The following is a 142,333-nucleotide window of genomic DNA, read 5'->3' on the forward strand; positions in this document are numbered from 1 at the left end:
CAGGTCTGGGTTGGGAAATATCTGGAGATTTTGGGGGTGGAACCTGAGGAGGGCAGGGTTTGGGGAGGGGGGGGACTTCTATGGGGCATAATACCAGAGTCCACCTTCCAAAACAGCCATTTTCTCCAGGTTAACTGATCTGTATCACCTGGAGATCAGCTGCAATAGTGGAAGATATCCCGCTGCCACCTGGAGGCTGGTAACCCTAGGTAGAGACTTTATTTAATATTGAAAAGTGCCGTCAATTCGCAGTGGACTTATGGCAACCTCATAGGGTTTTCAAGGCAAGAGACGTTCATAAGTGGTTTGCCATTACCTGCCTCTGTGTAGCGACCCTGGATTTTCTTGATGGTCTCCCATCCAAATAACAAACCAGGACCAACCCTACTTAGTTTTCTAAGATCTGACAAGATCAGGCTAGCTTGGGCTATTCAGGTCAGGATAGCATTCAGTTATAGCAAACAATTAAACAGGGTTGCAATGTTATATTTTTAATGTTTCAGCTATCTAGGGTCAACTGCCTATGTGCCATGCCCATGTACCCACCAACATAAGGCCTCTGATAGCTCAGGTCAGTGTATTCCCTGCAACGCTCAGCCAGAAGCCTACTAGTATAAAAAGCAGCAGCCTTTTGCCCTCTGAAGCTGGCGTTCAAGCAAGTTCCATTCAGCTATCTTGGCTGATCACCCTTGACAAATATATTCTCCATAAGTTGTCTAACTATAGACTATGAAATAGCCTGGACAACTAGACCTGTACAGTGTTTCAATTGTATCTGTATATAAAGGCACCACAATCCTGAAAAATATTTTCAGTCCCCTGCCTAATAATAGCTACTAAGGAAATTAATTTTTTCCCTGCTGCCTTTCCTGAGTCGATACTGTCATTGATCTAGATTCTAGCAACTATTGTTGCCAGTCTGTTTGCAGGACAGTAACATCTACTTCAGATCTCGTCCTATCAGTATGTGAAAACTGAACGGGGTAGGTTTTGCCCCAATGTCCAGCACTTTGTACTGATATACAAATACCCAGTAGAAGGATTGCTTTAAGCGGCAATGGGGGCAAATATGCGTGTGTATTTCACACCAGCAAATCCTTCGGAATGTCTGTGACTTTCAGTGGTACAAATTGGATCAGGATTGAGAACTACGACAATTTCCTTCTCGGTAAAGGAGCCCCGTGGCGCAGAGTGGTAAGCTGCAGTACTGCAGTCAAAAGCTCTGCTCACGACCTGAGTTCGATCCCAACGGAAGTCGGTTTCAGGTAGCCGGCTCGAGGTTGACTCACGCTTCCATCCTTCCGAGGTCGGTAAAATGAGTACCCAGCTTGCTGGGGGTAAAGGGAAGATGACTGGGGAAGGCACTGGCAAACCACCCCGTAAACAAACTCTGCCTAGGAAACGTCGGGATGTGTGACGTCACCCCATGGGTCAGGAATGACCCGGTGCTTGCACAGGGGACCTTTACCTTTTTTAAAGCACAGACATTTATTTCTGAAGCTGAAAAAATAGAAAGAAATGTGAATGACTAAAGGAGCTGCGACTTCTGGTCTGCAACCAGAAAACGAGCGCTCCCTCGCCCTCCTCCTCACCCCCCCCTTCAGCTTTGTAGACCCAGAAAGGCCCCCACTCTTCTTCCCTCCGCTTCTGCTCAACAAACTCCGGAAATCCCTCCTCCCGTCTAATTATAGAGGGGAACCACTGGCTGCCTAAGGCAAATTAGGCCACAATTTAACTCTATGGTAGCGCAGTCGCATTACGTTGTTGCCATAGCGATAGAAAACTACTAGCGTCGCGCGTCGCCGCCAGTTCCTCTAGCCGCGCGTCACTCTAACCTTCCACGCGAAAGGCACGGGCGCTTCACCATAGAGACGGCCAGGCCTACAGCGACGCCGCTTGGCACTCGTAGGGAATCGCAGCGAACACAGAGGGTCCATTTCTACCGGAAGTCCACGCTGTGCGCCGCTCTACTATTTTATGGTCTTTGCAGGGAGGTCGCGCGGCTTTTCAAGATGGCGACGGCGGCGGGAGTGTATCGGGAGTCGCCGCTTTTGTAGGGCCCTCTCATTTGGCTGATGTTCTTCTCGTAGCCTTAGCGTCAGCGACACGAGGTGAGTGGGTTGGCGGGGGGACGCTTTCACCTGGAGGCGGCCCCCTCCCCCGACTCAGGCCCCCTTCCAGCTCTCTCGTGTAATTGTAACTGAAAAGAATGTAAGCAAAAAAAAAAAGGGGGGGGGGAGTTTCGTAGCATGCTAAAGGCCAACAAATTAGTATAAACTTTTGTGGACTTGAGCCCACTTTGCTAATGTGCATGAAAATAACACCAGTCTGTAAAAATAGTAGTTTCTGTGTCACTGCCATGTTATCTATGATTGTAATCTTGTGTTCATGGCCACTGAATAGATCAGAGTCCTCACTGTGGTGCCCATGATTCCCATGGTGCCTGTTGACACCTTTTCTGGCATCCGCCAAGTTGAAAGCGTGGTGGAGTTTTTGCTCAGCAAGGCTTCTGATTGGCCATTGGAGAGTTGGTTGTGCAGACTTTAAAAAAATGTTGCTTTGGCAGCAACTGGCACCACAACAACCAGTGTAGTGTAATGGTTCGGGGTGGTGGACTCTAATCTGGAGAACTGGGTTTGATCCCCCACCCCGCCACATGAGCAGCGGACTCTAATCTGGAGAACCAGGCTGGTTTCTCCACTCCTACACATGAAGCCAGCTGGGTGACCTTGGGCTAGTCACAGTTCTTTTAGAGCTCTCTCAGCCTCACCTACCTCACAGAAGGTGTCTGTTGTGGGGAGAGGAAGGGAAGGGTATTGTAAGCCAGTTTGACTTCTTAAAAGGTAGGGGAAATCAGCATATAAAAACCATATCTTCTTCACTGTATGATGAAAAGTAAGCTGAGGCATTAGTATTATGGCTGGCTGTGCCAGAATTCCAAAGGTGCCCACAGGCTCAAAAAACGTTTGGTGATCCCTGGAATTGATCATGAATTGCCTTTGATTGGGAGGGGGCTGTGAAATGGCCATGCAGTGGTGTGGCGAAGATCAGTAAATGAGAATATGCATTCTGTATTAACACTGAGACGATGCTGAATTGTGTTTTTTCCCCCTCAGTCATCTAATTTTAATCAGTGGAGCAGAGAAAGAAATAAACAGTCAATATGGGGCGGAGATCAACATCTTCCACCAAGAGTGGGAAGTTCATGAATCCCACCGATCAAGCTCGTAAGTGTTCAGAGAATTTCCATAAGGGCAGTAGAGGATTCAGTGGAGAGAAGTGGTGTAAAACTAGTAGAATGTTACGTAAGACTGAGCACTGCACATTGTTTTCTCTTAGTTGCACAGTGCAGAAAAAGAAACTGGCAAAGATGTACATGCTAGGGTGTGTGTGTTAAGTATAGATTAGAAAAAAACTAATAAGATTTAAGCTTAGATAAAATTCTAGTATCTTTCATAAAATGGAGGCCTATAATACTTGCTCTTATAAATCAGAAAGCACATAACCCATTATAGTCCATATAGGTGACTTGTTAGCTGGACTTGCTTTATATAAATGGTTTCTCATCGTTAAGTGAAAGTATTTTCTCACCTAGCATTGAGTTGCCTCAAGTTGACAGTGTCTTCAGGAACCAAATTGCTTAAAATTCTTAATCTGCTTGCCTTAAAGACAGTTCTGAGAAATGTGGTGTAATTGTCTATGGTAGTTCAGGCAATGCTCTGTATGTTTTCAGGCAGTATATGTCAAACCTTATTAACTTAAACTTTCTCATTGGAAAGATGCAAGATTGTGAGTTGGTCTTTCATGGGGGGTTGATTTTAATGGTTTTAAAATGTAATTTTATTTATGTTTTAAACAGCCACTTTAATGGATCTTGTAAGGGCAGAAAGGTAGTGTGTAAATTTTGTTATTTTGTAATACAAAATAAAATAGTTGTGAGCTTTAGTGAGAGTTAGCAATTTCTAAACTTATCAGTGTACTGTGGTGCTTGATGTTCCATGCAAACCTGCTCCAAAAAAGTAAAGGCAATTATAGCATGGATATGTGGGGACAGGAAGGAGATAACTCAAATAACCTCTATCTTTAGTATAGTGTTGAATGTGTGATATGAGTGCCAATGCAGTGTAGTGTGTGAGTGAGTGATATAATGTGTGAGTGAGTGCCAATGCAGTGTAGTGGTTAGAGTTTTGGACTAGGAACTAGGAGGACCCATGTTCAAGTATTATTCTGCCATAATGCATACTGGGTGATCTCGGGCCAGTAACTCTCTCATCTAACTCACAGGCTTGTTGTGGCAATAAATTGTGTGTGTTTTTTGAGGAGAACAATATACCCTGCCCTGAGTTTCTTGAAAGAAGGGTAGGATAAAAATGCATGGTATTAGAATTTAAATGGGGTTTTATGCCAATAAAGGTTTGAATGAATGAATGAATTTAAATGGGCTATTGCTGGACTCCTGCAGCTGATTGGCAGCAGAGTGAAGAGTAGACTCACTTATGAAAGAGAGTTTTTTACTCTCCATGCTTCATTTCCAGTGACTGAATAAGAAATGGTAGGATGATGAGGCTCTTTCATTTAGCTGGAGATGTCATTGGAACAGTGACTGGAAGCTGGGCAAGTCATAATCTTATGAGAGTGCTCACAATGAAACAAAGTGTTCTCAAGGATGGTGAACTGTGTTAATATTTATTTACTTACAAAATTTATATCCCACCTTTCTACCCTCAAAGGGGCCACTGAGGTGTCTAACAATTTAAAACATACATGATAAAATCACATTTTAAAGCCATTACAATCACCCCCCAAACACATATTAAAAATTAAGAACAGAGTTAAAATATGTACAAAGACATGAAAACAGTGATTAAACCATTGGTTCCCTTCATATATTATGCTTTGTGCTGTGTAGAAAAGACAAGCATATGCTAATATTTGAAATGGTGGTCAAATGTTTTGCCCTGCTAGTGTGCAAGTTAGGTCATTTCTGGTGTTCATGCTTTTTACTACATGATACTGTCTCTAGGAATAAAAAAAGTACAATATATAAATTAGCCTTTAATTGCTTCTTTTAGGAAAACATGCATTAATCTAGGAAGATTCACCTTTTTAATCTGGATGAACATAACGTCTAATTCTACTAGTTTTGTTTGCCTTAGGTTCTTAAGAACATAGCGTGTAAATCTGTCTTTTAGTCCTTCAATTTAATGAAAAAAGACTAGCCATAAAATTACTCTGAAGGAAGCCACCTCTGAGTTCACTGAGACTTTCTTCCTAGTAAGAATTGCAGCCAGAAGCTTGCAAGGACTGTTCTGAAATTGTTTTGAGGTTGTTTGTATCTTTACAGGCAAGGAGGCCCGGAAAAGGGAGCTGAAGAAGGTAAGAGAGAATTACTTTACTGGTAAATGCAGGTTGGAGCCCTTACTCTTGGTTATTATGTCAGATGTTTAAATGGGGTCTTGATAATGTTCTGTTTTCACGTCCAACCCCTCCTCTTTGTCAAGTTTGCCTTGTCTAATCCTTTCAGAGTGGTGCTGGATTAGGTTATTAATGTTTTGCAGTCATAAGCATTTGGTGGAAGCTAATTAATTTTGCTCTTGCAAATTTCTTGGCCAAGAAGAAGGATTTAGAAAACGTTTACAGCATGTAGCAAATACTGTAAGATCTCACAAAACCACACATTTGAGGACAGTGGAGACAATAGTTTACATTAAATGAGACTTACACAGAAGCCTTGAAAATCTGAATGAAAAATCCTGTGAAAATGAAATATGCCATCTTCTCTTTGGCCATACAATCTAAGATAGCTTAGAGCCTTAGAAGATATAAGAGCCAAAATGAGAATTAATGCTCTTGGCTGGAGTTCTGTGTGTTGCCCATCAAATGCAGTCTTTTCTTTCTGGCTTTTTATTTCTGATGCGTTTAGAACAAGAAGCAACGTATGATGGTGCGAGCTGCTGTGCTAAAAATGAAGGATCCCAAGCAAATCATTCGGGACATGGAAAAACTTGATGAAATGGGTGGGTATGAATATGTCTCTCTTGCAGAGTTAACTGGCAGGAAGGTTACAGATGGAAAAAGTCAGGAGAGCAGAATGGGTCTGTGGGGTCAAGGGACTAGAATAATAGGTTAACAGGATGATATGCTGATAACACAAAAAGCAAGGATACTGTGTTATGTTCTGGAGAAAGGAGGAGTGATTGCAATAAAGGGTCTCACTTCTGTCAAGAATTGGTAGATGGCTTTGCCCTGAGTTAGGAAAGGGAGAAGATCTGGAAGCTTTTCTGGGAAGGAAGGCATCTGGTATTCATGTCCTGGCTTTTGTTCTCTGTTGCTTGCAAACTTTGGTGGAAACTACAGGCCTTCTCAGTGCCGTCTTTGAGTTGCTTGTGTTATGCATTTGTTATATACAAAGGGAAAGGATGGGATGTTCCTCCTGGTTTTCCTTGTAAAGCTCTTTTCTTTCACTTGGCTGGCCTGGTCCTGCTATTACTGGATCAGAGTTTAACCCAGTACAGCAACCCCAACTAAATGAGAAGGTGCTGAAGGACAAGCGGAAGAAACTGCGTGAGACTTTTGAGCGTATTCTGCGGCTCTATGAGAAGGAGAATCCAGACATCTACAAGGAGTTGCGTAAACTAGAAGTGGAATATGAGCAGAAGAGATCTCAGCTCAGTCAGTACTTTGATGCTGTCAAGGTAATTACTTTTTTTTTATTTTGAACAAAGTTGGTTTAATTGTGCTTTTTACTCGGGTTGCAGCTTGAAATTGCACTCCTTTTAGTGTTTTTGTTTAAATTATTTTTGCTCTACTTTTCCATGCATATAATTCTAAGGCAGTTCCCCACAAAATATTTAAGAACAGTATAATCAAATCAATACAAACAGCTACAGTAACAGTAGGAAAGGAGTATAAGAGTAGGCGGAGAGAAGCAATTTAGACAGCATTAGACATTTGATCTTAAAACTTTAAAAATTCCACAGCATTAAAAAAGTAGGTCTTTTAAAACAAAAGCATGCAACTCAGGGTTCCTCATACCGTTACAAGGGAGAATGGGTCTAAACTTTATGGGAAATTGAGAAACTTCGCTTGACATGTACAAGAGTGCGCGTTTGGCACGGTGCAGGCTTATGGGGGAAGGGAGCTGCATAACCAAGTTCCCATCACTAAGAAAGCACCTGGTGGTCAGTCACATTACACATAGAACAAGACCTCTGACAAATATCTCTGTTAGTGGATAGGCTCATCCATGAGAATGCACTCTCTCAGGTACCCTGGGACCAGTGGAGTTGGAAGAGTTGTGAGATTCAGCAAAGCCGGCTGAAATTAAATCCATCGAAGATGGAGGTCCTGTGGCTCAGCTGGGGTGATTTGCGGGTGGGGTGCTGACTTCCTGCTCTTGACGGTATACAGTTAACACCTAAGTGCACGGTCAGGAGCCTGGGTGTGACCTTAGATGCCTCCTTATCAATGGAGGCAAAAGTCACAGCTGTGGCCCAGACTGCATTTTAGTACCTCCCCTGGGTCCGGCAGTTGGTGCCTTACCTCTCCTGCCCTGACTTAGCCATGGTGATCCATGCGACGGTCACCTCCAGGCTAGACTACTGCAACTCGCTCTATAGAGGGCTGCCCCTGAGACTGACTCGAAGACTCCAGCTGGTACAGAATGCCACAGTGAGGCTTCTTACTGGTACCTCGCTGTGGGCACATATTACGCCAGTGCTCCGTGAACTGCACTGGCTCCAGCTGGAATAACGGGTCAGGTTCAAAGTGCTGGTTATGACCTTTAAAGCCTTATACGGTCTGGGACTGTCGTATCTAGGGGACTGCCTCTCCTGGTATGTTCCCCAGAGAAGCTTACGTTCATGTAATACCAACTTGCTGGTGATCCCTGGCCCAAGGAGTATCCGGCTGGCCTCGACCAGGGCCAGGGCTTTTTCATCCCTGGCCCCTACCTGGTGGAATAGCCTCCCTAGTGAGATCAGGGCCCTGCCGGACCTTCAGGAATTCCGCAGGGCCTGCAAGATGGAGCTATTCCACTGGGCTTATGGTTGAGGCCAGCAACGGTTCTCGTTATAATTACTGTCCTCCCTAGTCCTTACCCCCCTTCCCCGCTGCTGAGCACCACCCCTTCTATACCACCTTAGGGGGTGGATAGATTCATCTGCCGCCTGCAGATTGTTATTTTTGGAGTTTTAGCGCCATTGAGGGACATTATTGGGCTATTTTAAATGGGTTATTGTTTTATTATATTTTAGATTGTGTAAGCTGCTCTGAGCCCAACCTTTGGGTTGGGGAGAGCGGGTTAGAAATGCAATAAAATAAATAAATTTGGTACCTGTAAATTTGTACTTGCTAGCAGCCTAGTTGCTACTTGCTAGCAGCCTAGTTGCTACATTTTTGACCAGTTATAGATTCTTAGGCAAACCCCCATCAAGTGGCATTGCAGCAGTCCAAATGCTGCTTCAGCTTTAGCACAGCCTTTCTGTTATCACATGCATGGCATACTGCAACTCCCTGATAACAAGTGCAAACTGGACAATGGCTTGCATTTGAAAAGTAGCTCTGTAATTTGGTGATGAGCCACATCAGTTCCCTATCTTCCATTTCCATTCCTTGGGCTTTACTGGTGTGGTTGAAATGGCTGCCTTTGTATGGCTTGCCGTGGGGTGTTCCTTCATCAGTGCTGTATCACTGATCATCTCACTGCTGCGGTTTGAATTAGACCTTAGTGTATGCCATTCATTGGCTGCGTGTTGTGTATTAGCCTCTGGTGAGGATTCACAGCTCGTGATGTGAAGGTCTTTGAGGCGGATTGTTAGTACAGGACTCTGTATGTTCTAAGTTTGAAACTTTTCCAGAAGGGGTTATGTTTTCTCAGAGAGGGAGGCCTTTATTACTGTAGTTCCGCTCAGTTACCCAACTGTGAGATAGCAGCTTGCTTGAAGCCATCCTATTCGTCTCCAGCTGATTTGGGCTTCCATCTTGTGTTCTGAGCTGCCATCTTAGACTGTCATACTTTTGTTTCCCTTGTGTGCATGCCCTTGTTTTCAGCATTTACCAAGAACTTTCTGGGTGCTAACAATCACTTGGGTTTCTAAAGCTCCTTCACATAATTTGTGAATCTTGTGCTAAGTATTTTGATGTCTGGGGCTGCCTCTCTCCCCACTACTTTTGTTTAAACAGGAACACTGAGCATTTTGTTCTACCAGTCTTGAAAGAAATAAAATCAGATTTTGATTTAAACTAAACACTCTTTCCCACTGGTGAAATTTGTATGGCGTAGAAGGTTGTAAAAAGTTCTGGTTGTTTTAGTTATCCTTTTCTGTAGCAGTTGTAACTAGATTACTGGGCCTGCGTGTCCAGTATCAATAGCGATGCAGTATCTGGAGTGATTTACTAACAAGATTGGAACCGTTTAATGCCAACTGAAAATAATGATGTCGCTGCCTCCTGGAGATTAACCTACATGGTATTTCAATCTATTGCAGAATGCTCAGCATGTCGAAGTGGAAAGTATCCCCCTGCCGGATATGCCTCATGCTCCCTCCAACATTCTCATTCAGGACATCCCTTTACCTGGAGCACAGCCACCCTCTATTCTCAAGAAAACATCAGCCTATGGGTAAGAAAGAAATGCATTGAGGAGGCCAGGGAATTGTGTATGAGAATCTGCTGTTGTGATTTGAGTGTTCGCTGTTGCAAACGTGCAGTTGTTAGAGTTTTTAATAGTAATTAGGTATTTCTTAGGTATGCTTATGAGCTTTGGAATGTATGTTCAGAATAGAGAGTGTTAACTTAGCTGCACTTTGTTATTGCTGCATAATGCTGGGGCTCAGGCTCTGCGTTAAGGCAAAAGAATTCTGTTTTTAAATTTTATTTTACTTGAACACATGAAGCTGCCTTATACTGAATCAGACCCTTGGTCCATCAAAGTCAGTATTGTCTACTCAGACGGGCAGCGGCTCTCCAGGGTCTCAGGCAGAGGTCTTTCTCATCACCTTCATTCCTAGTCCCTTTAACTGGAGATGCCAGGGATTGAACCTGGGATCTGCATGCCAAGCAGATGCTGTACAAACTGAGCCACAGCCCTTCCCCATTTACTTCATTTACACTCTGCCTTGGAATCATCTTAACTGGCCATTTAGTAGCTAAAATGTAGGGCAATAGGTTTTCCGGTGTTATGTTAGAATTCAGCAGAACATCAATGATGTGTTTGCAGCTCAGAAGCCTTCTCCTCTGCACAGAACAAGTCTCCTCCTCTCCATACTGAGGATGGGGGAATGCTTCTGCGGCAGGAAAGGAATTTTAACAGTTGGGTCCTGGATAAAGATGGATCAGGAATTATTGCTGTGGAAGCCGTGGTCTTATATTTGCTATAGTAATTCTGTTGGAGTTGCATTATACTTTACAGCCACCATATGGAGGCTGCTGAGAAAGGTTATTTTTCCAAACCTTATTTCTAGACCTCCTGTCCGGCCTGTTTCTGTACTTCCACCTCCTGGGCATGGTGTTCCTCGCCTACCCCCTGGCAGGAAGCCACCTGGACCTCCACCGGGGCCGCCACCAATTCAGGTCTTGCAGATGTATAGTCGTAAAGTAGGATTCACTCTAGAGATGGCCCCTCGCAGAAGAGAGGAAGAGATGTCCTACAGTCCAGAGACAGGTAAATAAAAAATGTTGTTCCCCTTCTCAAAGTGTGTGAGGAAACTCCCACTCTCATTTGTACAGCAGAAATGTGTGGTTAGGGAACATTCTTCCTTAATTTTCAGACCACATTTTGTGCCATTCCTTGTTTCCAGATGGAACTAGAGAAGTAGTTTTTTATTTTAGCTTTAAAGGCACAAATGTCTAAGGAAGGGGAAACTCAGACCTTTTGAATCTCAGGCTTGGATGTAAAGCAGCCTAAGAGATGGACTTCAAAAATTCCAAAGCCAGGTAAAACTTTAGGGAATAGCAATGTAAAGGGCAGGAGGAGACATATAAGATCTCTGAAGTGTTTGTGTGCCTGATGTACTTTTCAGTGTGTGTGTGATTAGATATATTTAATATTTACCAGCTCCCTAGTATGAAACATGCTAGATGCGAGTAAATAGGATTGTTGTTCTAATGCAGGGGTGGGGAACCTCCAGCCCCCGGGCCGGATCCAGCCTGCGAGATCATTTTGTCCGGCCCCCGGCCCACCTGCCGGGGCCGGGAACTCCACAGCCCACCTGCTGAGGCTGAGAGCTCCACGGAGCTAGCTATTGCTAGCCAGGCCCTCCTCTCGGCATTTCAGGCTTCACTGGGAAGCAGGAGCGCATGCGCAAAAAAACTGAAGGCTGATTGAATGATTTTGGGGCGTTTCCCCCAAGTCTCCCGGCTTCCTGTTGCTTGTTTTCTGTTCCTCGTGAGAGAGAACACGTGCATCTGGCCCCTTCCCCTGCAACCTACCAGCTTTTTCCAGGTGAGTGGGTGGTATGCTACCGGCTCGGTGGGCCCCTACGCGGCCCTCACCTCGCGCTCCCCCAGCTGCAACCCCATTCCATGGCCTGAAGCTGCTGGGGCGGCTGAAGCTCCTGCCTCCATTCCCCCCCTCTTGTGCTAGCCGCGCCGCGGCATAAAGTTCCCTGGGGGGGCAAAGCTCCCACCTCCATCCCCCCCTCTTGTACTTGCCGCGCCGCGGCATAAAGTTCCCTGGGGGGGGCGAAGCTCCTGCCTCCATCCCCCCCCCTTGTGCTTGCTGCGCCGCGGCATAAAGTTCCCGGGGGGCGAAGCTCCCGCCTCCATTCTCCCCCCCCGCCACCTTTGTGCTTGCCACCCTCCATTCCCCCGTGAGCTTGCCACCCTCCATGCCTCCCACCCCCTTTGTGCTTGCCACCCTCCATGCCCCCCTGTGTGCTTGCTGCGCCGCGGTTTAAAGTTAATTAATATTTAATTGATTAATTAATTATAGCAGGCTAATTTTTAAGTTGGTAATTTTGTGCGGCCCCCAAATGATGTTACAAATATCGAAACGGCTCTTGGCAGAAAAAAGGTTCTCCACCCCTGTTCTAATGTATAATTTTCTGTGTCTCTGGATCTAACTTCCATGACATGGTACATGTTGCATAACATTTACTTTTCTTGCATGAATTGGGAGCATTTCTATAAAAAGCTCTTCAGTGATGCTCATTTGCTGTACAAGCATGCCACTGTGGATGAGAGCCACCGTTGGGGAAACTGGCAGCTAGAGAGCCAGTATATGTTGATGCAGTATATGTTGATGCAGCTATCCTGTAGTGATTTTGTAACTTGTCCCTTTTTACTGCTGCCCTCTCTGCATCTGTACCTGGGTAATAAAGTTGCTATCTCTAGGGTGTATGCAGCAGTTACTCTTGGATCCCACGTAGAATTTCTATGGTTGCAAGGAGGAGAGGTGATTTTCTCTGTTACCCACAACAGCCCAAAATACCCCCTGAAATGCTGCTTGTGGGTGATGGGGGACTCCAAGGAACAGCTCAAAGGGGAATTGGAGGTCTCCCATGGCATGGGGGAGTTGGCAAAAATTGGCTCCCCCTTGCATCAGTGGGATCTAGGCCTTAGACTTGGAAGTGGTAATTCTCCCCCTTTTGTTTTCCTTCTTGTATTGAGACCTCTAAAGGTTGCACACTGCAAAATCAAACAGTGTGGTGAATGTCGTATTGGTTTTTTTTTGGTGGCCTCATTTTATTGGTACTTCTTAGGTCCCCGAGGACATGATGACGAGGCTTCAAGCACCAGCGAAGATGAGGGATATCCTGAGGACATGGATCAGGATAAGCATGACGACTCTTCTGATGACAGTGACAGCGACAGGACTGATGTGGACAGTGAAGGGGAGGAGTTAATGCATCAAGATGATGGTGCTGAGAGGGAAGGTGGGGAAGACAAAAAATCAGGTAAGTCACTTAGGACAGTGGAAATACATCTAGTACATTTCAACCCCAACCTTCCTCCAAGGAGTCTGGGGCAGCATGCTTCATTCCTCATGTTCTCCTCACAGCAACCCAGTATGCCCAAGGCCATTTTGTGAGCTTCGTTGTTGGGTGGAGGTTTGAACCTGTGTCTCCCACATGCTAGTCTGGTACTGTAACGACTACACCATGCTGGCTTTTTAATTGCCCCACTTGCACTTAGGGGTGTTTTTGCGATCTGCTTTGCGTTTGAGCAGAGCTAGGTCAAGAAGCATGAATAAAGTTCTGTTTTCCCCCCAGCTGAATTACTAACCAGATTCCTCTTGTAAGGTACATAACTAGATTTCCAGTAGCTCTCTATAGTACTGATAAAATAGGACCGTCCATTATTTTCTTTTGTCCTTGATTATGTCTTTTGGCACGTAGTTTCAGTATGTCTGAATACTGTAGTATTGTTGGGCTGGCAGAGTTGTGATGTCTCTGGCTGTTTGGCAGAAGACTCATGTTTGATGTATGGAAAATCTCATGGGTAGCACTGTACTTCTCTGTAAAACTCACTTCTAGTCTTGGGAAATAAGAGTTGGTTTTTATACTCTGCTTTTCTCTACCTTGAAGGAGTCTCAAAGTGGCTTACAATTGCCTTCCTTTCCTCTCTCCACAACAGACACCTTGTGAAGTAGGTGGGGCTGAGAGTTTGGGGAGAACTGTGACTAGCCCAAGGTCACCCAGCGGGCTTCATGTGGAGGAGTGGGGAAACAAACCCAGTTCATCAGATTAGAGTCCACTGCTCTTAACCGCTACACCTCATAGTTCCTCTGTCTCTGAGTCTTAAAGCTTTAACAGTCTGCCTCTCAAGTTACTGTAAAACATTTATAATACTAAATATGCTGTAAATTAGAAGAACGTAAGAAGAGCCATGCTGGCTCAGACCAGTGCTCTATCTAGTCCAGCATCCTGTCTCACACAGTGGCCAACCAGTTCCTCTGGAGGACCAACAATAGGGCATAGAGGCTTATATGCCAATAAGTTGTTGAAATTTGAATTTGCATAGAGGCTGATATCTTGCCCTGATGTTGTCTCCTGGCACTGATTGACTAGAGGTTAACTGCCTCTGAACTTGGAGGTTCCCTTTAGTCATCATGGCTAGTAGCCACTGATAGACAGATTAATGGTGGATAGGTCTAAGCCCCTAAAGCCATCTATGCCTGTGGCCATCACTACATTCTCTGCCAGTGAATTCCACATTTGAATAACTCTGTATAAATATTTCTTTTTTTTCTGGATGCCCTCAAGTTCTAGTATTTTGGGAGAGAGAGAAACAGTTATTTTCAACTCTGTCCACCTCGTGCATACTCTATCATTTCCTCTCAGTTGTCTCTTTTCTAAACTGAAAAGTCCCAGTCTCTTCAGCCTTTCCTCATAGGGAAGCTGCTCCAGCCCCCTAATCATCTTGGTTGCCCTCTTTTGTGCTTTTTTGAGCTCTGCAGTGTCGTTTTTGAGATATGGTGATCAGAACTGCATACAGTATTCCAAATGAGGCCACACCATAGATCTATTCAGGGGCGTTATAATATTGCCCATTTTATTTTCAGTCCCTTTCCTAATAATCCCCAACGTAGAGTTTGCCTTTTTCACTTGTTGTGACACAGCAGCTGAATGTAGTGGTATGTTTCCTATACAGGTTAGTAGATCAACTATCTCATATTTTAATTCCCTAAGAGCTCTTGGATGTATGCCACCAGGACCTGGAGGCTTACTGGTTTTTTAATTTCTCCAGAAGGTCTAGAACTTCATCTCTCATCTCAACTTGATTCAGTTCTTCAGACTCCCTTCCTGAAAATAGTGACTGTGGCATGGGTACATGCCCCACAATTTCTACAGTGAACATAGAATCAAAAAGTATATTGAGCTTCTTTATCATATCCTCATCTTTTTTTAGCAATCTCTCTATTCCTTGGTCATCCAAAGGCCCAACTTCTTCTCTAGCTGGTTTCCTGTTCCGGGTATACTTAAATAAATGTTTATTGTTTGTCTTGATGCTTTTAGTGATCTACACCATAAATTCGTTTTTGATGTTTTGCAATGGACTTTATTTGCTGTTAAAATCATTGTTAAAGTTTTAACTGAACTGATTTTCTTCTGTGATTTCTGTTATTTCTTGTGAAGTGTTTACTGCTTTTTTTTACTGTGAAAAGTTCTAACCCTTCATTGTATATTCCTGCAGGTCATAGTGTACGGTTTGCTGACATGCCTGGAAAATCACGAAAGAAGAAAAAGAACATGAAGGAACTTACTCCACTTCAGGCCATGATGTTGCGAATGGCTGGTAAAAAGGATTTGATTTTTTCCCCAGCTCTCCCCACCTCCTGTCCCCATTAAATTTAGACGTGCGCGATAGAAGCCTGCTTGCCTGAAGAGCTAATTCAGAAGGATATTCTTCAATGAAGATTCAGGATCTGGTCTCTGCTTTATAAGCAGGAATTGATTGCATGATATGGTTATAAGCATATCAGCTGTGATAAACCAGTAATTCCCAACTGTTAACTTGCATGCAGTATAGTCTACTTCTAAATTCACCATCCCATGGGTAAATTAATCTGGGCTTGCTTTCTATCATCATGCTAAAAGAGGGTTTTTTTCTGAGCTTGGTCACACGGTGGCTGGCGTATGTATGCTTTCTAAAGACTCTTCAGGTTGATTGTGTTGTTGCCCACCAATATGCAGAGTTGGGGGTCATAGCAGTAGAGTCTAGTTGAAGACTGCTAGGAAGCTTTAGTTGTGCAGAATGCTGTGGCAAGATTGTTGATTAGTTCTAGATGCAGAGTCCCTGTTTTGTTGGTATTAGAACAACTTCGTTGGCTTCCTGTTTGCTTCTGGTCCCAATTCAAAGGGTTTGGTTATTGCCTTTGAAGCCCATGGTGTTTTGGGAGCCAGGCTATCTAAATGATAGTTGACATTTTCCTGCCCGTCATTTTGGATTATCATCAGAAGCCTTGCTTGGTCTCCCAACTTCTTGCCGGTTAGACAGATGATAGCAAGAAGCTGGGCCTTTTCAGTTGCGACACCCTAACTTTGGAATACCCTCCACTTGGATGTTCTTTCTAGCAGCAGGAAAACCCCCACTTGTTCTCACAGGCAATTTTAAGTGAAGAATCCTCTGTATGCGTTGTTTGCATGTGCTTGTGGCTGTTTGACAATTAGTCTTGATTATTGGTTATTATTAGTTTAGTTCTGATCTTAGCTCTGCCGCTTAATTGCTGGTTTTATAGCCTGCAGTTTTATACTTTTAAATTGGAGTTGTGTTTTAATGATTTTGACGTTTAATGTGTTAACCGTCTGAGTGGCAGGATATTAACTCTATGTCGTCAAGTCACAACCAACTAATGGTGACCCCAGGACCATGGGGTTTCAAAGGCAAGAGATGAGCAGAGGTGGTTTGACATTGCCTTCCTCTGCATAGCAGCCCCAGTCTTCCTTGGTGGTCTCAAGGAGTAACCCTGCCCAACGCTGCTTAGCTCCCAAGTTCTGAGGACCCTGGGCTGAACTGAGCTATCAAGCTGCTGCTGAGTGGCAGGATGCTTAAAATAAAGTACTTAAAATAAATACTTTGGAAAAGAGACCTTAGCAACACAGGCTTGAAAAAAATCCTGAAAATCTAAGCTTTCATTTTAAAATCCACACAGTCCTTTGTCATTATGAAATTAAACTTGAAAATATTAGAACTGCTGTCTAGAATGTTTAAATTGGAAGTCAGTAATATCCTGAGAAATTCTCATGAGTCAGAAGTACTTTATTTTCAACAGTTTGGGAAAGTAATGTTAGGGCTATTGCTTATCACTTATCTAATAAGAGATTCATTGCAGTTCCAAAATTGCAACATGCATCTAGTAACCATGCTCTGGGGTATGTGCTATTGTTTCAGTACAGTAATCTTTTTGTTATTAAACAGATATACACATTCCTTTTCTACTGCAAGTCCTCCCAAATACAAGGCTTGCTTTAAAAGAAAATGCTCCTGGGGTGGGGTGGGGAGGTTATTCTTGTTAATAAGTGCAACGTAATGCTGAACAGAAAACAGCTCTTTTGTTTGGTTGTGGTTACTGACATTTTAAATAGATACAGCTCTGTGGCCCCTTAAAAAGCGGACACGTTAATTGTAGCCTTGTAATGGGTACAGGAAATCTGTTGAGTGTGCTAGACAGAACAGTTTTCCCTCTGTTTTTGGAAGTTAAGCATGGTTGGCCCTAGTAAGAGATCACCAAGGAAGTCCAGAGTTGCTCTTCTGTAGGCAATGGTAAATCATCTCTGTTGGTTGCCTTGAAAATCTTACGGCTGCGACATGAAAAGCACTTTCCACCATTATTTCTTAACAGAAACACGCAGATCTGAATTTAGCACACCCTCTGCTGCTATCTGTGAACAGTCTATCAGCAGCAGTGATGGAAAAATAGGGGGAGGAATTCTGTCCCCCTCTCTGTTGTTGATAGTTGATGGAGTCTTATAGCAGCAGAAGTGAAGAATTAGAAGGCCCTTCTGTCTGCTTCTGAGAGTTGTTGAATGGTTGGGCTCTGCTACTCCCTCTGCTGCTGAGAATTGGGCTTCTGCAGCCACAAGAATCTATTAGCAACAGCCTATTAAGCAACTGATTCTTGACTCGGAATTTAATGGGTTGTACATAGTGCTTTTTATGTGTTGCATAGAGGTGCAGTGGAAGATCTGTATTTTAGGATGTGGTGACTTGCAAACCAATCTTGGTGCTTTAAGCTCTGTTAGTTTCAATGGGACTTCATGTAAGCGCAAGACAGAGTGCAATATTGCCGCTGTAATTGTTTTAATTTAAATGTCTGCAATGTATATTAATAGCTTGCATTATCAAAATGGGTTTGGGGAGAATGTCCAGAGGGATTTGAACACTTAATTTCCGGAGTAACGTTTTGAACATTTAATTATCTAGTTGAGTGGAGATTATTTATAAACTTCAAGGGGATGTCTTAATTTCAGGAAGAACAATTGGCTTTTCCTGAAATGCCAGCTTGTTCTGTGCCTTTGATCTCTGTTTGTATGCCTTTAAGTCCCTTGCTTCTACCAAGGCATCTCTTGTTCTTTCTGTGCAGGTCAAGGAATTCCTGAGGGTGGTAAAGAGGTAGAAGAGTATTCTGAGGATGATGACGATGACGAGGAGGATTCAGATGCTGAAGAGACATCTCAGCAGCAAAGTACAGAAGAATCCCACACGGAGACTGCATCTTCGGTGCCCTCCCAAGCTACCCAGCAACAGCAGCAGCCACCCCCTCAGCCTGTTCCTCCAGCTCAGATGCAGGCGCCACCCATGCCAGGGCCACCCCCTCTTGGACCACCTCCAGCACCACCCTTGAGACCTCCGGGGCCCCCGACTGGCCTTCCTCCTGGTCCTCCTCCAGGTGAGTACTTGAAGGACTCCATCCTTTGCTTTGGGGTCCATCCATTGGTTTGGGGTCCATAGCTGGAAGTCTTAAAACCTTTGACCTTAGGTGAATTTTATGTGCTCCTTTATTGTTTGTGTCTGGATTGTTTTTATCTTGTGTTATAAACTGCTCTGAATTTGTGGAATGGTGGGATATACACTTATTTCTTAAGTGGCCAGTTGGTGATAGAATAAGTTGGCAGTGGTGGGTTTCCTTTATGTGAAAACACTTTAACATGTATTATGTTAAAATGCAGTTTGTTTGTTTATCCTTAAAATATTTTATTAGGCACTTTGATCCCCCTGTTCTCCCCAGCAGGGGACCAAAAGTGGCTTACAAAAATACCAAAACAATTTACAGTCAAACAAAACTTGGAAAAAGAATACAGTAAATTGTGCTCCTTTGGGGCCAGCCTGATGTGTAGCTTTTCCACCTTCTCCCTAGATGACTCGCTCTTGTAGAGGTTCCCAGCTGGCTAGGCCCTTACCATTTTGGCTTCAGCCTCTGGGTCAGTTCAAGTTAAGGCGGCTTTAAAAGGTTACCTTCAAGAAGGGGATGGGACAAATGCTTGGCTCCAGGTCTCAACATCAAGTTGAATCATTGGATTAAAATTATTCCTATACTATTTACATGGTATAGGTTGGTGCTTTTTGTTTAAAAAAGATACTTCACTTTAATCTGAACTGATCACAGCTATTGATAGAAGATGTTGAATCAAAATTCCTGGACGTGAAACTTTAAACAGCTTTGTGTACATTTTTTCAGGGGCTCCTCCATTCCTTAGGCCACCGGGTTTGCCGGGACTGCGTGGGCCATTACCACGACTTTTGCCACCAGGACCACCCCCTGGCCGGCCTCCTGGCCCTCCACCAGGTCCACCTCCAGGTCTGCCTCCTGGCCCTCCTCCAAGGGGACCCCCACCTCGTTTACCACCTCCAGCTCCACCAGGTAATCTTTAAGTCAAGTCTCTTTTCTTGTTTCTCCAGTGATAAGATGCAGAGCAGAGGAACTGGATCAATCTAGCAACACATTTGACTACTTGCTACTGATGTATCCCAAACACAATGTAGTAATATGTTTCTTATGCTCAAAGGCAAGCGTGGAAGTTGAAAGGAAATTCAGTAGGATACATGAGGCTTTGTGCTATGTTGGAATGTATTTACTTCATATATACCCCACCTCACACTGTTGCTTGTCCTCCATTTTATTCTCACAACAACCCTGTGAGGTAGATTAGGCTGTGTATGATTGGCCCACGGTAACCCAGCAAGCTTCCATGGCAGAGTGGGGATTGGAACCTGAGTCTCCCAGATCCTGGTCTGACACTCTAACCACTACACCAAACAGATTTAAATGTGTGCGTGCATTGGCACTACTGATTAAAAATCAAGCTGATACTAGGGAGTTTAAAGGACCTTCAGTTGATAGCTAGTTTTGCTGTAACTCACTAATTCTTTTCCACATTTGTCTCATACAGGTATCCCACCTCCTCGTCCAGGCATGTTGCGTCCTCCTCTGGTTCCTCCACCTGGGATATTCCCACCAGCTCCCATTCCAAACCCTGGAGTACTGAGTGCTCCTCCTAGCTTGATCCAGCGCCCTAAGGCAGATGATACCAGTGCCGCCACCATTGAGAAGAAAGCCACGGCAACTATCAGTGCCAAGCCGCAAATTACAAACCCCAAGGCGGAGATCACCCGTTTTGTGCCCACGGCCCTGCGAGTCCGCCGAGAGAACAAGGGGACTGCTGCCTCCACTCAGAGGAGACCTGATGACGAACCTTCTGTTCAGATAATCAAAGCAACGCCTAAAGCTGGCTCTTCTGCCCCTATCTCTGTGCAGACCAAGGATGATGTGTATGAAGCCTTCATGAAGGAAATGGAGGGGCTACTGTGACAATCCGTTTCCAGTTTCACCTTTATATCTGCTGTACCGAGATCAGACTACTCTGTTAGGGTCGGGTGGTGGTAGGGTTCCATGTTAAAGTGGCATCCAGCAGAACAGCTCTTCCTTTCTTGAAAAAGAGTAGTCCCTCCATCCCAGTTGTGTTCCAAGTTGGATAGAGACCAGTTCAGATAGTGGAAAAGGGGTATAATCACCCACTACTCCTTAATGAAAGGCTAAATTTAGGAGTGTGCTCTCCTAGGTTGTGGTCTGTCATTTTGAGATGTGCCAGTGATTCTATGGAGATCCTGTTGCTTGAATATTTTATGGTTGAAGGGAAGAATAAATTTGAGGAACCACAATGTGTTGGTGAAGTATCTCCTACGCATATACCTGATCATCAGGGTTGTATGTTCTGTTTTTTTTGGCTTTCTGTAAATATTTTTGTAATGCGGTTTTAGTTGAGTGAGATAAATTGGTTCTATGCTGTCTTAGAGATGGGCAGGCTATCATTTGCATATGTGGTATGCAGGCATCTTGCACCCTGTATGTTCTGCAGTCACCTTGGTGGCTTCTTGCTGATGAGAGAAATATCACTGTCTCATGAAAGAGAATAAACATTTGATGTACTACAGTGGTCTTGTGATTATATGTTTGTGTTTAATATTTTGGGGCTGATGGGGGTAGTTACATGGAGGAGTTCTCTTATGGAATTGTAGCCTTAGGAAAGGGGAGGGCTATGCAGAGTCACAAAGGGTCCAGCTCATGGAAATCATTCCTGGCTGCTCAGACATACTGCTCCAGGTATTTCTGTGCTTTCCCTCCCTCATAACCACAAGAAGGTTGGAAGCTTGATTTTTTAATTTGTAATTGAAAGTTTAGAACACCCACATCCACCATATGCATCTCATCACAAGCAGAGTATATGTGGTCCTGGCCATTGCAGACTACTTGCTACATGGGAACATTGATGAAACTTGGAAATGTGTTTCCCGTTGAATTTACTCCTAGCCTTCCTCCTGGGAGCTCAGGATGGCATGCATGATTCTTCTCCCCTTTCCTAGGTGACTGTCCCCAGTGAGGCACACACTGCAGATCTGCTGAAATTTAAGACCTTTCAGAAGGCCTGGCTATTTGGTCAAATCCTTGGAGAAGATGACAATTTACTTAAAGTTCTGTTTATATTTTGCCTACTCTGAACACTTAATGTAAGGCAAACTCACAATATCAAAAGGAGCTCAGTTTCCAGAGTACCCCCTCTTACCTTTGGGGTACCAAAGGAGTATATGGGGTACATATGCAAGACCCTCTCCTCTGCACTTTGTTCCTTCAGTATCTTAAATGGGCTTGTTGACTGTGCTCATAATGGTAGTGTTTCTTTGCCCAAGTGTAAAGAGATGGAGATGTCAATTCTAGGGGTTTTTTTAGCTTCCTCAAATCAAATTCCATGTAATCAACCTCTTGCTGCTTCATGGATAATCAAATAATAATCTTAATTTATTTCAAAATAATTATGTAAATCAATGGCGGGCTCAAGGCCCTGAATGGTGTGCACAAGTTCCTAGGGTCAGTTCTCTGGCATCTCCAGCCAAGGAGCCTGAGAAGTAATTTTGGAAAAATAATGGGCTTGATGGACAGTGTAGAGGAGACTTAGGCATGTTCAATTTGGGTCATGAACCAATGGCTGGTGCAGTTGGCTGAGAAACTCCTCTTGTTTTAAATCAGTGGTTCCCAACCTTTTTTTGACCAGGGACCACTAGGACTTTTTTGTTCGGTGCAGGGACCCCAAGGTTCAAAATAAAAATTCTGAGAATTTGAAAATAAACTTTAATCATAACTGTTAGTTAAACATTAAACTTAAAATAATATTTGAATATGTATATTTTATAATAGAGAACTTTTAATTGAAAATATTAATTTATTATGGGTTTATAACTTTGTTTCACGGACCTTAATTTAGTTCTTGCGGACCCCTGGGGGTCCATGGACCCCTGGTTGGGAACCAGTGTTTTAAATGGAAACAAATGATCAGAACAAAGGCATTGATCGCTTTTGTTAACAACGAAGCAGGCTGCCATGTGGAAGCAGAAATGGTAGGAACCAGGAAACACTGGGTAAACCCTCTTCCCTTGCAGAGAAAACCACTCCTAAAGGCTCCCTGAAGCGAGCGGGGATCGATCCATTGCCCAGTATCATTGACTGCTCCCTCCCAGGAAGTTAAGGGTTTGGGCAATTTTTTCCTGCCTCTCTGGGACAGATTCTTTGATGACTAGATACTGAAGATCTATATTTAAGGTAAATTGAAAAAAGGCGTGAAACTGCCCTGGAAATACTTGCAAGATTGTTGCTGGTTCAATGGCAGACAAGGTTGCGCAAGTAGAAACTTTGAGGTTCAAGTTGTGGCCTCCCCAGTCAAAACAGCCCCTTTCTCTGCTGCAGCAGCCACCTTGTTGAGTCAGTCGGTGTCCCGCTTGGCCAGTCACTCAGAATGGGGACCCCGTTTATAAAGTCGCCAACCTGCAAGTACTAGCTGGAGATCTGCTATTACAACTGATCCCCAGCTGATAGAGATCAGTTCCCAAGGAGAAAATTGACGTTGTGGCTTTGAAGTCCCTCCCCAGGCTCCGCCCCCAAAACCTCCCGCCGGTGGTGAAGAGAGACCTGGTGACCCTACCAGTTTAGGGCTGAGGTGGCTAGACGCTGCCTGGTACATGCGCAGCAAAAAGGTCGGGAGTATAGAATACATTTCAGTGGATAGGGGCTGTTAAGCGACCGACGGGGCTGTTTCATTTTGAACTCCCTCCGGGATGGGCAAACGTAACCAGGAGCCAACCAGCCACTTACTGCTTGGGTCAGCGAACCACATTCAGTGTAGCTCAGGGGCCTCTTTTGCCTCCATTTAATTCCGTCAACCTACCTAAGAGCTATTCAAATAATCAGCTATGCGCATGAGGGTGACACGATGCATGTCAAAAGGAGTTTTGCCAGCAGGCTGTGACCAATACACCTGAAGCTGCTTTATACAGAATCAGACCCTTGGTCCATCAAAGTCAGTATTGTCTACTCAGACCGGCAGCGGCTCTTCAGGGTCTCAGGCGGAGGTCTTTCACATCACCTGCTTTCCTGGTCCCTTTAAGTGGAGACGCCATGGATTGAACCTAGGACCGTCTGCATGCCAAGCAGAGGCTCTACCACTGAGCCGTGGTCCCTTCCCCCCAACCTCCATGGTCCCTACCACGTGCGGCCATTCGCTCTCGATCATCCCTCCTCCCCCCCCCACACCCCCGGCAACTTAGGGAGAATAAGGAATCAACCCAGGGCCATGAAACCGCTCTTTCCCGGTGAGCCCGTAGTGGCTCTTAAAAGAGCCGTTGGGGGGAGGGTGTGGGGTTTTTTTTGGGGGGGCGGGCGGTGCCCTCAAGCCCTCTCCCCGCGGATGCGCCGCGCCAGCTGGATGTCCTTGGGCATGATGGTGACGCGCTTGGCGTGGATGGCGCACAGGTTGGTGTCCTCGAAGAGCCCCACCAGGTAGGCCTCGCTGGCCTCCTGCAGCGCCATCACGGCCGAGCTCTGGAAGCGCAGGTCGGTCTTGAAGTCCTGCGCGATCTCGCGCACCAGGCGCTGGAAGGGCAGCTTGCGGATCAGCAGCTCCGTCGACTTCTGGTAGCGCCGGATCTCGCGCAGCGCCACCGTGCCCGGCCGGTAGCGGTGCGGCTTCTTCACGCCCCCCGTGGCCGGCGCGCTCTTGCGGGCCGCCTTCGTGGCCAGCTGCTTGCGGGGCGCCTTGCCGCCCGTCGACTTGCGAGCCGTCTGCTTCGTGCGAGCCATCCTCCCGACGCCCCGCGCACGCCGCGACTGCGGGGAAGGGGAGGCGCGCCCTGCCCTTTATAGCCCGACTCTGAGCCTGGATTGGCGGAGAGTTGGAAAACGGCCCTGATTGGACAGTTTCTACATTTGAAATCTCGCGCTTTGGTGGGGGGAATGGGCCGCCCGCTGTCATGCTTTTCCTCCACCGGCCTGGCGAGGTTCCGGGACGCCAGCAGCACCTCTCCGCGCATCCAGTCACGATTCTCGGGCTGTCTGTTGTTCGGGGCGTGAGCTTCGCAGGGGCTGAGGGTTTCCTTCATGAGGAAATCCTTTTCGCCTGGTTCCGGCTCCCTTAAAGCTTCTAGGAAGGGTTACAAGGCTTCCTTTAGCAAGTGTGGCCTTTTATGCATGGGAGGGTTTGCCTTTGATTTGCCGCTCTCTAGATGCACACTTCCCCCATCCGAATTCTCAAAACTCTGCATGGGAGCTTATTTTTGAGTTGTGAGAATTTGGATGGGGGAAATGTGCATCTAGAGAGTGGCACAACCAAGGCAAAACCTCCCATGCATAAATGGCCTGTGTGTGTGTTTCAAACTTTTTGACCGCTCATGTTTTCTGTCATTTAGATCTATTTTTTAAAATGCATGGGCTTCCGGATGGAGATCTATCTGCTCTGAAAACCCTATAGGCTTCCCTTTCTTATTTCATTGGAGAACAAAACACAGATTCCTCACCTGGCAGCTAAGCAAATCCGGGGTAAAATCCAAACTAGGCGCTGTCAGGTACATTAATGTCAGTATGAGGACACTGAAACGCATACGTAAACTTTCATATTGAAATATGCTTCACACTGGCAGAATATCAATGCTCACTGGGACACAAACCCCATTTAACTCAGTAGAACATATTTCTAAATAAAGTATGTAGGACTACAGCCTGAAAAGGAAAAAAAATTCACAGAAATATCTCGGAGGAACTATATTTATTTATTTAAGACATTTATTGGCTGCTTTCTTCTATACTGAGTTCAAGACGCCTATCTAATTACCCTAATTATATAATGATTGGGAGAAAACACTTTAAAAATAAAGATAGATCACGATGGGTAGCCATGTTAGTCTGTCACTGGCAGTAGAAAAGAGCAAGCGTCCAGTAGCACCTTAAAGACTAACACAATTTCTGGCAGGGTATGAGCTTTCGTGAGCCACAGCTCACTTCTTCAGTGTTGATAGACACTTCCTCAGTAGACTTTGAAATAAGTGTTTAAAGTAAAGGGTTGCTCTCAGCTAGAATGCACAGAGGGGCGTCTTTTGCTCTAACCCCAATTTCCACCTTATATGAAAGCCTGGTTAATATTATGCACCATTTGCTTTCAAGGGGTTAGCTCTGAAGAAGGAATACATTTTTTTGTTCTTAGTTATCGTTAGAACGGGATCCTAAGTTTGTACAGGGCAGTAAGAGGTTCGATTTAGTAACAGGAAAGAGGAGCTGGACGGAAGAGTCCATTATGTTTGATAGGTTGTTATTTCTTAATATAGATGTAGAACCAGGAGAACGGCTAAGAACTTTGCTAACTCTGTGTCGGATAGCAACTCAGTTAAAAAAACATTAATTACAGCGGTTCTTATCAAATGGAACCTCTGCCCGAGCATTTATCTCAATGGAACTACAGGGTGGTGTGTAGTGTAGCTTTAAACTCTGGATGCCACCGAATTAAACGTCTTGGGGATCTTTTACAATTATTGACAAATCACACGAATCTTCGAATCGCGTGTATGTTCTTTCCAACGTTTTAGTACAACATTTAACCCCTTTTCTTCTGGGGTGGGTGACTTGGTAGGGCTTGGCTACTACGCCATGGTGAACGTACTCTGTGGAAGCTTGTGTTACCTCCGTCTCCTTGAGATCTCTTTACCGTAAGCCCGCGAATACAATTCATCCGCAGCAGGTCCTGAGCCAGGCATGACTACCCGAAGACGCGACCCGCACCGTTTCCCGGGCATTTCTGACAGTGGCACGGCGTTAATTTACAAAGAAAAACAAAAGTTCCTCTCTGGCGAGGTCTCCCCGGCTCCTGCACCCAACGCTTAGGAGCCCTTTTAAAAGCGTTACGCGTCCTTTCGCCGCTCCAGACGCGGCATGGGCGCACCCGGCCCCTCCCCGCTCTCCCCGGCGCGAAGAATCGATCGCTCGGGAGCTGATAGGGGGCAAAAACCCCCGATTATTAACTCGCAAGAAACACAACCCGAGCGGTCGCAGGAGCCCTCGCCGCCTTGCGTCGGGGCGGGTTTCGCCGCCGACCAATCACGAGGCGGCTCGCCTCTATAAATACACCGCGGCGGGCCTCCTCGGGTCCACTTTTCCTGCCTCGTCGGGGAGTTGTGATCGCCGGGTCTCTTGCAGCCATGTCCGAAACGGCCCCCGCTGTGGCCGCCGCCGCCGCCGCCTCCGCCGCGCCCGCCCCGGCCTCCAAGGCGCCGGCCAAGAAGGCGAAGAAGGCGGGGCCCGCCAAGGCGCGCAAGGCGTCGGGCCCCAGCGTCACCGAGCTCATCACCAAGGCGGTGGGCGCTTCCAAGGAGCGCAAAGGCGTCTCCCTGGCGGCCCTGAAGAAGGCCCTGGCGGCCGAGGGCTACGACGTGGAGAAGAACAACAGCCGCATCAAGCTGGGGCTGAAGAGCCTGGTGGGCAAAGGCACCCTGGTGCACACCAAGGGCATCGGCGCCTCCGGCTCCTTCAAGCTGGGCAAGAAGCCCGGCGAAGGGAAGGAGAAGCCCCCCAAGAAGAGGCAGCCGCCGCCCGTCAAGGCCAAGAAGCCCGTGGCCAAGAAAGCCGCCGGCGCCGTGAAGAAGCCCAAGAAAGCCGCCGCCGCCGCCAAAAAGAGCCCCAAGAAGCCCAAGAAGCCGGCGGCGGCGGCCAAGAAGGCGGCCAAGAGCCCCAAGAAGGCGAAGCCCGTCAAGCCCAAGAAGGTCGCCAAAAGCCCGGCGAAAGCGAAGGCGGTGAAGCCCAAGACCGCCAAAGCCAAGCCCGCCAAGTCCAAGGCGGCGAAGGCGAAGAAGGCGGCGCCCAAGAAGAAGTAGACCTGTCGCCCTGTTCCGTCTTTCCAAAACCCAAAGGCTCTTTTAAGAGCCACCCACTTCCTCCGAAAAAGAGCTGGCGCGCAACTGGGTCCAAGGAGGCGATCCCTCCTGGAGCTGTCCCTTGACAGGCTTGCGGCAAGCCTTAGGCTAGCTTCTCACGTACTGCATTCACACCGTTGGGGCGCGGGGGGGGGGGCTCACTTAGCCACGGAAGTACTAGAGACGAAGCTAGAAGTAGCCGCAGATCAACACAATTCATATTAGAATTAGGATCAATGTATTTTTTTGGGGGGGGGAGGGAGTAATTTAGGCTTTAGGGAAACTAAAATGAGCGCACACAGCGTACCTTCCTTTAAAGCAGACCTGTCAAACGCTGTTTTCTGCAGCTGCCAAATTTTTCAATTAAATTAGTTTGAATAAATTGAATACAATCGGGCGTCAGCGTTCTCCCGGACAGGTGATGGAGAAGCGCTTTGTTTCCTTTCTCTGCTTTTTTGGGGATTGTGTACCATTTCGGTCTTCAATGTTCACTGAGCTCAGTGGGGCTCTTGAATAAGCGTGGTAGGATTAGATTTCAATTAGTTAAATCTATATGGAAAGATCCTTCGAGTATAGAATCCGAATATTTCTAGCATTATTAATGCTTGTTGAAGGCTACTGTCAGAAGAGACAGTGTACTTTTTGGGCTGGAATGTGTACAGGTGATCATATATTGCCAAGGGCTGAAATAAAGAACGTTTACTATGTGTAGTAGTTTATCCTACTTAAAGCATATTCACGCGGAATCCCATTTAATTCAGCAATTACGTTCAAGTAAAGAGAGAGCCATTTATTTATTTGGGAAGCGGCTCGAAATAATTTGTAAAAATCTTTTTTGTGAATGAACATGGCTTTGCTCAGTGTTTATTTACCAGTCTTTCATTTGCTAGTGGAGTCAGTACAACTTGTGATTGGTTGAGAGGCTGTTTCTTTTTCAGCCAATCGGCATTGGATATCATGTTGTCCAATCAGAAACTGTAAACGAAAGATATCTCTCACTAAGGTCTGTCTCTTGCCCAATGAGAAGCGAGGACTAGAAGCCTCTGATTTGCATAAAGCCCATATAAAAAGGCTGCTGCCGCTCGAGTGTTCGTCTGTCGCGGAGGCTGCGTTGCCAAGATGCCGGAGCCGGCTAAGTCCGTCCCGGTTTCCAAGAAGGGGTCCAAGAAAGCTGTAACAAAGACACACAAGAAGGGGGATAAAAAGCGGAGGAAGGTCCGAAAAGAGAGCTATTCGATCTACGTGTACAAAGTCCTGAAGCAAGTCCACCCGGACACGGGCATTTCTTCAAAAGCCATGAGCATCATGAATTCTTTTGTGAACGACGTCTTCGAGCGCATCGCTGGGGAAGCTACTCGTTTGGCTCATTACAACAAGCGGTCGACTATCACTTCCCGAGAGATTCAGACGGCGGTGCGGCTGCTGCTGCCGGGAGAGCTCGCTAAGCACGCCGTGTCTGAAGGCACCAAGGCGGTTACCAAATACACCAGCTCCAAATAAACGGCCGCCCTTGATTTTCAACCCAAAGGCTCTTTTAAGAGCCACCTATCTCTTCAATAAAAGGGAACTGTGTCACTTTAAAGACCCGACAAAACCACTTCTGTTAGCTTGGTATTTTTTGTTCTTATGCAGTAAAACTTAAGATAAAGGTTTAAGGCGGTCTCTTAACAGGGGGAAGAGAGCAAGAGTCTAGTAGCACCTTCAAGACTTAACAAAAGTTCTGGCAGGGTGTGAGCTTTCGGGAGTCACAGCTCACTGTTGACTGGAATCATGTTATAGTGTTGCCCTAAACAGGTCTAGCTGATTGGGCTTACTCGCAGGAAGGCGTTTTTAGGATTGCAATATATTTTTCTAAAAAATGGGCTGCCTCACAGTGAGAGCTCAACCATTTAACTATATTCGCTACAAGTTACGCTGATTCCGAGTGTGTTTGCTTCCACTTTATAGGTGTATGCTTTGCAACCAAAATTGCACATCATTCGAGTAAGAAGCCGCAGCCACTTCCTTGTCCGTTGGAATTTTGAAATTCCCGCGTTGGGCGGTTATTGGCCAGTCATTCCAGATCCTCTTTTTACTTAGAAACTAGGATTAGTAAAACAGACACATACAACCAACTGTACTAGGATTAAAGGCTTCGTTTTCTTAATGATCTTTACCTGCTTAGTTTTAATATTTACCTCTACCCAAACTGCGGGCGTGGTTAATGGAATAGCCACCTTTAGAAAAGATTATCAAAGAATCCTCACCCATCTTGCAACGCAATAGCGTGGTTTTCAGCTCGAATATTTTACATAAACTGCATAAATGTGTATAGTAAGAGGGTGGCAGACTCCCCTTCCTTCCTCTGTTCACTAAAACAGGTTCTCTACCGAAGTGTTTTTAGTATGGGAAGGGGTAATCGTTGCACAGGGAAACGTGTTTGGTGCATCTGACAAAATTCAAATAATGGGATTTATGAGCAAGCATTTAGGAAAAGACGAGTCTGAGTCTTCAACGAATATTTATTGAGCACTTGGAAAAAGCCTAGAGGCGAAGGACTAAAACAACCAACGAGAAGCCTTTATCCTAAAAGCAAAAGCGAGGGTTTTTCAAATGATCCAATGAGGCTGGCTTTTTCCAGACTCAACCAATCAAAAACGCGCCAGCAACCAATGGCGGAAAGGCACTTCGTCTAATAGCAGCCAATCAAAACGCAGGGTTAGCCTATAAATCTTGACGCGCGCTCTCATCTTCAGTTCTTTCGTCGCCGGGAGGATGGCTCGCACGAAGCAGACGGCTCGCAAGTCGACGGGCGGCAAGGCGCCCCGCAAGCAGCTGGCCACGAAGGCGGCCCGCAAGAGCGCGCCGGCCACGGGGGGCGTGAAGAAGCCGCACCGCTACCGGCCGGGCACGGTGGCGCTGCGCGAGATCCGGCGCTACCAGAAGTCGACGGAGCTGCTGATCCGCAAGCTGCCCTTCCAGCGCCTGGTGCGCGAGATCGCGCAGGACTTCAAGACCGACCTGCGCTTCCAGAGCTCGGCCGTGATGGCGCTGCAGGAGGCCAGCGAGGCCTACCTGGTGGGGCTCTTCGAGGACACCAACCTGTGCGCCATCCACGCCAAGCGCGTCACCATCATGCCCAAGGACATCCAGCTGGCGCGGCGCATCCGCGGGGAGAGGGCTTGAGGGCGCCGCCCGCCCCCCCCCAAAAACCCCACACCCTCCCCCCAACGGCTCTTTTAAGAGCCACTACGGGCTCACCGGGAAAGAGCGGTCACTCGTCTGTTTGCTACGTATTCTCACTCCTAAATCATTTATTTTTGAGCTAGAGAGGGTCCGCTCTAACCACGAGCGTGCTCGCCGTATGCGTGGTCAGCCTAAAGCTAGTATTACTGCTTAGAACAGCAAGTTACTTCTGACGTTAAAAGCCGCTGCTGCTAAACGACTCCTGTCTTCTCCAGTGGGCAGTAAAGTCATTTCGCCTCCTAACCAATGGGAATGTCCCGTCCCTGTTCTAGCCACTAGGATTCGCCGCGAGCGCGGAGAGCGGCTTGTGGAGCGCCTTCTGATTGGGTGAGTTGCTCCAAAAATGCATTCAAAATGGGAAAGCCCGCGCTTTTGCTTGGTCCCGCTTTTTCGTAGGCTGCGCAAGAAGAGTTGGGTTTTTATTATAAGCAGCAGATGGAAGGACGCTCGTTCGCGAGAGCTCATGCTGGAATAAATGTTAGTCTTTAGAGTATTTACCGGACTAAAAGCCTAAGGGCGCAAACGCACGGTCGCTGGAGCCGCCTTTCTTCCCTGTTCCAGCCAGGATCGAACGCACGTCCGTGCGTTCGATCCTGGCTGGAACAGGGAAGAAAGGCGGCTCCAGCGACCGTGCGTTTGCGCCCTTAAGTGTTTATCGGGGTGAGAGGGAGATGGCTGCCCCCGGGCGTAGGTCGTCTGCGGGTGGGTAGAGAGTCCTTTCTGCAACGTTGGTGGCTCCCTCGCTAGTTATTAGTCTTAAACATACGGATTCACAACCCTGTTTAGTTGTGTCCGGTAGGTTACCTGATCAGGCTCCGAATGGTTTGTAGCGAATTATTTAGAACCACGCATTCTGCGTTAAGACAGTATGTAAATTACTGGCGAGCCAGATACAAGGCTAACAATGTAGGAACCGGTGGGACACAAACGGCTGTGCGGATGACAACTGCGTGCTTTCCTTAACTCAAACCATAAGGCAGAAGGGGACAACTGGATGTTAGACGTTTTATGCTGGGGGAAATTACCTGGAGTTAATTTATTATTAGATTTCTATCCTGCCTTCCCCAGCTGGGCTCAGGGCAGGTAGCAACAATAAAATTAGGAATATAAATATAATGCATATTCATTAAAAAAAATCAAACATCATTAAAATCCAATAATCTTACTATAAAACAATAGGTGGCATTCAGTTAGAAATCTAATAGCTGCTGAATGCTTGACAGAGCCAGAAAGAAGGGGGGTAGGGAGGCACAGGTTTCAGCCACTTGGTTTTAGAAGTGCAGGGAGGCAGAACACGGCCACTCTCATTTCCTGCTGAGAAAAATTCCAGTCATGCTTTCCAAGCAGTTAACCTTTCCTGATGACCCATTAAAAAGGTTTTTGCGATTAGCTGCTGTTGCTGGTATGATGTAACTCAGTAAATAAAAGAATGTTGTGCTACAACCTTTGACCATGGAGCAAAGGAACCATCTGAACTCTCTTGGGACTTCAGAATGTCATTGGGCCTGCAGTTGGATATAAAGGGGGGGGGGGAGACGGTGTTTCTATTCAAACTAATGAGCATAAATGATTGGAGCCCAACCTGGTTGAAAAGGGCACCTGCAAACTCTTTGTGCCTTCAGAGTGAAATTCTTTGTTTAATCTACAACCGCCTGATTTTATCTTTTCCTGTGTGGCAAGTTGCGATCAGGCTGTTCATAGGCAGCAGATGCCAGCCTGAGTTAAAGAGCAGTATGTCTGATGTACATGAACCTGTAGGTTCAAGGCACCTCTCTTCATGAGTTGGCTGGAGGTTTTTGTGGGCCTTCAGCAGAGAAGTCACTCTATGTGTGTCTAGGCAGGGGTCCCCACTGTAATGTATGCAGTCAGAAGTGAGACTTGTGCTGAGTTCGAGGACTGCTCCAGGCTCCAGCGCCTGTTGCTCCTATTGGACTACGGACTGTAGCCGCCCAATCACGGACTTCAGGGGGGTGGCTCCAGGTGGTTTGGGAATGGCATATAAATTGGGAAGTTGTGCAGTTGAGTTCAGTTCCAGTTTGCTATTAAAGAAGTTGTTGGAACTCCCGCCTCTGGTCTTGTGTATCACCCATGCATACATAACACCTACCCCTTTTCAGCCTTGGGAATTCTGACACAGGAAAGAAGAACCAAGCACAAAAAGGCTGCTACAGGATGTAGAGCCAACCACAATTTTTCAGGGAGAGAAGTTATGCATAACTCTGATAGGTCTTCAACATTTAAGCCAGAAGCTCTTTTTAACATTTTAAAATTAACGTTGTCATAAATATTTTCTTGCATACACACAAAATAGTTTACATATTGAGCTAACTAAGTATCTCTGATCTGATAGTATCTGTCTTCATTTTGCAACTATCTAATGGCAAAGGAAAATGCTCCTTCTGGCTATACCTGTACATGATGAGCCCTCCTCATGAGCTGAGCCATTTTTAACCTGCACTGTTCCTTCTCACTTTGACAGGTGGTGCAGAAGGCCTGGTGAGAGCACTTTGCACATGTGTTCAGTAACCGAGGTTCTGGCCAGATTTCAAAAGGAATATAAATGATTTTGAAAAGAGAACAACTTCCACCTGAATTATAAAAATATGTTTAAATTGGGAAGATCTGATGATTTCAATAAAAGTTCAAATTATGTGTATTAAAAGTTTTAGCCATGCAGCCCAATCATGTGTAACCAGAATTAAGTCTACTGTTTTTAGAATGTCGCTCCAATATTTGCACAGGTAAAGTAAAATATAACATAGGATGACCTCCGTGTAGCACAATCTACACCTTGTAATGAATCACGCTAGGAATGAAGTGAAAGTGTGATAAATCATATGTATTACATGAATATTCACAATACAGGTAAGTACAAAACCTCTTGTTCCGCAATGGATGCAGCATCAATAATTTGTGCACTATTAAATGAAAGTCCATATACTGAAGGCACGTTTTGGAGAATGTCAAGAAGAGCGTCGGGGAAAAAGGAAGCCAAAGATAGGAAGACAGTCCTCTAGAAGTGCTCCATTTTGTTAGTAAACCTCTCCAGTTTCGATAACCTGTATGTATACTCTTAGTTTTACTGTAGCTCATAGCTTACATTCACTATATAACACTTCTCCCATGTTCTGAAGTTTACATTTTGTGGTTTTTAAAATGTTCAGTTGATATTGTATTATAGATTTTAATTATTTTTATATGTTGTATATTATGATGATGATGCAAATCTAACTGGATTATGGCCTTGTAAACCACCCTGAGCCCTACTTTGGAAGGGATAGGGAGGGATAAAAATCTAATAAAATAAATGTATCCAGGCACTGGTTCCTGGTTTCATAAAATGAGTATATGTTGGCTCTTTCTTACAAACGGATAAATGCATATACAGGCAGGATGTACGTGCATTCACTGTAACATGTAAACAAGTCCATAGCTGCACAGTGATGTCCAGAAAATGGATCTGTTACATGGATTGGTCAGGCTGATGGTTGGAAGGAAGTAGCTGGAGCCCTAGTGGAATAAACTAGGGAATACGTTATCCAGGAGCATGAAGCTATATGTTCTATCAGTAAATATTTCTCTATTTTTGAAGTATGAAATGGATATCTGTTAGCTATAAAACTGAGCAATAGATGGTCTTTTGGAATCTTACTGCCATTAGCATGTTCTGGCTAATCCTGTTAAGTTAGTTACACTGCAGACCCATTAGATCTTTATCTTACCATATAAAATGCAGTCTCCAAGAACTGCCCCCCCTCCCCATTCAAAGACCTTCTGACTATAAGACAGCAGGGTTTGTGTGGGCGTCTTCACTTTCACAGTTTCGAGAAACAGCTTGAGCGGAAGGAGCAAGGAGTTTTTCCGAGACTGATGAATAAGGGAGAGGAGATTTCTTGGATACCTCAGCGAAGATGCTGAACAATCTATAGGACAACTCAAAAAGTGGGTAAATAACAAGCATGGTCCCCAGCTACACCCTTCTTGTTGCTGTCAGTCTGCATTGGTTCATAACGTATAGACGTAAGTACAATTCTAATTAGCTTCTTTGCTAAGCAGATGACACCTTGACTTGAAACAATTTGGTGCGTGTAAATGTAACTGAATCCAGCAAGAATTACTTGTATCTCTCTGTGTAGGGATGTCATCCTATGCAAAATTACCTTGGGAGTCAGTCCCATTTGCATCAAGGTGAATTATTTCCATGTGAATAAAAATATTAGCTGGACTGGGCTGTAAAGCGGTTTGCAACCATTTAAGCCAGGACTGGGGCACAGGCTGATCACTGCTTAAGTCACAACCCAGTAAAGCGTTGCCGTTATCTGGGGTTTAAGCTGATTTGTTCCCATTGAATTATGGCTAAAGTTGGTACAAGCATTCTGACATTACTAGTTTGGTGGCTGGGCTACAGAGCTTCAAGATGGCACACTTTTCACAAGAAGGATTCTGATTAATAAACTATTCTTGGTAAAGAAATCGGCACAGAGTGTGGTTATCTCACTTCCACAAGTCTAATCATGCCAGAGCTGTCTGAGAACACCGCACATTTTCTGCTTTGTTTTAGCTTTTTGGTAACTTTAGCGTGCTTGATGTGATTGCTGTTTTCCTTTCCAGGTAGTGCAGGCAGTGTTGCCATTGCAGATGCTTGGATAATTCCTGTTGGAGGTAAAAGCTGAATGGGTGCACAGATGATTTATTTAACTTAAATCTCCCCTTATAACACTGGCTTGAAGTAGTATGTGATTAAAAATAACCATTTGGGCCTGTGTGTGTATATTCTGATGCAAATGATTATTTTATAACAATGATATCTCATTCCCACTTTTCTTCTGGCTAGAGCCAGCCATGAAAGAGATATTGAATAGGGGGAAACGTGGGTCTACGAGCACTGGGCGTATAGTGGCTGCAGACATGTCAACCGACCATTAGGTCGGCCTGCTGAAAGCCAAATCCTGCACATGGTGGTGCGCACATTAAATCCGCCTTTTTTTGGAGGCTACCTGTATTTCCAGATGGTTTTGTGACAAGGCTGTCTGAATCATCTGATGACACTGAAAGCAGATTGAGATGGGTGGGAAGATGTTTCTAAGGTTTCATGTGACCAGTGTATGGACTTTGTATCAGGGTAACCACTAGGACACTAATCAAATTGATTTTTAAAAAGATATAAATAATTCCAGCCTGGAAGTTTGCTGTTCACATTGTCATTTTGTTTTGTATTCCCATCCCTCTTGCATTGTTCATTGGATATCTTATCCAGTATGATTACAATGTTGCTCACATTGTCAGTCTCTTTGATATTTCTAATCCAAGAATTTTTTGGGGATGTCCTATTCTGTAGGGTTACATTTTTTTTCTCTTTTGTTCCTCTGTAATCTGCCTTGAGTTTTAGTGAGAAAGATGGGCTATGAGTAAGTTAAATAAGTCCATGGAGCAGGTGGCTATTAGCACTGATAGCTGGACATGTAGCCTCTATATTCAGAGACTACTGTCCTTGAAGCACCAGGTGCTAGGAAGAGAAAGAAGGGATGGATTGTTCCATCTTGCCCTGCTTTATGAACTGGATCATCTAGCCAGCCACTGTCAGAAGCAGAGTTTTCACCTCTTGCCTGATTTTGCAGTATGTATGTTGTTGTGCTGCTATGTGTGTTTTGCTTTTTCCTTTAAATAAACTGCATTATCTCTCTCCCTCCTATCCCAGATCCTAATATAGCTGTGGGGAAAATATCCTCCCAGTCCAGCACTTTTGAAGCAACAGGAGAGTCCAGGAAGGCCATTGATGGGTCTCTGGCAAATAATTATGCTAATGGAGATTGCTCCCTAACAAAGAAGGAGTTTGAACCCTGGTGGATGGTGGATTTGATTTCAGCATTTCAGGTGTCTGCTGTGGTGGTCACCAATAGAGGAGATTGTTGTGAATCGCGCATAAAAGGAGCTGAAATTCTGATTGGTGATTTGCCTGAGAAGGGGGGCACCATGAATCCCAGGTATTTGCCATCTTAATAATGACTTGTTCTTAGCCCACCATTTACTTCTAGGTGAGTGTATTTAGAATCCATAGTTTGGGTCTACTTAATAATATCCAGTGCTCAAGAGTTTTCATTTTCTATCCAAAGAACAAGCAGTATCTTTCAGAAAATTTTAACCTGCCAAAAATTTGCCTGGGGCTACTCTAGTAGTTTGAGTTCTGGGCAATCAGCCTATGAATTTGCTTCAAGGTCTTACAGACTTTTACATGGAGAAGATGGTTCTATGAAGCTATGAATCAAAGTTTTTAGTATCCTGACATGGTCCTAGGATATATAACACAACTGGGAATTTAAATAATGATCAAGATTTTCACAAATGACCATTTCCCCATGTCGTCTTCTACTTATTCTTCTGTCTTTTATTTATGCCTTCCCCCTTTCTGTACTCCTATGATTAGTTTTCTTATAACAAGATTATTTTATTGATTGCTGTTAATTTGAAGCTGTATTATGCTGCTGAACCAGACTACTTATTGGTCAGTGTTGTCAATTGATTGAAGTCTGCTACCTTAGATCTTTTGGAGTGGATTGAATCTAAGGGCCAAACTAAATGAACTGTTTTTGAAGAGTTGGTTCTGGATTTCCCAAACCCAACTCATGTTCCCTGCAGCCCCACAGCAGCTGCGGGGAACAGCTTCTTTTTAAAAAAGGAGAGCCCAAACAGGCTTGGAATGGTACTGTGGGGGAAAGAAGGGCTCCTGCCTCTCCCAAGTCATTTTCCCGCACAAAAACCACACTAGGGGGAGTTATTTCCCTGATTTTGATGCTACACATGCACTAATGTGGAGCAACAAAATTGGGGAAATACCCCCCCCCCCCCCACACACACACACACATGCACAACTTTTGTGTGGCTGCAGGGAAACAGGAGTTGGGTCCAGGTAACTCGGACCCAACTCTTTTAAAATAGTAACATTTGGTTTGGCCATAAGAGCAGATCATCTGCATGCAAAGTATGTCTTCTACCTTTGAGCTATGGCTCCATCTTTTGTTTCATAGCTTGCTCTTTCTTAATAGTGTAAAAAAAAAATTCCACATTTTTTTTAATGGTAGGTTTTATTTTGTTGGAACTGTAGATTACTACATAGTAATCTAAAGTTGCAATCACCAGTACCCTTACAAAAAAGTAAATCCCACTGAACTCAATTGAGCTTACTTCTGAATAAACATCCTTATCATGCTGCAGTCGTATGCACACTTCCTTCAAGTTGTATTGAACTCAGTGGAAGTTACTTCCAAGTAAGTACACAAAGGATTGGGTTACACATCAGCAACAAAATTCCTTTTGGTTTCCATGGGGCTTAAATGATTTAGGATGTGGGGTGTAGGGTCAGGGCTGGAAGTGGGTAAATTCTTCTAAAATGGAAATACTCCATAAGATCTTGGGTTCTGTCAGCCATTTTTCTGCCCCCAAAGGCCCCATGGTACTGCTATTGGCTCAATAGTTGCAAACATTGTAAGTCTAGATTTGTCTCAACAGGACAAGTATCGGCACTGAAGGGTGCTCAAGGTTGGGAAAACAGTGCAGTGGGGGGAAAAACACCCTTCCCTCTGGGCTCAGTGTCTCCCAAATTGGAGTCCCACGGACCTGTTATAAAAAAAATAGCACCTACAATCTCTGCACACACAACTCCTCAAATTTCATATGGTCTGCCCACAGAGAGTGGTTTTCAAACAGCAGCTCCTTGAGAGCTTATATAGAATTCCTCAGTAGGGAGATCAATAAGGGCACACAGATGTCCCTGAACGACAGCTTTCCTGTCACTAGCAGCTTTCCTTGCACAGCACAGCTGGGGAGCATGCTGTGTACTCTCAGCGCATGTGAGCAATGGTGAAGCCCAACAAGCATAGCTGGCACCCTGCCTAAACCAAGTGTGTGCCCCAGAACCTGCTTTAGAATAATCTGCAGTGACCATAGTTCCATGTCAGATGAATTATTGTGGGAAATGTTCCCCAAAAACTTGAACAACTGATCTAAAAGTCTAGCTTGAAAGCAAGATTTGAGTACAGTAGCACCCTAGAGACCAACAAAATTTCAGGAGTATAAACTTTAGAAAGTCAACGCTTGTTTTGTCAGACACAGGCTGGAATAGAGATCTCGGAGTCAGTATATCCCAGTCAGAATATATATCCATTCCAGAGATCTCCATTCTGACTCGTATCTGACAAAGGGAGCTTTGACTCTTGAGAGCTTACACCCCGAAAATCTTGTTGGTATCTAAGGTGCTACTGGACTCAGATCTACTGCAGACTAGCTTGGCTATCCTCTGAAACTAGCTGGAAAGTGCTGGGTCATTCTGGCATCAGCGTGGGTAGGGTTCACACCTCTATACAGGCCATATCTTGGCTGTGTTCTGCTCTTTGCAACTAAATTAATGGTCTTCCTCCTTGGCAGGTGTGCCACAATCAGCAGCATGGATCTTGGGGAAACAGCGACCTTTAACTGTGCAGGAATGCAAGGGCAGTATGTGACCATTACTATCCCAGGGAGAAGAGAGCTGCTCTCGCTCTGTGAAGTGCAAGTGCTTGGACACCCCTGGCTACACATAGGTGAGCAGATGGCCTGCATTCAGGATCCCCTGAGTTTTATGTCCATATCCGGGGAACACATTGCCCATGCTATGTGGGTGAATGAAATCACTGAACGTTAGAGAATCTCCTCTTATCACTGTCCAGGGTGTACAAGGGCTATGCTGCCTTTCCCAGGGCTATGAAATCCTCAAGCTTATGCACAATATTTAATGGGCTTTTTTCAGTTTTTGTAGAACTTCAGACTTGTAGATCATAAAACGAAACTTGAGAGGTGCGGCTATTGCATCAGCTGTACATCAGCTTTGCAGGTGCCTACTGGTTAGTGTCCATGCCTATACTGCCAATGATTATATGTAACACATGTTTTTTTCCCCCTCAATGCCCTCAATAGTTTTAAAACTTTGAAAATTTGCAGGTGAGGGAATGGGTATTTTAAAGGTTGCATGTATAACTAAACATTCAAGAGTTTTGATGTAGCTCTTTAAAAAGAGGTGACCAAGAGTTCAGAATTATCAATTCACCTCACCTATATTTTTTTCCATTTCCAGGTTTCTCCCCTTTTTCCCCTTGGGAAAAAATATCTGTGGCTCTCCCCCGCCCCCATTCCATTTAGCCTGCAATTTTCAAAAACAAAAGCGGCATATGATCTCTTCTAGGCAATTTCTCCACTCCATAGACTTGCAAGGGACTGGGCAAAGTGGCTACAGTTAGAAATTAGGAAAAGAACAGACAGACTTCCCCACAGCCAGGCTCTTCCCCCTCGTCTCCCCAATCATAGAACACTAAATATTTGGTCTCCCACAGTTGTATACAGTCTGAATGGATAGCCAGCTATTGTTGTGGGAATCTAGGGGGGGGGGGTAGCCTTTCATTCAATGCCATGTAAGGCAAAAGGTTTGAATGTCTTATCTGGAATTCCACAAGGTGCATGCCACCATAGTAAAGGAAGGCCATAAATAGCTCAGGGGAGACAATGGTACACTTTCTTAAGTGAGGGGAAGATTATTACCAATGTCATTCTGTAGAGCCAGCGTGGAGTAGTAGTTGAAAGCGGTGGTTTGAAATGGTGGACTCTGATCTGGAGAACCAGGTTTGATTCCTCACTCCTCCACATGAGTGGCGGACGCTAATAATATGGTGAACTGGATTTGTTTCCCCACTCCTACACATGAAGCCAGCTGGGTGACCTTGGGCTAGTCACACTCTCTCAGCCTCACCTACCTCACGGGATGTCTGTTGTGGGGAGAGGAAGGGAAGGTGATTGTACGCCGGTTTGATTCTTCCTTAAGTGGCAGAGAAAGTTGGCATATAACAACCAACTCTTCTCCTTCTTCCCCTCCTCCCCTCTTTGCCACTTGCTCTTTACAAAAGTAATGGATGCTTATTATTGTCATTTAATACATGAGGATCTGGGATTGAGTGGCGTTGTCATGGTGGCAGGCTCTCCCAAGCCTATGGCAAGCATACAGTCCTGGCCACATAAAACTGAATGGCCACGTCGACACCAACTTCCTCCCCGTTGTCCACAAGCCCATGTTGCATGCCTGGCTAAATGCTTTATGCTGCACTATAGAGAGATTGGAGGCACGTATCCCCCCAGAACAATGCACATGGAACAAATCGCTCTTTAGCAGACTGACAAGTGAATGGCATATCATGCTTTGAAAAGACGTGCTCTTTGCTGGGCTTTGGTGAAACAGCTGACACCTTGCCTCTGCCACGGACTCACTAGGTGGCCTCAGACCGGCTACTCTCTCTTAGCCTCAGCACCCCATCTTCAATATGGGGATGAATTTGTGTGTGTGTAAAGTGCTGTCAAGTCGCAGCCGACTTATGGCGACCCTTTTTGGGGTTTTCATGGCAAGAGACTAACAGGTGGTTTGCCAGTGCCTTCCTCGGCACAGCAACCCTGGTCTTCCTTGGTGGGGGGATGGATATACTGGCCTTAATATGTGGGAAGTGCTTTGAGCATGGAAAGTGCTTACATACACATTCGTGTTAGAAAGGAGTAAGAGTCCACTAGCACTTCAAAAACTAACAAAATGTCTGGCAGGGTATGAGCCACCCTGAGCCCGGCCTCCGGGCTGGGGAGAGCGGGGTAAAAGTGCAATAAAATAAATAAATAAAATATGAGCTTTTGTGAGTCACAGCTCGCTTCTTCTGGTACCTTCTTCTGATATTTCTTCAGGTATCTGAAGAAGTGAGCTGTGACTCACAAAAGCTGATACCCTGCCAGAAATTTTGTTAGTCTTTAAGGTGCTACTGGACTCTTGTTCTTTTCTACTGCGACAGATAGACTAACACCACTACCCATCATGGTCTGTACACATTAGTATATCAGCAAAGTTAGAAATAAGTTTGGAGAGAGCATTCTAGGTTGGTAAATTCAGTACCATTAAATGATTTTCCTGAATGATCCTAGGGTTAGTTTAGTGCTCTTTCAGAACAAAGTCCAATGTCTCATAGTTTTGTAAGGCCTCAATTATAAATTTGGCCCAATATTTCTTTTTTTCATAGCTTGCTTCTAATAGATGGCAAGTCTGGTATTGTTTAAGATTATGAGAATGTTAGAAGCCCCCTAGGTAGAATTGTCATTTGTTCCTGTAAATGAATCTTATGTTTGACCTAGATCAATCCATCCACACCAAATTCAATTTCAGTCTGCATTCTTACTCATTTGACATGTAATGCTGCCATCTTGTGGCTTTTCCTTGTTACGTAGCCCCGGCAGTGCTCTTAACTTACCTGCACCAACCAAAGCATATGTTCAGTTCCTTGAACATTCCCCAATCACCCTTCATCTTTTGCAGAAAAGCAGATTTTCCAAGCATCAGTTTAAACCGCCTGCACTATATAATGGATGGGTTTGGCATACCTGTTCTATTCTTCATAAATCCAAGGCAAATGTGCACTCCATTCTTTTTTCTAAAAAAGACAATCCTGCTTTTCTCTCCGGTGGAGACCCAAAGTGCCTTTATCCACTTTATCCTCACATCAACCACCCTGTGAAGTGGGTTAGGCTCAGCCAGTGTGATGGATGCAAGGTCACCTGGCAAGCTTCCGTGGCAGAGTGGGGAGTCAACCCCTGTTCTCCCAGTTCAACGCATCAGCCACTATGCCATGCTGGCTCTCAAAGAACTAAATGAAGAAAGATTCATGGTGGTGACATGTTTGTTATTAAACTGACCATTTTTCATCTCCATAGAGTCATATTTATGACTTTTTCTGGTGAATGAGATGAGCCGTCGTTCACTGAAGTGCTCAGCCACAAATGTGATCAATAAATACATGGATCGTCATAGAGCGGTGCAGGTGTTGATGAGGGAGAGGGGAAATCATGTTGCTCATCGCTAGTGATGTTGCAGTAGACTGTTCAGTGGCCCCATGACAGGAGTGCTACCTCACTCAAAAGCCTTTGAGAAAACATTCTGTTGCTTTTTGGCTTGGTCAAAAGGTATCCATGGAATGAAGTTCGCCCCATTTCTCCATTTTCTGTGCTTTTTAAAAAAATACTGAACATCCAGTCCAATTAAGAGTTCTGGAGGCTTCAAAAGCTTGCACACCATTTTGTTCTGTTTTGGTTACTCCTTAATACTACATGATTTTGTTTTTGGAGTTCTAGAAAAGTCTTTATAAGTATAGCTGATGCAGCTTGGACCATGAAAGTCAATGGAACAGCACAAAACGAAAGGTTACATTGTTTGATCACGTTTAGGACTAGAGTTCCAAAATCTATTGAACAAAAAAAGTTGGTAGTTTTTAAAATCCACGTGTTACTTTACCAATTCAATGGCTTCTAATGTTCCACCACCATTTGAGAGTTGAAATAATAGTGATTTTAGCCTTATGACAGTTTCTCAGACTTTTCTCTGGGCCCATCCAATAGAGCTTTGGACACTGTTCTAAAAATAGGCATATTTGGATGCTTTCTCCTTGTTTTCTGCTTATCATTTGGGGCTGGTATTTCTGGACACACTGGGGTTGAATCGTAAGTACCACCAGTGGAATGAAGGCCACAGAGCAGCACTTCCCCACATTTCCTCTCCTGTTACAGCTCATTAAATCCCCTGAAATTCTGTTCTTGGGGGTCAAGTGACCCTCAGGAACAGGACGGGAACAGGGATTGGGGGGTCAGTGGTTTGAGGGGGGAATTGGTAACTGTCCCCCACTTCCACTGCTCCGATGGGATCACTGCTATACCAGCGGAATGTCACCGTAGGCTCCAATGTACTCCATATAGCATCAGCCATGTTGTCTTCAGGTGAGCACGCTGTGTGCTGAGCCTAGGGTAGTGTGGAAGGGCGTTTTACATTAGAAGAGCACTGGGTCAGGGCATTTCAACCATTTCCTAGGCCACACAACAAAGTAGAGGTCTTCCTGAGCTCCTTTCTTCCCTGTTTGGGTTGGGATGCTGCAGTAGTGTGGGAACAATCAGCCCTCTAAATCAAATCTGGTTCAGTCATCTGGGGATGGAGGTTTCAAACCACCCAGTTCATGGTTGGTGGAAGAGAGAGGCTCCATCTGCCTCAGTCACCATCTCCCAGGAGCTTCATCCCTGCTGCTCCCAGAGCCCTACAGCCTCAGCCACCCCCCACCCCCCATGCTCCCACAGTCTGGTTCTATGGTTGGAAGCCCTCCGTGGCTTGGGACCAAAGTATCTAAAAAACCATCTTCTTCCATATGTTCCTGCCATGGAATTAAGATCATAGGGAGAAGCCCTCCTGACTGTTCCATCAATCCAAGAAGCTTGTTTGGTGGGTACATGAGAGAGGGCCTTCTCAGTGGAAGCCCCACAATTATAGAGCAACCTTCCCAGGGAGGTGCACTTGGCCTAGGGTTCCCAGACGCCAGGGCCTTTCCCCCCAATGCCAATTTGCTGGCTGGTGGGGGGACTTACCGGCAGCAAAGGGAGGCCTAGGCCAGCATCGCTGGCAATGGGGTGATGTCATTTCCAGCACGCACCACAAGTGATGTTGTCATGTTGCCACTGATGTATGACACTCTGGTATTTGTGCAAAACGTCTATGGTAAAAATGACTTCTACAGTAGAGTTTTTGCCCAGATACCAGAGCGTCCCCACCTTGCCAGCAACGTGATGATGTCTCTCCTGGTGCGTGCCAGAAATGACGTGGCCAAGTCGCCAGCAATACTGGCTGAGGCTTCTCCTCACTGCCAGTAAGTCCTCACCCACTCCCTACCAGACACCATGGGGTACCTGGTAATCCTAGCTTTGGCCCCCTAACTTCCAAATCATTAGGAGGCAGTTGAATACAGTTTTATTTAGGACCACATTTAATTAATTTACTAGCAGTCCTAAACTGCGATTTTAAATTTTAGTTTTTTATGGTTTTTATGTCTTTTATTTTATATATGTAAGCTACCTTGAGCTTCATGTGGAAGAAAGGTGGCTAATAAATGTTCTAAATAAATGAAGATGGGGCTTATAGGTCTGATTTTGAATAATTCACCAGGGTCAGGAACTCAAAAAATTAACTTTTTTTCTTTTTTGCAGTTCACAATGGAGGGCGGAATCCTGTCAGAGATAGTGAAACTGATTTAGGTAAGAGCTTATCTATTGTATGTCGGTGTTGTTTGAAATCTCATCAGCAATGCCAACCTCTTAATGTTTTTGCTTCATTTATAAGGCTGTAATTGCGTCATGGATGTGAGCATTCTCGTTGAAAAAATTCAGTTTTGCCCAGTTGAGGGCCCCATTCACAAACACTCTCTCTCCTAGTGGGGGAGGCACTTCCCCATCATGCAATCCCATGTCCCCATGATATGTGTATGAATACAGGGACCTTGTGGGCATTGCCCTTTGTATCTCAGGGTCACTCTGGCTTGACTGATTCTTGGCTGGGACAAAACACAACCTGAGTGAACATTCAGTATGAAGAGATGTGGACCTGCATAGGGAATGGATAAACAACTGTGGTTTGTTGTATGAAACACTGATTTTCTGGAAGGGCCCTAAGGATATTCTCTCTTCTAGGTCTGCAGGGCAGAGCACTGAGTTTTCTGAATGAATCAAAAGACAGTTTCGTTGTCATATCCCCACAGCAGCCTTTGAATCTGATGGAATTCACACTGTGCATGAGAGTGGCTGCAGAATATCTGGGTGAACGCAAAGTCATTCTCTTCTCCTACCACTCTCCCAATGATGAACTTAGAATCTTGCGTGAATCAAGTGGTAATTTTGGTTTGCACATGGGTGGGCGGAGTGTAATGTTTGCACTCCCTGACCTCAGTGCTTTTGGGAGTCATTTGTGTGTGACCTGGGAATCCACATTTGGTCTTGTTGCCTTTTGGATAAATGGAAAACGGAGTATCAGGAAGATATCTAATGTGGGACACATTCTTCAACCAGGGGGTACTGCAGTGCTTGGTCAGGATCAGAGCGCACAAACCACATCTGAGAAGCAGAATCAACGTTTTGTAGGTGAAATAACCGATCTCTACATGTGGGATTATGTACTGAAGTCTCGGGACATTGAGAATGTTTTCCAGATGCATGACTTTCCCAGGGGAAACATCTTTGACTGGAATATCTTATCATACAAGATAAAAGGGAATGTGAGGGTATTGCCTAAGTAAGAACAGCTGATGGGGATGTGAGCATTCATACTCCTAGGAATTCTTATTGCCTTTGTGCAGCCAACAGGCAAGGTTGCTATTTGTTGGCCTCCTAAGAAGTACTACTTAAAGTTCTACTCAATGACAGCTACTCAATGACTTGCACTTATTCTGTGATTGTTATTCATATTGCACAGTGGTATATCCATGAATTATCATGTCAAAATATAAAATAAAATGGTTCTGTGATAACCAAATTTGAGTGTCTCCCTGCCCATGTGTTTATTTCCATTGTGGTTGTCTGCAACGGACAAAGAATCTCCATACTGATTTAAAGGACTCCAAATTTTTTTTAAAGAACGCTGAGATCCTAACAAGAGCTTGTGGGTTCAATATGGGATGGAGGCTGGCCAGTAGGAACACTGGTATAGTTTGAAGAAAGGGCACCGTTAGCCCTTTAAAGAGGGAATACAGGGTATTATTCCCAACCTAGCATGAGCCTTAAAATCTTCTTTAGCATTATCTGTTCTTAATATTACTGATGCTTTATAATTATAAATATTATTAATTGCTAATGTATTCACTATCAGTGTAGATGGTACATCAAAAGCAAGAAAGGACAAGTGAGTACGAACAAGCAATGAAGCCTGGCTGTCAATCAGGATTGACTCCTTGTTGAAGAGGTGATAGAAACCAGCCTCTGCCCTGAGAGATCTCTATACTCAGCTGTAGACACCTTCTATTCTCAGAGGAAAAAATAGCTTATAATATCTGCAGCATACCAGCAGGGAGAGAAATCAGCAACGATCATGACTGACTGCATCAGGACTGCACAAGCTGGAGGTGTACTGGGAGTTCCATGTTCAGACTTATTCCCAGGCATGCGGCACACAGTATGGAACCACAGCATGTTGGAAAAGTCTTTTGTCTGTGCTGTTTTCACAAATGGAATGGCCTTGGAAAGCTGCAATTTGCTCTTTGGGGAAAGTTACATGTAGTCCATCAGCATACGCAAGCTTACCCAGTGGGGCAAATAGCAATTCTCAAAGAACAGGTGGGCATGAGCTAAGTACTTTCTTGCCACCCACAGTTTCTACATAGCATATCACACCCCGGCTCTGACCTGAATGGCCCCCAGGCTAACCCAATCTCTTCAGATCTCAGAAGCTAAACAGGGTCAGGCCTGGTTAGTATTTGGATGGGAGACCACCAAGGAATAGCCGGGTCACTATGCAGCAGCAGACAATGGCAAACCACCTCTGAGCATCTCTTACATTGAAAACCCTACAGGGTCGCCATAAGTTGAATGCAACTTGATGGCATTTTCCACCACTATATCACACCCCTATCCTGCCACTGCCACAGAGAAGCAGCAACCACTTCTCAGACCCCTTTGCTATCATTTGTATAGTTCTGCCCTGAGGCTGTGATCTTAGATTTATCAAAGCATCTAAAAGTGTTTCCCTATTAGAAGGTATTCTGTGTTCTTTTCCCACACATCTTATTTGTTAATTTATAAAAGGCATTTGTTATTTCCTTTACAAGCTGTGCTCAGGGAAACCTACAAAGCCCACTTCCTTGACTTTTGACTACATTGTGTACTATATACAAGGAATACACTAGCTACTTGGTTTGGTTTCAACTACGTTTGGGGGGCAGCATTGGCCACTCCTAGCAGATGACTTGTTAAATGAACAGAGGGAGCTTTAGTTCTCAGGGGCCCCAGCACAATTAACCATAATATTGGTTTATTTCACAAAATTTATATCTTTTCTGCTCACAGAAGGGCCACCAAGATGGCTAACAAAACATACATACTAAAATCACATTTTAAAACCATTAAAACCAACCAATCCCCCTACATCATTAAAAAATTAAAAAAACAGCTAAAATACATACTAAAATATAAAACAATTAGAACTGGTCAGGAAGAAGGGATTACTAAGGGAATGCCAAACAAAAGAAAAAAAGTCTTCATCTACTGGTGGAAAATGGCAACAGAAGGGGACAGATGATTCTCCCTGGGGAGATAGTTCCAGAACTTTAGTGCCATGACAGAGGAGGCCCTCTCCCAAGTTGTATGTGTGTTAAGTCCCGTCAAGTCACTTCTGACTCATGGCGACCCTACGAATCAATATCCTTCAAAACATCATGTTAACAGCCTTGCTCAGGTCTTGCAAACTTAGGGCTGTGGCTTCCTTTATGGAGTCAATCCATCTCATGTTGGCTCTTCTTTTTCTGCTGCCTTCAACTTTTCGTAGCATTATTGTCTTTTCCAGTAGGTCTCGTCTTCTCATTATGTGACCAAAGTACAATAGCCTCAGTGCCACCTGCCTAATCACAGAAGGTGGGGGCTCCTGGAGCAGAGCCTCCAAAGAGTACCATACTGGTCAAGTGGGTTCAAAAGAGAGGCGGTTTTTCAGCCACAGCTGCCACCTGCTTATCCAGCAGTAGGACCACATCCAATAGCACCCTCATACTATGGTCCTTTTCCTTCAAGGGGAGTGCAACCCCATCCAGAATGAGTGACACCTTAATCTTGGGCAAGATCTTCCACTCACCAGTCGCACTTTCGTCTTGTTGGGATTAAACTTCAGTATATTTGCCCATATCCATTCCAAAACAATAACATTCTGGATTATTTTTTCTGGAATGGAATTTGGGTGGTAGTGTGATTGTTTTGCCATGGTTCTTGTTCTTCAGGAGGGAAGATTCCAGAAGGTGGTTGCTGGGAGACTACTGGTCTGCATCAAGAGTATAGGTTTGCAGGGTACCACAGGGTTCTATTCTGTCTCCCATGCTATGCACCACCTACATTAAACTATTGAGGCGGCCTTGTCCAGAGATTTAGGGTACATTGGGGTGCAGTGTCACCAATATGCTGATGATGCCCAGTTCTAGAGAGAGAATGGAGCTTATGAAATGGTGCCTAGAATCAGTGATTGACCGGGTGAGGAACAAACTGATGCTTAATCTAGATAAAGTGGAAGTACTGTTGACTGAGAAAATATCTGGGGCGGGGGGGAACGACGGACACCATTTCATAAGCTTGATTTCTAGGACCAATTTAAAATGCTGGTTTAACTGTTAGGTCTCTAAGGTTGCGATCCTAAAAACCCTTTCCTGGAATTAAGTCCCATTAAATAAAAGGAGACTTCTGTCTTGAGTAGACCAGTTTAGGATTGTTCCCTCAATGGCCTAGGCTCAAAATATCTGTAGGGTTGCCTATTCCCATATGAACCTCACCACCTCTTGAGTTCTTCCTCAGAGACACTGCTCCATGTCCTTTACCATCTGAAGTACAGAAGATGTCTGTGGGACAGTTGCCTTCTCCGACATTCCATTGAAGAAATCCCTCCCTGGCAAAGATTGCCTCTCTGTTCTCCTCTCAGTGTTTTGGTGCCAAACCAAGGTAGATATGGAGATCCTTTCAGGTGCTCTGACTGCCACCTTCTATCTTGAGCACTCACTCATCCAGTTTACTCTGTTCTGTTCTTGTATAGGATAAATTAAGAGCAGGCTCATACATTCATTGCCCGGCTCTGGAAACATGACATCCATGTCTGAATGTGCTATCACAGTTAGAACAATAGTGTTGCACCCCAATTATCCATAGAGACCAATGACAGACAATTGAGAGGAGGTTGGTTGAAACTAACAGCTCTTTTATTGCTCAAGAATAGAACCGGATGTGCACCTCCGCACTCAAATGGCAGGGGGGAGATGACACCCTCCCAAGAGGGAAGCAGTATGATTTATAGACTTTCAGGCAACTATGTTTACAATAAAGGTTACTTTTCTGATCATGCGATTGTTCTCTACTTGCGTTACATCTTTCGAGCAGCAGTGTCTTAGCTTGTCAGTTTCACTAACGGGAATACAGTGTACTTTCACTTGCGATAATGAGTTCTGAGGGCCTCCGAGCAGGGAGGTAAGGAGGGAGGAAGCGTTAGCCTTGGAGAGGGGGGTAGAGCTGGCTATGTGTGTGTGTCAGGCACTTCGGTGCAGAAAAGGAAGGGGGGCGGAAGGGGCTTTGCTTGGTGCTTGCGTGTCTGCTTATACCCTTGTCAATGTGAAAGCCAGGGAATTATTCATGGACACTTCAGTAGGTGGTAGATCCATCAAACCATACTGAAGCACAGTGCTTTTCAATGGGGTCAATTTGCATATTTCATGAGTGGCCAGCCACCGAGTGTAGTCATCTAATGCGGAGAAATCAAGGTGTATGTGCAGAAGGCAGCAGTCGAGGGTACCAGTAAAGAGAAGAAAACATGCTTGGATCTCACACAGAGGACAGAAAAAGAGAAAACCAGATATTTATTTTAAATGTCAAAAAGAGAGAACACTTTGAACATCATTTGGGAGCCAGACACGTTTAACAGTGAGGGATCAGTCCAGCAGCTTAAAAGAACTCATTTCAAACAAAAACGTCTTGAATCAAAGTGAAAAACCTGAGAATTTATTTTCCATCCTTATTCTGGGCAGGGACTTTTATTAACTGACAGCAGCTAGGGCAGGATCCAATCCATGCTGTGTGCCTGAGAATGCTCATGTACAACCCTTGCAGAAGGCAGACTAATGATGGAGGTCAGTTAGTAGCAGGGAAGGGGCTGATAAGGGGGCTGGAGCCTTTGGTTTCACTTAATTGTTGATAAACATTAGAATTTCATGCTCCTGACATTTCAGCCCTTGCTCTTTACTAGAGACTCTGAATGCACTTTGCCCACGCTTTGGGTTAATAACTTTCCTTCCATTGCTTCCAAAAGGCTGTTAACAAAGTACCTCATCAAAGATTCTTGAGTAAGGCATCTGATGGGCAGAAAAGACATGCATAATGAAAAGGAAGCCCCGAAGTAGTTGGCAGGGGGTACTGCAGGGAAATGTCCCTGCATAAAAGGCCATTGTGTAATGGCAGCAGATATGTGAAGCAACGTTTATAGTTGCCAGCATTGCAGAAAGAAGCTTTTGCAGAAAGAAGCAAATGAAGCTCACACACACACAAATTCCCTAGACATTTGTCCAACTTCTCTTTTTCTCCCTGTAGCTTACCCCAAATGGAATGACATCCATTGCACAAAGCATTGCCCCTAACTCAACCACTCTTTGAATGAGAGTGAAATGGAGCCCTGATGCTGCTGCTGTCCAGATATTGCACCAACAGGGACATAAAGTCCTGCCACAATTGCAGATGCCGTTTGAAGCTCAAGCTCCCCCACCCCCCACAATTCATGGCTATGCTCACTTATGCAATACCAGCCCACTCTGCTTTCATTCATGCCTTCCTGGTGGAAATAATAATAAATTGCAGAACATGCAACTCTGTGTGTCTGAGTTTGATTCTGTTACAGGAAGGGTGGGAAACTATTAGGGGTTGTTAATCCAGGTCCTTTCATAGGGTTGCCAGCTTCGGGTTGGGAAATACTTGGAGCTTTTGGGGGTGGAGTCTGAGAAGGGTGGAGTTTGGGGGAGGGGAGGGATTTCAATGGGGTATAATGCCACAGAGTCCACCTTCCAAAGCGGCCATTTTCTCCAGGGGAACTGATTACTATCGCCCGGAGATCAGTGTAATAGCAGAAGATCTTCAGTCACCACCTGGAGGTTGGCAACCCTATTTATCAACCCAATAAAAGAGGAGTCCAGTTGTACCCTGGGCACTAAGAATGTGGACTCCTCTAGCGGGTAAAGATGCTTACCAATAGGAAATCCCAGAGTTTAAGTGATTAAAGAGTTTAACTGAAATATGAATCCAATGGATTATTAAGACACTATGAATAACATAACTGTGACTGATAGGTTATCCTGCCCCTGAAGGGAAAAACAGCCACTCAGCTGAGCCTATAGGAGTGCTGTTTCAGCATCAAGCACCTTTGAGAAGGGGGATGGAATGTGGGAGGAAAGCACAGGAGGTGGGACTTGAGATCTGCTGCAGGGAGAGAGCAGTGACCGCTCAGGAAAAAGAACAGACTTTAGAGTGAAGGGCAGCTCTGCCTAATAGAGTGACTGAGTGGTTTAGCTCTATCTCAGGGAGAGAAGAGAGTACCCAGTTGTGAGGCCTGTCTCTGGGGATGAGCAGACCTTATAAGTTGGAACAGGGGAGATGACGCAGTTCAGTTCGCCTGGTGTTCTGACAGGGATGCTCCAGCACAACCGCAAGTGGAAAGAATGCTTGCAAGCCGCTGACGCCAGATTCATGGTTTCCCCAGAATTTCCTGAGAATGAGGTCTGCATTGTCTGAGCTTACACACCCTGTTTCCTATGCAAGCAGACTTGCGCTTTCACTAGCAATTGCTGTCTGTACCGTATATATGGTATATAGATGTGATGCCGTGATGTAGGTAGCTGATCTAGAAGAGTAGCAGGCGTCTCAGCAGACAGGCAGTAGTCCCTCTTTCATTTGTAAAGTGAAGGTGTGTTGGCTGTTTCTCATGAACACATGTACATGCAAGTTGTATGTGCATTAGGGTTGCCAGGTCCCCCTTCGCCACCAGCGGGAGGTTTTGGGGGTGGAGCCTGAGGAGGGCGGGGTTTGGGGAGGGGAGGGACTTCAATGCTATAGACTCCAATTGCCAAAGCGGCCATTTTCTCCAGGGGAACTGATCTCTATCGGCTGGAGATCAGTTGTAACAGCAGGAGATCTCCAGCCAGTACCTGGCAGTTGGCAACCCTAATGTGCATTCACTGTAACATGTGAACAGGGTTTTAATCTTATTAGTTCACAGCCAGCAGTGTTTTTTGGCTGGGTTGGTGCATCTGCCAAAATGTCTCCAGGAGAAGGGGGATGGAGCAATCCACCCTCCAGCCCTCAATTTATGAATATTCTTTTGTAGAGATGAAACAATAAAGCACAGAAAAATGAGCAATGGCCTTATTTCTAGGGTTTAATTTGTGCATCTATATTTTTCACATTCCATTTATAGTAGAGCTGCTAGCCTGTTCCCAAGGCCAACGCTTTTTCTCAGCTAAATCTCTTAATCATGAACAAATATTGTTGTAACTGAACAGCACTGATTTCCTAATTGCTTGAGATAACTCCCCTTGAGCTATGTTACAAAATACACTTATCAGGAACAAACACATTATCAGGAACAAAAAGGTTTTTAAGGTAAGGTAAAGGTCCCCTGTGCAAGCACCGGGTCATTCCTGACCCATGGGGTGACGTCACATCCTGACGTTTCCAAGGCAGACTTTGTTTGCGGGGTGGTTCACCAGTACCTTCCCCAGTCATCTTCCCTTTACCCCCAGCAAGCTGGGTACTCATTTGACCGACCTTGGAAGGATGGAAGGCTGAGTCAACCTTGAGCTGGCTACCTGAAACCGACTTCCGTCGGGATCGAACTCAGGTCGTGAGCAGAGCTTTTGACTGCAGTACTGCAGCTTAACACTCTGCGCCACGGGGCTCCTAAAAAAAATTTAGATGTGTAAAATAAAATCATTTTTTTTGGTAGGTTTTTTATGGTCCATATTGCTATCATATTCCTCCCATCTTTCCCTCAGAAAATTGGGGGAAATTGTCTGGGAAGTTTTCTTGTTTCCCCCCCTTCATTTAAGTTTTAATTTCTGCCAATCAAATTTGTGGGCCTAAATGACATGACTGCATCCCAATGTCTCTGCAACTAGTCTAGAGGTACATAACTATGATACAGAACCTAGTTTCTTACTAGGAAAGAACAGGGAAGAATTTCATGAGCCACAGACATGAAGTACAACCATTTCCTCACCCAAGAGCTATGCAGATGTAAATGTATCTGCCTCACCTGTCCAAACAGTTGCTCAGGTAAGCCACCTACTTGCCCGTATAGTTGGTTCTTCTGAATAATTATACTTCATTCTATTGATTGTGTTTGGAAGCTTGGCTTTTACAAGTTTCCAAAGATGTTGCTTTGAAGTCCCATAAAACAGGCATTGCCCTGACCTGGATGGCCCAGGCTAGCCCAGTAGCCTCAGATCTTGGAAGCTAAGCAGGGTTGGTCCTGGTTAGTATTCGGGTAGGAAACCACCAAGGAAGTCCAGGGCTGCTGATGGAGAGGCAAGCAATGGCAAACCACCTCCGAATGTCTCTTGCCTTGAAAACCTTGTGGAGTTGCCATACATTGGCTGTGACTTGATGGCACTTTCCATCACCAAAAGAAACATTTGCTGAAACTAAGCAGATCTAGAGGGTATGGTCACTGCCTGTATGGGAGACTACTTGGGAACCTTGTGTCCCCCCTAGAACAGGGATCCCTAGCCTCTTTGAGCCTGTAGACACCTTTGGAATTTTGAGAGGAAGTGGTTAGCACCACACCAAAATGCCTGCCACAGGAGATGGAGCCAAACCTAATACCCCCCTTCTCCATATGCAAAAGAATTGCTTCACGACCGGGCTGAACACATGAAGCTGCCTTATTCAGAGTCTGGCCATCAGTCTGGCTTGGTTAGCACTATCTGTACTGTATGTTATGTGTGCACCTGTGCTCTCTATAAATATAAATAAAACAAATACCCTCTTCTCCAAAGGGAACCAACCCAGGTATGTACGGTCCCTGAGACATCTCATTGCCCAGAGAACTGGGGAACTCATAGGAACATGTTTGTAGCAAACAATGTTTTTATGGCTGGGTTTATTAATTGTCTTAATTTTACTTTTATTGTGTTTATTGATTTGTAAGTTACCTTGAGCTATTTTAAGGAAACAGAAGGATAAAAATTCTGAACAAAATCTACACTTTTTCATTTTAGGTGCATACATTTCAACTGTACATTTTAATGAATACATTAATAAACCTTTCTGTTGTAAGCAGGGGTCTTGTGGCACCTTAAAGACCAACAAGATTTTATACCAGCATCAATAACCTTTTGTGGCCCAGAGGTCATTTCATCAAATGCTTTCTAGTGGTTCTTACTAGGTAGGAATTTATGTATGAGATTATGAGAAAACAAAACACAGCAGGGACAATAAGCTATGAAATGGAAGTAGTATAGGGTGAGATGTAATTATATAACATTCGTATGTAGTCAAGGAAAGTACAGAGACTATTGTCAAGAGAAGCAATTGACTATTTTTGTAGTTTTCCTAATCGTAAAGGTTTTAAATGGGATGTATGAAAAGGTGTTTTCCTCACCTATACCCTAGGTTTCTAGCTTTTCTTCTGTACATGAGTAGAAGTTTATGTTGAGCTCTAATTCATACAGTTCAGGACATGTATAACAGGAGAAGTTAATCTGTGGTTTAAATACCTGAGGCCTCACAATCAAACTGGGATTTGGGAGCAAAGCATATTTGAAAGCAGGAAGAATATGAGAATTATAAAATCTTGCACTGGGTTCAAATCAAAGCACATGGTGGATCTTTCACATGACACAGCTCTAAAAGAGCCTCAACAAGATTGTTGGGTGGGGGTTGCTGGGGCCATGCAGAGATAACCTGGGGTCTGAGGCAAATCGTAGTCTTGGAACCCTGCCAGAAGTTTACCTGGCACATAAAAATTGTATTATATAGGTGAGTATGTAGTATTAACTGATGATAAATACATTAATAAGCATGAATGTCCATTTATTAAATAGGCAAACAGGCTTCTTATTTGTCCTGTAAGCCAATGCACTGCAGGTCAAAGGTGTAAGGTCAGGTGGGGCAACCTGGCTTGCCTACAAACCTTAGGCAATATGTACTGATAGGCTGGGGGACCTCAATCCCAGGCCTGTTTGCTCTTTTTCTTCTCTATCTACACCCTGGGAGTAAGGTATTTCCTTATGTTGGGTGCAAAAGCCAGACCCCGTTCAATGGCACAGACCCACCAAGAACAGGGACAACTCAGGTTATTTCTTTAGAAGCAAGAGGTAACTTTATTGTGCTAGCAGGAAGAGCTCTGTCTCAAGACAGCCAAATATAACTCTTCAAAGACATCATGCAACACATGGGAGTATTTATACATTTTTGAGTTCTTTGTCTCCCTGTCTGCTCTTTGTGCATGCCCTACGAGCTCACGCGGGCTTTATGACCAATTAACTTAATTGGTACAAGTATCTTTATTTTTATGCCAACTTCTATAATTGACAAGATTCCTGGTTTCGCTCACCCTGCTAGAGATAACACACCTGAGAGAGATATACCTTATACCTTTTAATTCCATTTTGGCATGCCCTTTCCAATTAACCATCCTCTTGGCATGTTTTCGTCCTGCTGAAGAGGTCTGATCTAATCCTTGGAATGGTTTTTAAACTTTTGTCTTACCTAATGAACTTTTGCACTCTTGCTTTTTCTACTTCGAGGAGAGTCAGATCCCTCCTGGCCTAGACATTTAAAGCTTATACATACATCCCTTTTGTAATGCCTGCAATCATTATTATTATTTGAAGGTATGCTTTTGTGTTCAGTCTGCATAATTGCTCTTATGGAAATGCTAGGCCTAAAGTATAAGAGCTGGTTTGAAACACTATGTATTCATGTGCACACACATGAGGGCTTTGGGAAGGTGGCACCCGGGAGTCATGAGTCAGTCAATCAGGCTCTCTGTGTCTGGTACAGCCTTCTACCAATACACGGCCCAGAATTACCTACTTCTTAAGGAATGTTAGGTTTCGGTTCCCCGTCCCAGATCATGTAGCCACCTAGATCCCCGCCTCAACTCCCACTGATAGGCCTATGCTAATCCAAAGGTGTCCATCATTGGGTCTTTGTGGGTCTATGCTCTGTATTGCGTATATTGTAACACCCCTGACCAAAGGTTATAAATGTTATGGCAATCCTTTGTTCTGGCGTGTGAACTGTCCTGCTTGCTTTGGGGGCAATCGCACCCGACTGCATTTATTTTGGCCACAATAAACAGATCGTTCCAACCTCTGACTGTATTATTTATCATTGGCTACTAAGTAATACAGGAGCACTTCACTTTAAGTGCTTCAGTGGAGTGTTTTTCATACATTTCTGACATACTTAGAAATGGTACTATTATACGGTGGTATCTTTAATAATATGTGTGCCCATAAAATCTGAATAACGTACCTTCCCTATAAGCTATTTTAGCTTATGTGCTTAACTGTTGTGATACACAGTGTAAGTCAAACAAATTGAGATTTTACACTTCCTTCACTTATGCGATAGCAATGTTTGAGTATATTTTGAAGGTTCTCCTATTTTTCTCAAGAACATAATACTTCTAATCCTGTTCCCCCCCCCATTTCATACTTTGACATTTGACTCTTTCCTCATTCTGTTAATGGCAAAAGACAAACATTTGGTTTATCAAAGAAAGCCAAAGGGCAGATTATGTCCTGATTTCTGATTGGAAGAAACCACCATTTAAGGAGATCATGTAACTTCATCAGTACTCTCCAGCTCCACTCTCATATTTTTTCTGCTGAGCTTAAGTTGCTTGTCACAAATCCTGCAAAAAGGACATGCTGCATCTAAAAAGAACCCTCCCGAACATGAGACGGTGTCTTCTTCTGCTGCTTCTGGCCATCCTGCCTGAACTGCTTGCAGGGAGAGGTTAGTATGACTTATTTCCCCCTGTTCTTCTTCTTCCCCAATAGTCAGTGACTTAGCGGAGAGAGATTTCTCTTCAGTAATTCCATCAAACTAAAAGCAGGCTTTCATTAATTCCTGACACTTCCTAAGCATGCCAATTCCTGACACTAGCCCAGTTTCCAAGGATTTTTTTTAAACAGATGACTCATGATTCAGCTAAAGTAAATCACAATTAAGTCCCACTGAACTTCAATCAATCATCACTAATGTACGCCATTGGTTTCAATGGGACCTAGATATGAGCAGGGATGCTGTGAATTTCATGGTGAACATGTTCCACTGTCCTGAACACTGCTGAGCCAATCACCCACCCTGTTCGGCTCTCTACGATCAACCCAAACAGAAACCACCTCCCAAACTGTTTCCTGAGTCCCCACCTTGCAGGGCCCTACTGAGAGGTTTGGAGGTAGAGATCAAAAGCCAAGTCTGATATCAGTAGAGCTTCTCCTTCTGTTCTCCGCTCAAGCAGTTTCAGGTGGTGGTGTAAAAAGCAACTTGCTCCCTCCTTCCCTGTTAGCTTTGGCTGCAAAGAAGAGAAGCCCTCGCATCAATTTCAGTCAAGGGATTGTTCTTTTCTCTCAATCCAAAACGGACAGGATTGGATGTCAGGGGCTGGGAGCAATGTGCAGTCAATCCAAATTCTTAGTTGGTTGTAGAGCAGGAGAAGCAGATCATTCTGGAATCCTTTACTATGATTCTATTTGTATCCCTGCAGTCCCCTCCCCCATATATTTACCGCAGCTGTGATACAAATACTTATGACAGACAACTGGTTACTCAGCAAGTATCTATTTCTTATGGACGATCCTGTTTATGGAAGCCACTTCATTAGTGGAACAAAACCAGTGCCTGCCATCAATGCATTTGTTACAAGAGAAGTATTCTGTATTGTTAAAAAGCCATTCAAACAATATTTGGGAAGTTTTGTTGTTCAGAGCTTAAGCACAGCTATAGTGAGAGAGAAACTCTTCGTTTCTTTGTTGCAGCCCTCAATGTTGCCGTTGGAGCCCGCAATGTTGCCATCCAAGGAAATGCTTTACAATCTAGCACGTACAACCGATTGGGAATTGCTAGCAATGCTATTGATGGGATCACCACAGGTGAATTGACAGCTGGGTCATGCACCCACACTGACATAGAATCCCATCCATGGTGGATAGTGGACTTGAAGTCAGAGTATCGAGTGGTTCATGTAAACATCAGCAACCGGGCAGACTGTTGTGCAGAACGGCTGGATGGGGCAGAAATCCGGATTGGGAACTCTCCAGAGGCAGGAGGCATTTTGAATCCCAGGTACTGAGTTGGTTAGGTATTTTCTAGGACTCTGCAGGATTAGAGTACAAGGAAGACAAAGGAATGGAAAGGATCCAGACAGAGTCCTAATTGGTTCTTGTAGGTTATCCGGGCTGTGTAACCGTGGTCTTGGAATTTTCTTTCCTGACGTTTCGCCAGCAACTGTGGCAGGCATCTTCAGAGTAGTAACACTGAAGGACAGAGTCCTAATTATTTTAAAATATTGTCGAAGGCTTTCACGGTCTGAAGGCTTTCACAGTTAGCTTTGGATTTCACATGTTAACAGATCACTTCAGGATACAATGGTTCCATATTAACATACCACACCCTCATTAGCACATTATCTACTTACAGGACAATGGTTAGCACATTACCTTTGATACTTTTTGCAGCTCAAACCCAACCCCTTTCTGACTATATATTACTCTTCCTACACACTTGACACTGAGAGACACTGTCCTTCAGTGTTACTCCTCTGAAGATGCCGGCCACAGCTGCTGGCGAAACATCAGGAAAGAAAATACCAAGACCACGGTCACACAGCCCGGATAACCTACAAGAACTAATTATTTTAGTTGTAAAAATATGACAATGTTTTCTTCCATATTCAGAATATTTATCATAAATTTGAGAATCTTTTAGGTAAGAAATGAGTAAGAGGACTGTGAAGAAATGCATTTTTCTCTTTGAGTTTTAAAAAGTTTTCACTCTCTTGGCAGGCAAGAGGGGGGAAAGTGTGCTAGGCCAGGTCATCTCGGGTTACTGCCGGCTACTGGTCTTGAGAGCAGGCTGTTAGTAGTTCAGGAATGCAGGAATCCGGGGGGGTCCCACCAGGAGCTGGAAACCAAGATAAAGTCGGCATGCAGAGGTAAAGTCAAAAGTCCGGTCCACAGGGTCAGAAGTCCATTTATCAATGTCTAGTAGCATCAGCAACAAAAGTCAGAGATCCTTTTGCAACAATTGCTTTTGCAACATCTGTCTGTTCCAAGCATGGTTTTAAGCTGTTTCTCTTTGCCTTAGTTCTCATCCTCAGACAACTCTCTTGGAGCCATCTTCTTAGTGCCTGTAGGCGAGCACTTCTCCTTTTACTTTGCAACTCCATTCTCCCTTTTTGCCTGTGCTGTTGAGTGGCTTCAGGTGAGCTGGGTGGGTCCTGCTTCTGTGGAGTTACAGCTGCATCTGGTTGTGCCAAAGGAGGTGATTCTGTGTTTACTTCCAGATCCTCAGCAGGGCTGGTGTTTACTCCTACCTGTTGTCCTTCACCCTGCCCTGCATTCTCAGCTGCCTGAGGTGCAATGCCCATTATTTCTCCCTACTCTGGCTCTTCCTCTGAAGATGCTTCGCCTGTTGAAGTCTGGGCCATGACAGAAAGTCAATTCAATTGCTTGCCAGACTCACCTCTGCCACCCTTTTAGAAATACTAATAGGTCTAGCTAGAGAGAATGGGATAAGCCTTCCCCACCCCCACCATGCCCCAGCTATACAGGTTATACCTAGCAGGGAACAGAGATTTGGAGGACTTAAGAGGCTAGAAAGAACGCAGGAAGGATCTTCTGGAGATTTCAGGAAAAGCTTCTTTGACCTGTCCTTACCTGATCAGTGGTAGGAGAAAAAGGGACAATAAAACTCCTGGGAGCAAGGAGGAGGGTCTCTTTTGTTGTACTGATTCCATTGAAGAAGACAGATCTCTTACCTGAGGTCTGTGGGAGACAGCCACAGGCAGGTGCTGGCCTGTACACTGGAAAGAGGCTTCTAGGTAATGGAAACCCTGTAGAACACCTGTAACTTTCTAAGTTAAAGAGCCTGCCTTACATTTAACATCTGCTAGGGCATGTACAGTGGGAGGAATAGAGGAATTGCATTTTACCCCTTTCTTTTGAATCCCTTGCTCTACCTGGTACTGTGCTGAGAGTAGGCTTGTGAACATTTTCTTTATAAATAAATACTTTATAACTTTTGATTCTGGTAGGGGTTCTCTGTACCACATAGACCTCCACCATCTTTTGTCCATTTATTAGCACACCATTTGTAATTTCCCAGGAATTTCAGCCTTTCATCCTTATCTCACTTTCATACTTCCCGTTCCAGTATCTCCATACGCACCTTGAATGTATTTCAATCTGTATACCAATATATTGATTAAATAACAACAATGATTAATTAATATGTAGTTACCAGTTACATGCTCATGTGGTTTCAGTTGTTATGGATGAAGTTCTTAATTTACTAAAACAAAATAAATTGATTTCTTTTCAAGATGTACTGTGATTGAATCCTTGGATCTTGGGGAAACCCAGAGTTTTTATTGTGAAGGTATGCAAGGAAAGTATGTTACTGTTACCCAACCAAATGGAGGAATCCTCACACTTTGTGAAGTCCAAGTGTTTGGTGAGAAGTTAACTTCCCCCGGTAAGTAAACGTCCTAGATGGCTTCTATTTTGGTGTACAGAGAGAGAGAATACATCAACCTCACAGACTTAATCTGAGTTACAAGTCATTCTGTTACCACACAGAACCACGGAAAATATAATAATGTGAGAGGGCAGGGACTGAGAAACTCTCACAAAGAAAGGTTAGCCGAGGGGTTGATTTCCATGAGATGGAGTTCACAGGGTATGGGAGGATGGGGACCTTACATACAACCTGTGGACTGTCATAGTCATATGATATTTGAAGAAAAAAGAGATGAGCAGTCTGATTACAGTAAGAATTTTCTTCTGGTTTAGAGATTTTGTGTGAACATGTGGAACAGTTGCTGTACTGCTTGCTTAGATTAGATATTTCTGAATTCTTATCTCTAGTAACCAATTAAAACTTGTAATTAATAAGTGAAATTAATAAGTGTAATTAATAAGTGAAATAGGGGCAAGCCTTTGAAAATAATATTTTAATTTACTGATGAATGATTCCCAGAGGACTTAAAAGTATCTCTTATAGTTTGTTGTTATTCTAACACCTCTCCAAAGTTTGTATCTAAACCATGCCTAATGATGTATGTCACCTACCAATGGAATCTTAGTTAAGTCTCTTTGCTTCTTTTTATAACTTCTCTGACAGATGAGCCCAGGCCTGAACAGACTCAGTCTTCCAGACTACTGCCAAAAGGAGAGCAAGTCAACACCTCTGGTAACCGACTCATTATATCCTACTGGATATAAGAAAGTATTTGCCTTGGTGACAGATAAACATAATAGTGAAATGATGGGAGCTGTGTTCACATATCTTCCATGTCTAGCTGGGCCCAAAGGGTATGGTTGGAATCCACTACCTTTTTACTAGTTATGAAAATCTCTTAAAAGTTAGTGATTATATCCTCTGCTTAGTTAAGCACTGTTTAAGTCCCATTGAAATCAGTGGTCCCTGAGTGTCCTTTTTGGGAGGCTCAGAAATATAGGTGATGGTTAGAAATCGTCTTCCCCTCTTGGACTCTTATTATTCACATGTAATTTCTGAAATAGTTTTTGAACACTTTTTAATGCCATACCTATGTCATATACGTTTACCATAAAGAACTGTTGAGTGGGCAAAACCAACTAGGGAGGGGCTGTAGCACAGTTTTAATGCATCTGTGTTGCCTGCATAAAATCCCAAATTAAATCCCTGGCATCTCCAGTTAAAAGTCAGGTAGTAGGTGATGCGAAAGAGCTTTACCGAAAACCCTGAAGATCTGCTGCCGGTCACAATAGACAGTAGTAACCTTGATAAACCAATGTTCTAACTCAGTATGAGGCAGGTTCATGTGTTCCGATCACTATTTCCCACACAGGCCACTGTGAAGGTTCCTTCTTATACAATCCACTTTGCTTATGGACATATGAAATTGCCTTGCATTGCATCAAAACATGAGTCCCTCTAGTCCAGCACTGTCTGTGTTGATGGGCAGCAGCTCCCACATCTCAAGCAAACACCTTTCTCAGCCCTGTTAGCTGAGACCCTTGAAGTGCTAGGGACTGAACCCGGAGCTTTTTGCCCTCTGAGCATGTGTCCTGTACCTGAGGTATGGCCTCATTCCTTTAAAGATCAAAAACATCACCAGTGTACCACTGGTGTATCTGCCATGTATTGCTAATTACACATTCAAATAATCCAAGTCTGCTGTGTACGCTCTCCTTCTAACATGAATAGGCTTTCGTGTTTGGTGATTTAAACACAAAGGAGGTGTTTGTGTGCGTTTGTTTTTTTTATAGAACCCAATATTGCTCTTCAAGGAAAGGCATTCCAGTCCAGCACCTACAACCCGCTTGGAGACCCTGAGAATGCCATTGATGGAGCTTTATCAGTTAACTATATGCATGGGCATTGCACCCACACAGAGCTTGAAATTAATCCATGGTGGACAGTGGACTTGGGATCAGAGTTCCAAGTACACAAAGTCTATGTCCGCAATCGAGGAGACTGCTGTGCAGATCGGATAAACGGTGCTGAAATCCGAATTGGGAACTCAACGGAAAAAGGAGGCATTACAAATCCAAGGTACTTATAAACGCGTAATGTTTTCAAGGGGGTCATAGGATGGGGGTTCATAGGATGACTGTACAGGAGAAGTAGAATGGAGTAGAAAGGTTCCCAACAGTTCAATGCATAAAACATTTCAAACCAATCATTTGCCATGCTTTAAGAACACCCTTTTTATGCTTTATCATGACTACTAATAAATAGGAATTGGTTTCTGTTCAAGGTGTGCTACAATCAGTTCTCTGGGTCTAGGAGAAGCAATCATTTTTGACTGTGGAAAAGCGCAAGGGCGATATGTAACTGTTACTGTTCCAGGCATAGAGCATCTTACGCTGTGTGAGGTCCAAGTGTACGGTGTGAAGGAATATACCTCTGGTAAGTAAAAGATTTCTCAGTCATCTGATATTGGGTGCCTAGATAGCTTTTAAGAGCCCCATGGCGCAGAGTGTTAAGCTGCAGTACTGCAGTCAAAAGCTCTGCTCATGACCTGAGTTTGATCCCGGCGGAAGTCGGTTTCAGGTAGCCGGCTCAAGATTGACTCAGCCTTCCATTCTTCGGAGGTCGGTCAAATGAGTACCCAGCTTGCTGGAGGTAAAGGGAAGATGACTGGGGAAGGCACTGGCAAACCACCCCACAAAGTCTGCCTTGGAAACATCGGGATGTGATATCACCCCATGGGTCAGGAATGACCTGGAGCTTGCACAGGGGACCTTTACCTTTTTTTTTAGATAGCTTTTGCTGGAGTGCCTCACCAGGAGTTTGTTTACAGTACAGGCATCTTCTGATGACTGGAACAATACAGGTGAATGGTTGGCTGTACCGAATTTTAACACTGGAGCTATTTACTTTTATCTGTGGTGAAGTTACGCCAAACTTTCCAACTATTCATGGAGGGTGGGGATGACAGCATGAGGTAATAATGCACAAATATGTTGTTAGCAGAGTGGTACAGCAGAAGTTTGCTGGGCCCATAATCTGTTTAAAAGAGTTGGAGAAATAGTCCGATCCACACATATAGAGTTGCTTTCAATTAAGTTTACTGCAGTAACGGGATATTGCAAAAAGTGTGAACTAACTGTAAACCTTTCAATAGCAGAGCGTATTTACTACAGCTCCTCTAGAGTTAGATGGACTAAGCATACTCTGTATCAGTATTTACATTAATACAACTATTCACATGCTGTCACCTCTCCAACATATGTATCCAGCCGACAGAGATCAGTTTACCTGGAGAAAATGGCCGCTTTGGCAATTGGACTCTATGGCATTGAAGTCCCTCCCCTCCCAAATCCTGCCCTCCTCAGGCTCAGCCCCAAAAACCACCTGCTGGTGGTGAAGAGGGACCTGGCAACCCTATTATAGAGTGGCTTTGCCTTTAGATAGTAATAGCTTTGTCTTCAGTTTATATTCTCCAGCTTTGTTACTGGACAGTCATAATGCAAGCCATCAGTGCATCTAGCGTAAATTCTAATGGTGTGATGCAAAAAAAGGCTTTCCCAATTCCCATTGTCATGCTAGGAAAAGTTGAGGGCAGCAGGAAAAGAGGAAGACCCAACAAGAGATGGATTGACTCAATAAAGGAAGCCACAGCCTTCAGTTTGCAAGATCTGAACAAGGCTGTCAAAGATAGGACATTTTGGAGGACTTTCATCCATAGGGTCGCCATGAGTCGGAAGCGACTTGACGGCACTTAACACACAACACACACAATTCCCAATATTTGTGTGCATTATGTGTGGACACGTGGAGTGCTGTCAGTGTTCTGTTGCATCACTGGTAATGCTCGAAGTAAGTGGAGTCGGTGGGTATAACCAGACAGGAAAATAGTGCAAGCTGTGCTCTACCAAACAGTGTTCATATCTTTGCTTTGATTTCTTCCTTACAGCCATTGAGCAATGGATAAAGCCAAGAAACCCTTCTAGACAACCAGGGCAACTGACGAAAGGGGGATCACTCTACTCAGTCGGTAAACTGACTTGTAATATGGGGATTCTGAAAAAACACACTAGGTGGTTGGTCTCAGGTTGATAGCAGAAACATTTACAAAGAAGATACTGCCTGACAGAGTTAATGCCGCTGTTTGAGTACTACTAGTGACAATACAGGCTTCATGGTGGATAGGTTTATCAGAGGCAAATAGGTCTGTCAATATTCTTGGGGTGTACTGGCCGACTCCCCCCCCCCACATGGACATTTCTTGTTGCATATCAGGGGCTTGCAGTGGGAACAATTTCCCTGTTGTATCCCATGGGTTCCATGGAACCTCTGTCTTCAGAGGCCAAATGGATTCCCATTGTTGGAGGCAAAGGCACCATAAGGATATTACCTTCATCCCTTGTGTATTGGCCTCTTAGAGGCTTCTGGTCATTGTTGGAAACAAAATGCTGGACTAGATGGACCCACAGTCTGATCCAGAATGTTTTTTCTTCTTTTGTACAGAATATATCTCTTTAGAAGGTTGGAGAAACTATTGTAGAGCTGCTGTTGTTCACAGTACACAATTCCATTTGTATATCTTTCTATATTATGATCAGAGGGCTCTTCAGGTTTCTGTCACATGCCAAGCTATGCCAGTGAGAAAAAAAGCATAACTTGTTCCCAGCAGTGTACCATTACACTATTGCATGGGTGCACAAACTGACTGCTGTGACAACATGGTAGAAGCTTCAGTGGGAGCTCCCATCAGCCATGCTTAGCTCTGAGCTGTGCTCTGTGGCCTTCACAGCTAACAAGGGAAAGAAGTTGTACCCTACACCTCATCCCCCTTCTTGCCGTAGAGTACTCCATAGTTCTGAGATGCCTGCCTACATAATAAGAATTTTACCACGCCTCTGCTTCCCCAGATTTCTACTTTGGTGTGGTAAACCTCTCTCACCAAATGCTCAGAGGCTGCAGATGGCTTGTACGTTTTGTTGTATTTTCAGCATAAATACATTTCCTTGGAAATGGGAAATTGTATTCACCTATTGATGGCACTAGTTAAGGATCCCGTTTATGCCCTCTAATTCTTTTACAGGACAAAATTAAACTGTATTACTAGTGCGTCTGCAATCAGAGTGGAATGCTGGATTTATTTATTTATTTGAACAGTACTTTGAGAGTTCTAACTCCCATGTGAATAGTTTTTGCAAGCTATTCAGTATTTTAAATAGTTTCAGTAAGAGTCTAGTGCTTCCTTAAAGACTAACACTATTCGTTCCAGAGTCAGCTTTCATGATTCAGAACCCGCTTATTCAGATGCATCTGAAAACATGAGCTCTGACTCATGAAAGCGTATACTGGAATAAATGTTGTTAGTTTTTAAGGTACCAATGGCCACCCCTTTGAATCAACACAATTCTTTCTCTCTCTCTCATGTGTTTCTTTCTCGTAGTCTATAATGTAGCCCTTGATGGAAAGGCACTCCAGTCCAGCACCTACAATCTATTAGGACCCCCTGAAAATGCCATTGATGGCTCTGAATCAGCTAACTATTTACAGGGACACTGCACGCACACAAATCCAGAGGACAACCCATGGTGGATGGTGGACTTGAGAGCAGAGTTCAAAGTGTCTAGTGTACATGTCACCAACCGGGAAGACTGCTGTTCAAAACGCTTAGACGGTGCCGAGATCCGAATTGGAAAATCAAAAGATCAAGGTGGCATCACAAATCCAAGGTACACTTCATGGACTAATGGTTTTATTTATTTATTTACGTACTTCATTTATACCTACCATTCTAATTGAGTCTCAAGGTGGATTACTAAATGTAAAACAACAATCCGCCTTGAGTCTCTGTGAGAAAGGCGGACTATAAGTAATTTAAATAAATAAATAAGTCAGATGGCATAAGGCATCCAATAAAAGATGAAAACAGGACTAGAGCTATATAATTAGAAAACAGTGCAAGCATAAAACTGTCCAAGGCATGACAAACCATTATGAAAGAAAGTGGATTACAAAGTTAGAATACAGTGCAGTAAAAGGAGGCAGATACATACAATAAATATTGCAATAGGCTACAATCATATTCCTCCCGAGCTGCTGCATCACACTACAGTTCTAATCCTTTTATTAAAATGCCCTCCTGAACATTTCTGTTTTGCACATTCTCAAAATGATAGAAGTGGAGAACCATTACTGACTTAGAGAACAGATAGAGAATGACATATATCCAAATAGATCCGCAAAAGTTTGTTTTATAAAAGTTACAAGTGAGAACCCAAGATACTCATGGGGGGATCCTTTGTCCCTCTTAGCCACCCCCCACCATCGCTGGTGTTCCCAGAGAACATGCTGTGGCTCCCACCCACCCCTATTGCCTCCATTGCTGGCAAGTCAAGCAGAGCTTTGGCTCCTCTCACCGCCTCTGCCCCCAACAACCCCAATGTTGCTCCCTATCTCTGCCACATCTCCCGTTCCCCCCATCCCTTCCAGTACTGGTGAGCCCAGTGCAGCTCTGCCGTTGCTACCAGGCCTGCTGTGTCTCTTGCCCCCCGTGGCCTACACTACTGGTAAGACTGCTGCAGCTCCGGCTCCCCCCCCCCCACTGCCTCTGCTCCCAGTGAGCCGGGGGGCAGGTCGTGGCCTCTGCTGCCAAGCCCACTGCACCTCCTGACGCCCCACTGCCTCCATTGCTGCCAAGCCCGGCAGTGTCCGGCCTCTGCTGCCTGGCCCACCATGGCTGCTGTCATCTCCACCATTAGAGCTGCTGCCAGAGGAGGCAGGATTGCTGTCTCCACATGCACAGACAACGAAAGTGTTTTGGGGGAATTCAACCCCCCCAATGTATTTTTAAAAGTTTTCAGATTTTTCTGCAAACCTGGGGAGTCTCCCAGGTTTACAGAACTATCTGTTTTGGGTAAGTGTAGCCCCAACCTGTGGATTTAGATATCCGCAGATGGGGGCACACTTTTACTATTAGATATATAGATGATAAGCCTTTATTCTTTGCTTCTTTCATGGGCAATAACTTGTTCTTTATAGTATTCTTTAATTCTCAGCCAAATACCAATAAATATGTACTCTTTTCTTTTTTGAAGGTGTGCCACAATCACCATGCTGGGTCCTGGGGAAACACGTAAATTTGATTGTGAAGGAATGACAGGACAGTATGTGACACTCACCATCCCAGGCGAACAGAAAACTCTCTCTGTATGTGAAGTGCAAGTGTTTGGTGTGAGGGTAACACCCCTCAGTAAGTATAAAAGTTTCCCAATTGAATTTAGCATTGATACATAGCTGTCCTTTTGGTGGAGGAATGCAGTTGTTCAACCATGTACAGCTGCCTTCTTGTATCCTAAATTAGAATTATCGAGTAATCAGGAACATATCCCAGTTATGTGACATTTCTGTAAGCAAGTAACAAATTCCAATCATGATATCACCATACAAAATCATCATCATCACTTTGCTGTTCTCAAAATGTACATGTTGGAATGCATTCAGCTTCCTTGATATTGCCATGTATGGTCATATCATATATCCTAGTGACAACTAGGAGTTGGGTTTGTATCTGTGGGAAAAGAAGGTATCAACATTTTTGTGTATCTGTGCAAAAAGAGAGAGTGAGCTTGTGCAATGTTGTTGTAATGTGTGTGCCATATAGTGTGCTGAAGATGGGAAATCCAACACATCCAGATAGAACAACTCACTCAGAAAGCTATGTGCATCTCACATGAGATGGTGGGCATCTTCAATAGGAAGGGAGATTTCCTGAGAAAAACCTTTTAAAGGGACTGCAGATATGTTTTGCAACCATGTTCTGTGGACCATTATTTTCTAAAAACTTTGCCACTATAAAACCTTAGAGGCAGTAGCACATTATACAAACTAGTGTTCATCACAGACAGGCAGACTCCTAAGCCTTCATTAATTCTATATTATTTACGCTAGTGATTAAGAGTGTAATTACTTAATTGTCTGCTGCCCTTGTTGCCTATTTATTTATTGAAAAAATTATTATCTGCCTTTCTCCCTTGCGGAACTCAAGGCAGCTTACAATAAAACGAAAGCATCATAAAAACAACTATTATAAAACCCATAAAACTCAGTTTAAAAGTTCTAAATTGCTTTTCTGATAACAGACGTGGGTCCCAAAAAATCTCCGAGCCCTTCACATTATCCATCAGAGAGAACCAAATCGCAAGTAGGGAAAAGAAGCCCCTCAAGAGCAGGTGCCTTACCAACCAGCATCACTTCAGGCTTGTCAGGATTGAGTTTCTTATCTTTCAGCCACTTGACTACAACAGTCGGGCACTGGCTCAGGACAGAGACATCAGCATCCAGGGCCTTATTTAATGCGATATATAGCTGGGTGTCATACATCTACTGGTGACAGCCAGCTCCAAAGCTTCAGATGATCTCATGAAGGGGTCTCATATACATATTTATCAAATAATATGGTGGAAAGCAATGGACTCTGTGGCACTCCCCTCCACAGATCCCACACTGCTGATTCCTCATCCCTTACTACCACCTCCTGTTTATGCTTAGAAGCAGAGGCAATGAACAGCCTTGTCCTGTACCACTCCCTAAAGTCATTAGGTGATTTTGAAATGTGATGACTTGATAGCAAGGAATGGGCTCCCTGGGGCAGTATGTGGGAGCAAACAAATTTCAGACTGATATATTGTGAATATTATTTCGATGCCACTGCCACTGGCCACTACGTTAGAAAGTGCTTGATTTGTTTTTCTCCCTTACTCCAGGGCATGGGGGATTGTTACAATAAGACATAGTGTGTTGAATATGGCATAAATTGGTACCTAGTTAGTGGACTGGTATTTCGTTTTTAAGTGATGATCATAGTGGGCTGGACAGAAATTTCTCCCGAAGTAGGATCGACCTGTGATTCTAACCTGCTTGTTTTAAAAACAAATCTCTGGGTTTCTTTTGCTTTCCTCTGCTATGTACGGCTTCATTTAGATCCTTGAATTATTTGGGGCTGTTTCATCTGCAGACAACTTTAAGCAATTCTCAGGTTCTTGTTTGTGGGAGATTGAGAGGTCTATTCACATGAACACAACTCCTACGGGTCATGGGAGAATGTCAGTTTGGGTTGACCCTAGTATGTGTTGGAATTGTGTGATGCTGCTAAACTCATTGAAGTTCAGTGGGTACCAAGATGGAACCTTGATGAAACTGTGATGAGGTATCAAAGCTAACTGAGAATGAATTTAGAATGAGGCATCAGACTTCACTTAATTGACTCACCATGGGCTGGAGCATGACTGCAGCCACTAAGTCCTGCAGCCACTAGGTCATGAATGGTCATGTGAAGCTGAGAGACCTGGACTGTGGTGACTGTTCTGGAATAAAGCTTGCATACAGAAACCTGCCACTACGATCTGTTCCTCAGGCATTTTAGTTCCAGCCCAAGTTCACAGTTTACCATGTCCACAACTGAACTATTATATTCAATGTATTTAATAAGAGAAAGGTAATTGGTTGTTATGTTCCCTCTTCTATGATGTATCTAATGGCTAATTATGGTCCATGTGTGGATAAAAAAATCTGTTAGGGGGCTATATAGGTCTAAGTTTTTTTTTTTTTAAACCCACAAGCTTTCAGGGGGAAAAATGCACAGTTTTTAAAAGAGGGGCTAACCCCCCATCCAGAATAAGTGTTGAAAAGATGTCATGGGGGAAAAGAACTTTGGGTAACATAGCATCCAACAATGGAACGGGGGACAGGAATGGAAAGAGATGGAAGGAGGACCTAAAGGTCAACAAGGGGGAAGGACAGCAGTTTATAGTCTTTCTCACTGAAACTCAAGGCAGAATGGCAAGGGTAAAGAAAGTAGGAGAGAGCATAAAAAGGGGTGAAATTGGGGAGCAGGAGCAGGGCGAAGATGGGGAAAGGAGAAAATTGCATAGGTTGTGAGGGGGTAAAAGGACATGGTGGGGCAGGGGGATGGGAAGGAAGAAATATCAGCAAAGTGGATGAGTGGGTGATGAAAGAGCTTGGAGGGAGAGAAGAAGGTCCTTATGGGAGCCCCTTTTTTGGATAAATATTTGGGAATTCTCTTGCTTAGTTTTCTGAATATTTTTGTTAGTAGTTTAAGAACACCTTTTCCTCCTTTTTTTTGTAGTCCCCAATGTGGCCCTTGAAGGTACAGCATCCCAGTCTAGCACCTTAAACAAACTAGGATTTGCAGGGAACGCCATTGATGGGTCTACATCAGTGGACTATATGCATGGATCATGCACTCACACAGATGGAGAGCTTAATCCATGGTGGACAGTGGACTTGAAGGCAGAGTTTCGTGTATCCAGTGTAAGTCTCACCAATCGAGAAGACTGTTGTGCTTCACGGCTCAATGGTGCTGAAATCCGGATTGGGAACGATTTGGAGGAAGGAGGCTCTACAAATCCCAGGTACCTGCTGGCCTGATAGTCTCTAAGAACTCACAAAAATAAGGTACAGGGAAGAAAATGGAATGGATAAAAAATACTCTCGCTTTGGTTTATAGACTTATATGCTGAGATCACGTCCTTTCATTCTTTCAAAGTAAATTAAACTTGTTAATGATGTTCTTCAAATGACCACTTGACACTAATAAATATGAACTGGTTTCCTTTCAAGGTGTGCGACAGTCACCTCAGTGGGTGCTGGGGAAACCCAGAATTATGAGTGTGGAGGAATGCAAGGAAAGTATGTAACAATTACCATTCCTGGAGTTAATTACCTTGTACTATGTGAAGTCCAAGTGTTTGGTGTGAAGGTTGAATCTTCTGGTAAGTAGAAATCTTTCTCAGTCATGTATTTCAGTGTGAAGCTACCTTTTGCTGGAGAGGCTTAGCCTTTGGACATGATTACATCTGCAGAGCAACTTTCCCCTTATAGCTACTGGCTTCAGTCCTTCATAATTACCTGATTTCAGGGAGAGAGAATGGCTTTGCTGCTGAGAAAAGAAAACTTGTTCTATCCAGTGCTGGAGATAAAGAATCCACTCTGGGTAACAAAAAGGGATTAAAATAATAATAATAAGGTGTTCTTGAAAAAGCAAGGTATTACCATCATAGAGCAATCCATCTTGACCTACAATAGTACATTTACCAGCTGGTTCTGTTGTTTATAGCCATTGCTATATCTAAGAACACTTATACCACGAGAGCCAGAAAACAAAACAGGAGGTATAGTGTAGTGAGAAAAAAGCCAACAATCAAGAGTTTGCTTAACATAATACAGGCTGTCTTAGGGAGATAATGACAATGATAGTAGAAATCGGAGCTTCTCTAATTGTTTTTCCCTCATCATTTGATGAGGCTTATGGCAACAAAGTTTGACAATTCCTGTTCTAGAGGCCCATATATGTAATATCTCTACTTTTTCTATCTTAAATTGCACAGGAAAGACAGAAGTCTCAGCATGAGAAGAAGAAAGCATAACTGCAAAGTAGGTGATTTCCCACCCCCCTTCAAATTCACATACAGGCATACCTCATTTTATTGCATTTCACTTTATTGTGCTTCGAAAATGCAGATATTGCATTTTTGAGCATGTTTATCAGCATCATTTTTCCAATAGCATGTGCTCACTTTGTGTTTCTGTGTCACATTTTGGCAATTCTCCCAATATTTCAAACTTTTTAATTATTATTACAATATATTTAATATACTACAGTATAGTGTAAACATAACTTTTATATGCAGTGGAAAACCAAAAAATTCATGTGACTCACTTTACTGCAATATTCTCTTTATTGCGGTGGCCTAGAACAGAACCTGCAATATCTCTGAGGTATGCTTGTATTTTAAACCTATACAGCTCACTTTTTGAAGAGCTATAACTGGGGCTGCTTCTGAATTCTGTCTAGTTCTGACAGAGTTCAAGGAAAAATGGGGATCCCACTTACCGTATATACTCATGTATAAGCCGACCCGCTTATAAGCCGAGGTGCCTAATTTTACCCCAAAAATGGGGAAAAATTAGGCACCCGTGTATAAGCGCAGGCAGGCCCCGCTGGCCTCTCCCAGGTCGCAGAGAAGGCGCGGGGGGGGGGGGACGGCGGGGGGGGGGGGCGACGGGGCCTGCCTGCACTCAGGCAGGCCCTGCAGGCCTCTCCCAGGCCGCAGAGAAGGCGCGGGGAGGGGATGGCGGGGGGGGGGACGGGGGGGGGCGACGGGTCCTGCCTGCACTCAGGCAGGCCCTGCAGGCCTCTCCCAGGCCGCAGAGAAGGAGCGGGGGGGGGACGGCGGGGGGGGGACGGCGGGGCCTGCCTGCACTCAGGCAGGCCCTGCAGGCCTCTCCCAGGCCGCAGAGAAGGCGTGCGGGATGGCGGCGGTAGCGACGGTAAGTTCCCCCTCCCTCCCCCCTCCCCTCGCCTACCGTATTGACCCGCGTATAAGCCGAGTTGGCTTTTTTCAGCCCTTTTTTTGGGCTGAAAAACTCGGCTTATACACGAGTATATAAGGTAGTCAGAAACATTTCCCAAATTTGGGAGAAGGGCTTCTGGAGTTGCTCAGCCTAGGATTGCGCCGATATTCTTTGCCAATCTCCAGGGTGAGAAATTCAACTAATCTGCCATCTTAAAATTATTTCTCTTATTTGTAGGCACAAACCCACAAAGGAGCAGATTCTCAGTCATCAAAACAACAAACAAAGGACCTCAAAAATATATATATTAACTGCTGTATGAACTGTATCAAATGTAATTGCACTTGTCAGATATTAATGTAACACAAATCTCCAAATGAATAAAATCATATCTATATACTAAAAGCGGAGTTGGCCAAATCTGAGGATACTTGAATCTGGTGACTGGAACTGTGAACATGAAAGACCGATCTTCCTACAAACCTATGGTTGCAGAAAAATGTGAAATAATAAAAAAATACATTGGTGCTTAAAAACCCCGAGAATGGTAAAAGGAGCACCTGTAGCTTTAAGCAATGGAATCCCTCAGTGGCTGTTCCTAGGCAGCAACAGAATTCCAAGCTGGGTTTCTGTAAGTAAAAAAGAAGAGGCAGAGGGCAGGGTCCTTTCCGGGCCTATTTTGGCCTTTAAGGGAGGACTCATTAGGGCCAGTCCTGAGTCTAGGGTTGCCAGCTCCAGGCTGGGAAGTTCCAGGAGATTTTGTGGTGGAGTCTGAGGAGGGCAGGGTTCGGGGAGCAGAGAAGCCTCAGCCAAATATAATGCTGTAGTCCACTCCCCAAAGCAGCCATTTTCTCCAGGGGGGACAGATCTCTGTCATCTGGCGTTCAGTGGTAATTCTGGGAGATCACCAGTTCCCACCTAGCAGTTGACAAGCCTAGGCCTGGAAGCAATCTCTGGGTGACTTAACACCGCCTGACATTCATTACTCAATTTGGCCCAGCTGCTTGCTACTGTTCAACAGCAGCCACCCTAGGAAAGCCATTGTGGTGTAGCAGTTACAGCTTCAGAGTAGGGTCCGGGAGACCCTGGTTCAAATCCCATCTTCCTGTGGAAGGTCACTGGGTGATTTTAGGTTCGTCACATACTTTCAGCCTAACCTGCCTCTCAGAGTTGTGTGGATACAAAGGAGGAGGAGAAATTAATGTAAACTGCTTTGGTCTACGCTGTGAAAAAGGTGGGGTATGAATGAAGTAAATGAATAATAAGTATAGCTGTAGATGGGAAACAGAAAAAAGGTACATTCGTGAATGACTGAGAAGGAGAGAATGAAGCAGAAAAAGTGAGAGGATATGGGGGTTGCCAGGAGGAGGGAAAGAAGAAACAGTATGGAGAGTCCCTCAGTGGCTGTTCCTAGGAACCACAGAACTCCAGGCTGGATTTCTGTGAGTAAATACATGGCAAAATGAGGTGCCCTCCCACAAATCCTGGAGGGTTCCCTGCCATGCAAGTGGCCACTACCACACAACTGGGCCATAGTTTTCCTAGGTGGAGGGGGTGGGGGGAGTAAACGCTGAAGGCAGAGGGGCAGATAAATATAGGTTGGATGTTCGGGGGAAGGAAAGAAGGAAGCAGGAAAAGGAGACAGGTTATGAGGGCTTGTGGGAAAGAGGAAATCGTGGGGGAGGGGAAAATGAGATGCCTCCCACAAGTCCTTGTGGGGTCCCACTTGTAATGATATAATTGACAATTATATACCAATATTTTTCAGGACTTTAATGAATCATCATCTGCTATGTGGCATATTTATGAAATTTAAAAATAGAAATGCTTTCATTTTCTTCAACAAAATTGTGAATATACCCAGTACTGAGGAGAGTGCTACACAAACTGCTGTATCATATGCTACCTTAATGTATATATCTTCATTTTGGCCCTCTGAGTGGCAGGAAAAACTAAAATAGAAACAAAGTAAATCTTTTAAGAAAGATGTTTTCTTTGGGGTTATTTTGGAGGGGGGGGGTTGATTGACTGCCATAGTTACATTCAAGAAGGAATTCAACCCAATCAGATTGATTTGCCTGTTGGTGCCTTCCCTCTTTCATGCCACTCTCTCTTTCTTGAGTGCTTCATTTGAAGTTCTGCCTCTGTAGGCATCTCTTGCAGTGCACTCTCTTTCCCCTTGGTGCACTAGATAGGATGCCTTGCATAAGTTGGCTTGTTATCAGTTAATGGGATCTAAAGAGTTGTCTTAGTTGACCTTGGGTGACACTGAAATAATTCCTGTGCTAGTGATGCCCACGCAAACCAAGATATCAGAAAACTTCCTGTTGCCACAGTATATACTCAAGACCTCCCCCCACCCCAAACCAGATTTGCAGGGTTGGCTTCTGACTCAGCAAGGCAAGTCGCCACTAGTTAAGTCCAGTGGTTGTTCATCCTGACAACTGTTACTCATCGGCCACTTGAATTCTTACAATTTAGTGAAGTCATTGGGATACAGTGCAATCCTAAGAACACTTTCCTGGGAGTAAGCCCCATTCAGTAGACTTCAGTAGGATTCTGAGTAGAGTTTAGGATTGCACTGATAGTAATTTACAATAGAAGCTGATTTGCCCTCTTGAAAGCTGGATGGCTTTTTTTGCCTCCTGCATATGCCCCCAGCCAACCAGAAAGTGGAATTTCTAAAAAAAGTTCTATTTGTGAAAGAAACAGCCTAAGTAAATTTGATAGATGGCTGAGATCATACTTTATTTTCTTGACAATTGTGTAAGACTATCAGGATTCAGTCAACCACTTTCCTGGCTGGCAAACACTGGTTTCTTTGAGAAATAATGTATAACGTCACCAGTTATTTCAAGAAAGGGAAGGGCCGTGTATTCCCTTTGGGAGATGACAACATTTGCTTAGTGTCAGGAATAGTGTGCGTGCGTATGTGTGTGTGTTTGGTAAATGTGCGTCAGGAAAAGTGAACGCACAATGTTCACTTGGAAGTATTGTTTCCTGAACGTGACACATGATGCTCTGTCCCCATGGCCAGTTTCCAGCGTATCACATCCTTCTGAAAGTCGTTGTGAGTGTGGGTCAGGAAACGACAAATTCCTGGTATGATGCAAAGCAATCCCACTGGGGCAATAGGACTGGGGAGGGGGGGAGTATAAATCGAGCTTGTCCAGAAACAGACTGAGATTTGCTCTTAGGAACGTTGATCTGAAAAGAAAGGTAGGTGGGATTTTTTTTTAAACGTTGCCTATGAACACTCTGGGGCCTTACCTATCTCTTTTTACTTGGATAGAATACTTTTATTTCTTATTACTGTAAAAAATATTGGAGTTTACTTAAAAAGGATGCTGACTTTTATGCCACTTTACACTGATTTTTGAGCTGAACGTAAAGTCAATTCCATACATATATATCATTTATCAGACAGCTTTATTTTAAATAATTCATGCTGGTGTTTTGTAACTTCAAGCTATCAATGAAGTAAGAAATTTTGTAAAGTACAAAGCTTATTCTCATGAATATTTGATGCAGATTTTGTTTTTCTTCCTTTGGAACAAATAATATATTTTTTAGACTCTTGGAAAGGTGAGCCAAGAGGCAAATTGTTAATCAGATAAAGGCAGCAATCCTAAGCAGGTCTGCTCAGAAGTAAGCCCCACATTATTTGGTAAAGCTTGATCCCCGGAAAATATCCTTAGGATTGAAGTTGAGCTGACTATTAATTAGAATGTAAGGATCATCACTTAGGTCTAGTTTGGCAATTTGCTATAAGATATCAGATAAGGCTCATTTGCAACAAAACAAAACAAAAAAACCCCTAGGCATTTTACAAGCATTTTGCATTTTCTATTTACTCTTAAGTCCCACATTCTATCCACTATGCTGCACAAGTTCTCCTACTCTTGAGGAGACTTGAGATAGAAGCTGTGCAAGCCTCCAGTTACACTGTAGTGTGTGAAATGGGTTACTGACTTGAACTACCTATGTGTTCGTCTCCTCTTGTATGGAGAGCTCTTGAACCTCTTCTTCTCTCCATGTGGCAAGCTATAGTGTAGTGAAAGCATGGAGGGGCTGTCAAACATGACTCTGTGATATTAGATGAGAACCATAGTAGCTGCATACACTAGATATGGAGAGAGGAGACTTGCTTGGCCTGTGAAAAAAGTCTCAAAAGTGCCAAAAAAAGACAGCTAGGGAAGCATTTTTCAGAAATAAAGGAATGTGCTCAAAAAGAAAAAAGGCAAAAGAACATTCAGGCAGTCAATGTGAGTGCCTGAATATTATATTCTTCTTTCTATATAGAGAAGAACCGTTTGTGGGAAGCTACTATTGCATAAATATGGAGAGGAGGTTTGCTTGCATTAAAAATAGCAATCTGGAAATATTTCCTGCCCTACCCTGATAAACACAGGTCACTTTAGTGGGATAACTGCAAAAAGAGGCTGGTGAATCCTGGGATCCACTTCTTAAGGTTCCTTGCTGTTGTGGAAATACAATAGTAGAGGAAATATGGCAAGGAGGGGGGGGAGGGAGAGAGAGAGAGAGTTTTTAGGGTGGGAGGCAGGGTACAGGAGAGCTGAACTGAAAGGAAACTGTATAGGTTTGTGCCTGCAAAAACTGAACTCCCATTGTATGAGTGAACATAAGGCAGAATGCACCAGGAAGATCTCCTGCACAAGTCCCAATGAAATTAATTTCCTGGCGGGGTATGCACCATAGCTTAGATCTATCCATTTCCCACTCTGCTGCCCTAAATGGCACCCCAGGTTTGCCACCTGAGACAGCCACCTCACCTTTTCTCATGGTAAGGCTGTCTTTATGCTCCATGGCCAAAATTTCTAGGACAAAAAACTTCTGCCTTTCAGAGTTATAACAAAAAAGTGCTATGACAGGGAACTGGTATGATCTCGTAGAAATACTGCATTTGGGGGTCTTAGGCTCATTCCTCAGCCCTGACTTCACTAAGTGGTCTTGCAAAGTCATTTTCAGTGGTCTTTCTGTGGGAAGGGAAGAAAAAACTGCCGCCCTCACATGATGAATGAAGCAAATATTGTATACACTCTACATGCAAAGATTATCTTGGCACAACAGCTACATTTTTGGTACTGATTGTAAAGACCATTTGTGAAAGATGTTTCTTTTCCCAGGTTTTTTCCTGGTGAGAGCCACAGGGCTGTGGAAGGGCCTCAGCTATGTGCCTGCAGTTACCCCATGGAGAAACCACATTGTATGCCAGGGACATCTCATACGGATACATTTTTCTAAAGAAAGAGATTATAATGATCAACAAAAGGGCTTATGTCTTAGCTGCTCACTAGAAAGAGGACACTTAATTAGGAACACCCAGATGTTCTGATTGCATCTATGTAGACTCATTAGGGTTTACCCTAGGGTTGCCAGCTCTGGGTTGGGAAATACCTGGAGATTTTGGGGGTGGAGCCTGAGGAGGGTGGGGTTTGGTGAGGGGAGGTGCTTCAATGCCAAAGAAGCCATTTTCTCCAGGTGAACAGATCTCTATCGGCTGTAGATCAGTTGTAATAGCAGGAGATCTCCAGCCACCACCTGGAGGCTGGCAACGCTAGTTTACCCCCATCTGGCTACATTAGTGCATAAGCACTTGTCTATCCCCCAGTCAGGCTGGCTCCCAGAATGCATGACTGCCTTTCTAAATGCCCTTCTTTTTTCTGTCTCCTGTCGAGGTCATGGAGGGCAACTTTTTCTCCTACACTCTTGATCCTACAGAGCGCTTCCATGATATACTGCTGGATCAGAGACGCAAGCTCCGTGAGCACATCAAGAGCCTTCGTGAGATCTCACGTAGAATCACCAAACTGCACAGGTGCTCTCTGCTAGCCAACATCACAGGGAGTTCTTTAAGTGCGGCTGGAGCCATTGCGGCCATTGTGGGACTGTCCTTGAGCCCTGCTACACTAGGAGCATCTCTTTTGGCCTCTGGTGTGGGTTTAGGAGTGGCCGCTGCAGGAGGAGCAGTCACCGTGACTTCCGATCTCTCCTTAGTGCTGTCCAATTCCCGAGAGGTGAAAAGGGTGAAGGAGATTGCAGTGGCCTGTCACAGCCAGATGAGAGAAATCATGAACTGCCTTGAATTCCTACACCGTAATCAGGGCCCAACAGACCCTATCTTACTGCAGGCTGAGAGAAACGCTTCACTCTCACTGTACAATTCCATCTGCTTCATGGTCTTCTGTGGCTCACAGGGCTTCATGGTCCCTGAACACACAAAAGAGGTGACGAAAGTGAGCCATGTTTTTCTCAAGGCCAAAGTTCAGAAGCTGGCAGAAAACCTGGAAGCCTGCGCAAGACCCATGGATGAAATCTGTGAACTTTTAGAGAACAGGAAAGAATTCTCCTCGAAGAGAAAAACACCAGCGCTCTGGGGTGTCAGGGGTCAGCATCACCTTTAAGGACCAAATGCTTCTCCTGCAAAAAGCTCTGAAAACAGGGACTAGCACTCAAAGAAATCATTACAATATGGTGTTATATCCTTTTCTTAATATTAGGGTTGTGATGAGTCAGGAATTTTTCCATGCCCAAATCCCTGCGGTTCCGTGACAGTGAAGCTCAGCCATTGCACACGGCAGATGGGAACAAGAGCTGGGCCAGTCCAGTCTAAACTCAACACTTCCGTGGTTTGATGCTTACGCAGGGCAGTCCATCCACGCGTTAGGCATACCTTTTTGGAGGAGGATGCCTCTGAAATTGCTGGTTTGAGGCCCCAACCCAGAAGCGGAAGTGTGGATTGCTTCTATGCACACACTTACAGAATTTTTGCAGGAATACATGGGAACCAGTTTCCAAATCTCCAATTTGAAATGTGGTGCATGTACTTGACTCTCACAGCACTGAGCTAGATAAAGAGAGTGGTCATGATGGAACTGTAGCCAGCTGAAGAAGGAAACGGCTACAGATACCAGAGCCTGTACTTTGTCAAGCTAAACGGGGCCAATAATCAGGGATTAAAGGCCAGAAACCTTTGACGTACCTGAATCCTATTGATGCTCTCAGCAGTGGATGGGAATTGGTCTGTTTAGGACATGTAACACACCATTCTTTTTCTGTGACAAATTATCTATTTCTGTTACCTGGCTTTGGTGTGCCCTTCTTACACCATGCGCTCAGGAGCTTGTACTTTGAGAGATATGGGTATTTATTTGTACAGGATTATTTTAAACGTTTTGGGAGTTTATAGTTCAAAAAAATAATAATACCATTGCCACAAGGTGGGAGCAGTTCCTTCACATAGCCAGATTTCATTCAGCTTGCAGAAGAATCTTTTGGAAGTTGTTTTGCTAGCATTCCCCTTGTCAGAGTTTTCAGCTAAAATAGTTGGGGAGGAAGGGGGAATAGACGGGCTAGCAAAAACTCAGAATTTATCCAAGGGTAAGAACTGCTTGGTCTGCCACTTTATGTTTTGAATTTAGGATCACTCCCAACTACAACTCAGTCCCTTCTGCATGTATAGGTAAATACCTCACTGGAAAGGGTAATAATAATCCTGTTTTACTTATACTTTTGCTTCTGGGTGGGTTTGCAGGATGAGTTTCTTTGGTAAAAATTGTTGCAGGCCTTTCAGTGTCTTTGTAAAAATAACTCCCCCAACTTCCACTTTATTGATAAATTTAGACATTCTGAAGGATTTATTTGGGGTGCAGCTACAGCAAGCTGGGCCAGTACAAGCTCCCAAACAGCTGTAGCCAAAGTTTTAGGTCCAAAAAGCCCAGAATAGGATACTTCTGCTTGGACACACTCATTTTTTCTCAGGCCCCATCAATGAGTGTGAGTAGTTTATAGGAATGCTTTGTATGCTGGGGGAAAGGGTAGTTGAGAGAAGTAGATGATGGCTAGGGATTGGGTCATTATGGTAGAAAGTGCCGTCAAGTCAGAAATGACTTATGGTGACCCTGTAGGGTCTTCAAGGCAAGAGACGTTTGGAGGTGCTTTGCCACTGCCTTTGTCTGTGTGGGCCTAGAGAGTTCTGAGAGAACTGTGACTGGCTCAAGGTCACCCAGCAGGCTTCATGTGGAAGAGTGGGGAATCGAACCCGGTTCTCCAGATTAGAGTCCGCCACTCTTAACCACTACACCACACTGGCTCTCTTAGGATTTCTTATAGTCTGTATTTCTGGAGTACATGAGAACCATTTTCTTGCTTTTATGCAGTTTCACAGACAATCCAGATCTTACGTGGCAACTAGCACACAGTTAGGACTGGTTTGCATGTTCTCTGTGTTTATTGACCTAGGTGTGCTAGTCCCCAAACATGCACAGAAGCATGTGTGAAGGAGAAATTTCTGGTAACGTTCATAAAAATAAGTCACCAAAAAGCAGCCCTGACACATGCTATAGAAATTAACTCTTATGTGTGTATTCCTGCAGGTATAATGGTGGTATCAAATAGCAATGAAATAGAGGGAAGAAAAAAAGCAGAACATGGGTCTTTGGCATTTTCTGGATACATACAAATCCACCCTTACTAAGCAACGAGGAGCAGAAGCCAACCGTAAAACATAATGGTAGTACTAATGGTACACAAGAAACAGTTTCAAAATGTGTAGATTCTAGTTCCCACTGAAGTGGTAAACTTGTGTCTGGGTTACACCATTTCAGACTCGCGTGAATCAATTTACCTCCACACAATAATATTCCTATTACACAGAAAACAAGATGTCAAGATTTCTAGCCTATCCTATCCTTGTCCCTGACATGCTATTTTTCTTTGTACCAAGAACATTCCCAACATGAATGCATATCCAGTCGTATAAGCCCCCACTGCAGTCTCTGAAGTGGTTCAGCCCAAACTCCTCACTGTAGTGAGGCCATACATTGCTAGCAGTAATGCTAAAATCCAGGGATTACTGGATGTGTTTTACCGTATATCCAGGGATTACTGGATGTGTTTTACCGTATATCCTCGGGTATGGCTAGGGTTGCCAGGTCCCTCTTCACTACCAGCGGGAGGTTTTTGGGGTGGAGCCTAAGGAGGGAGGGGTTTGGGGAGGGGAGGGACTTCAATGCCATAGAGTGCAATTGCCAAAGTGGCCATTTTCTCCTGGGGAACTGATCTCTATCAGCAGGAGATCAGTTGTAATAGCAGAAGATCTCCAGCTAGTACCTGGAGGCTGGCAACCCTAGGTATGGCTAATATCATGGGAAAGGAGAAACTTTAGAATCTTTCAAGTGCAAAGAAGTGAGTGACAAAACAATAAATTTAAGGGTATTGAAGCTTGCAGAGTTTGGGTGTGGGATAGGTTGGCCAACTCTGGGCTGGGAAATTCCTGGATATTTCAGGGTGGAGCCAGGGGAGGAGAGGGCTTGGGGAAGGGAGGTACCTCAACAAGGTATAATGCCATGGAGTTCTCCCCTCCAAAGCAGGCATTTTCTCCAGGGGAACTGATCTCAGAAGAGATCAATTCTGGGGCATCTCCAGACCCCAACTTGAGGTTGGCAGCCCTTATGGGATGAGCTGCTTATGAACTAAAGAACAGATTCATGTCTCAGTTTCCATTATTTTCACTTTGCTTTGTGTGTGTGTGGTCATGATTATCTCCAGGAGTTTTCAAGTATGAATACAACAAGAAGCAATTTCCAAAGATGACTGTGATGCAATAAAAAGTACAGATTAAATGAATGAATATTACCTAACTTTGTGTCAGCATCTCTATTGACAAATTGTTTACCCTGGACCACAGTTCTAGCTCACAGTGTACTTTGAAGAATACAGCAATGAAGTTACCAGTTTGAAGTAACAGGTTTGTTTTCAGACATAAAGATTGAACAGTTATAGAAACAAGCACAGAGGCAATTCTACGCCCACGCTATCTGAATTTGGAGTAATGGAGCTAGTTAGTGTTCAGTGTTAGCCCTCTGGCTTCAAATTTTGCATAAACAAATAGTATGGCTGTAACAATATACTTAGTGAGATCACTCAAATTAGTAGTTCCAGAGTTTTTCTGTCATGTACCTACATAGCTTCTGCTCTCTCCACTTACTGGCATCAAATCAAGTATTGTTATTATTAAGATTTCTAGAGCACCTCTTCAGAAACCTGCTCCAGGCAGCTAAGTAAAAACAAAACAAAAACCATCAATGAAAAATAGGTATAAATTGCTGATAACATCCCCCCCCACAAGAAGGAGCATAACCACAAGTTAAAAGTAGTAATCAACAAAAAACAGATAGTGATAAAAACCATCACTATGCAGACCATAACCAGCTGACAAAGGATAAACTTGTTAAAAGCCTGGTTAAAAAGAAATGTTTTGGCCTGTTGCCTAAATGTGATGCAGGTGAGCTTCAAAGGGGTGGGCATTCCAAAGGTGAGGTGCTACCACTAAGAAAGCTCTGCCTTTAGTTGCCACTTGCCTTACCTCTGCAGGCACACAGAGAGCAGGAACTGAGATGAAGATGTTAACTGGTAGGCTGGACAGTAAAGGAGAAGGTAGTATCCTTCATGTACCATAGTCTGAAGTTTAAATGTAAAAACCTGCAATTTGAATTGTGCCCAGAAACAAACAGGCACCCTGTGCAGATCTTTCATCACAGAGGTGATATGATTCCTGTATCCAGCCCCCAACACGAGCAACATTATTGTTAAATAGTGACTGATCAGTCATGGACTAAGCTAAATTTAACATAAAATGTTAAGCACAGCTGACTGCCCCCCAGTAATTATTAACCTACAGGGAAAAAATGTTGTTTTTGCAAAGACAGTATTTGTTAACAAATGCCTATAATAGTACAGTTCTATTGATAATTGTACAGCATTTGATGTGTTAACAGAACATATTTCCTGGTCTCACAATGAAATCTGCATGCAGATTAGAGTAGAAACGAACACAGTATAATGCCATTTCTCTAACATAACCTAGGACAGTGTTACTCAATCCATGACTTCTGGAGAGCCACATTCACAATGACCATCAACCAAAAGAGCTACATTTGCATGCATTCCTGGCATGAGATCTGTATCTCAGGGAGGCTTTACCTGTCCTTCTGGTGATGGCTGTTTCAAGGTGGGAACCATTGTCAACCACAGGGCAAGGGCCTTGTCATTTTCCAGAAACATGGGGCAGATGCCAAATTAGGGAATAGTACTCAGAAGAGCCACAGGTGGGATGCCAAAGAGTCACCTGTGGCTCCCGAGAAACTGTGTGAGTATTACCAATTAAAAGATATTCAAGCAATTGAGCCAATCCAAATTACCAGGACATGGGATTCTGTGATTACATTTCTTAAGCTTAAAAAGGTGCAAAGGGTTTATTCCTTCCCCCTGAACTACGGTATTTCACTGGAGAGAAATCCCAGCTCCACCAGAGTTACAAGTAGACCTAGTAGGGAAGAAACACAACTACAATATGGGTGCCTGACTTTTTCACTTATCAGATCTGATAACAGCCTGGATGGTGGGGGACAATTTATCTCAGGGAAGCAATGGGAACTCCCCCCTTGCCTCAGTTCCATGGCTCCTCAGTGGTTGCTTTTAAAATTTGAATTACACATCAGGAAATCAGATGACAGATCCCCAGGGTTTCCCATAGTCTGGCCTCATGAAATGCAGATAAAGGGTAACATTCACTCACATGGAGATGTGTGGGAAACAGGATAGCTCAGAGATAACTGGAGTTCAGATAATCACAGTTCTTTACCACTGTTTTCAAAATTCATGAGTCAAATGAGTTCACAGATGCATGTTTGTCCTTCAGCGCCTGCTACTTGGCTCTATGACCTGCAGGGGTAAAACACCACCACAGATGTTCAGAAATTCAGCTGTGAAACACACAGTGCCAAGGGTAATAACTCTACAGCACCCAGTACCAAAACAATTTAGAACTTTATTAGAACATAGGCAAGGACTGGTCTGGTCCCTGCTAGGTGGGGTTGCCAGCTTTGGGTTGGGAAATACCTGGAGATTTTGAGGGTAGAGTAGGGTTGCCAGGTCCCTCTTCGCCACTGGCGGGAGGTTTTTGGGGTGGAGCCTGAGGAGGGTGGGGTTTGGGAAGGGACTTCAATGCCATAGAGTTCAATGGCTAGGGTTGGCAACATCCAGGTAGTAGCTGGAGATCTCCTGCTATTACAACTGATCTCCATTCAATAGAGATCAGTTCAACCGGAAAAAAATGGCTGCTTTGGCAATTGGACTCTATGGCATTGGAGTTCCTCCCCAAACCCTGCCCTCCTCAGCCTTCACCCCAAAAACCTCCCACCAGTGGCGAAGAGGGACCTGGCAACCATACCAATAGCCAAAGTGGCCATTTTCTCCAGGTGAACTGATCTCTATTGGCTGGAGATCAGTTGTAATAGCGGGAGATCTCCAGCTACTACCTGGAGGTTCAATACAGGAATACAGCTGTAAACAATGCCAACTATATTATGGCTATATTTTTACAGTATGTGGTAATATGCCCACCAGCAACAAATACCATCAACAGACCTGTGTATTTTTATGCATATTTTTATATTATATCTCAACAAGTAAATTACTCAAAAGCTTCCTTTATCAGGTAAGTATTAAAGCAAAGTCCACTTGAAATTGTCCTGTAAGATGTGTTTCTTTCTTTACAGCAGCAGAATATGTATTGAAGGAGAAAACGATTGTTTCGGAGCACGAAGCCCAATTCTTCCTCAGTTCTTCAAAAATACAATGCACGCAGTTATACATCACCATCCATGATATCTGGTTTCAAATGAATACCATTTTCAAAATTAAAGTGCAGTATGCTTCCCCAAAAGGGGTAAGGTGTTGAATTCCTTCCACGTTAGGTAAGGATTCAAGTGGCCAATTGCCAAAGTGGCCATTTTCTCCAGGGGAACTGATCTCTGTTGCCTGGAGATCAACTGTAATAGTGGGAGATCTCCAGCCATCACCTGGAGGTTGGCAACCTTAATGCTAGGCTATAACCACCCACAGCCAGCAACCAGTGTAAGAAGCAAAAAAGTGAAACTAAACCAAAGGCTTTTTTCCTTAAGGGATTGTGTTAAAACAACTAGACAATACAATAAGGGAACGTCAAAAATTCTCAACTCCTGGGATGTAGGGCTGCCAACCTCCACATGGGGGGCTGGAAATCTCCTGGAATTTCAATTGAACTCAAGTGAGTGAGAATGACATTTGTAGGTGAAACCCAGGATATCCAGGGGGGTTCTTCCTTTAGAGCACTGCCACTCACACCACTGATCCACTGGAAATAATGCTTACCTCATCACTGCAGATTCTGCATTGGATCCAGCCAGGTTTTTTGCTCAATCTTGCCCAATTCCTCTCCTTACTGCAACTCCATCCTACATGGCTTTTGTGCATTCAGGCCCCATGATCTCCAGCATAACCTTTTTTTTTTGTGGGAGGGGGGGCGTCTATGGGAAACCCTCCTTTTTCACCAGCAGGAAAACTGGTAGATAGAATCACATTCTATCTCCACTGTGAAGATTTTGATCTGTCAGGCTTGCAAAAGACCATAGAGCAAATGGCTATGGAAAAGCAGAAAGGGAGAGAAACATCTCACCATTGTTATATTTGTTGCTCACAGATGCTAAAAGAGGTACTGGCTTTGACTGAGGGGGTGACTGAGGGGGTTACCGCACTTTGTATTCCCAGCGATGTATTAAGGGTTTGAAAATGTTATAAAAAACATCGCTTTAAAAGGGTTTTTGGATACCACTGCTTATAAATGGTTGGAAGACGTCTTCACAGCTAAAGGGGCCAAACAAAGTGCGAACAGTATTTTTTATAGCGTTTTCAAACTCTTAAAACATCGCTGGGAATACAAGTGTGGTAACCCCCTATGCCTATGTCACAAATGTGATTTTTGAACCTTTTACTTTAGTGGTCATGCTGAAAGTTTATTTAGATTTCCTGTCACTCTTCCTATTGTTCTGAGGGCAGGATATCGCACAGTTGGGCTCCAGTAACTGATGGCTTAGATACGTCATCGTTTCCACAGTACTCACGCATGTAGACAGAAATTTTTTCCCAGAGAAAGTATTATCCTCAAAGACACCCTTGAGAGTTCCCTTTGATATCAAAATCACAATGTTAGCCAATTCAGAATTTAATTGTGAGTTTTTGAAAATCAATCTGAACAAATGAAAAATAGTTGAAAATAATAAAACACAATATTTGCAGACAAAACTCTTACAATCACTCTCTGGACCTAATATCTATTTCACTTACCAAACCCCTTAACCTCATTGCTAGGGTTGCCAACCTCCAGGTACTGGCACGGGAAGAAATCAGTACAATAATACAAAATGTTGGTTCTTGTAGGTTATCCGGGCTGTGTAACCGTGGTCTTGGAATTTTCTTTCCTGACGTTTCGCCAGCAACTGTGGCAGGCATCTTCAGAGTAGTAACACTGAAGGACAGTGTCTTCAGTGTTACTGTCCTTCAGTGTTACTACTCTGAAGATGCCTGCCACAGTTGCTGGCGAAACGTCAGGAAAGAAAATTCCAAGACCACGGTTACACAGCCCGGATAACCTACAAGAACCAATGAACTCTGACCGTGAAAGCCTTCGACAATACAAAATGTGTTTATTGTGTTTCAAAACATTTCAACAAGTACAATGGACTACAACAAGTGACAATAAACAATATATACAAAACGTGTTTGATGCAGTCTGAATAGTACAGTCTATAAATAGTAGAATCTTCTTAGTATATAGAAAAGTATTTTAAAAGTCCATCACAGAGTCTTCATTAAGCATGATGGGTGGGGGACGGCCGTTTCAAAATTTCTTCAGCCCCATTTCCAATCAAGTATCCAAGCTTAATTAGATTCTATATATCATCATGAAGCCAGTTCACCAGTTCCCGTAGGATACTCCCAAGTGTAGGCAGCAGCTTAGTTTGTTAATTTCCAGCAAACATTATGTTTCAAATCTATCCAGTGCCACTTCATTGTTTTCTTCCAAAAACCAATTAAAAATGGCAGCACGTGATTTTTAGCCTCGGTCGACCCTAGTTTCCAGTCTCACAAAGCAACGAGCAAACTTTAGAACTCACCAGAACTGCTAAACTCCAAAGCTTGTTCACTGCTTTTGTTAATTGGCATTAACAAAAGTATTATATGGCTTGATTTTTTTCCCCCGACGGCCCAACACTGCTAGCTGCCATTTTTGACTGTTTTCTCTCCCTCCCTCAGCAGTCCCGGTCCAGGCCCCCTCCGTCCACAGTCTTCAATCCATCCTTCAGTGGCTCCACCAGCCAATCTCCGTACTACAAATCCCAGCATCCTCCGCGCCGAAGCACGTTTTCTAAGGGACTAGGGCGACGTGACGAACCCGTTGGCGAGTGGTTCGTGTTAGCGCTTGGACTACTAATCCCAGGGTACTCCGAGCGTTTGGGGTCAAAGGGGAAGTTAAACATGGCGGCCGACGTGGAGCATGAGGAAGCGGCTAAGGAAACCGTGAAAACCTTCAAGGAATTGGTGAGGGAATAGTCTGTTAGGCCCCTCGGTCTCCTTCCTTTTTCAACAGCCCCTTTTCCCTAGTCCTGCTTGCCTGTTTTTCTGGTCGCGGATCTGCCGCAGCGTTATTCCTCATTCCGCACCTAAGTGAATAGTCCATCAGAATTCAGTATCTGTTCCTTATAGATATCAATGTTCATCGCTTTAACTAATTATAATATAATTATAACTCATTATAATATAATTCTTCAGGTATCTGAAGAAGTGAGCTGTGGCTCACGAAAGCTCATACCCTGCCAGAAAATATTTTTGTTAGTCTTTCAGGTGCTACTGGACTCTTGCCCTTTTCTACTACTGCAGACAGACTAACACGGCTACCCACTGTGAATTATAATATAGTATATATTACAGCGTGTATTCAGACTTCCTTGTCCCCAAAATATTGTCGAAGGCTTTCACGGTCAGAGTTCATCAGTTCTTGTAGGTTATCCGGGCTGTGTGACCGTGGTCTTGGTTCTTTCCTGACGTTTCGCCCACAGCTGTGGCAGGCATCTTCAGAGGAGTAACACTGAAGGACAGTGTCTCATTTGTTATCCTTGTCCCTGTTTGTTAACCAGGTTACCAAAATGGTATTATTGGTGTCAGTCTACTGTTGTTTTACAGTACAAGGCAGTAATTATATGGTACTGCTGTTACACCCGTCCTACTTTATGTGGATATAGATATTCTGCAGCTGTTTACTTGCGTACTTTCTCTATTGGGAAAGTGCCTGTGGAGATCATCGAAACCTTCTGTGTAGGAGAAGCTAACAGAGTTTCTTGAACCCGTATTTAGTAGCCAAGATTGCAATGATGTTGGACTTCATTGTAAAGAATACCAACCTGATTTGTGTATCCTGCCAGAACAAACTATATATTATTCCACAGTTGTGGACAAAATAAAGGTAGGAAAGACAGATATGCAGATCCAATGATTTCCTGTAAAGAAAGACTTTTCAGAATCGATTGCATGTTTACCCTGTCTTTTCTCTGAGGAATTCTGCTATGTAGGACTTTCACTTATTATTTTCACTTAATAGTTGTACCACATAGGTTAAACAGAGAGGAAATTACTTACCCAAGGTCCTTAGTGCAGGTTATGACTGAGTGGGAATTTTAACCCAGTTCTTTTTGGTGCATGTCCAGCAACCTCCCATCTATGCCACACTGCCTTTCTTAAAAGTAGCTTTTACTGATTCCTGTTATTTCTTCATTTCTGAAATTTGTATTCTGCCTTTCCAGAACCTACTCAAAGTGGTTGAGTTGATTTTACATGAAGTTAGTGTACTTTTTATCCCATAGAGTTTCATGTTATCAAAGTTTCCAAATGGCACCTGACTTGCAGATGGTGGAGAAGAATTTGTTGCAGGCCATACCGGGTTGTCAAGGCTGGGCTGATGATTTTTCCATTTCTTTCACTGGAATAACAGGGAGTGACAGATGTGTTGTGTGAGACCTGTGATCAGTTGGGATGGAAGTCACCAACAAAGATCCAAGTGGAGGCGATTCCAGTTGCACTTCAAGGTGAGGCTGATTTTGAGAGCAAGAGGTTAGGGAGAGGAAATCCGACTTAAAAGCAAAATTGGGATATTTCAAGTATAGACATTCTAGCATTTCATGGACATGTTGTCTGCTTAAGGTACGAATTTGTGTCTCCTTTTTCTGAACAGCTGCAGTTGCTATGGAAGAAAAAGTTCAGTTCTTGTTAGAGTAGTATAAGCCAGCCTACCTTTTTTCTAAAAATTGTAAAGGGTGTGTTGCTCTTAAGAGCTGCTTGAAGAAAGATCAGTGTAAAGAAAAAGGCACTTGTTCAATGTGCAACATTCTCTTTCTGAACCAGTTGTTTTGCCAGGAAGTAGTTTGTAAATGTGTACTTGGAAACCCTGGTCTTTGAAGTTAATAAAATATATTCTAATTTAGGGGTAGCAGTGTTGACCTCTTGGTTGTTATAAGTAGTATGCTTTTAGATTTGGACTGAGGAAGTGCTGCAAGAATTCTCTCCTATGAAACAGTATTCACAATTAAACAGTGTATTTATAGATTCAGTGTAAAGTTGTGCTCTTGTACATAAACAATATGACTTATCCATACATAACTGATGCATCCAAAATACTTTTAAGATGACTTTTGCCCAAAGTGAATGATATGTCTACCATTGGTTTAGTTGATCTCCTTTAAAATTTCACGTGTCCAGCAAGGCAAGTTTATTTTGAAAGCCCTAATTGAAATTGTATCTATGGATGCGGGTAGGAGAGTGGACATTTATTGCTATTTTCATTATCCTCAGGGGAGGGAAGCGGGATGACTTAGCATCCATGTTCTACCTGCAGCGTTGGATGTAGTGAGCAGGATGGGGATAGGGGGCAGGAGGAATTACTAGAAAGGAGTACTGTAAGAGCCATACTTTGTGCGCATTATTCTCAAATACCACATTGTTATGTGAGGGGTGGGTGTTTAAACATATAAATAATGCAGGTTTTATTTTCTGCGTTGGTGTTCTGTTTGCAACAGCTAGATTCTCCCCAAGTGCTTGGAAGCGTGATCCATATATGTCATGTTGTCTTTTCTTCAGTGCCAAATGTGACAGAGCTTTTTTTATTGCAGGCCGAGATGTCATTGGCTTAGCAGAGACAGGATCTGGAAAAACAGGGGCTTTTGCTTTGCCCATCCTTCAAGCACTGCTGGAGACCCCGCAGCGCTTCTTTGCTTTGGTACTTACACCCACCCGGGAACTTGCCTTTCAGATCTCGGAGCAGTTTGAGGCCCTTGGATCTTCCATTGGTGTCCAGAGCAGTAAGTGGCCTTTGTGAAATTACTTACTTTAAGCAGAAGACATAACGATGTTTACAAGTGCAGAAAAGAGATGGAACGATTGTGTCAAGGGGTGAATAATAGCTTTTACCTCTTCTGTAAAGTAGGGTTCTTTACGTGCTTCCATCACCATGATTGTAGAGATAACTGCCAAAGAACTTTCAATGTTTTCCCTAAAAACCTAGAAACAGAGATTTCAGTGGGTAGGACTTTTCTACTTTCAGAACTGATACACTACCGAGGCAGGGCAGCCTAGTAAGTTGTGTAAACTATGCAAATAAAATATATTAAGTTTGTCTAACTTATTCCACTTAAATAGTTCTAGCAAGAGCCTCTGGTTAATTTTTTTGAGGGGAGGGATACATGATTGACACATGATTGACAACTCCTCTTGTAGCTTTTCCTATAATAGGTGGCAGCTGGGTGTTTTGCTTCATTCCACTCTGAATTAAAAATAAAGCCTGGATAAGACTTGCTACCCCAAGACCAGGTGTCCCCATCATGGTGCCTGTGGGTGCCATAGTGCCCGACAACTCCTTTTCTGGTGCCCACCAAGTGTTTTTAGAAAGTGGGCAGGGCCAGGTGGGGCTTTTCCCAGCAAGGCTTCTGACTGGCCATTGGAGATTTGATTGGCTGTGCAGTTATTTAAAAACATATTACTTTGGCAGCAGCTGCCACCACAGCACAAAGATCTTCACTGCATGACTGCAGGTGAGCTGTTTTGTGGCTGCACCCACCATGCTGTGTCAGAAGCCCAGAGGTGCCCACAGGCTCAAAAAGGTGGTGAACCTCTGCTGAAGACTGTATTTGAGTCTTCTTTATAATATTCATTTGCATCAATCCTCAAAAGGCTGTTTTGCCTAAAGAAATAGTTCTTGGTGCCTAAATGTAGCAATACAGTTCCAAAGCTATTACAAGCGTTAGACCATGGTCATGCTTGAAAGCAAAATAATGAGCACAGCTACATTGTGTAGGTAGGGGTTTTACAGAGAAACAAATGGACACTAGGATACCGACAATGCAGTTTTAAGCAGTTATACCTTTTTAAGTCCATTGAAATCAGTGGACTAAGGAAGGTGTAAGCTTAGGATTCCACTGACCACAGCTTTGATGGGCAGTAGATTCAGAATGGACCAAAAGAAATACATCTTTATGCAAAAAGTGATTAAAATGTGGAATTCATTGCCACAGGATGCCGTGATGGCCACAAGCATAGATGGCTTTAAAAGGAGATCACATAGATTCATAGAGGATAGGTCCATCAGTGACTACTAGCTGTGATGACTACAGGGAACCTCCACGTTCAGATACAGTAAACATCTGAATACCAGTGCCTCGGCCTCTGTTCCTTATTGTTGGACCTCCAAATGAACTGGTTGGCAAGATGTTGGGCTAGATCGACCACTGGTCTGGTCCAGCAGGGTTAAGAACATAAGAAAGGCCATGCTGGATCAGACCAAGGTCCATCAAGTCCAGCACTCTGTTCACACAGTGGCCAACCAGGTGCCTCTAGGAAGCCCACAAACAAGACAACTGCAGCAGCATTATCCTGCCTGTGTTTCACAGTACCTAATATAATAGGCATGTTCCTCTGATCCTGGAGAGAATAGGTATGCATCATGACTAGTATCCGTTTTGACTAGTAGCCATGAATAGCCCTCTCCATGAATATGTCCACTCCCCTCTTAAAGGCTGTTCATATGTTCTTTTCTGTAAAGGAATTGTGGCCAAGGTGTGTAGAGCATATTGAGGGAGGTGGCCAGTGGTTTGTGTTTCAAGGGACCTTATTTGGCTTTTCTTTCCCAAGCTGTAATCGTTGGAGGAATTGACATGATGGCTCAGTCTCTGTCCCTAGCCAAGAAGCCGCACGTAATAATCGGTAAGTGGATGGGATTATCCAGGTGATGAAAATAATGAGGTCTATAAAATCCACGTGAGCTGGGAGGTATTGCACAGTTGAGTTCTTCTGCCTCTGAAGTGAGGCAATGAGAAGCATTAGGTTGCCCAGCCACCTCAGAAACTTTGGGGCTTGAAAGGCAGAATAGAACCTTTAAAAAAAATCACTTATGCACTGGTGACATACCTTTACTTCCCTAATGCTTCCTGAGTCCAGCTAGCTGGAAAGCTAGCCAACAACTGTATTGTTGCCCTTCAGTTCTAAAATAATGGCAGTTGTGGGAACATAGCCTGACACTGCTACTCCCAGCTTCATCCTGGGAACCTCCAGTTGCTGTTCCCTAGTGTAGAATCTTGCTGGTTGTTTCCTGCTCTGCTAAATGAGGGCCTAATCATGTTAAGTGATGTACTTTGATTGGGATTGTGCAGACTCTTTATCATCTAGTTTGAGAATGCCTAGTAGATTGACCAAGCTTACAATATAACCTCATGGGGTTTAAACCTATTCTTGATTTAGGTCAGGGTCCTCTTTTTTTTTTTAACTAGGTTTATTTCTCAACCAAACATGCCAATTCAAACCTGTGCAATGCCTTGGCTCAATGCTTATTCTTATGTCTACACTTAACAGAGGTTTATTGAAGATGGAAGCAATGGTAATTTCAAAAGTTGTATGCTAAATGTGGGGTGGTCACATGGCAGCTGTGCTTAATGGGTGGTGCCTGGTGTTACCATCTTATATTGTCAGTCACAAACCAACTGGGTAAAATTCTGGAATATTCTCCTCTTGATGGTCTCACATTATTCCCTGTCCCCCTGGCAGCTACCCCTGGTCGCCTTATTGACCACCTTGAAAACACAAAAGGCTTCAATTTGAGAGCTCTGAAGTACCTAGTTATGGATGAAGCAGACCGGATCCTCAACATGGACTTTGAGACTGAGGTGAGCTTTGTTAATCCTGGTTTGTCTGAGTAACTTTAAGGACTTCTTGGGGAATGATGCTGTCTAGAGCTGCAGTGCCAAATGTTTTAACATGTATTTGACTGACACTGGCTTCTACCTACATGACACTTGTTGGTATGAAAAACATACCACTCTTTGCCAAGAGGCATGTTTTCTCCACCATTTACAACTGGTAGCTTGCTGGAATTCTCATTGTGTTACTCTGGATTGCCTTTTTCCCACTGTGTGGCTCCCTATTAACTGTCCTACAGTTGACACAGTGGTATTATTGGAAATGGTCCTGTACCCCTTCAGAAAAAGCGAGATTTCTTGGAAGGCTTGTAGTCTATGGGCTCTTTGGTTGCCTTGTCACTTGCAAGCCATGGAGAAGTTAAACTCGATTCCTCAGGTGGGCTGTGCTTTTTGGGTTACAAAAGCCAAGAGCCAGAGGGGCCCCCAAATGACTGATCTATCAAAAACTCGCCCTCATTTGCTGACTTGACTCTGAACCTGCTGAATTCCAAGGAAGGGGAGATGGCGGTGCCTGAGAAGTGGAACTCTGAACAGGCTGCCCTTTTGATCGGGGGGGAGGCACTTCTGGATCTCTCGGTGCATTCTGTTCCTCAACAAGGAGAGCAGGCAAACCCAAGGACATCCCATCCTCTTCGGGAGAAGTTACAGGGAATACATCATCATCTGAACTGCTTGCTTCTCTGGGTCATGGTTGTGAACAAGAGGTAGAAATAACACTTTTGATTGAGTTAACCAAAACTGAACTTGGAGATGTTCTCTTCTTACTAGGAGGCGGAAACTGATCTTGGTTCAAATTGGAATGAACAACTCAATGTGCTAAGGGACTGACTTAATACTGGATGCTCCTTTGCAGCAGTTTCAAATCAGTCTTGAATATATTTCAGTACATTTTCTCCTGGTTGTATGTCAGCCACCTCCCTTTCTGTATTGCAATAGTTCTGCATTAACTTACCCTGGGCAGCATGGTGGCGATCTCGGCTTGTAGTCTTATGGAGTGCTCTCAGGTCCTCTTCAAGGGCCTTGCTGGGTTACACTGATGCTGTACTCTAGCCTACTTTAGTACACCATATTGCATATGTGCTGCTACTTGTTACAGCAGTTTGATTAAAATAAAAGGAGGGGACTTCCAAGGTTACTTATTCCACTTGCGTCAGGGTTCATTGGTACTGCACAACGATATTTTGTGCGTGTGTGTGCACATGTATGTAATGATTATCTTGTTGTGACTTTGTTTCACTTTCTCACTTTCTTTACAGGTAGATAAGATCCTGAAAGTGATTCCCAGAGACAGGAAGACATTTCTGTTTTCGGCTACAATGACTAAAAAGGTGCGAGAGAAGCTGGCATTAACTTTCTGACCAAGTTAGGAAAGAAGAAGAGAAAAAGGGGTATCTAAACCAGGCGGGTAGATAATGACAAGCTGTGTCTGACAATTAAATGCAAAGTCTATTTTTTGTTCAGGTGCAAAAACTCCAGCGTGCAGCGCTTAAGGACCCTGTTAAATGTGCAGTTTCAACTAAGTACCAGACAGTTGAAAAACTGCAGCAATATTATGTTTTCATCCCTTCCAAGTTCAAGGTAACTATTTCCTTTCTGTTTCATATTTCAGCAGCTTTACTCTTTAAAAAGTTGTCCTTTACCTAATCTGCATTATTTCTTTTCCCTTTCTGATCTCAATTTCCCACCCTGCTCCTCTCCTAGGACAGTTACCTAGTCTATATTCTGAATGAACTTGCTGGGAATTCTTTCATGATATTCTGCAGTACTTGCAATAACACTCAGAGGACTGCCCTCCTGCTTCGGAATCTGGGCTTTACTGCCATCCCCCTCCATGGACAGATGAGTCAGGTATTGGCTGGCCTTAATGCAAGGAAGTTTCTGGAGTGCTGTACTGTAATCATTAATGTTTTGATGACAAATGCAATTTATGTTCAGTGTCAAATTTGTTTAACTAAACATAAAACAAATAAATACCTCTCGTCATGGGGAATAAATGAAAAGTGAATCTCCAAAAATTTTACTTTTAAAAAACCTTTTCCCTGGTTGGAAAATATTTGATAGCTTCCTGTTTCTTTTTCTTCAGAATAAACGATTAGGATCTCTGAACAAGTTCAAGGCCAAAACACGATCCATTCTGCTGGCTACGGATGTTGCTAGCAGAGGTCTGGACATCCCCCATGTCGACGTAGTGATAAACTTTGACATTCCTACTCATTCCAAGGTGAGTTAAAAGGAACGCTGCTGATTGAGGACTCTTGCCTCTCAAAATTTGGGATGTCTCAATGGCATTCACAGGAAAAGGCAGAAGATACTTGGCTTTCTTCTTCCATCGTTCTGGGTATTTCATTATGGTGGAACAGCTACACTTCTCTGTGAACCCTCAGTGAATTATAAAAGGCTGGGGAGAGGAATGATAATACCAGCAAGGGATGTGGCTGCAAAGGTTGAGGGAGCCATTGTTGATGCAGTGGAGGCCAAGGTGATAAGGGAATGGTACACTTTGGCTGGGTCGTGCTTCCCTGGAGGAGCCAGTTTTCAGGTTGGGGTTATTTCTGAACCAGGCTTTGTTGCCTTATTCTCAGGCGACAGCTGTGGCCACCAGTACTTTCCCCCCCATCTTTGCTTTGTCCACAGTCTTTCTGGTGAATCAAGGTCATGCTCCTGTAAGCTGTACATTTTAGCTAGTTTAATTCTGGCTTAGAGGACTATTCAGAAACCTCAACAGATCCAATGTTTGGCAGCCAACATTTTTAGATGGAGTTGTTCTTGGGGGATCATGTAACACCAGTCCTAGAAGATCTTTACTGGCTTTCAGCTGGTTTTCAGGCTCAATTCAAGGTGCTGGTTTTTGGTCTTGAAATTTCTACATGATCAAGGACCCTGATTACTTCAAGGAATACCCCCCTCTCATGTGTATCTGTCCACATTCATTGACATCTTCTGAGGAGGGTCTCTTGTTGGAGGTATGAATGGAAGCCACAAAGTCTTAGAGCCACATTGGTGGTAGCATCCCTGTTCTCAGGCTCCCTGCCTAGTAATTTGGATTTATCACTTCTCGATTGGCTTTCAGGAAGCGGGTGAAGGCCATTTTATTTCTGCAAGCTTTTATTTCATTTGGTTGTTGCAATAGTCTGGAGAACTTTTAAAATATTTTTTGTCTTGTTGTAGATTTTGATCATCTGGCTTGCTTATGGATTTTATTGTATATTATAAACAGCTCAGGACAGCAGTATAGTGCTTAGAATGTTGGAGAGTTGGCTGATAGATCGTGGACTAACCATTCACTTTCATCCCAACCTACCTATCAGGGCTATTGTGAGGGGAAAAAAGGGGAAGGGGAGCCATGCATGCCATCCTGAAGTCCTTGGAGGAAGAGTGCGATAAAATGGATCAATAGATAGAATTGTGCTTGAGGTAGCTGACCGTATAGTCAGTTTCCACCATCTATTACTACTGGATGTCTTCCAGTCTTCAACGGTCAATTCTAACAAGATATGCCTTTATTTTGCCCATCAAAATTATTTGCTTGCTATTACTTAGATGGGTGGACTCTGATGGACTCTAATCTGGAGAACCGGGTTTGATTCCTCACTCCACATGAACAGTGGACGCTAATCTGGTGAACCGGGTTGGTTTCCCACTCCAACACTGGGTGACCTTGGGCTAGTCACAGTTCTCTTAGAGCTCTCTCAGCCCCACCTACCTCACAGGGTGTCTGTTGCGGGGAAGGGAAGGTGATTGTAAGCTGGTTTGATTCTTCCTTAAGTGGTAGAGAAAGTTGGCATATAAAAAACCAACTCTTCTAACTATCACACAGATATCTTTATGAAAGTATAATTTTTACACACTATATAGCCTATACCTTTTACGATGGTTAAATAGTTCAAAAGACTCTGGGATCAAATGAAGAATTCCACGTGGAACTTTTTGAACCATTTATCATGCAGCAACTTTAACTGCCCAGGGAGGCAGCGGGTTGCAGCCTCTTGTCACCAAGCTAAGCCCAGCTGCACAATCCCTCAACTTTCCTGGGTGAATCTAGACAGCCTTGAAATGCACCAAATACGTATCCTGATGAAGCGAGATAAAACATACATTGTGGTGTCCCCTGCATTGCATGCTTCAGGTTCCACTTTTTCTTTGTACTTTCTCTGGCCTTATCTGTATTCCGTGTGACTCTCTGGGTCTATTTCAGGATTACATTCATCGTGTGGGGAGAACTGCTCGTGCCGGGCGCTCTGGCAAATCAGTCACCTTTGTCACGCAGTAAGTAGTGCTGTGGGCCACAATCAGTAGCTCTACATCTTATCTGAATGGGTGGAAAAGTTTGTTTGTGCTGCGGAACAGCAAGAGTGTGAGGATCCAGTGATGGGGAATAGGGGGGGTGCTGACTAGATAATGGGGTGCTGGTCAAGAGGAACGAGAGATGAGATAAGACCGAGACCTTGGCTACTGTCTTACAGGTATGATGTGGAGCTCTTCCAGCGCATCGAACACCTGATAGGCAAGAAGCTGCCTGCTTTCCCCACTCAAGAGGATGAAGTTATGATGCTGACGGAGCGGGTGGCCGAAGCGCAAAGATTTGCTCGGATGGTAGGTCTCGCTGCTTGTCGGTAATTCTCAGGCTGCGTCTGCCACAGGTCCATGGGTCTGTTTCACGATGGGAGGGCAGCCAACGTTTAGCGAACCCATCTGAGCTGTTTGCCTAAGGGTGCGTTTGGAGCATTAATCTGCACAATGCCAGGAACGTTGTTAGTGCAAAGTAATCCCATGTGAGGCCATTCTTGATTTAAGATGTACCTCATGTACCACAGTTTCTCGCTTCCTTCCAAGTTGGCTGTGAGAGCAAGTATTTTTACAAAACGTTATCTGTTGCACATTGTCCAACACTTCATAGTTGGAAATAGGAATGTTTCTTTGTGTGGGTGGGCGGGCCTTGGAGCAGGAAGGAATGTAGCTGCCTCCTTAAAAGTGAGACATTTGGAGGGCCAAGTTCCTCCAAAAGCTGAAAAATGTACCTGTCCTGGGTGAACTGGGGCAGTTGGAGGGATGTTCTTGAATCCAAAAATGTAGATTCTTCATAAAATGGCTGCATCACTATTCAGGAAACTGCTTGCTGTGAAAGAATGTTTGTGGTACATTTCAGTTAAAACCATGAGGCAGGTTCTTTTTCTGAACACTTCCAGACTTGTGAAAAGCACACTTTGCTTCCCTCCCACCCAAGAATAGCAGTAAACAGTGTTGAAAGTATTCACCTATTCAGAGTGAGGGCAGGAAAGCATTCACCTTCAGGGCCAAGCTAGGTAATATTGTGTCTCTGGGGACACTGCTGCCATTTTACTACTGGAATTCCCTCACTTTACAAACACCACAGGGGTCTGGTTGTTCTCAGGACTGTAGGGGGTTGGTGCTATATTCAAGAGCCCAAACTCCCAGTTGAGCCAGCAGTAAAATGAGATTCCCCGGGTACACCATATCTTCTAGTTCGTCCTTCATGCGGAACTGGCCTTGTGTCATTGTCACGTAACCAAATCTGATTGGCTGTGTGGCACTGTGACTTCACACTGATTAGGATCACAGCTCCCAGCAAAAAGGACACTCTTTAAAAAAAAATGATGCCTAAATTGTAGAGGGGCACTGAATAGATGTGAAAAAGTAGCATTTATGTGGGGTGGGAGAACACATGAAGCTGGCTTCTACTGACTCAGACCATGGGTCCATCAAAGTCAGTATTGTCTACTTAGACTGGCAGCGGCTCTCCAGGGTCTCGGGCACATCACCTGCTTGCCTAGTCCCTTTAACTGGAGATGCCGGGGATTGAACCTGGGACCTGCATGCCGAGCAGATGCTCTGCCCCTGAACTACAGCCCCTCATTTTCTGCCAAAAACGATTGCCGGTGAATATTTGGTGGATTCTTAATTCAGAATCTGCTTACAAATCTACTTGTTAAGCCTGTGATGCTGATTGTGTGTTTATTGCTTCCAGTCCTCTTTATCTTCACGATTCTCCTCTCTTGCTGCTGAGAAGCTCAAGTAATTGCTTGTTCTATTTTCACCACAGGAATTGCGGCAGCAAGAAGAAAAGAAGAAACGCTCTCGAGACGAGGCAAATGACGATGATGACACCGAGGGAACAATGGGTGTCAGGAACAAAGTGGCTGGTGGGAAAAAGAAGAAACGGAAAGCGTGACATTTTTTCGTGCTTTTAGAGTCCTAGGATTCTTGAGGCTCTGGTCTGGCACCATTATCAGACTGTCTCTCCATCACTAGCCTAATAATAAGAACTCTTCTGCTTGATTAGTATCTTTGCTAGTGAAACGCAATTCAACATGCTGGATATAATGTTGATTTTATATATATATGGGGGGGGGGTGTTCAGGAGGCGTCGGAAACATACCCCAGTATTGTGGATGCCTTATTACCTCTACAGCCAGTTATTTTTTCTGTCCACCACTAGGGAGCAGGAGAGAGCTGGTTCAGTGATCTGTATCTGGGCAGTCAATCTTTTTGATCTACTACCATCCAAGTTACTGAGACTTCCACATCTCATAATTTTATAAAAGGACGGGGAGGGGTTTAAAAATAGCCCATTGTGTTGGTTCCTGGATGTGCAGACAAAGAAGATGGAATTCTGAAATGAGTTTCTTGCCTTAAAGCAGGGGAAAAAATAAAAAATAGATGTATATTTAAAACAAAGCTAAACTGGTTGCTTTTCTGTGTCTCCGTGGTGTTGTTGCCCTACTGGGCTTTTCCTTTCTCATTTTAAGTATTTGCACTGATAAAATTGGTGGTAGTACCCATCAGTGCTGGATGCATTTATATGCTATGCCTTTTCCTTCTTTTTGGCCGTCAAGTCACATCTGACTTATGGTTACCCCTGGTGGGGTTTTCAAGGCAAGAGACTATCAGAGGTGGTTTGCCATTGCCTGCCTCCAAGTCACAACCCTGCCTGCTATTCCTTGGAGGTCTCCTATCCAAATATTTGCCAGGGTTGACCCTGCTTAGCTTCTGAGAACTGATGAGATCAGTCTAGCCTGGGCTATCCAGGTCAGGGTGTTATGCCTACTTCCCCTGAAAAAGAAGCCCTTCCAGAAGAGGGCAAATGCTTGTTTAAAGTGCATGTTTTCTTTCCTCCCTCCTTCATTCTGCCTGAGAGCTGACACTAAGATTTCTACCAGACTTCATGGGACATAGCTGATTGCTGCTTTCCTCCCTCTCTGTGCTGCTCTGCTTAGCAGAATGAAAGCACTTTAATAAAACTGGGAGGCTTCTGCCTCATGTCCTCTTGCTGAAGGTCCTTGGGTTCTGTTTCCATTGCCACTCACTGGCAGTATATGAACAGTGAAGGTGATTCCACTATAAGCACTTTCTCCACCCACTCATATAACTGAATGATTATTTGGTGACTACAGTGTTTCTACAGAGCCCCGTGGTGCAGAGTGGTAAGCTGCAGTACTGCAGTCCAAGCTCTGTTCATGACCTGAGTTCGACCTTGACAGAAGTTGGTTTCAGGTAGCCGGCTCAAGGTTGACTCAGCCGTCCATCCTTCCGAAGTCGGTAAAATGAGTACCCAGCTTGCTGGGGGTAATGGGAAGATGACTGGGGAAGGCACTGGCAAACCACCCCATAATCAAAGTCTGCCTAGTAAACGTCGGGATGTGACGTCACCCCATGGGTCAGGAATGACCCGGTGCTTGCACAGGGGACCTTTACCTTACCTACAGTGTTTTTATATTGAGTACACAAAACTGTGACAGCAAAAAACTGTCCTACCTGGCACTGATGTGTGTTGGATTCCCTAACTAGTTTTTCAATAACAAATGTGGACAATCCTAACAATATGGGACCTGCTTCTTAACTTCAGTTAACCCTGTTATGATGATGGGGGGTTACATATAGCAAGGACCTGTACATGTCCAGTGTCCCTTTCAGCAGCACTGGCCCCGTTTTGCATAGGAGTAGAGATGTAAAAGTTCTGGAAATGTTGAAGCCGAGGGGGGGAGTTTGGGGGGAAATTGAAGTTTTGAGAAAAAATGGAAAGATACGTAGTAGTTAAATATCCTATTAAAACTAAACTAATTTTACTGTTTTAACAATATAAAATGCATCATTTATAATTCACTGAACATATAAAACTGCAACATCTGACATATTTAGGGACTTTAAAAGTTATAAATGCCTTAGTTTTGTACAAGCAAAATTGCAAAGTTACCCAATACTTCAGAGAAAACTGCAAGCTGATACACATTGTGCTGCCTTAGCACACATACCTTAATTTTTGCCATCTTAGAGAGAGCTCAGTTCTCCATGGAACTTTCAGAGTTTTCCTCAGGCTTTGTTGCAGCTTCTGCCCTATCTCCTTCTGATCTTTTCCCCCCTCCAGCAAGGTAGAGCAATAAGCTACTTGTTACCCAACCTGTGGGTACATGTTTCACAGTGGTTTGAGGGGAAAGTGAAAAGGTCAACCACGTCAGGTCAAAAGGACAACAGAAGATGTCCAGCTGTTGAAAAACTATGAAAGCCCGGCATGCTCCTCATAAGATTAGGTAACCTAGGTACAGAAATGCATCTTAGATTTAGGAGCTGTATATGTCTACAGCATGCCTGGTCTTTGAAAGCATTTAACTCATTTTAAATTAGAAAATATTTCATAGGAGGGTGTTTTTTTCAGTACTTGCCAAAATTTCCAATTTTTCCATCAAGAAAGTTGAAAAAAAAAGGCCTTTGGGGGGAAATGGGGAAAACCCCTGTTTCCCCCCAAATCCTTACTGGGTTTTTTGGGGGGCTTTCATATCTCTGAACAGGAGTAGATGTTAGGCATTCATTTAAGAGCATAAGAGCCCTGCTGGATCAGACCAGTGGTCTATCTAGTACAGCATCCAGTTTCACACAGCAAGTAACTATTTGCCCTAGAAGGCCAGTGAAAGGGCACAGAGACCAAGGCCTTTCACCTAATTTTGCCTCGTAGCAATGGCGTTGGAATATGGATGTTCCCTTTACTCACCATGGCTAGTAGCTGTTGATGGACCTATCCTCCATGAATCTTATCTTTTAAAGCCATCTATGCTCATGCCCATCACTACCTCCACTGACAGTTAATTACACATTGAGTTCTTTTTGTGTGTCCTGTACCTGTTGCCTGTCGACTTCATTGGGTGCCTCCTGAGTTCTAGTATAATGGGAGAGGGAAAAGTTCTTTATCATTGCATAATTTTGTAAACCAGAGGGAAAGCTTCCTCTTCTCTCTATCATTCTTATGTGTGCATGAGAGAGAAGGGAAGGATGGACTGAGAGGGCAAAGGGAAGGAGACTTTCCCTGTCTTGGGCTGCAATGTCACCAATACGCAGATGATGCCCAGCTCTACCGTTCTTTTCCACTCAATTCTGAGAAAGCTGTTTGTGCTTTGAGTCAGTAATGGGCTAGACATGAGTGAACAAGCTAAAAATCCTGACAAGGCAGAGGTTCTCTGGGTTAGTAGAAAGGCAGACTAGGGACTTGAGATCACCTGTCTTGGACCGGGTTACTTTCTCCTTGAGAAGGCAGGTTCACAGCTTGGAAGTGCTGCTTGACGAAACAGTCACCTTAGAAAATCGGGGGGCTGCTGTGGCTCAGAGTGCATTTGCCCAGCTCCGGCTGGTGTATCAACTGCATCCATTCCTGGGGCAGTCAGCTCTAGCCATATGCCTTAATTACATCTAGACTGACTGTATTTCCTGGTTGTTAGCCGCCCTGAGCCTGACTGTAGTCAGGAAAGGGTGGGATAAAAAAACGGAATAAAATAAATAACAAATATTGCAATGTGCTGTACTTGGGGCTACCTTTGAAGACTGTTTGGAAGCTGCAGCTGGTGTAGAGTTCTGTGGCTAGACTGCTAGTAGGGGCCAGCTACTGGGATCATGTGACCCCAATATTACAGCAATTACGTTGGCTTCCGATCCGCTCCTCAGCCCAATTCAAGGTGTTAGTTTTGACCTTTAAAGACCTTCATAGCTTGGAACTGAGGTATCTGAAGGATCATCTTGTCCTATACATTTCTGCCTGGGAACTGAGATCACAGGGAGAAGCCCTCTTTTTAAAAAATACGTTTTATTACGGTACAGAAAGGAAAAATAAGGGAAAAGGGGGTAAGAAAAATAGATATATAATAGTGATATACAACACTCTTTACCCTCCTCTGGCGCACAGGCAATCCTCATCGCTATCTTAATTGAAGCCCTGGTTTCTTTTCTTATATATATATCATTCCTACATTAATTCACTAATGTTACCACTATATTACCATATTTGGTCTTTTTAACCTCTATTCATATTTCTAATACTGCTATGCGTTCTTTACATCATTAATTTTGTTATACCTGTTATGTAACTTATGTTTTCTAACTGATCACCACTCTTTCATCATCTAGCGTAGTATAGCTAACTCTAATACCTATGGCAAAGAAGATACATAAATACATAAAATCACAAATATCTGTCATAAAAAGGTTGCCATCTTTGTTTGTGATCTTCAGTCATCTTGTACTGGAGCAAAGCTGAAAGTCTTGACATCGATGCACATTCATGCATTTTTGTAATCCACATCCTTAAATCAGGTATCTTCCTGTCTTTCCATTTCATTGCAAACACCGTTCTCGCCTCTGTCATCGCATATTGGTATAGCTCTTAGTATTTCAATTGAATTTGAGTTGGAATTATTCCCAATATAAAGTATTTAGCTTCTCGTTCAAAGCTCGTTTGCGTCAGCTCTTGTATCTCTTTATGTATTAGCTTCCAGTACATTTGTGCTTTCTTACATGTCCACCATTGATGAAAATATGTTCCCTCTGTCTCTGAACATTTCCAACAATTAGCCTGATTAGATTTGTATAGGGAGAAGCCCTCTTGACTGTCCCATTGACTTAAGAAACTCATCTGGTGAGTACATGAGAGAGGGTCTTTTTGGTGGCAGCCCCATGGTTATGGAGCAACCTTCCCAAGTATGTGTGCCTGGCCCCCTTACTCTAGATCTTTAGGAGGCAGTTGAAGACAGTTTTATTCATGACAGCATTTGATTAGTTTTTCTACCTAACAGCAGTTTTAATTTTTTTTTGTAACTACCGGTAGTAGTTATATTTTTATATATTTTATTACTAGTTACGCTGTAAGCTGTCTTGAGTTCCTGTAAGGTAGAAAGACCGCTAATATTTTTTAAAAAAAATACATTTGGAAGGTAGAGACTGGTGGCCAAAACTCCTTTATAGATACTTTTTTGAGCCTAAGGAGTCTATAAACCCAAAAATGAACTGCTCTGTTCCCTAAGAGCTGATGAGTCATTCAAGTAACAGCCAGTATGGTGAGGTGGGGGGCCCTCACCTATTTTGTTTGCCAGTAAGTGTACATATCCTACTAGCTTATTAAATGTCCTATTAAGGGTTGCATAGTCAATTGAGCCAGTTTCAAAGCATCTTACATGTTGCATTGTCCTATAGCTACAGCTTCATTGGCCAAAAGAAAAATTTGGCTTTGAAAATGCCTTTCTGGGGAAAAAGCTTTTCCTACAGGTATGTTGGGTAGTAGTCATACATCACTCATCCAGGGATAATGCTATTCTTGTCATTCCAGTCCTGCAATGATTATGCTGTCTTCTAGCCCAGCAATTAAAGGGCTGTCTTTACGAAACTACCATTAATGTGGAGTCAGAGCACAGAAGTATTTTTTATTTTTCTTCATTTCCTATTTTGTTAATCCCTCTGTGTGTCCTTGTTTTACTAATAAACATACAGCATTTGCTTAAGTGAGTGGAAGAGTCCTGCAAGCTCAGTAATACCCACCTTGCCTAGATAAACGCATAATATTATTGGTTTGAAGGGCAATGGGAAGATGGGAAAACTGTGTTTTCAGACAGTGGGAGCCACAGAGCTGCTCTTAGTTCCCCTGAGCCAGTGGTTCCCAAACATCTCGGGCCACCACCCCCTTGGTTCCTCAAACTGAACCCCAGCACCCCCTACCCTATCCTACAAAAAGCATTATCCAAATTAGGGGTTTGCATGACTCACTAAAGGAGATAAGGACAATAACATTATTATTATTAATAATAATAAAATAGCAATAACATTTCAAAACAGTAACAATTGCACATCTATTAAAACTTTTTAGTTGAAATTTATTCAACAGAACTGATGAACTTGATCCAGTGGTACCAGCTCTTCAAAGTCTGGAAAAAAATTCTGATAGTTTCTACCAAATTTGCCAGCATGGTGCCATAACTTGAATATTGTAAATTAGTGAAAAACGCAGTTGGAGGGGCCCCACCTCTAATTCCCCCCTGCTGCCCTCTTGCCTCTTAGTGCCCCCCTAGGTAATCCCACCCCCCAGGGGGTGGTACTTACCACTTTGGGAACCACTGCCCTAAGCTACTTTGAGGATACCTTACTACCTTAGGAGGAGCAACAATTTGCAAGGGGATTGAAGCGGGACATGTGAGTGGAAAAGCTCAGAGGAAGGATTTGTGGGCCTGAGCGCTCAAAATGCTGTGTAGAAGGGGATGGTCGGATCCTCCTGGTGGAGCAGTTCAAACCAATGACAATTGTTATTGTGTCATTGGGGTCAGGAAAGGCAACAAGCTTTCAGCTATCATAACAAGTGCAGAGGAGACATTGGTTCATTGTAGGGTTGCCAGGCCTATCTTCGCCACAGGCGGGAGGTTTTTGGGGCGGAGCCTGAGGAGGGCAGGGTTTGGAGAGGGGAGGGACTTCAATGCCATAGAGTCCAATGGCAAAAGCAGCCATTTTCTCCAGGTGAACTGATCTCTATCGGCTGGAGATCAGTTGTAATAGCAGGAGATCTGCCACCACCTGGAGGTTGGCAACCCTCGTTCATTCACTAGGGCATTCAGTATTTTCTCTACAGATGTCATTACAGATCATGATCTCTAAATCTCAGAAGTTCACTAAATATGGGTGTAGTTGGCAGTGATAGTTTGGGGACAGTATTGTATTGACCTACGCGGGGGATACACTACACCTCAGAGTCCCCTTGAGTCTAAACTACAAACAAAACAGAACGACGAGTTGAAAAACCACATCATGATGGCTGCCTATCATAGGAAGCCCAGTTCTTCTGCTGGGGAAAATCCTAGCAGGCATGTGAGTTTTTTAAATATAGTATAGGAGGAGCAAAACGTGTGGAAGAATACCCTCGCCCTGTGTAAGATTAACATATTTGAAGCAGTTTTCCCTCCCCCCATCTTCTGCCTGCTTTATATTTAAACTTGTCTTCTCTCTGGTTGACGTGCAACTAAAAACCCAATAGTAGAAAACCCAATGCAGCTGTTACACCCACATTCTTACCTGTGGCCTCACCTGACAAAGGTATGTACATTCATGTGTGCTAAAATACCCTTTCTCTCCCCCCTCCATGGTTTCAGTACCAAGAAATAGTTTCTATATTTGATCATGCTGTCAGCAAGAATGACACTTATATCAACAAAGAAGAGATGTGGGAGACAGAAGCCACGATTTTGTCCCAGCTCTGCTGTGTTCTGTTCTATTCATAGTCCTGCCTGGTGTCTCTGCTTGAGGGGTGTTTTCCCCCACCCCACACACATAGGGCATAATAAAACTGGCTGACGCTTACAAGGTGGTATCTAGGAAACAATATAAACACTATTCAGCAGAGGCAAGATTCAAAGCGTGGGTTTCTCCTATTGTTAACTTTTAGCTAGGCCAGCTCTGTGGTAGTTGGTCTGGAGTGAAAGGTCTGCTGTTGTCTTTGCAGTCAGGGTACATCTACAGTTGACTCCAAATTACTCTCTACTGGGCTCTGAACTATGTGATGGAGGGACATGAAAATGTACACTGCCTGGGCAAACACAGCAGGGACTCTACGTATCAACATATTTCCTGTAGAGATTTTCTGACTCAGATAAAACCAGAAATGCAGAATCCTGAGCATTCAATGGGCTTCATTTTAATTCTTTTATTACTGGACAAATGAATCACTGAAGGAACTGATAATGCCTCCAGGTCACTCTTCCAACACTATTACTTAGTAGACGGGACTGGCTACAGGATTTTATGGGTCGTTGGGTCTGTCTATTGGCCCTTCAGCAAGCTCTTTTGCCTTTCCCAGTCACCACCACCTTGCCCCCCAATCTCGACCCCCCCCCAATCGCAGCTATCCCAGAGAGAGTTGACGATTACATTCTTTTACTCCTTTTATTCCCATCATTGCCAGCAGGTCTACAAAAAGCAAGGAAGAGTATTTGAAGCGTTGTTGGGGACAATTGGGAAGGTTGCCAGGAGGAGAGTGGAATTCTTCTGGCTCTATTGATTCATTAGCTCATGCCCTCTTGGAATGCTACTTTTATGAGGAACTTCGATCATGTTATATCTCTCCCCTTTTAACATAAATCTAATGCCTCTGTGTCTGACATAATGCCTTTTTTTTATTAAGTGACAGGGATCCCAAGGCTACATTGTCAGTGGCAAGATTTGTTTCAGTCCTTATATCCCTCGAACATTAGATTTACGCTGCTCAAGATCAATGGATCAAGGAGCTTCTAAGGGATAAAGGAAAGGCGGAGAGTGGAAATCCGCCTTCAGGCACTTCTGCTTGGAAATGGGAGCCCCACCCAATGTCCATTGCTGGTGCTCGGTCCTCTCGGCTCTTAGAATCATAGAGTTGGAAGAAACCACCAGGGTCATCAGCAGTTGCGCAGCCATGTTGACCGTGCCTGGTGCCAGCCGTGGACATTAACTTCCTGATGCCACAACAAAATATGGTGCCCAAGGCTACTCAGGCATCAGAGCCATTGTCTTAATGCTTCTTGCATGCCCACTCCCATTGTCCCTTGAAACCAATGAGGCCAGTCATTCAGTTGTAATACTTTTCTATCCTTTTGCTGATTTGCCCCACAAAATCACCAATCAAAACTCACTGCTCAACATCTGTCGGTTTTGTTCCCCCCCTAACTGTGAGTGGTCTTCTTCCTCAGCTCATGCCACAGAAGGAAGGTAAGTTCTTCAGTAAGCTTTGATATTTTTTACTAGAAAGATCAAAAGCTGAGGGGGCACAATGCTCTCTTTCCTCAATGGGCATGTAAAAATTGCTCACCAGAAAAACTCTGGGAAGCAACAATGACTGCAAAACAATTCTTGAGGGAGGAAATGCTTTGGTAATAACTACACATCAACAGACAGTGGTAATAAATAAATAAATATAAGGGTGTTCAGCTGCATCACTAAAAAAACAATTGCCTGGGGGAGGAGAAAGATTGTGCTTTAAATGATTTTGATGAGTTTTAAGCCTCCCCCACTTCAGCTTTGGTTTGAAAGTGCTTTCTATAATAGCACTTTCAGACAATTGAAGGCATTTTGAAATGTGTTGAAAAAGAGAGGAAAGAAAGAAACCCCTCTTGAAGGAACAAATGTATCTCTCTTTGATTTTTAATTCTACTTGAATTGGTCTTGGTTTTCGCTCACTAAACAAATCCCCAAGGGTAGTTGTGTTCACTTTTACATCCCTTGCAACTTGGACAAAGACAAAATTGGAGCACTCTAGATAAAGTTAGGCTGAAATGCTGAAATTCCACTGGATCCAAAATGGAGCTAAATTACACAATTTATGGCAATCCTGTGCACAATTACTTCCAAGTAAATCTCATTGAATTTCTTTCTGAGTAAACATATGTGCAAGCTATAAATCCTGTCAACTTGGCTACAATTTAGACGTGAGTAATTTTCACTGGATTCACTACTGCCATTTGATGGCGTTGCCCTCTGTGGAATAGCTGAGGCTTTATTAATTTATTCAAACAATCCCATCCCACCTTTCCCCTTGAACAAGGACTAAGTCAGCTCACAATAATAGATGGCAATAAAGCTTTTAATGCAACATTAAAACAGTAACATCAGTTTAAAATGCATCAAAATAAACGGAGTGATGGTCCTTGGCTATTAGAGATTATTTCCCTCTGCTCTTGCAATCTGAGAATGTTGGTCTTCATGGTGTATTTTCTGACTTGGGAAAGCAACTTGCTATCATTAGTTATGTGGCTGAGGCACTGTTTCAGATAGGAGAGAGCCTACAAGTTGTGTGCACTAAAAATCAATTGAGAGAGGCTGATATATCACAATTATCTTAAAGAAGGACATACAGGTAGGGCATGGATCTACAAGTATCTTAGCAGTCTATGGCTGTTCTGGGAAGTATACGCTCTTTCTATGGCAAACCTTTAGCATAATGATGACTGGGGAATGCTCCTGTTTCACTAACATGTGACATGGAGTCTTACCACAGCTATCCATGCTCTGCTTAAAAACATCCGTGTGAAACTACTGTAACACTCAGCATAGGAATACCACCTGGCACTCTGCCCCCCAAAGCTGTGTCTCTGAAGCCCACGATTCTCTGGTCGATTGCAGTCAGAGGCTAGGGGGAATCCATCATTTGATATTAAATCAGGGTCTTTCTATTAAGAGGTGTGTCACTACGGGCACTTGACAAAGGAAGCAGCCTGGCTGCCATGAGAACTCTGGGGAGCATTAATCACAGTTCTTTTGTGTGGTTGTCCATGAATCCTCACACCCTGGCAATAAGTAACACTCCCTGTTTGCAGGACAATAATCTACCCCCTCAGGATCTCCCTTATAATGTAGATTTCATTGGGAAAGACCAACCCTCTTGTGATGGATTGTTGCCCAGGCATTAGTCATGCTTACTACCCTTGTTCCTTTCACATCATGTACACATCACAAAAGAAATTTTAAATGGCTGTATAATTCCCCTACTTGTGCCCAGGTAAGGTACCTGTGCTCAACTAAGGTGCATAACAGGGGTCACTCAAGCCCCTCCAAAACTGAAGTCAGTTCTGCTCCTGAACCTTCTCCCACTGCTGACATGAGCCATGCATTTTTTGGTCCTTTTCCAGGCAGCCCTACACCTGTCTCTGCTCTCTGGGTCGGTTTTTCTCTGGACTAGCCAGGTGGGAGGAAAACAATATATTGGATACTAGTTTAAATTAAGTACATTTGGGCACTAGGATTTGCAAAGTGAATGGCTGATTGGTTTTCCCCCAAGTGAACTGCTACTATATAGATTATTTGAATGGTTTTGTTTTACTGTCTTTTATTACTGCTATCTTTCTTTCTTTACTACCCAGTACAATGAAGTTGTTGTTATTTTGGTGAAGCATTTTGCTCTTTCTCCTCTTATCTTATTTGGGAGAATTATTCTGCCCAGAGCAGTGTATACAACAGACTCAAAAGTTCCTGTGGAATTAGTTTCTGGCTCTACATTTGTAGAGGAGGCTCATGTGTGTCCTGACACAGGGCAACAAACATGTCATGGCTATATGGCAAGATTTTGGATCTTCCAGGCTTCAGTCTTGAGTGCCATATCTTTTGGGACATCCTCTCCTATGGCCTTTTATGTTCAACATACTACTCCTATGGCATGGGTAGTATGTTGAACACTGTTGAAACAGACAGGAAAAGACGCTATTGGGGCTGGGAATTCTCCATTCGCCCGTGTCTGCGTGAACACTTCCTGAAATCCATCTGCTGTGGTGGCAGCTGCTGCCAAAGCAACATTTTCAAAAATCTGCTGCCAAACTGCTGGGATTTTTTTGTTTTTTTTTTGGAGGGGGAGCCTCAGCAGGGTATAATGACATAGAGTCCACCCTCCAAAGCTGCCATTTTCTCCAGTGGAACTGATCTCTGTTGTTTGGAGATCAGTTGTAATTCCAGAATATCTCCAGGCCCCACCTGGATGTTGGCATCCCTATAGTATAACCACAGTATGTTATCACATATCTAGGATTTTGTTATTTTGGTGGGGTGGGGTCTAAATTTTGAGGGTGCAACCTTCAAGCAAGTTTGAGTCCTTGAATTTCTCTTTTCAAAATGAAATATTACCAAGCAGGTAATAGTTTTTCATCCATAGCGAATTCTTGTGAAATCCACCACGCAGCTAAGATAGGAGCAAAGACATCCTGCCCTCATGTGCTGATAAGAGTGGGTTGAGATTTTAAAGAGGCTTGGGAACAAACTTGAGTGGAGTGGTCCTTATGGCAGACCTTCAGGTTCAACTCCCCTTGGTGATGCAGGAGGAGGTTACAGGGGTGCCTATTGCCTAGGCATGCCAGCTCTGGGTTGGGAAATACCTGGAAATTTTGGAGGTGGAGCCTGAGCAAGGTGGGGTTAGGGGAGAGGAGGGACTTCAATGAGGTATAATGCCATAGAGTCCACCTTTCAAAATGGCCATTTTCTCCAGGTGAACTGATCTCTGTTGCTTGGAGATAGGATTGCCAGGTCCCTCTTCGTCACCGGCGGGATATTTTTGGGGCGGAGCCTGAGGAGGGTGGGGTTTGGGAGTGGAGGGGCTTCAGTGCCATAGAGTTCAATTGCCAAAGCGGCCATTTTTTCTCCAGGTGATCTGATCTCTATTGGCTGGAGATCAGTTGAATTAGCAGGAGATCTCCTGCTACTACCTGGCAGTTAAAACCAAATCAGACACCTCTATACACTTATCATAAGATGAGAAATTCAGTATAGGAATAGCTATGAGCAATGCCAACAATATTCTGGCTATATATTCACAGTACGTGGTAATATACCCACCAATGACATATATTCCCAACAAGCATATGTATTTATTTCTTTTCCATGTAAAATTTCCCCAAAGCACAAGTTCACAACAATTCCTATGTAAGGTAAGTATGGAATAAAGTCAATTGAAATGTCTTTAAAGATGTACTTCTTTTCTTTGCAGCAGTTGATTAATTGCAGGAGAAGACGATCGTTTCAAGGCACACAGCCCAATTCTTCCTCAGTTCTTCAAGATTATATTGCGTGCAATTATTCATCATCATCCATAGTCTCAGGTTTCAACCGAATAACCCATTTATGAATAAAATATACTATACTTCCCCAACAGAGGTAAGTAGAAGGATACCATCCATTACAGGTAAGGATCCTAGTGGCATTATTCAACTACCTGGCAGTTGGCAACCCTACTTGGAGATCAGTAGTAATCCCAGGAAATCTCCAGCCACCATCCGGAGGTTGGCAGCCCTACTAATGCCTATCGTGGAGATTGTTGGCTGAGAATCAGGCAAGCTTGTTCCAGGGCAGCTGCAGAACAGGAACGATAAGCTAAAGGCCAGGCAGTAGGCATTCCTTTCTCTTGTTTAATCTGTGACACACAAATGAAGATTTCCTCTTCTCTAATTTCTTCAGCTCTTTTGTTTCATGCTTTATTTTTCACACCTTAATACATGGCATTCACGAAGGAAGTGTTATAAATATGCATATTTTTTACAAGAACAAGGAAAGATCTTTTTGTTGGGAAAATTCCCTTTTATCAGAGGTTAAGAATCGTATAATTATGGCTGGTGAAAGTCAAATATGGCACACATGCACAATGAATAGACAGTCCTTTGTCTTAGCAAAAACAAAACTTTACTCACTATAAAATAGGGTAGGGTATACTTGAGGTTAAAACAATAAATCCTTACTACATTTCTAATTCCCTAAACGTGCCAGAAAAAGATCTGGCAGTTTCTAAACTTAAGCACTGGGCATCTCTAAAATACAGAGTTGCCCCATCCTCTCTGGTTGAGATCCAAAAAGTAACTGAGTACTGCTTTCTCTTCTAAACAAAGGAAGAAAGCAGTAATATGCAGATTCTGGTGTGACCACAAACATGTTTACAACTGATCCTCACTGACCAATAGCTAATTGACACATTGGAGATTACATCACCTCCTTGAATTGGTCAGTTCAATTTTAACCCTTTAACAATCAATTTTAACCCTTGTCTGTCTGGCATGTAACGAAGCTCGCTATCTATTCCTCAACACTTTCCCACTCCTAAGGAACATTGTGGAACAGTTCTAGAAATGGGATGTGTGGTTGAGTTGATAAGGTGAAATTAAGGGAGAAGCAGCAAGTGCGATGGAATTCCCGAAGCTGCAGTTCAGTTTCTCACATAGACTTTCCTCCCCAGCAGTTATAACTTGCCGGTGTTTAATCCTGTCAAGTTTCATTCAAGTACCTTTGAATCTTTGTCAGCTGAAGAGCAAATGAGGCAATGGAAAGCAAAATGGCCATTAAAGCCTGCCATGTAGTAGCAGGTGTCTTGTTTTCCCATGTTAAGGCATCCCTTCTCAGAGGAAAGCCCCGTCTCATAGTGTTTTACGACTTAGATAACACTCCTGGGTGTTTATTACTCTCTTAGTAAATGGCCTTTCAGAAAAATAAAATTCTAATGTGCCTGGATGCAACCAGTCATTTTGGTTTTGTGTATAATAGGCAAAACAATGTATTTTATTGCACCCATTAGATAAAATCAACTTTAAAGCATTTAGTGGGTCCAATACAATATGTTATTTTTCTTCATTGTTAAGGATGGCTCACATTATGGCTCACATAGTAACTCCTTACATTCTTGATTTGGGACTCCTCTGTGTTGCTGAAATGGCTGGAAGAGTGTTTTGAGGAGCCACAGTTCAGTGGCAGAACACTTATTTGCATTTGTATGGTCCCGTAAGAACTCTGTGTGTGACGGAATGGGCCGGATCACTTACGTCCGCAGATTACGCTATTTTTATTATATCCTGTATAAAAGAGCTCCCTGAAATTAAAACATACACGCACACACCAGTACATCTACAATGGAAGTTCCAGCCCAGCCTGCTTCTTGCTGTTCTACCTTTCTACTTGGACGATTTATTTTCCTCTGGAGAACACTAAAAAATTCAATCTGAGGTAATACAGTGGCCTCAAAATTCGACTGCCTCATTCTGTTCCAGGTTGGAGCTGCTGCTTTGGATGGTCAGTCCACGTCCAGGACTAGGACTGCTGTGCTCACTGTAATTCTGTTTTCTTCTATGCCTTAAACTGCCCTCTCCTACAACAAGTCCTTAGTTGATAACAAGAAGGTTGGGCCATACAAGCTGTTATCTATTGTGTGTGTGGGAGTGGGTGGGAGGGGGGAGAGAAAAGAACGATGCCGGCAGAAAGCCTCTTGTCATGGCCCACATAGTACCCACATAGCTACAAAACTTGGCAACAATCAAACTACCAGCTAAGCATTTCAAACACCTCCACACAGGCCTTTATTAATGGGCATCCGGGTCTGTTGGCAGGAACAACAGTAACATTGACATTGAAAACAAACTGCACAAAGCAGAAAGTAATCTTGGGAAAATATGTTCTCCGTACCAGGTAGGGCTTGATGGAGTGTTGACCATTGTTGTCAACAGCAGGAAACTTTCCCGTGCTTTCATTTATCTTTGGCCTCTTAGCAACTGTTTCTATTTCTGCTTGAAGAAACTCAGTATCTGCCTACTACATTTTTTAAATCCTATTTCCTCTCAGATACCACTTTCTTGAAGGAGAGTGGGGGATGAAAAGCTTTAGTGCTTCTGATGAAATTACGCACAGGGGGTAGAACGAGGTGGAAGAAGCAGGTTTCAGTCTGTGGAATAATTTGTTTAACATCATTCCCCATAACTGAAGGAGCTGCTTGAAGCAGTCCCCATATGGCACTGTTCCAGCAGCCCTCGTGATCAAAGCATCACGTGGGACTGCCACAGCCCCAACGCAAGGGTAGTGTTTCTGCCTAGTGGAGACTTTGCAGTGGGTTCTTGTGGGGAACTCTGCATGGGAACCAGGAGGTGAGCCTCTTTCTACAGCTCCATACAGTTGTTGCTTGACAAGGGGCTGTTGCTCAGTGGCAGAGCACCTGCTTGGCATGCAGAAGGTCCCAGGTTCAATCCCCGGCATCTCCAGTTAAAGGGACTAGGCAAGTAGGTGAAGGGAAAGATCTCTGCCTGAGACCCTGGAGAGCCACTGCCAGTCTGAGTAGACAATACTGACTTTGATGGATCAAGGGTCTGATTCAGTATAAGGCAGCTTCATGTGTTCAAGTCAGAACAGCTCCTCTGATATTTTTTTATTAGAATTACATCTGCGGTGGAATAGAACCCGCCTTTGTGACTTGCAAGGCTTCTTCTTGTGAGATGCAACATATTTTTAACAGTTCTTATCCAGTCAAGAATGTTACTTTGTGTATTTTGTTCTCCATAATTTCTGTACACAAGTTTGCTTGATACATCTACTCATATTAGAGTGAGCCTTCTGGCGGTCTCTAGGCCAGATTCACCTTCAGAATAGCGTCTTCCAGCCCCCAAGAGGTAAAAAATGGGTGTGGATGAGTAATATCCACAGCAATAGCTCATTTGGAGTGCGGGGCATCATGGGTCCTTGTACTGCCATTTCCTGTTGCCTCAGCCAGAGTGGACTTTCATTAAAACTAGTTGCTGATCAGGGACTTATGTTTTGTATCACTTTCTTTGGATCTTCTTTTGTTTGGTATGCTGCTTAACAATGGTGCATTGTGATAGGCACAAGTGTCACAAACCCAAATCAGCCAGAAGCCTGGTCTAGGGTATGGCTTCTGTCACTGAAGCAGTTCTTTAAATAGAAGCCATTCTAGGAACCTGAGGTAATCAGTGGAGTGCTAACTTATTATTTTATGTGAGCCACTTTTAATGGCAAGAAAGGCAGGGGATAAATAAGAATATTAGTTCAGGAATGGGTTTTTCTGGAATCCATAACTCTGCATCTGTCAGCCTGAAACCTACTCACATTCCACATTCTTTCTTAATAGCAGGATGGGAGTGACTGTCAGCCATGTAGAAACATCCTTAGAAGAAGTTGGCTGGGGTATATCTCTTCAGGTGGCAGATTTTTTCCCCCTCTGCCAGACCAGCTTGGTTTTGTCAAATATTCCTTAAGTACTCTTCGGATCTTGCACAGTCCTGTTAAGGAATCACTGATACTATTTGACACATAAAGAAAAGTACCAGTTTCACTATATTTTCTTGGAGGTAATTAGGAGGATGTATGATCAGAGCCAGGTTGGAAGCTTCACGAATGACGTTCACCTTCCCGTGCTTGTGGTGTCTGTCATCTCTTTGACCCTGTCATGCCTTATCTGGAACTCACAGTTCCTCTCTCAGCCACTTGTCAAAAGAAACCCAGCAATTAGAGATGAGAGATACACAGGAGAGATCATATATCATTTCTCCCAGTCATTTCTCATCAATTTTAACCCAAGTTTAATAGTTCTCTAGGTGATAGTCATCACTGCAAATAGAGGTTGACCTAATTGTCGGGAAACTGAGAAATTTCATTGCTGGCATATGGAGAAAAATGATGCCACTTTTTCACAATGCTTAGGTGCTGCGTTAACTATTACCACTCCAGAAAAAAGACACTTGAATCAGTGAGGTGCTCATTTCAGTCTTTCATTATTAGCACGGGAATAAAAGAACAATGAAAACATGACTCCCTCTCTATTAGTGGCACATCTGCTGTTTATTTATATCATTTTTATCTCACCCACCAAGGATCTCAGGACAGCAGACTTGGTGCCTGCTTTTGTCTTACAGCTACCAAGCAAGGTGGGCTAGACAGAGACATAAAGACTGTTCCAAAGTCAGTAGAGTGTTTGTAGTCTACCTTTTTCATGAGACTCAAGACGAATTACAAGCTATAAAACAGTGCAAACAGCATTAGACAACCAGTGGACAATGCAATAGGACTAGGACTGCAGAATTAAAGAACAATTCAAACAACAAATGATCTAAGGCAAGGTATACCACAAACAATTCAGAAAGTGGATTACAAGGATTAAGACAATGCAGTAAAAGCAGGTGTTAACTTGCAATAACCATTGCAATGCATTATACTGCAGTGTAAAAAAGGTACTATTCTATTCTATTCCACTACAGTGCTAATCTCTGTTTTAAAATGCCATCTTGAACATTGCTGTTTTGCACATTCTGTGAGATGACAGAAATGTTGGGAGCTTCCTGATCTTCTCAGGCAGGCCATTCCACAAAGTGAGAGCCACCACTGAAAATGTACATGAATGCGCAGCTAGCAGTCTTAATATGTGCAATTCGCACTTTGCAGGGTGGCACGTTTAAAAAGCTTTGCAGATAAACAAAGCTGTTTTAGTGAAGCATAGCAGCAGAGGTGGGCCTAAAGGTACGTGGGTCCAAGGCCATTAACGGCTTTGTAGGCTGGCAACCAGAATCTTCAATTGAACTTGGTAACTGATAAGTAACTATTGGAGTGTTTGCAGAATTGGTGTGACATCCATGTTCCACTTGGTGCCCGATAGTAACCGGGCTGCAGTGTTCTGCACTGACTGGAGTTTCTGAGCAGTCTTTAAGGGCAGGTTCATGTTGAGTACATTACAGTAGTCTAGTCTTGAGGCTAGCCCGATCCCATCAGATCTCACAAGGTTGGCCCTGGTGAGTGTTTGGATGTGAGACCACCAAGGAAGCCCAGGGTCGTTATGCCGAGGCAGGCAATGACAAACCACCTCTGATCATCTCTTGCCTTGTAAACCCTATGGGGTCGCCATAAGTCCACTGCAACTTGACAGCACTTTGCGCCACCACCAGCCTTGAGGTAACCATAGTATAGATCTAAGTGGCCAGATTAGGGAGTCAAGGAAGGGACTAAAAGAAGTTGACAGAATGTGTTTTTTTTTTTTTTTTTTTGCATCCGCATCAACTTGCTTCTCCAGTAATAGTGCTGGATCCAGTATAACAAAATGGCTCTTGACTGAGTCAGCAAATGGCAGATGAACCCTATCAGTGGTGGGGAGCACAATGTCCCTCAAGATCTCAGCTTTTCCAAACAGTATTAATTCCATCTTGTCAGGATTCAGTTTCATCATATTCACCCTTAACATTTAACCACAGCAGTAAGGGACAGGACCAGGATTTCTACAGCATGATCAGACAATTTGGATAAAGAAGAATTGAGTTGGGCATGGTCAGCATATTGATAGTCTGTTCCAAATCCAAGAATGATTTCTCCTAAAGGTTTTACATAGAGATTGAATAATGTTGGGGATAAGATTGAACCCTGAGGAATAGCATAAAACAAGTCCCACACTACAGTTGGTCTCCAACAACAACCTTTGGGCTCTGCTCATAAGGAATGCCTTAAACCAGTCCTTTAATATCTGCTTCTACCTCCAAGTGCCTGAGCAGGATAGTATGGTCTACAGTGTCAAAAACTACTGATATATTCAGTAAGAGTAACAAAGAGGTATGGCCCTTGTCCACATTCAAATGGAGATTGTTGACTAAAGCAACCAGCACAGTCTTTATAGTTGAGGGGAATTAGGAATATGTCTCCCCAATCCTACTTTGACATTCTAACTACTTCAACATATTGGGTTACCGTATATACTCACTTATAAGCCGAGTTTTTCAGCCCAAAAAAAGGGCTGAAAAAGCCGAACTCGGCTTATACACGGGTCAATACGGTAGGGTAGGGGAGGGGGGAGGAGGGAGGAAGGAAGGAAGGAAGGAAGGAGGGAGGGGGGAACTTACCGCCATCGCTGCCGCGCCCGGGAGCCTTCCTCCGAACGGCAGGGGGCTGGAGGGGCCGGCAGGAGGCCCCTGCCGGGCCGCGCCGCCGCCGCCCACGCTCCCGGGCTTGTTCTTTTAGCCGGCAGGGACCTTCCTGGGCCAGCAGGAGGTCCCTGCCGGCCGCTCCGTCGGCTCTCAGGCGCCCGGGCGCCTTCCTCCTGCCGGCAGGGACCTTCCTGGGCCAGCAGGAGGTCCCTGCCGGCCGCGCCGCCGGCTCTCAGGCGCTTGGGTGCCTTCCTCCTGCCGGCAGGGGCCTTCCTGGGCCGGCAGGAGGCCCCTGCTGGCCGTGCCGCCGGCTCTCAGGCGCTCGGGCGCCTTCCTCCTGCCGGCAGGGGCCTTCCTAGGCCGACAGGAGGCCCCTGCCGGCCGCGCCGCCACCGCTCAGGCGCCCGGGCGCCTTCCTCCTGCCGGCAGGGGCCTTCCTAGGCTGACAGGAGGCCCCTGCCGGCCGCGCCGCCACCACCCACGCGCCCAGGCGCTTCCTCCGGCCGGCAGGGGCCTGGAGGGGCCTCCTGCCGGCCCAGGAAGGCCACACCGCCGCTGCCGCCGCCGATTCGCCGCGTCTCCCGGTAAGTAGGGGGTTCAGGGGCTCTTCCCCCTCCCCCCCTTGGATGGCACTGGGGTCGGGGTGGGTTGGGGTGGGTCGGGAGGGCCCGGGAGGCCGACGGGAGGGCAACCTGGGGCAGGGGCTCTGCGCTCTAAAATGGCGGCCGCCATTTTAGAGCGCAGCATTGCCGGTAAAGGGAATTTCTTATTGACCCTCGGCTTATACGCGGGTCAATAAGAAATTCCCTTTTCTGGCCTCAAATTTGGGGGGTCGGCTTATACTCGGGTCGGCTTATACCCGAGTATATACGGTAATCATGAATATTGTTTGGCTACTAAGTGTACTTCTGAGCACACTATTTTTTAAAAGTCCATGGAGTAAAACTGTAAATTGCAGTTTTGATTATATATTTGGTGAAATGACTACCCACTAATTGAAGGGCAAGATTACAAGCAGATTGTAAATGCATGAGCCTGTATTATGTGGAATCACACTCTTGGTCTGCCAGGTCAGTGCTGTCTACTCTTACTAGCAGTGGGTCTTCATGGTCTTAGGAAGAAGTCTTTTACATCATGTCCTACCTGTATTTATTAATTGCATTTTAACTAGAGATGCCAGGGATTGAAGCTGGGACCTTCTGCATGGAAAACACATAGTCAATCACTGAGCCACAACCCCTCTTCTAATTGTCCTGGAAAATCTAACTTTATTCACTGGTTTGCCCTGTGTTCTGTTGAACCAGATGTACCCTTGGAATTCTATGGTGGAATATAATTCCCAGGCATGTGAGAGATCAATTCAGATATAGAGCGTACTACGTGAGAGGGGGCTTAAGCTTTCTCCCCCCCCCATTTTCCCTCCCTGAAATAATCCCAAAGAACCATTATTTCATTTACTGGGGATGAGTGTAAAGGACTACATGTACATTGGTGTAATGTGTAGTAAGGTGCTGACTGGCTATTGAACCGGTATTGAAATTTCAAACCATACACATTCAAAATGTTTTGCATGTTTGAAATGTTTGTTGGATTTAAAACTAAACATAAGTAAAAGCTTCAAATTAAGAAAAATTTTGGGTTTCAGTGAGGTTTCACCACCCCAGATTAGTAGTAAATCATTTTTCACAGCTGGACATCTGGATGATAAAACTGGATTTTCCATGCAAAACCTCTGGAAACTATGGTGATAGTCACCATTCAAAATTTATAAGATTTATAATTTTAATTTTTCATTTATATTAGGGCTGCTGGATGACTGCAGTCCTATGAGTTACATAGGGTTCACTCCCATTGAACTAAGAAGGACTTACTATTAATGGCCTAGGCTAGCCTGATCTTCAGATCTTGGCTGCCAAGCAGGGTTGGCCCTGGTTAGTACTTGGATGGGAGTCCTGGGTTGCTAAACAGAGGCATGTGAAGGCAAATCTCCTCTGTTTTTTAATATATTTTTTTTATTATTTTCACAATTTTTTACTGTTGGGTAACTTTTCAGCAACACATTCATTTCATAGATAATACAAAAGAAAAATTTAACAGCGTCGTCGAAAAGCATTTTCATCTAATAATAAAAAGATGTTAAAATAAAAGACTTCCCCCTCATCTTCCTCCATCTTACTATAAATTTATCTACTCTTTTGTGTAGAAGTTCTAATCCAAGAAAATACGTCAAACTTGGTTACTAAATTTATTCTAAATTATCTAGTTCATTACAATTAATACGTGTTTATTGTTAATTTACTATATAGTAACAATTTTTTATTTCAGAAATATTCTTAAAGTAAAAGGATTAGATCAATAGTAGCAAAATTCACTAGTCATCATTTAATTCCCTATTTAGCCCTCCATATCTCTCTATCACCCATGAACTGCATGCTTCCTTTTGATTTTATTCTTGCTGTGAGTTTTTGTTTTTCCAACACTTCTGATATTTTTAGGGTCCGGTCTTTTTTGTTCAAGTGTCAAGGCCAACTCCTTTTTCTCCTCTTCTTCTTGTTGTTGTTGCTCATGGTTAAGACCAGCTAGATCTTTTTATTGTTTTTTTCAGAAACGTTTTCACATCCTCCTGTGAAGTGATAGTAAATCTGACCTCTTTGTAGGTAAAAATAAGTCCCTGTGGAAAGATCCAGCAAAATCTTATTCCATTCTTCTTCAGTGTCCCAGTAAATTCTTTGTAGATGTTTCTCTTCATCAACAAATGTTGCGGGATATCCTTAAGAATTATGAGTGGGTTTCCTTTTACTGACAAAGGGTTGTCATAAAAAGTTTGCATAATATAATCTTTCAACCTGATGTCATAGAAGGAGATCATAATGTCCCTGGCCTTTGTCTTCTCCAATCTAGTGGGTAAAGGAATTCTATATATTTTGTTTATTGCATAGTCCAGATCTTGTTCATTTATATGAGTCAGGTCAGCCAATGATTTTATGATGGTTGTTCTGGTATCTCCCAGTTCTTCTGGAAAATTATGAAGACGTACATTTGATTGTCTTAGTTTCATCTCCATCATAGCTAGTTGGTCCTTGGCATTTTCTGGTTGGGAATGCATAGCTTGGATTTGTTTATCTTGAATTATCTGTTTGTTTTTGATATCTTTCTGTTCTTCAGCTGCCTTTTTAATTGAGATGTCCATTTTTCCCATATCGGTTTTCATTGTAGAGACTTGAGATTTCATATTTTTAATATCACTTGTCAAAATGTCCAATTTCTGACTAGACTGGTTAGTGGTTTGGGTTAGACTAGTCAATATGCTGGTTAGCTGAGCCAGTTGTTGAGATACTTGCTCATATTGTTTGGTAAAGGCATCAGTGTGTTTTGCTAGCATTCCTGTATCTTCTCGTCGACCTTTTCCATGTTTATTTTTGAAAATAATTCCAAAAATTCACCAGTATCGAAGGAATGTTATTTTAAGTATGTTGGCAGGAGCCGAGACCTTGTGACAGTTTCCTATTCATCAGTTTTATGGTTCCCGGGGTTAAATGACTGCAGATTCTTCTCTCCGTTGTAATGCAGTGTGGTTTTAAAGAGCCATCAAGTTTTACTGACACTCTAGCTTGGCTGTAAAAGAGGGAGCGAGCAGGATGTTGTTGATTCGCGGACCGTCCGTCGTCCCCTCTCGTTAGATTCCAGGTGGTAGGAATATTTTGGCCGTTGCACAAGGGAGTCGCACTTCTGATCCTACGAGTTCCTGTGATAGTCTTTCCCCTTCCGTCTCGATGGTTTTGCTTGGTGAAGCAGCGAGAGTGTTTCCTTGCTGTCTTCCGGTTCTCAAAACAGATTGTTCCAGGGAAAACGTGGCTGGAGGACCTTCTTGAATCGGAAAGACGTCAGCTCCAGAGGAATTTATCCCGTTCGCTCCCACCCCTTTTAGCACCTCGGCATCTAATTGGTAGCTAGAGTGTCTTTCAAACGTCCCGTTTGTTATGTCTAAACAGAGATCGGATAGATAGGGCTCCTGCCATTAAACTATAGTCTTTTAAAAAATACAAAGTCACTTGTATTCTGGGCGGAGAGGTGCGGATTGCATTGATGGTTATATCAATCTTTTAAAACGTCGGATTCAAGGTAAAAGCAAAAGAGTTCTTGTAACTTACTCAGATTTTGGATGGTGAGGGTTTCATTTCAATGATATTGTTCTTTAAGTGTTGATAGATAAAGGAGGTCAAAGCCTCAAGCCAAGAAAACGTTCATGGTGATGGTAGTCCTCTCAAATGCCCGTGGGACAACATATCTCCGGGAGGCTTATAGGCACTCTCAGAGAATATGGGAGTAAAAAACCATTCTTCGTGGCTGCAGAGGAAATCCTGCTCCCCAGTCCCCTAGTTGGAGCTGGGATGGGGTGTTTAATTTCACCCCTATTCTAACGTTTCTTGGAGTCTCTCAGGGAGAATCCTGAGAGACATCTTGCTTGGACCACCGTTGTGCCGGAGGTTCACGGCAAATCTCCTCTGTTAATCTCTTTGCTTCGAAAACCCTACAGGATCATCATAAGTTGGCTGTGACTTGATGGCATTTTCTACCACCAGTCATCCGGCAGTGAGGGGCAGGCGATGGTCCCAAGGTGTCTTCCAAAATGTAATTGAATAATGCTGGTCTATGTGTTTTTTATGAAACACTGCAGCAGACAGCAGCTGTTTCGACAGAGTATAGTCCAATGGCTGGGTATGCTTTTGTACTAAAAATACATAATCTTCACCAAGGAATACTGACTTTTCTCACCAGTATAAATGGCACAAATTAAGCAAATGTGAAATGCATTCTTGTTTTCAACCATTCATTCTGCTTCTGCTAGTTATAGGGAGGAACCACCAAAACAAAATTACTCCTAGTTGTGCTGAAATAGATCAATACATACTCTGAGCATTTTGAAAACTGACTGATGTGAACTAGGCGACTTGAGAAACTAACTGAGGCTGATGAAGCCCTAGGTGAAACGCAATGAATACCATGGATCTCCATTCCTCTCTCTGATCTGGTTCTGAACAATTTGGATTCAATTGTGGTCCCCACCGGACATTTGGCATTACTCTCTTAAGGGAAGTTCAAGAAACAGATGAAGCTGGGCGCTTTACTTTGAGTCTATGGACATTATTAGTATCAGTAAGCTGAGTAGCTTGATGAATTAATCTGGTGGTGACTATTTGTTGTAAATGCTGTATATCAGGGGTGGGGAACCTTTTTCCTGCCAAGGGCCATTTGCACATTTATAACATCATTCAGGGGCCATAGCAGGTGTAGATCTCCTGGTGTGGGGGGGGGAGAGGCTAGGTTTGCCAGGTCTCCGGCCACCACCTGGAGGTTGGCAACCCCAGGGGAGGCCACGCAGAGAAGGCCTGGAGGGCGCCTCCACTCCCCCGGTCCTCCCCCCCCCCAGGCGGGAGGGCAGCCAGCGGTGGGCCCGAGCAAACAAGGCGCCAGGGGGGTGCAGCCCATGGTCGATCGGCAAGGGAGGAAGAAAGGAAAACCGAGAAAGAGGAAAAGGGAGAAAGGGAGAAAGAAATGGAAAGGGGGGGAAATAAAATGACCGAGGGAGACAGACAAAGAAAGAGACAGAAAGAGAGGGAGAGAGAAAAGCCTTCCCCCCACACACACGCACCTGCCGGCCCCTCACAACCTGGCCCCCCAAAGCCCAATCGGCTCCTGCACGCATGCTCTGCCACCGGGAGCTGCAGGCCTCTTCCCCCCCTCTGCTGCTCAACAGCCGACAGGCAGCGAGAGGGGCTTACAGTGTGCCCTGGTGTTCCTGCATGCTGCGGCTATAGGGGGCAGCCTTGGGGGAAGCGTCCTTCCTCCTCCTCTCTCAGATCAACAGCTGTCAGCTGTCAATCGGTGAGAGGAGGTCCAAAGGGCGCCACAGCACCCCTGCAAGCCATGGCCCCAGGAACACCCTCAGGGAGGGCTGCCCTGCCTCGCCCCTCCGTGGCAGGGCCCCGAGCTCCCGAGGGCCACAAAAAATGTCCTCGGCCCCCGGGCCTGAGGTTCCCCATCTCTGCTGTATATAGTACACTTTTGTTGTTCAGCACCATTGTTTATATGTACAGTCCTTGTTTGTGTATTGTTGCTTTGCACTTTGAATATACTTGATACTGTTTGCTTAATATTGAGCCTATTGTTGTAATTTGTATTGAGTTATAGGGAGGAGGCAAAGAGGAGGCACTCTGTATGCTAGTCACTGAAAATCTTTCCTTTTGGCTTAACAGATTTCATCAGGCATCAGGCATATATGTTCAGCCCTATCTTTCAGCCTGGCTGAACAGCTGCAAACATATTCATTCTTTTGTTAAAAGGAAAACTGAGATTCTGAGAATGATGAATTCTGTGCCTAAAGCTGGTTTCCACATTTATCATTGAGGGATCCTGAAATGCACCACTGCAGGCTGCTCATTTCTCTTCCTTCCTTCCTTCCTTCCTTCCTTCCTTCCTTCCTTCCTTCCTTCCTTCCTTCCTTCCTTCCTTCCTTCCTTCCTTCCTTCCTTCCTTCCTTCCTTCCTTCCTTCCTTCCTATTTTTCACTCTAGCTGCACCTGTCAGCAGCCCTTGTCCAACCATGTCTGTGTTGTATTAGCTTGAGATGGTGAGTGCACATCTCAACTGCCAGTTAAACATTCATTAACTCCTTCCCTGGGGCACGGCTTCTGACAGGCATATTTTGCTTCTATTTATCAAACAAGCGGAGGCATCCGCCCCGAAGCTGTCACCTCCCAGAGAGTGGGCAGGAAGCCCACAAGACTGATCAGAACCCTGATAGGGGCAAGTCGAAAAGAAGGTGATAGCTTTTATTGGTCCAGCTTCTACCTCTAGAAGTACGTATGCTTTCCAGCTTCATAGTAAAACAATACATAAATAGAATCCTGCTGGTAAAAGAACCCAGCCTTTGGGGGTCATATGAGAGATTGATGGGGCAGAGAGAGGTATTTGAGCAGTACTGGAGCAACTATGAAACTGGGGCTAGAAAGCCCCATCAAGGCTCTTGGTGGGCAGAAATTCACCTGAATTGGGCAACATACCAAGTGCGGCACCTCTGCGACACAAGCTAAATTTACAAGTTGTGGGAGTAGGGGCAGTGCTACCACTGGCATGAAGCATCCCCAAAGCAAGGGCTACTTTGGCCTCCCTTGGAGAACAGGGTAAGGGTAACAAGAAGAAGCATCATAGAAAGAAGCCATCCATTTCAGAATTGCAATAGAAATAGACCATACGTTGTATACCTGATAAGAAACTCATGGTAGAAATGGCCTATACCTGCATTTCTGACATTTGCTCAAATTATCCTGACAAGCTATTTGTCTTCTACAGTCACAGCCACTGTCCTGTCATTTGATGGAGCTTGTCTTGCTGGGATGCATGACCAGTTTCCTATGGAGGGATCATACTGCACTCAGCCACTGAGTCAAGCTAGGGTTTCCAGGCCATGCCTGGCAACCAGTAGAAGTTTCAGGGGCATGGGCATGGGAGGGCACAAAGGCATGTGTGCCACTATCTCATTTCCAATGAAAACCCGGAAGTGACACAGGGTCATTCTAGGAATTGCCAGAAATGCTATGGTTTTGCTACAGAGTTTCCTGCAATCTCTAGAGCTATTCGGTGTTACCTTAGGTTTCCCCCCAGAAATGACATGCCAGCATGCAAGACATTGATGTTTAATTCTTTTTCTCCTGCTGCTGCTCCAAGCAGCGGTGGTCAAGGATAGTTGCCAGCAGGATTCCTCCCACCGAGCAGGAGGCCTGGCAGCCCTCTGCCAAGCAGAAATCCTTTCTCCTTTATTTGTTTGGGTAAATGATCTTGCAAGTCCTATTTCTGCCAAGATGGGAGCTTGGAAATTCCTCCAATCCCCATGGCTTAGGTGTGATTTTTCTATCCTTTGATCTTCCCTGACCAGCCATCTGCATATCTATTGAGCTGGATGTAGGGTGGCCAGGTCCCTCTCCGCCATGGGCGGGAGGTTTTGGGGGTGGAGCCTGAGGAGGGCGGGGTTTGGGGAGGGGAGGGACTTCAATGCCATAGAATCCAATTGCCAAAGTGGCCATTTTCTCCAAGTGAACTGATCTCTATCAGCTGGAGATACGTTCTAATAGCAGGAGATCTCCAGCTAGTACCTGGAAGTTGGCAACCCTAGCTGGATGGCCTGTGTGCCAGGGAAATGAGTAGACTTATCAAGGCCCCTCTAGTGGTGGGGCATCCCCTGCTGCCAGCCGACGCTTCCCTCAAAACTCTGTTTTGACCAAATGCCAGAGTGTCCCCGGCCATGCGCTGACATCACTTCAGGGCACACAGGGAGTAATGTCAGCACATCACCGATGACATGATTACATTGTCAGTGAGGGCCCTGCAGCAAGGAAAGTTTCCTGTCAGTTGCCAGGGGGACCTGGCAAGCTAGAGATGAGTCATGCCCACCTAGGCTTGCCAGGCCTCGTGCTACAGAGGAAAATAAAAATAAAAAACAGTGATGTTGCTGATGCCTCTACATCACTTATGGGTAAAATCTGAAAATGAGATGGGGTAGCTCTAGGAATCTCCAGAAGCTCTATAATTTTACCTGGAAGTGACATAGTAATGATGGTGCCATTGTGATGGTCACATACATGCCTTCTGTCCCCGCCCCCAGCCCTCCCACAGTGCATTAGGATTTTAGAATTCTGGAACCACCAGAAAAAACTGAAGCACAGCGTAAGTATTGACATGACACATTAAGCAGTACAGAAATTCCATAATAGGATCCTACTTACAATAAGCTATATACAACAGTGTATACCACATCTCAATCACTTATCCAAGTAAGTTTGTGAACCATTTTTTACCATGCAACCCTATTGCATGCACAGAAAATCCCTCTTGCATAGTTCAGTTTTGCATAGTTTGTGGAAACTCAGGAGGCAGGGAGCTTTCGTGACCTCCTCAGGCCTTTCCACAAGGTGGAAACCACAACAGAGAAAGCATGTGTATGGGCAGTTGCTCAGAGCCAAATATCAACAGTACAACGATTGAGATTTCTTTTGAGAGCCACCTAAACAAATAAAGGGAGAAGAAAGAGGGTGCAGGAAATCAGCTTGCTTTCCCATCATTTCCCCCACCCTGCAGTTATTTATGGAGCCTTCAGCTCGCTTTTATTAAGTCCCATCAACATAAATAACACCATTAGGGTCACCCAACTCCTGCAACTGAAATTTTGCTACTAGGTTAGCAATGGGAGGGGGGTGGAAGGAGCCCCAGTGTCTGCCTGCCCTCAACAAATACTGTATCTCCCATTCAGCCCCTACATAGCAGCCACTGACTCTATGCCTCCGAAGTGATCTCATGCAAATCACACCCCATCGCGCCCCACTGCCACCGCCCTCCCCTCCTTCCCGGGCCGGCTGGGCGAGGCGGCGGTGGCGGGAGCACACGGGGCGCACAGCCCGCTCCGGCCCAGCGCGAGGCAGAGCCTGCCTCTACCCCCCTTGCAGCAGCAGCCTGGGCGGCCGGCCACCGCCTCTCCCCGCCGCCTCTGATCCCTCCCCGCTGGAGAAAGAGAGAGAGGAGGGGAAGCCAGGGGAGGGAAGCGCCGCCTCCCGCTCGCCTGCTGGCTCCTCCTGCCTGGGGCATGCTGGAGCACGGCGGGAGCGCAGCGCCTCTGCCTGGCTGGGAGAGGGGATGCAGAGGAGCCGCTCAGCCGATGGATGGGGGTGGGTGGGGAGGCGGGGAGCCGCACTCAAGGGGCCAAAGAGCCGCATGCGGCTCGGGAGCTGCGGTTTGCCGACCACTGGGCTAGGCTAAGTTGGTACAACACCTTTTTTTGCAGCTGCATTTACTAGCTTCTCAACTAATAAAGCTGGATCTACTGTGACCCCAAGGTGAGCTCAATTAGGCTGAGAGAGTGATCAGCCTAAGATCACCTAATGAGATTCATGACTGAGAAGGAATTTGAGCATGTCTTTCTCCAGTTCTAGTTGATACTCTAACTCTATCGCACTGTGTCTCTATATGTTGCTTGTAAAGAGACTTTATTCCAATTTTTTGTCCATTCTTCCTGTAAACATTCTGAGTCCAGAAAAGTCTCCCATATGAGTGCAAATCTAGTTTTTGTGTGCTGAAGTCATATGCTGGGGAGGGCAGTGTAAAAATCTAATAAACAAACAAAAAATATAGCGGGGTGTTGCGGATCTTGGAGATAAGCCTTTTTATATTTATAGAGTGAACTTCAAAGGGGGAGAGTTGCCTGGACATTTGCTAAGTTAGAGCTTGGTTCTTCTTGGTTGCTAACTTGGAAACATTCAAACAAAGAGAACGGGCATTATAGTTTATACTTTCAATACTCTTCTGTTCACCTACATTCCTGACTCTTCTGAACATGTACAGAGGTCACAGCTGTCAGAGGTAGTGTGTACACAGCAAACAAAGTTTAGTTATTTCCAGCAAGTTTCAGAAGTGCTTCTAGCCAGGTGCTTTTACAATAAATGGTATTCAGTGGGTTATAGATCAAATCAAGCCTGAACTGACCCTAGAAGCTAAAATGAGGCTATCGTATTTTGGTCACATTATGAGAAGGCACTAGAAAAGACAGTCACTAGAAAAGGCACTAGAAAAGGCAGCAGGAAAAGAGGAAGACCCAACAAGAGATGGATGGACTCAATAAAGGAAGCCACAGCCCTCAATTTGCAAGACCCTCTCTAGTCTCATGATTAAATTAGCTACAACAAGGCTGTTATTCATACATCCACTCTGCTCACATATGTAGCAAGCAGTGCCATGAAAGGAGTTTCTTACTTAAACCTTTAGAAGAAATTGCCGATACAGTACTATCCGTATGGCAACGAAAAATCAACAAATTTATATGGGACAAAAAACGCCCAAGAATTAAGTTTAAAAATATGACGGACATCAAGAGAAGAGGAGGACTTGCTCTTCCAAACTTAAAATTATATTATCTGGCAGCAACTCTGGTTTGGATTAAGGACTGGATAACACAACCAAACAACAAGATTACTAAACTAGAACTAGCCGATTGGCAAGCGGGACCGCATTAAATTCTATGGGGGGGGGGAAACAGTTGGAAGGAAATCGAGATCACCCAGTTGTGGACAACACGATTACTGTCTGGAAGAAACTAAAACCAAGATTAAGTCCCAATCCTCCTTTAATGATGGCACCATTTAGTGTTTATGGTTCAATAATGGATAGAAAAAAGTTTGGTTCTATACGATACGGCGACGTAATAAGGAAAGATGAAACACTTAAAACATTAACGGAACTTCAGGAAGATTACCCACAGATAACGTGGATGACATATCATCAATTAATATTGAGATTTAAGGAGGACTGTACAATCAGAGGGAAAATCAGAAAAGAGACGGAATTTGAACAACTAATGAGTAAACCACATCAACATCTTTTAGGAAAAATCTATAAACTTTTATTATCGTATGATACAGAGGAAGAACAAGTTAAAGTATGTCAAATTAAATGGATGGAGAACTTAAACGAAACGATAACGATAGAAGAATGGGAACAGCTATTCCGGAAAAACTCTAAGTTTACTTTATCTCAAAGTATTCAGGAAAATTGCCTAAAGATGCTGTACAGATGGTATATAACGCCCAGTGATATTCAGAATATGGACAACAAAGCTTCGGGACTCTGCTGGAAATGTCACAAAATTAGAGGCACCTTCTTCCACTGCTGGTGGACATGTGAAGTCGTACAGAAATATTGGAAAAGAAACATGCCTGAAACAACGGACTGAGGAGAAGTAAGGGCTGTGCATGTGTGTGATGGGTGTGTGTGGTTCAGCACCCCTCTTCCTATTATAAATTTTATTTTTAAGCATCTAACTCTCCACTGTGGTTTTATATGTGAATAAGGAGATTGCATCCACCGGGGATGTAGCAGCCTTTGATTAGTGGTGCTGCCTCACTTTAGACAGGGCTTCAAAGAAATTAATGGGAAATTAGTGGTTCCCATAATAGAAATTAATATAACCCTATCACCACCCCCAAGTGCATTTTCATAGAATCCAGGATCAAATGAAGATCTTGGTGAGGGCCAGGAAATGTGAAATGATTAAATGTAGGAATGGCACGTGTCAGTAGTAATAATCATGAGAACTAATGAAGTGAAAGTGAATTTAAAATGTAGATAAAGGATGATGAAGAAGAAAAAGACATCTCTTCAGTGTGGAACAAATAGTTGCAGGAAGCATTTAGAACTGCTCCAAATAAGCATTTGACAAAAGGCTGCTGGGAAAAATGCTACATCATTAGATTTATGATTACAGTGACCTTATAGGTCTCCTCTGTCTCAATTGTCTTCCTTCCTTTGACACTTGCTCCTTACAGGAAACCTTATGTGCTTGATTAATTATGTTAATAAAAGCCATTCTTACCCAATCCTTCATATTGTTTCGGAGTGCTTAACACACCCAGTGATCAATGGCTGCTAGGACTCTTAGATCACTACTTTCAGGCAAGTCACCCTAACTAGCCCAGCAATCTGGCAATGTACAAATCACACAGAGAAAGCATATGCCCATGTGGCTTGGGCAGGCATCAGCTATTGCATCCACATGGCGAGGAAGGATTCTCTGTTTCAAATTCATTGCTGCTGCAAATGCAGAGGTATGTGTGCATTGGCAATGGAGCTTCCACATGGGAGTTTTCTGCTCAGTTTCCCCCATCAACTGCCATGCCCCCCTGCGTTTTTCTCCTGTGTGCCACCAGAAAGCTTAAGGAACCCCAGCAATTGCTACAGCAATATGATGTTGAAGAAGAAGAAGAAGAAGAAGAAGAGTTGGTTTTAATATGCCGACTTTCTCTACTACTTAAGGAAGACTCAAACCGTCTTACTCACCTTCCCTTCCCCTCCCCACAACAGACACCCTGGTAGGTGGGGCTGAGAGAGCTCTTAATAGAACTGTAACTTGCCCAAGATCACCCAGCTGGCTTCGTGTGTAGGGGTGGGGAAACAAATCCAGTTCACCAGATTAGCCTCTGCTGCTCATGTGGAGGAGTGGGGAATCAAACCCGGTTCTCCAGATCAGAGTCCACCGCTCCACACCACCGCTCTTAACCACTATACCACGCTGGTGTAGTATAGCCCTACAGTGGTGCAAGGGGGGGTTTACAGAGGAAAATGATGCCGACATGGGCAGGTCATTTGAAAATATGCACTTTCCCATCCAAACAGCATGATAACATGCTTGAACTGTGCTCTTTCCTTAATATCAGGGAAAAGCAGGTTTGGGAAAGAGCATGCCAAGTGTAGTGATTGTTGAACCCAGTTAGAGCATGATGTCATATGGATGCTGCCCAAAAAGTGCTCCCATTTGAAAGCTGAAGTCTCAAGATAGACAAAGAAGGAATTGTTTTGGTCATGTTTACACTGGTGGAGGTCCTGATAGCTTGCCCTCCCAGTTGCAACGATACAGGTGGGTGAGAAATTGTTCTTTGAGCAGGAATAAAATGGCACAAGGATCTCCGTACCACTCTCCCTTGGGCAGAGGGAAGCAAATCAGATATAGCATATGGCATAGGAAGGTTCACATAAATCTTGGACCAGAGACATAATATTGTAGGGGGTGCGGAGAAAGCAACAGTGCACACAAATCTCTGTTCTTTTCACTGGTTTTTCAGGTACTTCAAAAGTGTGCCAAAAATGTGCCACATCGGTTTGATTAGAGACACTGCATCAGGCCAACAGACGGCACATCTTCCAGGATCCTCAAAGATCGCTGCATGGGTGTTGGTATAGTTGTCATGTGGAACCAAGCTGACCTATTTGGATGGTCAAGGGAGATGTCATGTTTTCTGTCCATCACAGGAACCTGCTGTGTCTTCTAAACTAGCAATTCTGGGGTTTGTATCATGCTGCACATGCTGAGACAAAGTCTCTCAAGTCATAGTGACAGAGTTCAAGGTGTGGCTTCTAGGAATGTTTCACACAGGATTTCTGACACACAACATATAATTAAGTCATATATGCAATCCATCACCACAAGAATTAGTGATGAACATTATTTAAGACAGCTTTTGAAAAGGCTTAGATCGATCCACAGAGGATACAGTTATCAGCTGCTGAATGGGTCTTTCTTGGGTTGGGAAATACCTGGAGATTTTTGGGGTGGAGCCTGAGGAGGATGGGGTTTGGGGAGGGGAGGGACTTCGATGCCATAGAGTCTAATTGCCAAAGCAGCCATTTTCTCCAGGTGACTGATCTCTATTGGCCGGAGATCAGTTGTAATAGCGGGAGATCTCCAGCTACTACCTGGAGGTTGGCAACCCTAGTTCTGAGGCATGCCAATAGCAGATGCTGAGGACAGGGCAGCAGAGCACCGCCTTGCTACTCAGCTTGGAGTGCCATAGAAGCATCTGGTTGGCAGCTACCAATACCAATACCTTTAATGGCATAAAATATAGAAGTCAAACAGTAAAAAAAAATTGCATAGGCCAAACTATTACAGTTATAGAACAGCCTTCACCTGTGAGTTTTATCAAAGGGCACTTTTATAACACTCTGCAAGAATCTGGCCACTTTCACTGTTATACTGGAAGAACTATTATTCAGGAGAAAGGACACCTTAGCAGAATCAGAAAGTCCTGCCTTGTTTGCTAAGATGGGAGTTAAAAATTTGGATCGAGTTTCTGCACAGTAAGAACAGTAAAAAAGCATGTGTGAGATAGTTTCAATACAACTCCTCCCATGGGGGCAAGTCCTAGCAGAATTAGGTAGATTTTGAAATTTCCCGCACGAGGGAGAGAAGGCTCTGCGTTGCTGTGGGGCTTGCTGAGCAGAGAAATATGGGGCTGGTTGATCTCCTTCTAAAGAGATCCCCAGGTTAAGGGGTAGGGTTGCCAGGTCTCTCTTCGCCACTGGTGGGAGGTTTTTGAGGAGGAGCCTGAGGAGGGTGGGGTTTGGAGAGGGGAGGGACTTCAGTGCCATAGAGTCCAATTGCCAAAGTGGACATTTTCTCCAGGTGAACTGATCTCTGTCAGCTGGAGATCAGTTGTAATAGCTGGTACCTGGAGGTTGGCAATCTTACTAAGGGGGGAGCAGGTTTTATTGGCTGGCAGCTGCTGGCCTGCTACCACACCCCTTTTTATACTTCTATGAAAGTGAAACAGGAATCAGAAATACTCTGTTCTTGGAATGGAAATTTTTGCCATTGGGCAATCACATGAGATTATTTAGGCGGTTGGGCTTCAGCCAGGTGTTATTAAAGCTGTAGACCTTGGAGCAGGGAAGAAACCTGGCGAGAATGAAGAGGCGGAGAAACAGGGAGTGAATTCAGGACTGCATTGTAAGGGCATAGGTATGGGCAAAAGTGAAAGAGCTGTGAGAACAGGGAAAGGACTAATGTGCAGGGATGGGAAGAAAGCACCAGAAATGAACCATGACTGGGGGGGTGGGGAGTCTATTTGTAGTTCTTTGCCTGTCAATTCCTTTTTGTTCCTTTCCTGCCCCGTGCCAGCAAGGACGCTACTGAGGCACCAAAAGCCAAGGCGGAGCATGAGAGCCTTTCGTGGCTGATTCACATGTTAAGGACTTCACATGCTTGTGTCTGGGTTCCCCACCCTGTCTCTCTGTTACAGCTGACTTGCGGTCACACACCCTGCATGGTCCCAATCTCCATCAGGAACCACATAATTCAGCTGAACCAGCAAGTCCTGTGGGACAGAAAGACCTGGTGGGGAACGTGAGCACAACCTGTGAGCTGCATTAGTAAGGTGATTGCATCACTCACCTTTTTCACTGGTGGTGGAAAATGCCAAGTCACACCCGATATTTTCACTAAGGGGTGGGAATCTGGATATGGGAAAGATGGGAATTAAAGGTTTTGGGGGGCTGAGGAAGACAGGGCGAGGGTGTGGACGCGGCGACGGTCGTGGTGGTCACGGCATGGGGACTCGGAATCGTCGTCATCGGAGAGAGCGTGGACCGGTCGGGTGGCGCCATCTTTCTTCTCCAGGCGAGACGGTTTCCTCGACGAGTGGCAGACCTTGGCGATGTGGCTGGAACGACCGCACACCCTGCAATGGGCATCGTGGAATCAGCACGTGCGGCGGTCGTGGGGGTCGCCGCAGCTGGCGCAGGCCCTTGAAGCTGGGCCCCGTGGCTTGGGCACCCTGGCAGACATTTTGTGGGCCTTGTCACCGGAGTCGCTGTCGCTGGCATGTCCAAAATGGATGGGGGCAGTCTCTCTCGGGCCCCTGGCAGAGGACGAGGAGGCGCGGTCCCCAATACGCTCGTCTCAGTCCTCAGACTTGGCCGCGGTCGCCTCCTCGACGGCCATCGCCAGCGTTGCCTCCTTTTTTCCTTTCATGCTGGGGCGCACCTTCGCATCCTGGAGGCCAAACACGAACCGGTCCCAGAGCATCTCGTCGAGGGCTGAGAATGCGCAGGACCTTGCGATCTGGCAGAGAGCGGCGAGGTACTTGGCGGCGGTCTCCCCAGGCTGTTGGTTGCAGAGGTGGAAGTCGTGGTGGCGGGCCAACACCTTGGGCTGTGGGGTGAAATGGCTGCCCAGCGCCGTTATGATGGCGTCGAAACCAGTATCCTCAAGCTTTGCGGGGGCCACGAGGGTCTGGACCAGCTGGAACGTCCGGGGCCTGCAGACGCTGAGGAAAACCGCCCGCTTCTGCACAGCGTCCATGAACTTGTTCACTACCATGAAGAAAGCGATGCGGGAAGCGTAGCTCTCCCAGTCGTCGGGGTTGGAGATGTCGAAAGCTTCCAACGACCCGGTGGTGGCCATGAGTGCGGTGTGTTCGTCTCTCCTGAGAATCCAAGTGAATCAGCAATCGGGCTGCCTACCGGACACAGCAAGGTCGCGGAGCGAGGCGGTAGCTGTGGGACAGCCGGCGGGTGATTCAGCAATGCAGACCGGGCTGCCTACCGGTCACTGTGAAACGGTGGAGCGGGAGTGATTCAGCAGGTCAGCCGGGTCGCTCTCCAGTCTTCTTCGTCACTGTTAAGTCCGCGTGGGAAGGATTCACGAGGTCGGAGACGGAGTTCAAACAACAACCGCGTTTATTGATTACAGGAACAGAACTGGTTAACACAATGAGCAACCCCTGTTTATATGCCCCCTTGGCTGCCTGCGGCCACTCCCCCCTTGATCCGTGATAGGGGGAAATAACCTCCTGGTGACCAATGGTACATATTGGCTTAGAGCCAATGGGGTCCGTTTGCTTGACCAATAGGGTGAGCAGGGTTTAGGATCCTTCGTGCAGAACTCAAACTCCTAAGTCTCCCTTGCTTACTCCCCGACTATATACGTACACAACAGAGTAATTATGTGGAAAACAGGAAACAAGTGGCAACCTGCAAGGATTTTTGGGGGGGGCAATCTCATTTCCCCCTCCTCCACTATTTCCTCTTTCCCATCCTTGAAAGCTCCCATAGCATTTTCCCCTTTCCTGCCTCATTCTCTCCTTCTCATCTATTCACCAACCTACCTTTTATCTGCCTTTCATCTTCATCTGTACTTATTATTTATTTATTTACTTTATTCCCTGTCTTTCTTCATAGTTGGGAACCAAAGCAGCTTAAATCATTTTTCTCTCCTTTTTATACTCACAACAAACCCTGTGAGGTAAGTTTGTTTAGAAGTATGGATTTCCATGGCTGACTGCCAGGCCTGACCTTGATGAGTCCTTCCTCAAAGGCCAAAACAGCCCTGGAAATGGCCCTGCCTTTTACTGACAGAAAGCAAACCTAGAATGCTGTGGTTGGGCAGCAATGGCCACTGAGGGTTTCTGTTTCTTAAAGCTACAAGCTCTTCTTTTATTGTTTTGGGTTTTTTAAACACACAACGTATTTGTTTAAATTTCAGATTTTTCTGCAAACCTTGGGCATTTTTCAGGTTTATAAAAATATCTGTCTTGTCTGTTCATGGCGCCAATCACTGAACTTAAGTATCCTCAGATTTGGCCAACTTGGTTATTAGAATATACAAATGGAGGACCTGTGAGGACTCACAGGTATGTGAGGAAGAGTCAGATTACCCCAGTTCTCTCCATCTTGGTTTCTTCATTTCGTCACCAGTTTTGCTTCCATCCTCTTGCCTTTCCTTCTCTCCCACCCATCTGCACACCTACATACCTTCCTTTTTCTCTTTCTCCTAGGCAACCTCTGTACCCACTCACTCACCTTTTTTTGTTTTGTTTCCCCATTTCCCCCTTTCTGTTTTCCTTTTTCACCTGCTCCTGCAGATATCTTCAGATATGGCCACACTTTGTTATTAGAATATATGATGATATAAATAAACAGATGAGTAAAGGAAGAGGAGGTTTCCTGGACTGCTATGGTAAAAAAAAACACAACCCCAAGTGAAACTTAATAGAAAGGGTGTTCCCTTGTTGTCATGAGAACATATTTTGTAAGAAGTGAAGCAGCAGGAATGAAGCAGGCATATTTGGTAGCCTGCCAGTTGTTAAAGGCTCGAGTAGCACATTATCCAGATGAATTCCAGAGCGGTAAGGATCATTTCTCACCATATCTTTTCTAACCAGGCTTGCACAAAATATGACCTGTCAAGCTGAATGCGTATATTGTGGCCTGAAAAGTGCCAAACACACACACAAACACACACACACACAAACACACACACACACACACATTTTGTCTGCAACAAAAACAAGAGGCCAGTTAGCAGTGTGGTGCAGCGGTTAGTGTTGGATAACAAATATGGTGATACTAGTTCAGAACACTCCTCAGCCATGAAGCTTGTTGGGTAGCCTTACACCTATCACTATCTTTCAGCTACTTCACAAGGTTGTTGTGAGGGTAACTGAATGCCTTGAGCGCTGTGGAGGTATAGTGGAGTGGTTTTTTTTTTTTTTTTTAAAGGAGATATAATGGCTGGCTGTGTTTGACTTGGTGAGCTATGCAGGCCTGGTTGAAACTCTCAGGTATACATTATTGCTGTTATCGTAACCTCGCACCTCCATTAATAGACAGTTCTGTGTACAAATTTACTCTTCCTTAATGATTCACTACACATCAAACTTTGGAATTTACTGATCACTGTTTCTGTGGCTTTGATTTGCACAGGCCTTTTGAGGCAGGCATTTTTCTTGAGTCTGTCAGATGTTCACTGAATTATTAATAATTTGTCTTGCCTTCTGGGAAATGTCGTTGAAGGGCCATTGCCTTGCCACTCCTTGATGAAATGCGACAGGACATTTTTGGTGAGGCTGATGACTTGGTTAGTAGTTTACTTTCTATTTATATAAGTCTAGGATAGCCATACACACCCAGGAGAAGTGGCCAATGAACTCTGGTCATATTTTCAACTGGTTAAAACCATCGTTTGCGGTTTGCAGAGCGACCATAGCAGTCTTCTAAAGCTTTAGCCAGCAAGTAGCTGTAGATATGGGCAGCTTTGAGTCATACACAAGAGAGTTCATATCTAAGTCATTTAAAACATACCAACAGACTTTTAAACTTAGGACTCTTGTTAATACAGTTCGTTGCACCTTAGGATGTGTTAACACAAATACAATTTTCCCATTCCTGATCTGCTATTTCAGAGAACAATGTGGTATGGGGACTGCTGCCTTCCCTTGCATTTTGAGCCACACAAAGATTCTGGCTGCTGCACAAGGAGGTTTTGGTCTGGAGTGTTTTTTTTTTTTTAACCATCCATGTGTCCCATATTGTGCTTCAGCAATCTACCCCCAACCTTCAGTACATGTGTCTCCAAACCTACTTTACTACGATCTTCCCAGGAAGATCAGAGTCCAGGAGAGTTTGGCCACAGTGTGAAAGGGAAGGCATGGATTTGTGAACCACCCTGCTCCTACTGGCCCCATTTTCCTTCCACATCTCTGTATTTCTGCCAACCCCCCCCCCCTGCAGAGTTTTTGCTGGCTTTTAAAAAATCAGTAATTGCTACTACTGATTTATTGAAAAGCTGGCAAAAAACTAGAGTTGCCAATGTCCAAGTACTAACTGGAGATCTCCTGCTATTACAACTGATCTCCAGCCGATAGAAAAAATGGAGAAAATGGCCGCTTTGGTCATTGGACTCTAAGGCATTGAAGTTCCTCCCCTCCCCAAACCCCGTCCTCCTCAGGCTCCGCCCCAAAAAACCCCCACCAGTTGCAAAGCGGGATCTGGCAACCCTACAAAAAGCCCTTTGGTGGCATGGGGTGGCATGGGGGTGGGAAGTTTGGTAATCAAAAGATATCAAGGAGGACATGGATTCACATCAGCAGCGAGTGCACAACATGGAATCATTTCTGTGTAGAAGCAGCCTCTGGGTGATGTTCTGGCGAAATCAGGGGCAGCAGTTGCCTTGGGTGGCAGGTGGTGGCGGCAAGGACACCCAAAGACACTTTCTGAGACAAGCCACACACCCCTGCGGAAATCCCAGCCCCTGTGCTGTTTGCCCTGCCTGGCTTCCCCTGGGAAGGAGAGAGGGAGGAATAGCAGGTGGGCAGCAGCTCCACTGTCCTCCCGGCCCTCTGGCTTCTCAGGGACTCATCCTTCGCACCTTCCCCACCCTTCCCTCACAAACTAGGGAGGGAGGAAGAGCAAGTGCCTTTTTGGAGGAGGAAGGCCAAGTAAGCCATATGTGTAGGAGGCTTGCTGGGTGGGTGGGCTGGCTCAGTGGCCCTCCCTTTATTGGAAATAGGCTTGCCAATCTCCCGGTACTAGCTGGAGATCTCCTGTTATTACAACTGATCTCCAGCCAATAGAGACGAGTTCACCTGGAGAAAATGGCCTCTTTGGCAATTGGACTCAGTGGCACTGAAGTCCCTTTCCTCCCCAAACCCCACCCTCCTCAGGCTCCTCCCCAAAAACCTCCCGCTGGTGGTGAAGAGGGACCCTAACTGGAGAGGTGGAGCCTGCATGCATCAGGCTGGCCTAGTGGATGGACTCACTTGGCCCCCTACTTGCTTTCCATCCTGCCCTCCCTTCCTTGGGGAGGTGGAACCCACCCTTGGTAAAGCTGCAAGGGGTGGGGCTCACTGGCAGCCTGGCCCACTGGTAGGCTCAGTCGCCCACACTTCCTCCCTTGTTTGGAGAGGCAGAACCCATTCCCAGCCAAGCCACACTGTGGCTGGAGGGCTTGTTTGCTCATTCTCCCTCCTTCCTTCGGATAGGCAAGGCCAGGGTTAGGACAGGAGCATGGGCCTTTCTAGGGCTGTTTCCCCCTCCAAGTGTGTCCCTGAAGCCGTGCTGCAAATGCAGCTGGTTTGCTTGTCTTCCCTAGCCCAGCGCCTATTTGCAGGTGAACATGACAGACCCGGCATGATAACTGCCCAGCAGAGAAGAGGGTGGCTTGTTGTTGGTGGCTTCCCTGCAGCCCTGGGGGGGACAAGGTCAGTCACATCAGGCGCCAGAAAACAAAAAAACTTGGCCTGGCCCTGAATGTCATACCTTTCACCCCAGAATTAGTTCCTAAGTTCTCAGTCCCAAAGGATAACTTTGGGGTTTGCACCCTGTGCAGGCACAGAGGCTATAAGGAACTCTTTGCCAGTCAGCAGGAGTAAAGGGGAAAAGAAGAAAGTGAAAATGAATCACCTCCCAATGGCCGTTCAGGACCATAGTAATGCAGCTGACCCTGACCAAAGAAGGACTAAAGGCAGCCCGAGTCACAGCTAAGCCATAGTCACACCTAAGCTATACAGCTTTAATAGGCTAAAGTAAAGAGTGGACATTTCCTGCAGCCAGGAAGAGAAAGCCTGGGCTTTACATCTGGACTCCATCTTACTTCCAACATGAGCTCATGTTGCTGCGACCACCTGGAGAGACACTCAGAAACTGAACCAACGTAATGGATTTTTAATTGCTTGCCACCTCAAGAATTATATAGCCTATGTCTTATTACTGTCTGTAGGAAAATATAATAGGCAGGGTTTAGAGGACTGCTTTTTTTCATATTTTCTTAAATCTTTGCTCAGTCTGTTATGTTTGCATGTGAGGGGTGTGCTTTTTATTTTCTTATTAAGCTTTGTTTCATATTCAGTGCAGCTAGTCTGATCTCTGCGACCCAAGTTAAGCCCCTGTTCTGTCTATATGCGCCAGCAACACAGGGGGAGGGGCAAGGGTGAATCCTACTCCCCTTGAGTGTGCAACTGAGGCCGATAACGCATGGCTGTTTTGTCTTGTGATTCTCCCATGAATGTTGCGATTCTCTGTTGTCATAATGCATGACTTTCTCCTGCCTGTGGGGCCGACTCACTTCCCTTCCACAAATTGTCCGTGTTTTCCCATCCCAGTTTTCTCCTGATTTTACTTTCAGTTTCGCAGCAAATGCGAGTATTTGCTGGTGCCTGCTTCAGCACATGGGTCGATTCCCCTGAGTCCCAACATGCTTCCTTTCATCTTTCCCCCTCCCACTCCTCCTCCCAGTTCCTTTCTGGTTGACCCCTGAAACATATCTGCCTTAGCTGCCATTGTCCGCTGTTCCTTATCTGCTTCCTTGGTGTTATATACTCGCCCCTGCCATTCCTGCCTTCTGGGGCACCTAATAGTACCACAAAACTCTTCAGATATTTCCCCACATACACACCAGCCATCGTAAACATTCCTTCAGCAGTCTCTTTTATTGTTACACCATTATGTTTACATTTTACAAATTTCAAACGTGTGCCTGTGTTGTTCTTTGGTTTGGTGTGCAAATGGTGAAATGATGGGTGGCAAGCTGCTGGGCTGTGAG

General features: G+C 44.4%; 8 protein-coding genes across 9 annotated transcripts; 7 read left to right on the forward strand and 1 right to left on the reverse strand.

Moving 5' to 3' along the window:
- Positions 1 to 3,115: 3,115 nt before the first annotated feature.
- Positions 3,116 to 20,307, forward strand: WBP11 (WW domain binding protein 11). Its single transcript, XM_056847065.1, has 11 exons — positions 3,116 to 3,227; positions 5,345 to 5,376; positions 5,924 to 6,017; positions 6,499 to 6,695; positions 9,489 to 9,622; positions 10,464 to 10,663; positions 12,702 to 12,896; positions 15,136 to 15,237; positions 18,026 to 18,331; positions 19,121 to 19,303; positions 19,833 to 20,307. The coding sequence occupies exons 1-11, from the start codon at positions 3,164 to 3,166 to the stop codon at positions 20,249 to 20,251; spliced, it is 1,926 nt and encodes a 641-aa protein (XP_056703043.1). The 5' UTR covers positions 3,116 to 3,163; the 3' UTR covers positions 20,252 to 20,307.
- Positions 20,308 to 23,656: 3,349 nt separating this feature from the next.
- Positions 23,657 to 24,067, reverse strand: LOC130474523 (histone H3). Its single transcript, XM_056846178.1, has one exon. The coding sequence runs from the start codon at positions 24,065 to 24,067 to the stop codon at positions 23,657 to 23,659; it is 411 nt and encodes a 136-aa protein (XP_056702156.1).
- Positions 24,068 to 26,451: 2,384 nt separating this feature from the next.
- Positions 26,452 to 27,123, forward strand: LOC130475724 (histone H1-like). The gene has a single exon (XM_056847562.1). The coding sequence runs from the start codon at positions 26,452 to 26,454 to the stop codon at positions 27,121 to 27,123; it is 672 nt and encodes a 223-aa protein (XP_056703540.1).
- Positions 27,124 to 28,281: 1,158 nt separating this feature from the next.
- On the forward strand, positions 28,282 to 28,667 carry LOC130475725 (histone H2B 8-like). The gene has a single exon (XM_056847563.1). The coding sequence runs from the start codon at positions 28,282 to 28,284 to the stop codon at positions 28,660 to 28,662; it is 381 nt and encodes a 126-aa protein (XP_056703541.1). The 3' UTR covers positions 28,663 to 28,667.
- A 1,243-nt stretch (positions 28,668 to 29,910) lies between these two features.
- LOC130475726 (histone H3) lies at positions 29,911 to 30,327 on the forward strand. Its single transcript, XM_056847564.1, has one exon. It carries the CDS (start codon positions 29,917 to 29,919, stop codon positions 30,325 to 30,327), a length of 411 nt encoding a protein of 136 aa, XP_056703542.1. The 5' UTR covers positions 29,911 to 29,916.
- A 4,019-nt stretch (positions 30,328 to 34,346) lies between these two features.
- LOC130474843 (uncharacterized) lies at positions 34,347 to 72,130 on the forward strand. The gene is made up of 17 exons (XM_056846538.1): positions 34,347 to 34,407; positions 34,999 to 35,049; positions 36,086 to 36,371; positions 38,809 to 38,963; positions 44,458 to 44,505; positions 44,938 to 45,535; positions 53,285 to 53,292; positions 58,011 to 58,317; positions 60,575 to 60,726; positions 61,375 to 61,443; positions 62,505 to 62,790; positions 62,996 to 63,147; positions 66,146 to 66,431; positions 67,797 to 67,951; positions 70,847 to 71,132; positions 71,341 to 71,492; positions 72,108 to 72,130. The coding sequence occupies exons 1-17, from the start codon at positions 34,347 to 34,349 to the stop codon at positions 72,128 to 72,130; spliced, it is 3,075 nt and encodes a 1,024-aa protein (XP_056702516.1).
- Positions 72,131 to 76,288: 4,158 nt separating this feature from the next.
- Positions 76,289 to 79,507, forward strand: APOLD1 (apolipoprotein L domain containing 1). Its single transcript, XM_056847392.1, has 2 exons — positions 76,289 to 76,293; positions 78,774 to 79,507. Exon 2 carries the CDS (start codon positions 78,777 to 78,779, stop codon positions 79,497 to 79,499), a length of 723 nt encoding a protein of 240 aa, XP_056703370.1. The 5' UTR covers positions 76,289 to 76,293; positions 78,774 to 78,776; the 3' UTR covers positions 79,500 to 79,507.
- An 8,879-nt stretch (positions 79,508 to 88,386) lies between these two features.
- DDX47 (DEAD-box helicase 47) lies at positions 88,387 to 100,520 on the forward strand. 2 transcript variants are annotated; one of them, XM_056846232.1, is made up of 12 exons: positions 88,387 to 88,515; positions 89,963 to 90,056; positions 91,277 to 91,325; positions 93,151 to 93,222; positions 94,060 to 94,178; positions 95,468 to 95,539; positions 95,673 to 95,789; positions 95,913 to 96,059; positions 96,295 to 96,432; positions 98,407 to 98,477; positions 98,675 to 98,804; positions 100,273 to 100,520. In XM_056846232.1, the coding sequence occupies exons 2-12, from the start codon at positions 89,973 to 89,975 to the stop codon at positions 100,399 to 100,401; spliced, it is 1,128 nt and encodes a 375-aa protein (XP_056702210.1). In that variant the 5' UTR covers positions 88,387 to 88,515; positions 89,963 to 89,972; the 3' UTR covers positions 100,402 to 100,520. The 2 variants fall into 2 exon arrangements, with proteins under 2 accessions (XP_056702210.1, XP_056702209.1); XM_056846231.1 differs by having other exon boundaries at positions 88,393 to 88,515; positions 91,137 to 91,325.
- Positions 100,521 to 142,333: the final 41,813 nt, after the last annotated feature.

This window comes from Euleptes europaea, chromosome 3 (assembly GCF_029931775.1).
Source record: "Euleptes europaea isolate rEulEur1 chromosome 3, rEulEur1.hap1, whole genome shotgun sequence".
In the NCBI taxonomy this organism is placed as follows: domain Eukaryota; kingdom Metazoa; phylum Chordata; class Lepidosauria; order Squamata; family Sphaerodactylidae; genus Euleptes; species Euleptes europaea.

Coding starts and splice junctions, on each gene's coding strand:
- WBP11 (XM_056847065.1), top strand. CDS start 3,164: ATGGGGCGGAGATCAACATCTTCCACCAAGAGTGGGAAGTTCATGAAT. Junction 18,332..19,120: donor TCCTCCTGGTCCTCCTCCAG/GTGAGTACTTGA, acceptor ACATTTTTTCAG/GGGCTCCTCCATTCCTTAGG. Junction 19,304..19,832: donor ACCACCTCCAGCTCCACCAG/GTAATCTTTAAG, acceptor TGTCTCATACAG/GTATCCCACCTCCTCGTCCA.
- LOC130474523 (XM_056846178.1), bottom strand. CDS start 24,067: ATGGCTCGCACGAAGCAGACGGCTCGCAAGTCGACGGGCGGCAAGGCG.
- LOC130475724 (XM_056847562.1), top strand. CDS start 26,452: ATGTCCGAAACGGCCCCCGCTGTGGCCGCCGCCGCCGCCGCCTCCGCC.
- LOC130475725 (XM_056847563.1), top strand. CDS start 28,282: ATGCCGGAGCCGGCTAAGTCCGTCCCGGTTTCCAAGAAGGGGTCCAAG.
- LOC130475726 (XM_056847564.1), top strand. CDS start 29,917: ATGGCTCGCACGAAGCAGACGGCTCGCAAGTCGACGGGCGGCAAGGCG.
- LOC130474843 (XM_056846538.1), top strand. CDS start 34,347: ATGGTCCCCAGCTACACCCTTCTTGTTGCTGTCAGTCTGCATTGGTTC. Junction 34,408..34,998: donor TTGGTTCATAACGTATAGAC/GTAAGTACAATT, acceptor TTTCCTTTCCAG/GTAGTGCAGGCAGTGTTGCC. Junction 67,952..70,846: donor TGTGAGGGTAACACCCCTCA/GTAAGTATAAAA, acceptor TTTTTTTTGTAG/TCCCCAATGTGGCCCTTGAA.
- APOLD1 (XM_056847392.1), top strand. CDS start 78,777: ATGGAGGGCAACTTTTTCTCCTACACTCTTGATCCTACAGAGCGCTTC.
- DDX47 (XM_056846231.1), top strand. CDS start 88,453: ATGGCGGCCGACGTGGAGCATGAGGAAGCGGCTAAGGAAACCGTGAAA. Junction 88,516..89,962: donor TGAAAACCTTCAAGGAATTG/GTGAGGGAATAG, acceptor CTGGAATAACAG/GGAGTGACAGATGTGTTGTG. Junction 93,223..94,059: donor GAAGCCGCACGTAATAATCG/GTAAGTGGATGG, acceptor TCCCCCTGGCAG/CTACCCCTGGTCGCCTTATT.